We start from the raw sequence: 131,044 nt of genomic DNA on the forward strand, positions 1-131,044 counted from the left end.
GAGCGGGACCTCAGTCTGAGAGCTCGTAAAGTTCTTATTCTTAGTCTTTAGTGCCATTTTCATGAATGGAGCTTCTCCACAACCTGCCGGTCGTCTGACCTTATATAAATAATATATATATATATATATATATATATATATATGTATACATTTTATCAAATTTGACCTGCATGGGAGCTCCTATGGTGTGCGGACTTTTCTTTTTACTCTCCTTGTATGATTAATCTGTCGTTCATTCAGATAAGTATAGTTGTAATGACTTATTTTGTTTAACATATGTATTTACCAACCTATTAAGTATGACTGGTCTTGGGCGGGTTAGGCCCAACACATTTCTCTGTGCCCACATACACTGTGATTACTGACTCATGACTCAAGACTTATTGTTAGCCTGCAATCCACTCAGGAAATATGAATTGCCTACAGGTAACTAAAACACAAGAACATCATTATGGTTGTAACCAGATTGGTGCCCAACAGTAGTTTCTGAGTATAACAACAGAAAACAAACATGAAACTGGAGAAACTGGTTATCTTCCTGTGTATTTGTAGTTTCAGGAACGCAGACTGACTAAATGAGCTAGTAAAGTAGTGTGAGAAACACTTGGGATATATATATATATACTGTATAAGTTAGGCCAAAACTGAAAGCATTAGCACAGACAGAGGGAAAAGACTCAGTGTTTAGTCATTAGATTTATTTATTAACATTTCCTTTAGAGACTTTATGCACAACAAACACATATACAAATATAAAAATTCACAATTGATATGATTGTTTCTTTTAAAGTAAGAAAGTCAATTTGCATAGCATCAATCCAGAGTAAAGTGTCCAGCAAGCAATTCATTAAATAATTAAATTAAAAAACATCTTGTTAAATATACAAGCATACTTGCACAACAGCACCTTGCACCTTGTTACAGAATATATTATCCCATCCCATTAGCTTACATTGAGCCCCATGGTGAAAAAAAGTCAAATTGAATATATTTTCCCAACCCATGAGAAGTGCTGAACACCAGCTCTGAGTACCTCCATAATCAGGTCCAGCCACTGCTAGGCTCGCTTTATCCCAAATATTAAGAGCATTGCTAAAGAACCTGAATGTGAACTTGGTACAATCATGTTTCAACTCGACATATATATTTCCAAGATTAGAACACTGTAATCTTTAAGCAATACAGAAACATTTATTCATGCTTTTATTCCCTCCATCGGATATACAGTACAACATTCTTACTTTCCTCAAACGCATGGAGGCAGGTTCACAGCTGCTTCTGACTCTAAGTCATCCCATAAAGACAGAACTGAGAGGTACAGTACAAGTGTATACATTTCTCCAACATTCTGTTTAATAGGCACGTTTCACAACAGGTGTCCTATAATATCAATGAAAGTACAAATACCTGTATTAGACACTGTGTGTGCGTGTGTGTATGTGTGCACATGGGCGCAGAGTTATTTTAAATGTGATTATACAGCATCTAAAGCATATACACAGTACAACTGGTGAGGCAGTGGTGTTAGTAGCATTTTCATTTTCATTTCATGAACTATAAAAACATAAAATACAGAATGTGGTCATAGCAGACCGTGTGGACATTGGCTGGGTTAATGTGTGACAGCCTTCCAGTAATGAATTCCGTTCCCTTTGCTTAACTTAGTAAACATCCTTAGCAAAGCCAAGTTGGCTACGGCAACATCTAGGAAGGCATGTGCAAACAATAACACAGAGTGATTCAGCCTTGTACTACAATGTGTTGACCCACAATATAGACAACACTGAGATTGAACATGCATGTTAGTTGCAATTTACATGGCACAACAGTAAGAAAACAACACCACCAGACCTCTGTTTATACAAATGATAGTGTTAAACCACAAAATCATGACTGTTAATATTCTACAACTTCATGGAAAACAAAATGTAGAAGTCTTCAGTTGATATTCTGCTATTTCCTTTTTCCCCCCCTGACTTCTGTTTTTCCAAACTGCAAAAAGTTGCTTTCATTCACAAATTCCTTAGTCACTATATATGACCAGCTATGTTACTAGCCACAGTGCTTTACAATCTGTACAGGAATACAACATCCGCTAAACTTAGACCTTTGATTTGAATAATGCAAAACTCCCTAAAGCTACTGTCAGATTCCCACCTTATCATCCTGTCTTGTGGAATCGGTCCCACTCTTATTTTCGCAGGCCTATGCTTTTATCATAGTTAGTTTGTTTCCTCATTTATGATCTTAGTGAAGGTTATTCCACAGGGTTACCTGGTTACCATTACCAATAAAGCTCATAAAAATACATGACCTGGTTACAACTGTGTAAATAATAATAATAATAATAATAATAATAATATTGATCGTGGGTTGGCCAAATAAAGATTATAATTTTCATTGCAGCTACCAAATGTATTATCCTATGGGAGACCTGGGGCCAGATGCATATACACATATTAATATTCAAAAGTGCATTTGCAAACGTAATACTGATTATTTGATCCCTTATTTCATTTACATGGGAAATGTCAACATTTTATTTTGCTGTTAACAGGCCTATCACACCTTGTACAGGTGGTGTAGATATGAGAGCTATGACTGCTGATGGTTTACAGGTCCATGTGTTGGAGGCTATAAAGAGCCACACAGCAACTGGTTGTTGGAGAATCTCAGTGGTGCAACACAATCTGTGGACTGCCTATCTTCTTTCCTGTTTATTGTGTAGACTTGGTTACAGACTGGAGGAGCAGGTGATAAACTGATATGAAAACAGCTCACCCAGGGCGTGTCAGGGCATTGGTTTACGGCATAGTGTGGGAGTTGTAATGAAGTTCATGCACGGGTGCCTATTTCCACAATGATTGGGATTAAAGTAACAGAGGCACGCTTAGAAAAAACGGGCGTGCATATTTCTGCCATTGTACTTCCAGACAGGGTTAGTCATGAATCTACACACAGTTTCATGCATGTGGCCCCTGGTTGAAACTCATGACAAAAGACTACCACTATTACTGCAACGTATAGTGGGATGCCAATTCTTAGCTTGCAATGAAAGTGGTGCATGTTGCAATTAGCAAACAACTGAGTACATACCCAGCCAATGCCTAGGTGCTGTAGTTCTTATATCATATTCATTTTCTGTTGATCACGTAATCGATTTATCGACTAATTGTTGTGGCTCATTGTTTGGGGTGCAGTCTGTCTGTGTGAGCTGTTATTAATGAATTATGCAGCTTATTATAACTTGACCAAAATAAAGCAAACCTGCAGTAGAGTAAATACTATTAGCTTCTCAAGATCTGATTAGATTTAGGTGACTGAGACATGAACTGTCTGAAATTCTGCACCAAAGAACGTTGAAACATGATTTTTAGAAATAAATTCAGGGTGTGATGATGTCACTGATAGTTTGCTGTTTGCCTCCAGTTTAATCGAGCCCGCTGTATAGAGAGATTTACTCCAGGTATTCATGTCGCACTTCACTGTGTCATATGATGACAGGAGAAGTACTTTTTTCGGGTAACTGTCCATGAAAACATACACAGAGTTTTGGAGTATCATCTCATCTCTAACACAACGTCCGGAGTCATCCTCGTAGGTGATCTGCAGGTAAATTCTGTACTTGCCTTCTCTGGGCACCACAAGGTTTCCATTGGAGTAGTTGAAACCTCCACTGATGTGGACAGTAATTCCTAATTTACTATCCCAATCAAGGTAGGGCAATTTAGGGTCAATGTGAACAGGAACTGTGGATGAGAACAGAAAAGCAGAAAATTAGGTTGCAGTTGTTTCTACTTCTGTATCACATCAAGATAACAGGAAATTACATATTTAAGTTGAAAGCACAGCCTGCCATTAAAAACAGGATGTGGGAAAGTTGTTTTTTTGTAAAAAAAATCACAATCACAATAATGCTCTACATTACACCATCACTCTGAGAGCAGATCTTAGCTGAGACACCTGCTGATGTGGCCTTCAGTTCAAGTGCAAAGCTACACACATTGTTGACATTGGTGAGCCTGTATATTATATTGAAAAATACTAAAAATCAGTTGGGTAACAACTGTCTAGACAAGTGATTTTCAGTATTTGTCAATCAAAATACAAACATAAAGTAAATGCTATGCATATGCTATGGCCCCGACAGTCACCAGATCTCACCCCAACTCAACACCTGTGGGAGATTTTGGAGCGACGTGTTAAGACAGCGCTCTCCGCCAGCATCATCTAAAACACAGAATGAAGAAATATCTTTTGGAAGATTGCTGTTCATCCTTTCATTGGAAAGAAAGATCCTATGACAAGCAGCGCTGGTGTTGTTTTGGAGGCCCTTGGAAGAAACGAATGACTACACTTCTGTTTGTATTTGTCACCCATCTGCAGGGATGTACACATCCACAATTCTGTTCATCGTTCACTATTACAATCTGTCTGTTGCGTTTTCAGAACACATTGAAATTGTATTAAAAAATGATTGCAAAGAAACGTTTTGCTGTCAATCAGTTGTGATTCATTATGCGCATTACTGAAATGCACTGATCCGGAGCAAGATGATTCATAATTGTTAAGCTTGTCTCCCCCCTGCATTTTCCATGGAAAGATTTTTGAAGTCTTCTCCATGGCTCTTGGAACCAGAATCCAGGCTGTCAGCTTTAAAATAATACAGTCTATACTATCAGAGCTGTCAACTCTCACGCAATCAGAGAGAGAGTCACGCAAATTACCATTTTCACGACCACTCACGCCACGCTGCTAGTTCTCACACTGTCAAAAATAATACTAAAATATCTTTTTAAATCATTAATTTGCACCCCTCCACTTCTACCGTGTCTATAATCAGTAGATCAGTCTATCCACTCTATGCTGTTTTCATTATTGAATTCGTTCCGCTTGTTTATTGAGAGAAAACCCAAATCAATGAAACTCTGCTCCATGTTTTCACTGATACCGACAGCTTCTCGCATATCATGCGCGTGCACACACACGCCGTAGAGAGGTCTGGTCTGTTTTTGGTTGTTACTGTAGAGAGGACTGGTCTGTTTTTGGTTGTTACTGTAGAGAGGACTGGTATGTTTTTGGTTGTTACTGTAGAGAGGACTGGTCTGTTTTTGGTTGTTACTGTAGAGAGGACTGGTCTGTTTTTGGTTGTTACTGTAGAAACTGGTCTGTTTTTGGTTGTTACTGTAGAGAGGACTGGTCTGTTTTTGGTTGTTACTGTAGAGAGGACTGGTCTGTTTTTGGTTGTTACTGTAGAAACTGGTCTGTTTTTGGTTGTTACTGTAGAGGACTGGTCTGTTTTTGGTTGTTACTGTAGAGAAGACTGCTCTGTTTTTGGTTGTTACTGTAGAGAGGACTGCTCTGTTTTTGGTTGTTACTGTAGAGGACTGGTCTGTTTTTGGTTGTTACTGTAGAGAGGACTGGTCGGTTTTTGGCTGACTGTCTCTTGGTTTGATGTTTGGACATAAAGAAGAGTAAAGTAAGTCATCACTGGTAGTAATCAGTTAACTTCCGCTAACTACACCTGAGTCTCTTATGGATAGGAGCTGTCTAATAAAAGCCTGGCTGCCTCATTTATAAACTGGCTCATAAAACTGATAAAGCTGTGGCATAGTGCATAGGGCTTTGGGTGAATTTCCAGTTTCACAGACTGGTACTCTACAGTCAGTTGTATTTACATTCAGTATCATTTGTTCTGATTATAAACGTGAAAGAATAGATATTGCTCACTAAATAATGATCACTCCACCACATCATAATTGATATATTATATAACATCATCTACATATATGGACAAGTACAGAATGTTGAAATTGGGTGTTTACTGCACAACAATTTTTCAGTGTTTTCTTAATGTTCCAAAGAGCTCTGTGGTCAACATAAGGTGCATATTTTTAGCTTGCGAACCCCAGTTTGAAACAAACCTAAGTGCCTTTCCTGGAAATTAAACTTCTAATGCAGATACCCTTGCACTAAAAACCTTCTTACCTGAGAGCATGGCGCTTGGATTGTCTTCCATTTCTTTGGGATGTTCGTTGCTGCTGTCTGCAAGAAATATGAATTATTCATTGATAAATAATTTCCTTTGACAAGCTCATGATCTCTCATAAATCAACAACATATTTAATCTGACTAGATTATAGAACAGGATATTTACCAAAGGAATATCTTTCAGGATTCTTCAAGAGCTGTAAGGAAACAAACACAGTCTTAGCAACAGCATTAGATAATATAAGAAATTAAAAGAGCAAGGAAAAGACTTGTAGTCTGTTAGTCAACTGAGGAAAGATAGTTGTTCTAACAACATTCTTTAAAAAGATCTTATTGGAAATGTTAGTTAATTCGCAACCCATATTATTGAATGTGGGGGGAGGGTCTACTCCTGGAGAGCTATTGCCCTGCATGTTTAAGGTATTTCCCCACTAAACCATCATCCACCCAACACACCTGATGTGTAATTCTTAGCTCGTTATCAAACAGCTGAAGCTTTTCAAGGGCCTGATAAGTCAAGGTTGGAAACATGCCAACACCTAGAAAGCAGTGACGGTAATAGATAAGTTCAGGTAGTAACAAAACTAGAGCAGGCAGCATACACTGACATTTTACATTGAGATTTATATCTATAGTTTTATATAATTACATTTACTTGTACATTTATGCAAGAGACAGTTGTAACACTTTTTGCAATTTTCCCAGTAAATCAAACCCCATTTAACTTGCTATATTATAATCTTAAATATGTCAACTACTAAAACAATGCAGCCTATTTGAGGGGTTTTATGAAATATGTAGGCTACTGGTTGCACAATTACGGAAGCATACTGCACTCACTTGAGAAAAAAAAAGGTCTGTACAGGTCTGAACAGCTGAAGGAAAATAATCCCATCAGATAAATGTGTGCCCCTCTCCACACACCAGCAATGTGATGTTATGTCATTAGTTTCACGTTATAACATGAGTGGATGTTCAGCTCAGCTTTATTTATTCAGCAGAAATTCACTGAGAGCAGTGCTTTCTTTTACGGGAATACCCTGATCACACTCACACAGTAACACACATTCACACCTGGAAGCTGGCCAGTGCAATCACAGTCTGATCTGTTTGTCACTGAACAACCTCACTGGAGCAGGAGGGGTTTAGGGCCTTGCTCAAAGGGCATCTCAGATTCACACAAAAAAGAAAAGAGAATGAAATCAGTGGTGCAACTGTATTCGTAACTGATAAATGTATCATATCAATAACGTAAAGCCTATTCATTCTCTCTTCTTTTTTTTTTTTTGCCTGGCTTTTTTCTGTTCTTGTGCCGGACTTTTTTTTTTGCCTGGCTTTTTGTTGTTGTTGCCTTGCCCTAATAAATAAATTCTTATCTACTGAAAGTTTCAGTAGATAAGCTGAAAGTTTCAGTAGATAAGCAGCAACGTTACTTGCACGTGGAAGTTTCTCGCAGGATTATAGAAATCTTGGAAAAAATGATCTTGTTAATTTAGAAAAACAAACAAAAATAGTCCGAAAAACAGGAAAATAATCTCGTTAATTAAATTGAATTTAATACACTTCCGTGCAAACTGTAGCTATTTAAAGTCACTGGTACATTAATATTTATATCTTATAGTTTCGGCATCTCAGATTCACACAAAAAAGAAAAGAGAATGAAATCAGTGGTGCAACTGTATTCGTAACTGATAAATGTATCATATCAATAACGTAAAGCCTATTCATTCTCTCTTCTTTTTTTTTTTTTTGCCTGGCTTTTTTCTGTTCTTGTGCTGGACTTTTTCTTTTTTCTTGCCTGGCTTTTTGTTGTTGTTGTTGCCTGGCCCTAATACTCCGTCGTACTTCTCTAACATTCAGGCCACCACTGATGCTTTTTTTTGTTCTTTTTCTGGCGTGAAGGAAAGTTTCAGTAGATAAGAAACAGCAACGTTACTTGCACGTGGAAGCTTCTCGCAGGATTATAGAAATCTTGTTAATTCAGAAAAAAAAAATCAGAAAAAGAGAAAAAATGATCTTGTTAATTTAGAAAAACAGGAAAATAATCTCGTTAATTAAATTGAATTTAATACACTTCCGTGCAAACTGTAGCTATTTAAAGTCACTGCTAAATTAATATTTATATCTTATAGTTTTGTTTTGTAAACTTGAGTGCAATCTCCCGTTTTAGAAGTCGGTGCATTGTAAACTCACTTTTAACACATTCTACATAAAATAGCGTTCAAGTTTATAAAACTAAGGTTCCACGCGCAGCACTGTCCCCTGTGTTGTGAATGGTAGTCTATATATGAATCAGTACACAGCAGCTCATTTGTTGCCCTAACTGCGTGCGTCGTCAAAATAAGTAATAATAATAATAAAGAGATATGACTTATTTCATAACACTTCCGCTGCCTGTTCGCTCAAACTTTCACCTGCTTACAGTACACTGTTACACGTTTACAATAATGTGAAGTATGTAACAATCTCTTACTTTGCAGCAAATTCAACGTCGCGATGAGTAAACAAACTATCGCGGTGTGTTGTTACCTGTTTGTCCGCAGGTTCAGCTCTCTGTCCCAGCAGCAGGCCGACCAGCAGAGCAGCCGCTGACACCACTACAACCAGAACCACGGCTAAGAACCAGGTCATCTGCGTAAGTCGCCATTCCCTCTGACGGAGAAGTTGAATTAAAGCGTTTTGCCGGGGTAAGATTGCCTCCTCTCCATAGTAATCTTCTTCCATGTCTTTGGTTGTGCACGCGTAGATCGGTCGTCCGCTCCCTTTCAGCATCTCCATTTATAAGTGCGCCCACGTAAGACTGGAAGAGACTCTCGATTTCCCCTGCGTGTGAAGACCCAAGCACGGACTTCCTCTTTCATAGATTACTTTAACAAAGAGTACACACTTTTCATCTCCTGACATAATATAGCAAGTTGCGTCCACACCCAGTTTGCCAGTGGTGACCTAACAGATGGACAACCAAACCACAAACCACTTTATGGGAAATGTTAATAGTCACATTTCACAATAGCCTACGACCGTAACGTAACATAGCCAACAGCTAGTGTGCAACAATATTTAGATTCTTATCCTTCATGCAGGACCACCAGGGAGACATCTGGTCATTATTACATTGATTCTGCAGCATGACACTGACCTCAAACAACCAGACTTGTTTTATTCCAGTATCAAGACTCCTGCACCAGGTGGTGTAGCCACCTAAGATCATCTCAGCATGATGAGTCATACTGGGATCAGGTCTCTTGATGTGACAGACTGTGAACATTTATCTACGATGAAAGAATAACCGACCTGCTAAGTACCTGATAAACTGTGTGCAGGTGTAGCCTACTGAGGAGAACTGCTGCGGTTTTATAAGCAAAGCTGTTCACACCGAGTATTGGTTTCATTTAGGTTCTGTTGACTGAACTTTGTATGAAGTTAACTGATAAATAAAAAGTAAAGACATCATTTTTTTTAAGGCATCCTCAGCATCCTCTTTTTTTTTAATACAGTAGGCTACTGCTTACTCGAAAGCATTAAAGTCATTAACATAATTACCAGTGGCCAATATCAGTGGTACTTTCTTGTCTGTGCTAATGAAGACAAGAATGAAGACAAGCCACTATCCAATAAAACTAATTAAAGTTGATCTGCCTCTGCCTGCAGATCAACTTCTCATGATGCCTGTCCGGACAAGCACCAGACATCCTCCCACCTGTCGGATCCTAAGTGTTGCATTACCTTGTGACTAAATGTAGTGCTTCGAAAAGACAACTATTAAATATGAAGAGACAGACAGCAAAGTCATCCGACAGTCACAATAATAACTGTGATTGCAATGTGAAGTTTCAAGTTTTCACATGACTGATATTTCCAAAGAACATTATGCAACACTCTGTCAGGTGGTCAGTGTGGTTATTAAAAAAAACCCCAAAAAACACGGAACTGTCCTGTGTATTTACAATAATACATTTTGAGCCTTTCCTTCATCCTTGGAAAAGTGTGTCATAGTCTGAACCTATATTTAAACTCCTTATTAAATTACTCAAATTCAATGAAACCATCTTTGGAGTCAGGTTCTTGGGATATTGACTCCCTGATTTGATGTGAAAATGAAGCTGAGAGTTTCTATGACTGAATATTTTAGAATACATGTTGCGTAAAATGTATGAATGCCTTCACACTTTACAGGAAGAGCGTGCCACTGACTGAAACTTCAATGTCAGCTTCAGGAAATCTTGGGAAGCCCCAAAAAGACAAAAACCCTCCCTGTCAGCAGCTTCACAGGAGGGTAAGAATGGTGTATGGGCAGAGTTTGACGCTACATGGCTGTTTCCTCTATCTTCTGCATCAATATTTCTCTGTGCTCAACTTAAATGACAGTGGACAATGTTTTGTTTTTTTCTCAGTTGAAAACATTCAAGCGTCCATCTGAATACTGAAAATGGGTTTTCTTGTTCTATAAATAAAATGAAATCCATCCAAATTTCAATTGTAATTCCACCCCCATGCTACCCACACGGAAACTACCCGCAGTGAAACTACTCATATTGCACAGCTCGAGTTCATAGGGGCTGTTAAAACATCTCCTTCAAATGTGCTTTCAGTGTAAGTGAGTTCATCCTATCAAAGTGGTTTCGTGACACATTTACAGTCTTTTTAGCATCACATTCCAAGACAGACTTGAAAATGTGTGATCCCGTCCTTTAAATCTCAGTTTAACGTATGTATCTACAAGCCAAATATGGTCTCATGAATAACTTACACAAATGTGATGTAGAAGGAATAGATGTAGTTCATTTTTTTTTGTTCAGGCACAAATGATCATACCAAGTATTTATATACATTTCTATACTTCCTTGGATGGGGATCTTAAAAATTTTGTCGGTAAATGAAAGTAAAGATATGGCAGAAACACAAAGACAACAACAGTTAACCCCATTTTTATTTGAGAGTTGAGCTCTGAATTTCGGGGTATTATTCACATCATTTTATTCTTTGAGCGCAACGGTCCGGAGGGGTTAGGTGGGGTGGGGTGGGTGTGTTTCAATCCTGCAGCTGCATATATGGCGAAGTCCGTTTAGAATAAGAAAATGAAAATACAAAAGAAAAAAAAAAGCAAAAAAAAAAAGCTGCAGGCCGACCGCGACGTCCCGACCTGGAGAGCGAAAGGTTTCGGGAGGTTCCGTTTGAGTGACAGTGTACACACAGTATTCTACCTGTACAATAATAGTGCTACTATTCACATTCATCTGTACAATAATCATATTTACAGTGATCACATTAGGGAAAGAGCCAGTACCTGAGGAGTTAGTCCCATATTTAGCTTTACTCATTCGTCATGGTAAAAAGAAGCGCACCCAAACCAATGGTAGCCTAAATAGCACACAGAAAACATAGAATCCATGTCCAGGATCCAGGTGTGAGGCTTTGAAGTGCATCGATTTTTACAGCGACTCCCTGTTTTAGCTGATGCAGTTGAACTGTAGGTGATGATAATAACCAGTATGCTGTGTATCAATATAAGCGTACTGTTTATGTTTTAGACATCCAACAGTCTTATCTTCCCAAGGATGAGTCACACAGCCCGTCCTCTACAATGATGTGACATTTCCGGGTTGTTAAAATTTTGCTGAGGTAGGCAGCAAAGAGCAGATTAGATTTATGAGATGGATTAGACAGTAAATCATGACGGTTTACGCAAGCTTCATATAAGTCACTGCCCTGCAGCTGTGCTGACCAGCGAGAGTTTAGAAATGGTGGTTGTAGTTCCTCTAAAAGAAACACTCCTCTTGGATACTTCAGGTGAGCTGGCACGCTTTAAGAAGAAGAAGAAGAGGAAGAAAAAAAAAAAAAGACAAGAAGCTATAAACAAAAGATAAAACGTGTGTGTGCCAGCGGCCTTCATCTTCCCGTACGACTCTCTCAAAAAACACATACAAACTATACATGGAAACGTATTGTCCGATTCAAATTACCATTCAACAGCACGTAAGAGAAAAACACCATGAATAAAAACACGTCATACATGTGCAGCATTTCTTCCGAGAATGAAACGTCAACCAATAAATAAGAACGGAATAAAAATTTCATTAAATAACAATCATTGTCTCAGTTGAAGATCACAGGACGAGTGATCCGGTTATAACTTAAACAGTCAAAAGTCCATTTTTAAAAATATATGAAATGCTAGGCTCCTGCAAGCCCTCTAACCAGTTGTTAGGATCATTGTTTCAGTAAACAGATGAATGCTTGGCACCTGTCTAACACCATGCCAATCACCTAACAAATCTGCACAATATCGCCCTCTGCAGGCACAACTCAAACAAAACACTTTTTTTTTCTTTGGACCCTTTTACACTGATCGCCCATTCCCCACAAAATCATATCAAAAAGGGAAAAAACGTTTCAATGTGGAAAGTCTGCGTCTCTTTTTCCGTATCTTTGATCACATCTGCTTGATCTCACTGTCAGTTTGCAAAGTGTTGTGAAGTGCCGCAGACGAGCAGGGTAACGACAAGCAGTCATACATGGAGGAGCTTTGGATTTTGGTACTTTCCAGCAGCTTTGTGTCATCTGTAAATCTAGGTGTCCAGTCTGGAGGGTGGAGGAGGGGGTGAGGGGGTGGATGGATCTAACGCTAAGCCTTGTAGCAGTTGCCCTGCGTGGTAAGTGCCAGCTGGCCGTTGGGCGCCACCTCGTTGGCCTCGTCCTCCAGCAGGCCCGACACGTCAGCGTTGGGGATGCTGTCGTGGTAGCTGCTGAAGCTGATGTTGTCCTCTTTCAGTTCGATGGTCCAGAAGGGGGCGTTGAGCTTTCGGTTCTGGTACTCCCTGTAAGTGTACACCCCTCCGACGAAGCCCAGCAGCACCACCACCACCAGGATGATGACGGCCAGGATGATGATGTTGAACTGCGTCCAGGAGACTTCTGTCAGGGCTGCCGTCGTGTTGTCAGTGGGGCTGCCCAGGCTGGTCAGCAGGGCCTGGGTGGTGGTGGTGGCGGCGGCGGTGCTCAGCGCGGCGCTTGTGTTGCTGCTGGACGTGGAGGCTGGGACGGCTCTTGGTGGGGCGGAGGTCAGGGTGGTGCTGGTGGTGGGCGTGGGGGAAGATGTGCTCGATGTCGGGGCGGTTGTTGTGGTTGCACCTGCTGGTGTGGGAATGATCCGGGGTGCTGAGGAGAGAAGAAAGTAAAGTTTATTCATATAACACCTTTCACAGACAACAGTCACCAAGTGCTTCACATTCAAAATAAATAAAATCAACTACAGTTATATAAAAATTGAGATAAATAGAAATACTAATAAAATACACAAAGGGAACAAAATATAGGTGTTTACATAAAACATGACATACCATAAACTACCTAAATGCCTGTCTGAACAGATCGTTTTTAGGTGCTTTTGAATCCACAGTATCAAGGACCTAAAGCTTGTTACTCTTCCAAAGTTTTGGGGCTGCTGACTAGAAGTCGTGGTCTCCCCAAGTCTTAAAATGTGTCCACTTAGAAACCCTGAGTAGAGGACCTAGGGCTCTACTGGTGAGCACCAAAACTTTATTTGAATTCTACAATTAACAGGAAGTGAGTGCAGTGAGGATGTGATGTGTGACCATCTGTTGGATTGAATTAAGAGCCTCGCAGCAGCATTTTGGACAGTTTGTAAGCGGTGTAAAGAAGATTAGTTGAGAGGTATAAAAAAAAAGAAAAAAAGACTAAGGTAGCTAGTGACACCTAGTGGCCAAAAGAGACTTACTGCACACTCACCTGCTGCATGCACTGTTTACTGAGTGTCATCTTTTAAAATAACAAGATGATTTTCAGTCACACAATTGAAGTCTGAATGCAGAAAACTGCATTAGTACTATATGTTTACTCTGTACATATGAAGAATATACTATAGTATTACAATTTGAAATGGTCCTTTACCTAAATTTGAAATGAAGGTTAATTGTTGATCATTTCAAAAACACTACAACTTATTATATACTTTAACAATTTACCCCATGTGTCCTTACTCCATACAATATACAAATACAACAAAGAACACATTATGTATCTATGCTGACAATGCATTTATGTGTCAGTTATTATTCAGTAAAAACATGTGCTGCACTAACAGTTTTTGTAATATCTAAATGTGATGATCCGACGTGTGTGCATATGTTAAACTGAAGAATCTTGGAATCGGTTTCAACGATTTATGGACTTTGTTCATGGCAGATATTTTGTCTTTTAACAGCAAATAATGAATCGTCAATTTACATGACTAATAGCCACCTGTGCTTTTGTGCTTTTTCTGCTGTGACAGTCAAAGTGTCTGCTGTGGGAAAATGTCACATAATGGCTCTTGACCCTCTTGAATAGCACACAAGTTTAAGTGAAATATAGAGAAGGGAAGAGCCTGTTCCTTAAATGTATTAGTTTGGATTTTTTTTTAATGTATTAATCAAATAATGTTTAAATGTAAATTCACAGTTATGCATTTCATACAAATGAACCTATAAGCTACTAAATTGTACAATTAGAGATATTAATTGTAACTGAGATATATGTGATATTACTGGGTCTACCAGTCTTTACGTCAGTGATTTTCCAGTTGGCCATCATGGCTTTCTTGCATGACTGAGCGGAGCACCTCAGTGTAATGGAGCCATCATTAATGTTATCAGTTCCACATGCGCTTTTCCTACTATGACACAACAAAGCACCTACTGTGAAAAACATATGTGACCCCCTCTGAGAGCTCTACAATCTGTTAATGTTTCTTTCTCAACTTCTTTGAGGAGCTCCAACAACTTATTTCTCATTATTTAGTCAAAGCTCTGTAGTTCTGTTCTCTATGTATATATATTTAGGTAATTTCCTTTTATATCTCAGGGGAAATAAAGATGTCAAATGAAGTATGTAATGAGATCATGAGTGCGACTGAGCGGTATCTCGTGGGTTTGCTCTTACTCAGACGGGTGCAGTTATGTGCTCGGGCGTCCCCTGTGAATCCTGGAGCGCAGAGCTGGCACTGGGGCCCGGCGGTGTTATTGATGCAGCTGAGGCAGTGGCCGGTGTCGGGGTGACAGAGCTGGGCGGGGCCCGCGGGGTCTGCGTTCCCGCTGCAGTCGCATGGAACGCAGGCCCCGGACGCTTTGTAGAAGCCGGCGCTGCACTGGTCGCACTGTGCACCGGTGTAGCGGGGAAGGCACTGGTCACACACCGGAGAGCCACTGGAATCTGGACAGGAACAGAACATAGATGAGAAAATGGCATTCTGTGTAGGAACATCGTTAAGTCTAAATACGTTCTCCTTTATTCCTGTGAAGTGACGAATGAGTGTAATTATTAAATGTTTCTGTTTAAAATGCACCTCTGCACATGCACTAACAGAACAATCATTCTCAACATCAATGACAAGTTTGTCACCAGTAGACACACAACCTCGATCATTGTGACACAAATCAATAAAACATTTAATTTGATTTATCCTCTGTTTACTATTGATTTTTCATAACTTATGACCTTTTATTCACATTTAAACACAAATAGAGTAGAGCTTTATAGTCCACCAAGGTTGAAATGAGTCTTCAGCTCACCAAACAAAGCAGACACACAACATAAAAGGTCCCGTTCCTCATTAAAAACAGCTCATATGTGTAGCTTGGATGTTCTCAGTCACTCTGCTGTGTTCAGGATTCTGACAGAACTTGGAATGAAGGATTTTTTAAAAGCATTTTTAGTAGCCAGAGGGATTCTGTAGTGTGTTCCAGAGCTCAAAGGCTCAAACTGGCTCTATAGAGGATGGAAAGTGTCCTTTAAAATGCTGTCTCAGATAGAACCAAATCAAACACTTAACCACTAGGTGGCGCATAATGACAGTATATTAATCTTTGACAGAGCCTCGTTCTACAGTGGAGACACACTGCTGTTATATGTGATGATGATGATGATGATGATGATGATGATGATGATGATGAAGAAGATGTCACTACTGCATATATTGCTTTATTGATTAGAAAACTTATTGGGTAGAGCACAACCTCTGTTCTGCTGGGTTTAGTGTTCTTTTTTAATATTTAGTATACACGCTCATGGTAAGGTGCCTGAACTGTATTAATAATCAAAGATTCATCTAAATAAAAAGAGAAGCTTGGACTCCTTTTATTCGCTGTAGTGTAGAATCGATCCCATTTCCTCATCAGGATTTCCAATAATTCTCAATCAGCAAAACAGGCCTGTGGTTTCTGGGGTCAGCTTACTCCTGTCCCGGTAATGTGATGCTATGACACATCCTGGTGTGTTCAAACAGGACGTACAGTGTGACAGTGAACTACACTGAGCAGCACTCTGTCCTTCTGGGGGCAACTTCTCACCAGGATATGTCTAATTCACAACAGCCAATGTTAAGTATGTTAAGCTATTTCAAAGCCTTCACTGCCTGAGTTATCCTACAGATTCAATGAAAGAGTGATGAAAGAGTTAAAAAAAAAAGAGAAAAAAATCAGTCATAAATGTACATCAAGCAGTAGTGGATATATTAAGGGCTGCATTGGCTTCAAACCAAGTTTCTTCATTCTCAAAGGTAAACTTGATGTGATGACATTATTACTGAGTTTTAAAAACTGAGTCCATCTGAAGCTTATAGGTTTATATATGTTTAAGCAAAATGAGAAAATAAAGGCACATGAGGACAGATGTCTTTCTTCCCAGCAGTGTCCTCCAGCTCCTCATAGGGGGATCTCAAGGTGTTCCATGACCAGATGGGACCATGTTTTAGCTCTGCCTCAAGGTCTCCTCCCAGTTGGGCGCCCAGAACACCTCCACAGGGTGGCAATTTGCTACCTTTAAAACAAGGCAGCAAGTGCTTTTACATATCCTGATGACAATGAAATGGATGTTTTTGAGGGAAAAAAGCTCCTGGTAGGGTCCTCCACCTCAACCTTTCTGATGAGGTGGAAAGAAGACACATCAACCTCACTTCTCCTGCCTCAGTCTCCTAAAAGCTGGCTGAATCATTCTGATAAATAACTGCTATCACACCAGCAAAATGATTCAAGTGTGCTGGCTTTCTCAGCAGCAAACTGTGGACCAACTGATGCTCAGCGTTTACCGCTCCCGTCCTCGCCGCACCACAGCACTTAGCGTTGAGTGATTAGACACAGATAACTGCCTTCCAATGGCCTAGATGTGGGTCTCTATATCTCGTGTTGGTCATGTGACTCTTGTTGTATTCCAAGCACTGAGCAGGCTGCTCCTGATAAGCTTGATTTAACCTCTGCTGGGGGTTCAAAAGGAAGCCGGCCCTGCTGGGTTATATAACCAGGTAGGAAATATGAGCTGTGCTGCGCTGGGCCAGAGGACCTGACCTGCTTGTTTTACCCATCATCCTCCACTGTGCCATGATACCTGGTAGCCTCTGTCTGACACACACACACACACACACACACACACACGCCCATGGAAAAAAAGTAGAAGAAAACACACATTAAAAAATGAAGCCCCGCCATGCCGTACCACTGGGTAAAAGACACAATCACACATGGATGATTGAATGTGTGTGACCCACATTCGAACTGGTGCAATGCTCCACTTCACCTCTTTCTCTATATATGTGTGTGTGTGTGTGTGTGTGTGTGTGTGTGTCAGTGTGTGGACTGATATTCATTTACTGAAACAGGCCTCGTCAACACATTTACAAAAGCATCTATCCTCTGGTGCTGAGCCGCGATACTGAGCTGTGGCATCTACTCATTTGTCACTGTTGCCGGGGCAACCTCTACTCGGGGGCTGCTTCTCTTCCCAGCTCCGGTGTTTAGTCTAAAACATCCTCCGCATCCACACACACACACACACACACACACACACACACACACACACACACACACACACACACACACACACACACACACACACACACACACACACACACACACACACACACACACACACACACACACACACACACACACACACACACACACACACACACACACACACACACACACACACTCTTGGCTCTCTGTGGACGCGACGCCGAGCATATTTCCTCATCGCTTCCTTACTTGGACGCAGTTCTTTCTGTAGGGCTGCCGTCTACACAGAAAACGTGATGCTTCCCGTCCCCTCCCCCTCCCTCCCCCCAAGTCTGTTGCTGCCTGAGTGGCGCTGAGATGGCTCAGCTGTGCTCATGCTGTCCCAGCTCAGCTCAGCCTGGTTTGCGTCCCTTTCCCTTTCCCCTCCCTCCCATGTTGCACAACCTCCGCTGCGGCCTCTGGCTGGGGCAAACACAACCTGACAGCCTGAGTGCGTCTATACATGGCTGTTGCCATGCAGCCCGCCGCCAATGAGGGGAGAGGTTGGGGGCATCGGGACAGGGCTGGAGCTGCTGACGATTGGTCCGGAAAGGGGAATGGCAAGGTGAGAGAACACGAAGAGTTAGCGAGTAGAGTAAACACTGTGACACGCTTTGCAGAAAGGAGGTTCGAGTGCAGCGTGACGTCAGCTGTGATCTGTTAATCCACTCTGACACGCTGCCATGTTTCAGCCACATGAACACAATCACAAAAGGCTGATGACAGGCTGACATGGTGTAACGTGGCTCCGGGCCAAACTCTAATTAAGGGTCTTGGAATTGGAGTTAATCTCTTTTTGATAGATTGTCTTATTACCAAAAATAAACAGGTGTCACAAAATGACTTTTCACCAGACAAACTCCACGAGAAAGCAGCTGGAGCTGAAATGATGATTAATGGCAGAACTATTTTCATCAATCATTAATCATTCAAATTCATTAACACTTTTCATGAAAACATGCCAAATATTTGATGTTTACAGCTCAGGAAATGAAAGGGGATTGCTGATTTGTCTCTGTTTAATATCAGAGTGAATTGAATATGTTTGGTATTGGATTGCAGTTCAGATAAAACAAGCAATCCGAAGATGTTCCCTTTGGGTTCTGGGAAACTGTGATGGATTTTTCCATGATGTTTTATAAACCAAATGATCGATCAGTTAATGAAGAAAAAGAACTCAGAGTAAATAATTGTTAGCAAATAATTGTTAGAATGAGGCGCAGTTGATTTTGTTGTGACTTTCTGCCAGACTAGCACATTGGGCTCTGGTTAGTTTGGATGGTAATTTGTTCATATTTGTTCAAATGTCAAGTCTTTAAGGCCACTTTAATGGTTGATCACACAGCATAATGTAGTTGTTAGCGAATATAAGTGTTTATGAATGTATGAACTCCTGCTGTTGGCGGCCATTAGTGCAGGCTGCTGTATAAACAACCAGATAATGAATGACTATATAGTAAAACATAGTGGCAAATTGGCAATAATATAAAATATGTCACCATAGGAGAAGGTATGATGCCTTAAATATTAATAAATAAATACACATAAATAAACATTCATAAACACTTAAAACTGTCCTCTTATCTGCTTATCACTCTATTACTCCACTACAGTGTTTAATTAAGCATTTATTGTACTACTTACTGTACTTAATATGTAAATATGTATATGCTTAGAAATGCTTCATACTTTTTTTTGATTTATTATTCTATTTTATTTGATGTTTTAAAATTGTGATCCACTTAATTTTGTTATTTTATCATTATTATTTTTATTATTATCATCATTCTATAAGTTTCATCTTCGTATTGAATCTGTCTTTTAATCTTTTTTAGACTAGTTTTCAGTCTAGCTTTTATTAAACTGTATCTCTTGTATTACTTTTCTGCTTTCTTTTTGATTTATTTTGGCCTACTTTTAATAAATCTTTTCTCTTATTCTCACTTATTTGTAGTTTTTTCCTCTTATTTATTTGACTTTATTTACATTTTTTAAAACATTTTTTATCATTCTAAATTTCTCTTGTGTGCATCTGTCTTTCTGATTTTCATTGTGATTTGTTCTTTGTTTTTATTCCTTTTATTTATGTTGTCTTGCTCTGTCTTATTATCAGCTTGTCAATCCACTGTAAAGCCCATAGAACTACATGAACCTGTATGAAAGCTGCTGTATAAATAAAGTTGATTGATTGATTAAATAGGGATACTTAGTCGGATGAATAATAATGAAAGTAACTGTTGATTTCAGTGCCAGTCTAACTTGTTTGAGATGTAGAGTATGTTATGTGATAACTGGGTTAGGACAGGAGGAGGGGGGGGGGGGCGTTCTCCAGGCGCTTCTAGCTGCTGTGGAGATGTGATCTGAGATGTGTTGACTTCATAGAGATCACAGTGTTATCCAAAATAACTTGTGTTTAGACTTGGGAGGCTGGTATGAGCAAACACAGAGGAGGAGGAGCTGCTGCTGGGAGAGTGGTGGGCATTTTCTCACAGACACAGAGAGAGAGAGTAGGTTGGAAAAACACTGCATGCTGTGACGGATCCTGTTGTGACGCGTTGATCTGCAGGCAGCGACATGAATTCATGAATCCAGCAGAGTGACTTCAATGTTTCCCCCCCCCCCCCCTTTACATAAGTCCACCACTTTATCCTTAAGCATTACCAACCAGGTGCGCACCCCTTCGTGTTTATATCACCCTTCAGAAAAATGTAATTTCAGGTGGTTTGGGAACATGACAGGGGACTGTACTTCAACCCAGATCTCGTCCTGATAGGAGACCTTGGGGGTGTGTTGTGTAACTGGAGCAGCGGCCGCCTGGAGGTAAAAGAAGCGGGGTCGTAGAGGAATGTCACCATTAATCCCAAACTGCCTGGAAAAAAAGAGATCTGTGGCACTCTGCTTTAAGCTCTCTATAACTCTGGAAGATTATTAGTTTTTTTTTTTTTTTTACATAAGTGAGTATAAGTATAATATTAAAACACTAGAGGTGGGAGGAGGAGATCACTCACATACATTTGTTGTGCATTATATTCCAGGAACAGGGAGGTAAAGTAATGAAGTGAAAACTGTAACTGAAACTAGTTTGGGGAACTGGATTCAGCCTGAGAGGCAAAATTCAGGGCAAATAACAGTCCTACTTCTCCTCACGATGTGTGCAGAAGTAGTCAAAACTAACTGATGTGGTCAGATGTGTATGTGGGTTGACAATGGAAACCGTCTGTAATGTGGAGCGTGAGGCAGATATTTAATCTTTAGCCTTTATTTAAGAGACCTGACTTTTCCTGCAGCGTCAGGCTAATAGAGACGTGCTGACTCATCAACTATTCATGTGAACGCTACTTAAAAAGTGAGAAAGACCACTCAGTTCACTAATGGGGCTGAATTTAAATGAAAGTGTTCAGTGTTCATGGTTACACTGTGTTAGTCACGCTCTCTAAATCTCTGATTATTATTAACATGAATCGATGCTTCCTGATTCATTCAGTTCATTCAGAGTGTGGGACTTTCCATCTCTCTAAAAAGGTTGTAATGACATAAAGCAGGTAGTTTTAGTCTCATGACAAACTCTGCTAACATCCTCATCACTCACGTGTTCTGTAGCAGTAAAAAAAAAAGGTCACTATTTTTAATTGTTCTTTAAAATGAAACTCACACTGTTACAGCTTTATGGCTATGAAATAAGATCACTTCATGCACAGCTTTCACAGAAGCTGATAACAGCTACAACAAAAGGCATGAAACTCATATTTGATTTCTTTTTTAATTTCATCATCTCTTCTTACTGTATTTCATCGTCTTCTACTTTCATCTTGTTAATGTCGGCCTTATTATCTTTTAGTCAGAAATTGGATGACGTATCCTCATGTGACTCAGAATATACAAAAGAATAGAAATGTTTCAACTTTCTAAAAATGTTTTTGTGCAGCTGATACACATTTATGTTGAGTGTTTGACTCATATCTATTCAAAACATTCAAAAAGCACTATTCAAAAGTGCTGTTACTTCATCATCATCATCATCATTCATTGAGAGTGTTGTTCTCTAGTGTTATACGACAATAGAACATTATATAGTGTTGTTGCAAATAGTTTTTCTCAATCAACAAAAAGTGTAAAAACTAAAAGATCTCTGCTCTCTGAAAACCTCATTGAGGATTAATCACCAATTTATGAAAGATTGATGTTGTGTTCATCAATGATATGTGTATAGAGACTCATTATGAGGGGATACTGTGAAATGCCAGAATATGAGCAGTATGTGAGGGTTAAAGTAACAGTCAGGGGACACACTGGTAGCTGAATGGTTACTCTACATGCCACAAAACTGCAACATCTCTGATTCAATTCAAGTCAGGGACTTTTGTTGCATATTGTAGCCATTGTTTCTCCACTGCCTCCTCACTGCCCACTGTCCAATACAGACAAAAATACCACAAAACACAAACAGTCGCGTGTCCTCTCTGTAATCGTTCCTCCTGTTCATACTGACTATTAAAAGATCTCCTTCAAATATGCTTTCAATGGAAGTGATGGAGGACTAAATCCACAGTGTGTCCACACAGTCATTTAAAAGTAGATGATCAGCTTCTATTCGGCTTCATCAGTGTGAGTTAGTCATATCAAGTGATATCTGACACATTTACAGTCTTTTTAACATCAAATTCCCTCTTAGTGTTTCCCTGTTGAGCTGTGGTGGAAGAATAGTAACAAAAAGACTTTGGTACTAAAAACACATAGAAGATGAAGATTTGACTCATTTGGACGACTGAAGCTTCATGTTAGCTTCACTTCAACTTTAAATACTTTTTTCCCCTCCATCACTTATGAAGGGATCTTCTAATGGTCAGTATGAACAGGAGGAATGATTACGGCAAGAAAAACTGTTTTAATGTTCATTTGTCTGCCTTGTATTCTAAGTACATATCAACTGAATGTGATCCACACATTGTTCACACACTTCTTTTCTTCTTGCCCGCATGCAGCGCTTATCTTGTTTCCAACTGTGTGAGCCAGACTGGCCTCCTGTATTGTGTTGGCACATTCACAGAACAACGTGTTGGCCCCTCTCCTTTTTTTATCTTCTCTCCCTCTGAATGCATTTCTCTCATCACCACAGATAACTGGCCAAAAGTAGACAATGAGATGTCACGATGAGATATTTCTGGCACGTCTACGGTATAAAAAAATGTTGTCCGTACGCGTCATCGGCGTCGGGTTTTGCTGAGCAAAGATTTCTATCTAGGATGCTCAGAAACCACATGAAAGAAATAAAAGTAGTTGTTTACAGTACACACACCATTAAGACTGCACCCAAACACTGACTTAATGGTGTGGGTTAAGACATTCAGGTACAACCAGCTCAGTGACTTAAGATAAGAAAGTGAGCTAAAGGCGGTGAGTGGCGAGGACTGACCGGTGCGACAGGTGCCGTCGGAGGTGGAGTTGGAGCAGGGACACGGAGCGCAGGCTTGGGTCGGGGCGGCGCCGGGGCCGCGGTAGAAACCGGGCTTGCACACCTCGCAGTTGGGTCCCTGGACGTTGCCCTCGCAGTGCAGACACACTCCTGAAGGAAAGACAGAGAAGGTGAAAGGGTCAGAGGAAGAGGGATTAGTTGCTTATTCAACTCTCTCTTCACCTTGTTTGTTAATCTCAGGTTGGAAAGTCATTCAAGAATGATGTATTGGTTCTTTCGCTTTCCATCAGTTGAATTTGACCTTTCATACCACAAACTTCACAAAGTTCTTTATCGCTGTGTTTTGAGGAGTTTTCCAAGAACATACTGAAATAATGATACAAAGAAATGTGTTATCAATCAAACCGCATCCTAACTCTAATCATAGAGGATGATCATTGAGCAGATAAGTGTGTGTGTGTGCAACTCTTTAAATGCACATTATGTCCTGCAAAGGTTTCATTTCATTTGTAAAACCCCTTTAGATCACATCCCTGCTCATATTGTGCATTTATTTCACAAGAAAAACATTCAATATATCAAAATCCAATCATGTTTTCTTCCCGTAGAAGAAAATATGACGTGTAATAGTGATATCTTGTATGTATATGTGTGTGTGTGTAAATATACAGTATGCAGGTATTTGCGTGTGTATGTATGTATGTAAATGTGCATGTGTGTGTATGCATGTATATATATATATTTTTTCTCATTATTCTTTTTATCTCCTTTTCTCTCTCCTTCTCTCTTAGATAAGTTATGTGGTTATAATTAGTGCATTCAACTTGGGCCTGTGATATATAATGAAAAGATAGTAATGATGCTGTCTGTTCAAGTATATCAAAATCAATAAAAAAAACTTAAATGACAAAAAAAAGAATCAATCTTCAACTTTTAGCAGCACAGAGCTAAGATCCATTATAACACGCCCACTTTTCAACGATCCAATCGCATTCCTCCCTTCATCTGGATTTGAATGATTAGAACTTTTATTTAATGAGGTGGTGAGATCTCGTTCGCAAGAGAGATCTACAGCAGAAGAACTACACATAAAACACAGCCAGACACAAAAAGCACACACTCACATCTAAAATCACCCAGATGGGAGGAGATGCTTTATCATTTATTCATATTATTTATGGTGCAGAATAGTGGAATCTATCTTTCCCAGCTGAGTAAATGAGATCTTGTAAATGTGACGGATGATATATATTCTCTTCTTGTTGCTAGCGACGACCGGGTGACTATTTTATAAAATACACTGATGATGATGAGGAGTATATACACTACTTTTGACCCAAATCCACACTACAAACTAATTCGAATTTTTTAAGCTTTGGAGTATACTTTTATTGGACGATATATTGTTTCAGAAATAATCGCGATACACAATATTATTGTCATTTGAAGATCATTTTATACCACTGATATAATGATAATATAATAGCATAATAATGTAGGGGGGGGGGATTGTAGAGTGTGTGCTACACTTCTGTAAAAACCCAGACTGTCATTATGGTTGGGGACAGGAATGGAGGACACTACTTGTTTAGCCAATGTGACATGAATAGCCTCTTAGCTGCTAATGTGAAGTGTGGCAATACTGAGGTCAAAAAAATGATAAAGATCATGTCCATGTATCATACGATGAGTCCATATATAGACATGATGATGTTGATAACTAGGTTAATGTATGATAAGTCGATAATTATTGTAACAGGCCTGGTTGTGTGTTTTATTCTTGTGAAGCACTGAATTTGTATTTCTTTAAAAAAAAATGCTATACTAAATAAATGTATTATTATTAATGTTACTACTTATGGGACTACTGTTTTTTATTGGGTTAAGGTTAGGGTTGCATTCAAGGACACTCAGAAATGTGAGATTTCAGGGTAAGAGTTGGCTCTGACCTCATACAGTATCATACAAATATTTTGTCGTACTGACAAACTTAGAGCCTCCAAATAAAGTCATTAATGAATTGTTATGATAGTAAATATTTGTGAAAGTATGACCACCATCATGTTGTTTTCAGTGGATCCTCTGTCTGTGGTTGGGTTGTTGTGCCTGCATAGCAAGCATAGATTGAAGTTATGCAGACATGACTTAACCTGTCTACATGCTGCCTGGATTGCTATATGACAGCAGTTTCTACCATAAGGTGTGGAAAAGTCTGCAGGCTCCTAGTCCAACCATGCGTGAACCCGCTGTTCACGGAGGAGCCGCTAATAAGTGAAATCAGCTGCTGCTGCTCCTGCTGCATTTTGGAAAGAATGGAAAGTGACTGAGAATGAGTGCAGCAAAGCCTCCACATTATAGCTTTAATTGCGGGTTGAAGAGAAGGGAAGGGTGCACCCTGGAAAAAAGTGCTTCACCGCACCAAATTGTGGGCCAGTGGTGAGAAATGACTGCTTTCACAACGCTTTTGTTGTTAAATTATGGGTCTTCCAGTGAAATGAGACTAAATGTATTATGCTGAATTGAAGGAACATGGATTTAAAGGGCGTGAGCTGTTGTTCTTCAGTTTTCAGTCTCTCAGATCTTATTTGAGGAGCAAACAACAGGTCAGTGTGGGCGCAGTCTGCTCCAGTCCTGTTGGAAATGACGACTCCCTGTCATGTTTATCTGAGGTCCGCAGTGTTTGGGATGCTATATAATTTGCATGTGCACAATGTGTTCCTGTGTAAGCGGTGCCTGGGGAGACGCCAGGGTCAGTCTTAAAAAGGGAGCTGTCAAACCTGAGCTATGTTAATCCAGCGTAGTGTGAGTGCTGAGCGGGGCGAGGCCACAGCTCTCCATCTGCCCCTGCTTTATAATGGCAAGACATATGGCTCCTAACTAAAACGACCCCACCACCACCACCACTACCACCACCACTACTACTACCACCACTCTGTCGCCCCCTCCACCTTTTTCCTCTGTTTCTAACTTGTCACTAGCTGGAGGTTTCATGCCTGACTGCCGGGAGACGAGACATTCTGTATAACTAAGAACACAGGAGGAGAAAATCTAACTCAACTCTTGTGCAATTGTGGTATATTTTACAGCGTGCTTCTGATTCAGCAGCTTTCTCATTGCAGTCAAGTTCCTCTTTACCAACCACATATCACACTTCCGTGGTGGTTCCACAGTAAATATTTGCTTATGGGAAACTGGAGGGTAAGTGTACTGGCAACCTCTCTTATTAAACACAGCAGATAATCATCTGCATATAGTACAAAGGTGTTAACCTGCATATTGAACAGCCGACATTATGCAGACTTTGCTTTGTTTTTCCACTGAACTAAACTCAGTCAGTACAGTGTATGATTTTACAAAGCAAGCTGGTGTTCTGGAATCAGAGGTGTGACGTGTAACACAACCGTATCGGCATGTGCAGTCATAAAATATAAACACTCAAGTACCTAAAACTAGTAGTAGAGTAGCTGTAGTTAGTTTATGGAGCTGGTCTTACTGGATCTGAAGCATCACAAGTTTCGTCACAATAAGATATTATATCGATTCGATGGATAACGATTTGATGTTTGCTGATATCACAAAGTCTGTCTGATACAATTTCGATTGGATTGGATTCAGGAGGCAGCGACTGATATGAGATGATGTCACAGCTGATTTAACACAATCACTTCCATTCATATCAAATCACAAAAAGCAACTAAATTATCATTTGACATTTTTATTTCTGAGCTCAACCATGAACGTTAATCTATTCTTTTTAAATAAAAACAGACTTTCTGTTCACTATAAAGCACCACATTTTGATATATTGACCTTTAAAATGTTCACATCCTAAAAAGAAATAAAAGAAAAACTGAAAGAACATTAAGTTCCTATTTTTATACATTATAGCAGGATTTTAGCTTCTCTTGCAAAACTGTGGTGTCTACCGTGCTGCGGAGGAAAAATCAAGAAGAGCCGCCTCACTTTGTCCAAAAGACGAGCAGCAGCAGCACATTTCAGACAGTTTCTAGTGTGTCTGAAGCATCTGATGACAGACTTAACTGTAATCCAGCTGTGGACATGTTGCTGGCTGCTAAAATGTGAAACACAATAATGAAACTCATCATTCTTTTAGAGTTGAGGTTTAGTTTTTGTGGAAAAAAGCTGCTGAGAATCTTCATAGATTTTTTTTTCTGGCTGTTGCCATGGCGCTGCTTGCATTGTGTTTGGAGGTGTGCGTGCTCAGGCGGAGACCGCAGGGGATTTTCAAAATAAACGCACTTCTTAAAGGTGATGATCGATGTAAGATCTGTTTTCTTTTTGCATCGATGCTATTTGCTCGTTGATCATTGAATGGATGTACTGATGTAGATCGATGTATCTTTACACCTCTACTTGATGCCGGAAAAAAAAAAGTTCTTGTAAAAAAGTCAACTTATTAGGAGTGCCTTGGTAGCTGAGTGGTTACCGCACATGCCACATAATGGCAGCGTCCCTGGTTCGATTCCGCCAAGGATCTTTGCTACAAGTCATTCCCCTCTCGCTCCCCCTCTCTCTTCCTAGTGATTTTCTAAGTACATTTCTAAATCGTTTATCCTGTAACAGTCTTACACCATTTATAGTTTTTTTTTAAAAGAGGAAAGCAGCAGAATGATTGTGTGCATCATGTGTCCTCAGCAGACTCACCAGACTGTGGGTGGCAGTAGTTGGTGTGGTTGTGACACTGACAGGGCCGGCATCCAGTGCTGCTGAAGTGGAAGAAACCCGGGTGGCAGTCGTCACATTTTGGTCCGTACACTCCCGTCTTGCACACGCATGTCCCTGAGCTGAGGAGACGCAACAGAAGACAAAACCAATACAATCAAAATACATTTCATTTAACGCCACATAACACCAGTGTGTGTGTGTGTGTGTGTGTGTGTGTGTGTGCGTGTCTGGGCAGCTCTTTTGGATTGCAGTCTTAACATCTGATGTCCAGGCTGTTGACTGACTTGACTTCCTGCAGGTTCTCCCATGCATCCATCTGCTTTCTATAACACTGCTCCAGGTATGAAGCATGCAGGAAGAACACTGAGCCAGTTACAGCTCGGAGCTGTCTAGACCAATCATGTCAGTTTTTCCTCTCACTAGTTTTGCATGTTGAGAGATATCAGAGATATTTTCTAATTAGTTTTGCATTCTAGTGTTAATCCAGCCACACATGCAGTCTGGTTTCATTTAGGTCTTGTTTGGTGATCTGTGCCTGAGATTTATGCAGCCACCTCGATACCACAGAGGTTCATATGTGGTTATCACAGCTTAGAAACATTACATTTGAAATACTCAATACCAGTTTGTCACTCAGTACCAATATAACAATGTAAAATACTTAATTATCACCCTATATTTTAACCCTGAAGACTGCTTACTTGTATTCATTCATCCTTTTATTTGATTTTATTTACCTACCTAATATTGTTTTGCGTGTTGTTGTGGTGTTGTTGTGTCTCGACACCATCGAAAATTAGGATTCCTACTACAGGTATTATGAGTGATGTAGTATGCAGTATTACAGTAAAAGTACTGCAGTATTATGAGTGATGTAGTATGCAGTATTACAGTAAAAGTACTGCAGTATTATGAGTGATGTAGTATGCAGTATTACAGTAAAAGTACTGCAGTATTATGAGTGATGTAGTATGCAGTATTACAGTAAAAGTACTGCAGTATTATGAGCGATGTAGTATGCAGTATTACAGTAAAAGTACTGCAGTATTATGAGCGATGTAGTATGCAGTATTACAGTAAAAGTACTGCAGTATTATGAGCGATGTAGTATGCAGTATTACAGTAAAAGTACTGCAGTAATATGAGTGATGTAGTATGCAGTATTACAGTAAAAGTACTGCAGTATTATGAGCGATGTAGTATGCAGTATTACAGTAAAAGTACTGCAGTATTATGAGCGATGTAGTATGCAGTATTACAGTAAAAGTACTGCGGTATTATGAGCGATGTAGTATGCAGTATTACAGTAAAAGTACTGCGGTATTATGAGTGATGTAGTATGCAGTATTACAGTAAAAGTACTGCAGTATTATGAGCGATGTAGTATGCAGTATTACAGTAAAAGTACTGCAGTATTATGAGGGATGTAGTATGCAGTATTACAGTAAAAGTACTGCAGTATTATAGTGATGTAGTATGCAGTATTACAGTAAAAGTACTGCAGTATTATGAGTGATGTAGTATGCAGTATTACAGTAAAAGTAGTGGTTTGGTCCCTCTGACTGATATATTATTATTATGACATCATTAGATTATTAATAGTGAAGCATCAGTGTTAGAGCAGCATGTTACTGTTGTAGCTGCTGGAGGTGGAGCTTTGAATGTAGTGGAGTGGAAGTATAAAGAAGCATCACATGGAAATACTCAACTAAAGTACAAGCACCCTTCAATTGTACAGTACTTAAGTAAATGTACTGAGTTACTTTTCACCACTGCTGAAGGGACACAGGGGCGTCATTCTTCTTGTCACCATGAAAACATGAGGAAGTGAGTGGCTCCAGTGATGTCAGCACATATCCAGTCTTACAGAAGGTGTAGCAGGAGGTGCTGGTGTAGCATTAATCTGATCCCTGATCCCACAAACTGCTAAACTTCATTTAGTGAGTTACCAAACCATCAGGACTGGAGCAGGGCCAACCATGATGCACGCAGATACACACACACTTTATGTGACTAAGCATAAATTAAAGTGTATTAAATCACATCTGGATTACATCTGGATTTAAGACGCTGGAGAGTATAAATGGAGCTAAAGTCCCATTATTATAATAACATTAACATTAAGTTAATTACTTTAATGAGCGTCTTTACACACAGCTCCACAAAGACTTGGACCAACCTTGTTTTATAAAAAAGGACTAAACACAAGAAATTAGAGCATAGCTGAGCATAAAAGCTTTATTATTGGCTTCATGTGTTTTAAATAACCAAGTATGATTGCTCTCAGCTGAGAACATCTCAGTGGATAATTCCTTCAAGAATGCTCCGGCAAACTGAAATCCAATTACATCTGAGCTCCTCAGCAATAATGTGCACGACACGTTCATGATGGCTTACTTCATTTGTTAATGTAGTATGCAGTATTACAGTAAAAGTACTGCAGTATTATGAGCGATGTAGTATGCAGTATTACAGTAAAAGTACTGCAGTATTATGAGTGATGTAGTTACAGTATTACAGTAAAAGTACTGCAGTATTATGAGCGATGTAGTATGCAGTATTACAGTAAAAGTACTGCAGTATTAGGAGCGATGTAGTATGCAGTATTACAGTAAAAGTACTGCAGTATTATGAGCGATGTAGTATGCAGTATTACAGTAAAAGTACTGCAGTATTAGGAGCGATGTAGTATGCAGTATTACAGTAAAAGTACTGCAGTATTATGAGCGATGTAGTATGCAGTATTACAGTAAAAGTACTGCAGTATTATGAGCGATGTAGTATGCAGTATTACAGTAAAAGTACTGCAGTATTAGGAGCGATGTAGTATGCAGTATTACAGTAAAAGTACTGCAGTATTATGAGCGATGTAGTATGCAGTATTACAGTAAAAGTACTGCAGTATTATGAGCGATGTAGTATGCAGTATTACAGTAAAAGTACTGCAGTATTATGAGCGATGTAGTATGCAGTATTACAGTAAAAGTACTGCAGTATTATGAGCGATGTAGTATGCAGTATTACAGTAAAAGTACTGCAGTATTATCAGTGATGTAGTATGCAGTATTACAGTAAAAGTACTGCAGTATTATGAGCGATGTAGTATGCAGTATTACAGTAAAAGTACTGCAGTATCATGAGTGATGTAGTATGCAGTATTACAGTAAAAGTACTGCAGTATCATGAGTGATGTAGTATGCAGTAATACAGTAAAAGTACTGCAGTATCATGAGTGATGTAGTATGCAGTATTACAGTAAAAGTACTGCAGTATCATGAGTGATGTAGTATGCAGTATTACAGTAAAAGTACTGCAGTATTATGAGTGATGTAGTTACAGTATTACAGTAAAAGTACTGCAGTATTATGAGCGATGTAGTATGCAGTATTACAGTAAAAGTACTGCAGTATTAGGAGCGATGTAGTATGCAGTATTACAGTAAAAGTACTGCAGTATTATGAGCGATGTAGTATGCAGTATTACAGTAAAAGTACTGCAGTATTAGGAGCGATGTAGTATGCAGTATTACAGTAAAAGTACTGCAGTATTATGAGCGATGTAGTATGCAGTATTACAGTAAAAGTACTGCAGTATTATGAGCGATGTAGTATGCAGTATTACAGTAAAAGTACTGCAGTATTAGGAGCGATGTAGTATGCAGTATTACAGTAAAAGTACTGCAGTATTATGAGCGATGTAGTATGCAGTATTACAGTAAAAGTACTGCAGTATTATGAGCGATGTAGTATGCAGTATTACAGTAAAAGTACTGCAGTATTATGAGCGATGTAGTATGCAGTATTACAGTAAAAGTACTGCAGTATTATGAGCGATGTAGTATGCAGTATTACAGTAAAAGTACTGCAGTATTATCAGTGATGTAGTATGCAGTATTACAGTAAAAGTACTGCAGTATTATGAGCGATGTAGTATGCAGTATTACAGTAAAAGTACTGCAGTATCATGAGTGATGTAGTATGCAGTATTACAGTAAAAGTACTGCAGTATCATGAGTGATGTAGTATGCAGTAATACAGTAAAAGTACTGCAGTATCATGAGTGATGTAGTATGCAGTATTACAGTAAAAGTACTGCAGTATCATGAGTGATGTAGTATGCAGTATTACAGTAAAAGTACTGCAGTATCATGAGCGATGTAGTATGCAGTATTACAGTAAAAGTACTGCAGTATTATAGTGATGTAGTATGCAGTATTACAGTAAAAGTACTGCAGTATTATGAGCGATGCAGTATGCAGTATTACAGTAAAAGTACTGCAGTATTATGAGCGATGTAGTATGCAGTATTACAGTAAAAGTACTGCAGTATTATGAGCGATGTAGTATGCAGTATTACAGTAAAAGTACTGCAGTATTATGAGCGATGTAATATGCAGTATTACAGTAAAAGTACTGCAGTATTATGAGCGATGTAGTATGCAGTATTACAGTAAAAGTACTGCAGTATTATGAGTGATGTAGTATGCAGTATTACAGTAAAAGTAGTGGTTTGGTCCTCTGACTGATATATTATTATTATGACATCATTAGATTATTAATAGTGAAGCATCAGTGTTAGAGCAGCATGTTACTGTTGTAGCTGCTGGAGGTGGAGCTAGTTTACACTACTTATATATACAGTTAGCTAGTTTAGTCCAGTGGTTCCCAACCTAGGGGTGGGGCCCCTCCAAAGGGTCAGCAGATAAATGTGAGGGGTGGTGAGATGATTAATGGGAGAGGGAAGAAGAAAAAACTAAGTTCTGATACACAAATGTGTTTTCAGTTTTTGAAGTTTTTCCTCTAATCTTTGATTTTTGCTGAAATATTGGATCATTTGAACATTTATTGAAATGAAAGCATGTGAGAAGTTTAGAGGGAAAAATCAGTATTTGGTGGAGCTGTTAACAACTCATAGACATCTGAAATGTGAGCCTGACTACACACTGCTTTTTGGTTCCATCTTTAACAATGTGTTTTAAAGCTTGTTATCTTATCCATTGTATCTTCATCTGAAAAGTAACTAAAGCTGTCAAATAAATGTAGTGGAGTAGAAAGTACAATATTTCCTTCTGAGATGTAGAAAGTAGCATCACATGGAAATACTACAGTAAAGTACAAGTACCTCAAACTGTACTTAAGCACAGTAATTGAGTAATCCCACTACTGTCCCTGTCTCATGGCAGAATCATTCCCATATAATCCCACCCTCACTTGAGGTAATTTCCGAGGAAGGCCAAGTCAAGCCTGATGAGCCCTCAAACCCAGACAATGGACTCGGGATCATAATCTGTGGACAATAACTTGAAAAACAATTGAAGTAAATGTTGAGTGACTGGGAGCATGTGCGTGGCTCTTCATACAAACGCAGCTTTGTTGAAACAACTAACACTTAATGCAAATGAAGGAGGGCCCGAGGCGATGCTTAGTGAGGCGTGGGCACATCAACAGACCTCATTATTCTGACTAAAACAGACACACACATAAACACACTTCAGACAATAACAAAAAAAAAAAAAAAAGGATCCACATGCAGTGTTGTGACCCTGCTGCAACAAAGTCAGAGAGATAATGTCCAAACTGTCCCAGAGAGAGAAACTCCACTGTGACCTCGTAAAGTGCTTCATTTTAAAAGCTTATCGTAAACAGCCTGACTTCAGATTAAGAATCATTTGTAGCTTTTTTATTCTACTTTTACTTTATTTGGTTTAATGTTTATGTTATTATAACTCCATATTTGTTTTATGGTCTTATAGATTTTATTCATCTGTTTCTTTTGTTTTTCTTAATCTCTTTTTTAACCTCATTTTTACTCTTTTAATAAACTTTTCACTAATTCTCTCTTATTTCTTGTTTTACTTTAGATTTTTATTTTAATCCGAAATCTTTTTTTTTCTTTTTTCTTTTTTTTTTTTTTTTACATTTTTATCATTCTTATTTTTGGTGTCAAACTGTTCTTTATAATTTGTTCTTTGTTTTTGTTCCTTTTCTTCATGCTGTCACTTGTTCTGTCTTATTATCAGCTGTAAAGCACTTTGAACTACATCAACCTGTATGAAAGCTGCTATATAAATAAAGTTTGATTGATTGATTTTGAGAATTTATTTTATTTTACTTACAAATGAATCACTTCTCAAAATTAAGTCTTAACATCAGGACACACTGTTTATCCCTTTAAGCAATATTTACTGTGTGTTGGCAATGGCAAAGAAAATGATATATATCTAGTATCAGATACTTTAATACAGAGTAATCTGGATATTATAAATCTCTTCAACTGGTATATCATTAACCTAAAGTGCAGCAGGTGTTAGATAATAAATCACTAGTTCAACAAAGTGATTACGGTTCATCCTCAGGGGAACACGAATGTCTGTACAATTTCATCTTAGTCCATCTGACGGTTTTTTTAGACATTTCACAATAAAACGCATAAATATTCATCTCATAGTGGCTGTCAGGGAAACATCAAGTCATCCTCTGGAGACCATCAATTCTTCAGTATTCACAGTAGTCTCATTATTATTCTCAGTAAACAGTTTCATGTAAAATCATTGGTCATTTCTGACAGCTGCACGCCACGCGCATGACAAACAGCTGCATCATCATCGATCGCCCATTTTGCTGCAGATCCGTTTATCATCTGCACTCCTGCTGTGTTATTGATGTCTGAACACATTTTCTGTTTTCTGTTTTTATGCTGTAAAGAAACTTTCTGACTCCCCGAGCAGCAGTTAGAGTCAACAGGAAGATGCTGAAAGTGTTGATGTAGGTCGTAATAAAAAAAAGGAGGATTTTAAATCGCTCCCATCTGCATATTTTAACCATAGTCTCATTATAGGAGCGCTGATGTAATGAAGAAGGCGACCTCTGGGAGCGGTCCGTGCCCTTTTTGTCCTTGCTGTGTGACATCAATACCTTCATTATGTTCGAGAGTATGAAGGCTTTTAATTGGCTGATTTACAGTTACAATTAAAGTCATTCAGCCTTCATCAGACTACAAACACACTGCTTATACTCTGGTGGAAGACATCATGGCCTCGAAACACCCACAGAGGGATTTTTTAGCGACCCACGTTGGAGCATGAAGTGGAACTTTGTTTGTAGCCGCGCTGCTGTTTGCTTCCTTTATCTCTGCCGGGTCGTGCCAGACGGGTGGGGTTTCTCCACCGCTCACATTCAACGGCACGCGCCGCTCACGCTGACCTGCATCGGCGATGTTTAATGTGTGACAAAAACAAAGTGTGCCAGACAATAGACGGAGCCCAACACGCTGATACACTGCATCTGCACATTTTTTAAGTGTTACCAAACTTAAAAATCAACTAATACATCTATAACCTGAGAGACCAAAATAAACACTTGTGCTTCCTGATATTGTATCTGGATCTGTTATGATGCACTGATGCAAATAAACCCATATCATATTTCCATTAAGCAGTCAGTTCTGTTGGTTCCTTTGGCAACACTGCCCACACTGTCCACAGCCAATGTCGTACAGTACAGAAGAATGTATATCCTATCGTTCTCATATCAACCAACCAGCGTGCAGTAAAACCTGCTGCCAACTGTGCCACATATATGAAGCATGATGCCAGTAAAGCCAGCTGCTCTGCTCCCTTTCATTTATGTGTTTTACGGCGCACAAAACAACACAGAACATTGTTGAAATGCTTCTTTTTTTCTAATTTGGATATAGGAAATAGAATGAGAGACACCACAGGATAACTAAAGTGTATGTGTAATAATGTGTAAGCTGTGATGTAGAAACGGCAAATAAACCACGCTGGAGCGGTCCTTTAATGCACCACGGTGGCCCCTGCTCTTCACTCTTCACTCACTCAGTCAGTCAGTCACACGCTGACCCGTGGCAATGCGGCACAATCTGTCATCCGTGTCTCCTGAGCCTTCATCTTACACTCTCGCAGCTCAAAAAGAAGCATGTCATCTAAAATGCAGCGTGTCAACTGCTGGGCCAGAGGAGGGGTAACTGCAGGACACATCTCTCTCTCTCTCCCTCTCTCTCTCTCTATATATCTGTCTCCCTCTCTCTCTCTCTCTCTCTGCTTCCATGTTGCTGTAGCGTTCCCCCTCAGCGCTGGGTAATCCGGGTGTTAATTTGCGCCCTCTCGGGTCAGGAGGGAGGAGGGGGGGTGTGTGTTTTTTTTATGTTATTGTTTTGGTGTGATTTCGCTGTGCTGGCCCAGCCGCTCTGCGTCAGATCTGCATGTTAAGTAGGTCAGTATTACATGGGCGACAGAGCTTAACCCCATTCTGCGGCTGCCGATGATGCTGCTGCTGCTGCTGCTGCAGCGCCGGGCCGCGGCCCTGTTGTTACATGTGTCGGATCAGAGCGCCTGCAACAACATCCTCGTCTGCCGAGGAGGAAACGATCGGCCCTTCGTTTAATTACCGCGAGATGAATAGCCGGTTGAAATAAACGGGGAAGTACGCTAATCAGGTTTGGTTGCATTGTTTGATGTGCAGCCACGCTGAGAGACACAGTGGCAGGACCGGTGAGCTCTTCACCACTCGTCCTCACTAGTGCCACACTCTGCTGGCTTTAGTCCTCAATACAAGAGCAGACATGTCCAACTGTTTTATGAGATGAAATGAGCCGGTGTTCAGAGGACAGATTACTTACAGTCAAGGTGAAATATGTCATGGTTTTAGCTCATTTAGCTATCGCGTGTACAAGCGGAATGTAGTGAAACATGGAACACAGAGCATCTGTGTTCCGCTTAGAGAATGTAATGCCGATGAGGATGCTGGGTCGCACCTGCTGGGAAGGGAATAGCTCATTATGAGTCACCTCAGCAGTCAACTCTGGATCAACCCTGGATAGAAGAACCTGTTTCTTTAACAGGAACAGTCCAAAGTTTGAGGAAATATCCATCAAACTTTATTTATAAAGCAGCTTTCATACAGGTTGATGCAGTTCAAAGTGCTTCACGGTTCATTGACGAGCTGATGATAAGTTTAGACTGAGAGCAACGTAAAGAAAAGGAAGAAAAACAAACTGTGAGGAAAAAAAAGATTTAGGATCTATAATAAAAATGTAAAATTAAATAAAAATAAATGCTTGCTTGGAGTCAGATAAGGAGATCAGAGACAGTAGAGTTTAAATGAATTGTCAGTGAATCATTAGTCAATCCACAGATTATTATTAGATGATTAATGTCTTGATGAGTCTTGACTTTTCAAGCTAAAACACCAGACGTTAGTTGGTTCCAGCTTCTGTAATGTGAGGATATACTGTACTGTTTTTCTCCATTTTATGTATCAGTGTATAGGGAATAACTTTGGACTGCTATGGAAAACTGTGATTGGTATTTTTTTTAGACGTAATGATTCATCTGCAGAATAATTGATAAGGAAAACAAATGTTAGCTGTATTTTAGAGTTACAACCACATAAGGACAACAAGGCTACATACAGTCACTGGACTCAGCAGTCGGTCAATAAATAGATCCAGTTAACCGCTACTAAAACCGCAATGGCTACTTTTTTCTTTTTCTTTTTTTACAGTACATCTAAATATACATGTTCAATGTGAATAATGGATACAAAGTAGACACAATCAATACAAATGGATGTGATGTACAAATATAACCTTTGGGATATATTGAAGGGACACACAGACAGACAAATATCCCAAAATGTCAGACTGTTCCTTTAAGGCAACACAAACACACATAGGCAACTTTTAATACATTTAAAAAAAAAAAAAAGTATTTAATTTTAGTATGAGTATTCAGTATGAGTGCTGTAAGTGTGTGTAGCTGTACTGAACACACATATGTGACTAACTCTGCCGTCCTGAAGTCCACTGCTGCTCTCTGATGACACAGCTTCCACTCATTTAGACAGCGACACACCTTCAGTCACATGCTTCAATAAAAGCAGGTGGTTAGTTTGAAACTGTAAACAGTAGTTCCTGGAAACCTGTTCAGCCGGTCATATGTTTGACATCATATAAAGAGAAATAAAAAGAGACACTTTAGTCAAAAAATAACAACCAGAAAGTGAAGGATTCATGCTTTTTTCCCCATGTTTTTGTTCTTTCTATGTCCGGAATGTTTCCCTATCCTAAAAAAAATCATCTGTATTAAACTGAATTAAACAGTAATCGCATTAATGTTGCAAATAAAATCAAATAAAGAGTCGCTGCGGATGATGCGGGGGTAAAGATGCATCGATGGCAACGATGCGTACACTGCAGACTGACACACAATCCAGAGGCGGAAACATCTGCACCCACGATCAATATTTCATTACAGTCTGTGGCAACTCTCCGTACAGTATTGTAAAAAAGAAACACGCCTCGCAGACAAATGCCCACCGGATCTGACCCAAATGCACCACCGATACAACTCTGACACAAATACTAGTTGCTTACTGCTCTTTTGTGAAATACTGGCATGACCCTAACTCGACAAATTGGCTAACAGCGTGCGTCCGTTTTAAACGTCACATGATTTGAGGAGCGACTGCAGGCAGAATGGCACGTTATGGCCCCCGAACAAGGGAAGGAAATCTCATTAAGGCTGTTAAGAACATTGAATAAGGATGCAATTACGGATGTCACCCGGCTTTAAAAAGCTGCTTACCCTGAAGGAATTTCATTAAGTCTGGGTTTCACTCAGGCTTTAGTGTCCCAGGATAGACTCAATTCCTCTGTTGTTCAGCCATATTTATTTGAGCTCATATCAACACTGTTCATCCAGGAAAATACTGGCAGGTGGAGTTTTTTTTTTGTTGATCCACCACTGAAATGTCTTAAAAACGATATCATGGATTGCCATAAAATGAGTTATGCTTCATGTGCTCCTCAGGATGGATTATAAAAACTATGATAATCCTCTTACTTTTCTATCGCTATCATCAGGTCAAAATTTTAGTCTGTCCAAGACTTTAGACTTTTTAGCTTATGACTAAATACGCCTCAGCTGCACTTTGTGTTTGATGTTCAGTGTTGACATGCCAGACACACACACACACACACAGAGAGAGAGAGCGTTTACCACGAGGGAAGTGAGCATAGGTCACCTCAGTATCAGTAACTCTTGTGAAAGGTGAGTTAATCAACAACCTGAGGCCCTAAAAAGAAGTCAGAGTTCTCTTGTATTGATGGACTGGCTGTTTCCCTGTTTGATGTTCCTGCTGGGATCTATACTGTTAAACAACACAGTGACCTCAGCTTCATATTACAACAATTACAATGACCGGTGTTGACTGAGCCCAATATGCAAAGTGCGTGAAGGCAAACTTCCAGTGCGTCACAGCCTCTCAATCAAATTGAACTTATTCTTCTTGACATTAGATACAGTCTGTGCTATTACATCATGGCACATTAAGTCATTAGTTCATGATGCTGAACATGTTTTATTGTTAAATCAGTCAATCAGATATTCTTGTCTTGGATATTTGTCTATGCAGAAAGCTCTTTCTCTTTGATTCTAAGGGATGATGATGATGATGATGATGATGATGATGATGATGATGATGATGATGATGATGATGATGATGATGATGCAGAATTCGGAAGTTTACATTGACGTTTTCAAATAGCTGAAAATAAGTCTTCTATCGCAGTCAATCCCAGCTGCTGGAAATATCTCCCTGTGATGTCATGTCAAGCTATATTTAGCCGGCTCTCCACGGGAATAAGAGTGATGCAGCACCAAACATATACACGCACACACACACATGTGAGGGACATTCCTGATGGCACGCAGTGTATGTAGAATATACTCCGCCGTGAACAAAAATACAGATCTTGGGCTTCAAACACGACCTCACAAAAGCTTGCTCTGTCTGGCTTTGAGCTATATTCTCAACTGTAGTTATGTAATGCTGCCACAGAAAAAAAAACACTCCAAGTGCTCAGGCTGAGCTGAGCGTGTGTGATTGTTTTTGTGTATAAAAATCCAAACTCTCAGTCAGCCGCTATGGGTATCTGGAAGTGAAACTGCATCTGTTGTTTCACACCAGCCCGTGACATGGTAAGTAGTTGTAAACAAGAATGATGAAGTGAGATCATGAACTCATCTTGTCAGGTTACAAGTTAAGCCACCGGTGGTTCCGACCAATCGGTTTCCAGTGAGGATTCTCGTGGGATCTATTGAATCCAGCTGCCATGCAAGGTAAGACTGTAATAGACGATGATAGACAGATGGTTTGTCCAATTACCTGCAGAGTTGTTTTTTAAAGTGTCCGCCCTTTTTGCGAACAGTACCTTAGGACGACTTCTCAGACCATCTGGCGTGTCGGGTTAATTAAGCAGATGACATCATTAAAGCACAACTGCAGTGCAAATAAACACCTGAGGCTGCGGCTGCTAATTGCTCATGTTAACCTGCATGTGTCCTGTAATATATGGCCAAAAGTATGTAGACAGCCCAAGTCCATGTCCATGAAGGTAAAATCTTAATGATACAGCATACAGTAGTACACTCACTGGTCATGTCATTAGGTACACCTGTGCAAAAAGGGTCCCCCACATTATTATACTATCATATTATCATTATATCAGTGGTATAAAATGATCTTCAAACGACAATAATATTGTGTATCGCGATTATTTCTGAGACAATATATCGTCCAACAAAAGTAGTTATCATGACAGGTCTAGATAAGACTTTTGCCATCAGGGCCCCCAAACTGACCTCCGATTGCATTTTAGACAACAGTGTCTTTCCATCTTTGTGTCAACAGTGTTTGTGTTTGGCTCTTTCCTGTTCCAACACGACAATGCCCCTGAGCACAAAGGCAGCTCCATGAAGACATTGTTTTCCCTGTTTTCAGGTATGGAAGAACCTGACTGACCTGACCTGACCTGACCTCACCCCCATTTAACATCAGCTGCAGCCAGGTTCCACAGTCTGATAGAAAGCATGAAACCAAAGGAGTGACAGCTGTTATAGCAGCAGATTTACAGAATAGTTCATCATATTGGGTAACAGGCTTCTTAACTTTCTTGCCAAGAGGTAGATGAGAGGATGTCTGTATGGTAAATATGTCACTGGAGCCAAGCTGGCTAGTGTAACTTAGCATCAAGAGTGATATTAACAATCCCAAAATGTCAAACTACTCCTTTAATGCCCATACTTGGCTGTTTAAGTGTCCATACACTTTGTCCACATACTTTTGGCCATGTGTTTTTTATTTATTGTTTAAGTAGTTGTCGGTTTAGCTCCAGTATCTTAAATGGATTGTGGAATATTAATAAAGTACCTGGAAGTTTAACCAGTATAATACTTCAGACATTATTTCTACCTGGAATTCTAGGCAGGATTAAGGCAATAAAACTCACTGTTACCTCAAGGTACAATGTTCAAGCTACTAAATGTCTCTTCATCCTGTTGGCTGGATGTGTACTTTCTGAACATATGAACTACTGTGTTAAATCGGTATATTATCACCGTCATAGCAGTGAACAAGACTGAAGCAGTGACCGGCTCAGTCTAAGCTAGACGGCTCATTACTTAATGAGAAAGAAACCTAAAGAGGCAGGTCGGGGGGTGGGGGGGGTAGGAAAGCTGGATAATCTGTGTAACTCACGGTGATTAGCTCCCGAGGGGGGCTAGGCTAGGCTAGCAGGGTTAGCAGTGGCCAGGCTCAGACTGTCTGAGAAGGACTGTATTAGGTATGTTAGTGTGTGAAAGCTCCGAGCTCTGAAATAACCCCTCCTGCCTGCACCTTCACCTACTTCCCCGTTGAGCTCTAGACGCAGCATTGTCAGGCTCTATAAACATTAAGAAAAGAAGAAAAAAAAACACACCCTGTGTTTCCATCCAGGATTTTTTTTTTTTTTACTTATGTAAGATATCACTGTGACGTACGTTTCAGAGCATGACAACACAAATCCTCCACACGCTGTGGACATTTGCCCAGGCTTTTTGAAAAAAGCAGCAGCATTCCTTTTCCACACTTAAGAGACACAAAGTACAGCCGCTATTTTTACCGCGTTCCTAACCTACGCACGCGGCCTCCTTTCCGAGTCACACTTCTTGTGACTCGTGGAGAAGGAGCTGCGTGTGAAGAGTCCGCCGTGTGTGTGTTTTGGCTTGGATTTGAACGTTTCGCTACCTTCAGGGAGGGCCTGTGGGATCAGGGGCTCGGCTCAATGGCCGGAATAATGATTGTGCGAGGCTCTGACATTATGATGAACATGAACCTCTGAGCGGAGCTGAGACCCGGGACGGCTTGTCTCAGTCTTGATGAGATAACAAACCCTAATTCACAGCAGACAGTTGGTTGGGGCTTGGCAGGCCATGGCACTTATGCTGCTAAAGATAGCACTCCTTTAAAAAAAAAAGCTGCAGTCACTTCAGGTACATAACTTATCATCCAGAGGCCACATCTGGCTTTGTCGTGAAAATCCACCGCATGTGTGTTATGTATAACCAAGATATGTATGACAGACACTTGAAAAACATGTATTCACTGTGGCTCAAAATAAATCTCAGCCTAATAAAGAAGATTTGCTTCCCAGTTAGGATCACACTGACACAATTAGATGTTTTGTTCAAACTCGAGCTGAAAATCAGCTGAGGTCTTGTTCCAGTAAAACAGTCAACCACCAAATACAGAGGTGACGACTCACAGCAGAGTATTATCACACCTCTAAATAATCATTTCTAGCATTGTAACTAACCCGATCGAGAGCCAGTAATTAACATACGGAACGTAACAATTTATGTTTCTAAGTGTGTGTTTGGATGTCAGTTATCATCATCTAATCACATGGTTACTGAGCAAATACGTACGGAACCCACGTGCAACCACTAGCCATGGCTAACGCTAACATGTAGTCGTTGTGATGGTGTGTTTCCGAGTTCCTAGTCAGAAATTTCTACTGGAAAGTCGGACGTATCCCCCAGCCCCGACCTCAAAATCCAAGATGGTAGCCTCATGCATCAACAGTGTGAATATCCTGCATTTTTATCAACTGGCTTGCTATCAGTGGCTAACCTGGCTATAACTGATTTTCTGCCTTTCTAACTGGAACGAGACAAACTCGGATGTGACGTCATTCCCAGCTCCGACTCCCAACTTGTCCTGACCACTAAGTCCTCACTTGGCTCCTAAAATAGAAAGTTCGGCTTTTCCTCATCAATGTGAGTGAGTTTTACTTTTATTTGTCATCTGATTTCAATAGAATTTCGTGGAGCGTTCGATCATATGACGAGCAACCAGGGATTATACATTTCGGTGCAGGTCCTTTAACAAAACCGAAACGAAAACTACTCTAATCTTTTTGGCCACTTGGCTGCAGAAGAATTAGGTGTGAACACTACACTGACCTTTATAACCTTGACATTGGCTAACAATTTCCTTTTAATATATCTAGTGGTATGTTTCTGTTCAATATTCACCTTTTAGCTCTGTTTTGGTCTCCACCCTTCTTAACATGGCTCTTAAGCTGCTAAATGCTCCACTATGTGCTCCACTATGTTCACCAGCTAGTCTCTGATTTTGTCTCTCCGCTGTTTGATGCTGCTGTCGTTCAAGAAAACAGTTCATCTGGGGTTACCAGAGGGTTAGGGGTATGGGTTAGGGTTACAAAGGGTTCCGTTATCCGAAAAAACCAGCTACATGAAGCAGGGGGAAAGCGGTCTTACCTGTCGCAGAGGTGATCCACCGCACCGAAGGAGTCGCAGGCACAGGGCAGGCAGCCGCTGGTGCCGTTGGTGAAGTATCCCTCCTCGCAGTCCTCGCACTGCAGGCCGCTGTAGCCAGAGATACACGAGCACTGACCGGTGCTCTGATCACACTCGTCCGGATACAGAATCCCCTCACCACCGCTGCTGCAGTTACAGAAACTCTCTGACACGACGAAAGGGAGACAGAAAAGAGAGGAAATATTATTGAATTTTTAAATATAATATGAATTTAATCAAAGCTGGTTATTTGTGGATGGATGGAATCTTTCACTACAGTCTACAAAAATATGTTTGAGGTTTCTTTTTTATTTTTTTTGGGGGGGGGGGTGGATAGTCTCCACCAAGTCTCTCCATAACCACAAAACCCCTGAAATGAATCTAAACCGTAAAGTTAATTCGTGTAGGTTTGTATAAGCATAGCTTCAAAATTCATGGTTGATTATTGCGGAAAACCCCCTTCCCTGTCAAAGGTTAGGTCACCAGATGGAAATACATCCAGGAATTTTTTTTTTTTTATGTGGAAAGCAAAACATGAATATTAACATTTTTTGCAGTGTATTTTGATCATTTCTAAGACTCACAATGCTGGCCCCCACATAAATGAATAATATATGACCTGTGCAGACTTTGACTGGCTTTGATGGTGCGCTGCCTTTTGTCTACTTCCAGGACTCATTTCAAGGCACGGCCCAGAGATTACTGACCTGCTTTCTAATCACATATGTTGACATTATTACTGCTGATAAAAACAATAACACTGCTGGCGAGTTTTTGCGTAAAAGAGCAGCATTTTAATAACATCTTAGTCCACATTCATACAATTAAATTAAGACAAATTAAAAGCGAAAGTTAGGCAGCATTTTATATTTTCTCAATGTCAACAAACCCCCACAAAAGGCGAGGAAGTAGTGCTGCGGATTAATTAACACATCTTCATTTCTAATGAGCATGCCCGGCAGCAGTAGGGTGTGTGAGTCAAAATAAACTGCAGTGTGTGTGTTCATGATAATAAAAGAACATGTCGCCCAGTGCAGAGGTGTGGCTCACTGATGTGTGTGTTAATAGTTTTTTGAACAATAACGGAACTCTACGACAGACATAGAAGATATATCAGGCTTTAATACACACACACACACACACACACACACACACACACACACACACACACACAGTCAGCACATGGACTTTGTTAGAATATCACCAGACTTAACCTCTAACACCGGGAGCCGTCTAGTACGACCAGCCTTCCGCTATCATTTCGTGTAAAGCCAGTCTGGTCCATTCACAGTGTTGTCGTGGCGTCCGGTCCACAGAGAGCCGCTCGGCTCAACCGGGCGTTAATTCACTTTCCGTGTCCGGTTTTTTTTCTCACCAGATGACCTTGAGCTCCTCGATGGTACATAAACATTTTGTATTATTCAGGGGGAAAAAAAAGACCATGCTGCCGTTAGATTAGATTGGCATTATATAACCAGGTGTTATTTCTATATGATTACCTCAGCTAATAAAAAGGTGATAAACTATATGTTTCATGAAGCTGGTAAACTGAGTCCTGCTGTGAAACCGGAGGATATAATGACAGACGGACTGGTGGGTGACCCTGCAGAGCACCGAGCGCTTATCTATTATTCATCTAAACTCAGGTGAGGTGTGGCGAGCGGCGAAGGAAGGCCCCGACCGTACGTCTCCATTCGTGTGTGCTTTAGCAGTCTGACGTGGAAAAAGGAAACAGATAAGACTGCCGAGAGCGACGTCTACAATTCGCGGTATGTTTCCACGCGGCCGCTCACCTCGCAGTCAGATAAAGAGAAGAAAAAGGACAGCTGAATGTATTCCTGCCCCGGCGTCCCACTCGAGATTATACTTCTCTTCCACTGTTGCCTGGACTTTTTTTTTTTTTATGTAACTAAGAAGAGAAAAAAAAGAGCTGCGGTTATGCAAGCCTGTGTGTGAGAGTCTACTGCGGGGCCCTTTCGCTACAGTAACATTCACTGAAGAACTGTCGGCCCCGATCACGCTTGAGAATGTGTGAGATCCAGTGAATGCATATCTCCCCTCACACACACACACACACTACATTTCATTCTTAAAAAAACCATCACGCCTGCACTAGGTGTATGATTGGGGGCCCCTGTGGGGCGATCTGTAAAGCCACGCAGCGGGTTTGATGTGGATTGGACTGGACCTGTGTGTAGATGAGAGTGAAAGGAAGGGGTGAAATAGAGGTTGTGTTCACCTCTCTCCTTGTCTATATGACCGGCTGTGAAGTGGTGCGAAGGCACGGCTGGTGTTCAGACAGGGGCAGATCAGAACGAGTCGTGTCTCAGAACTCCTCTCCCGGCTAATTCATGGCTCGTCTGTGGCGCCGCAGTGAAAAACTACAGCGGTGGGAGGGGCCCTGGCACTGGAAACAAACAATCCCCGTGCTTTCCATTCATGGTTTCCAGTGTCAAACCACATTATCGGCTTTGAGAATAAAGGAAACACCTCAACGGTATTAAAAAACACACCTTATATATATTTATATATGTGTCTTCTGGCGAGGCCCCAGTTAAGAGTGGATACTGGTTTAACTGGGGCGAGGCGTTAACTCAGGTGACGCCTTTGTTGACATGATATCATCATGCGATTGGCCTTTACGCAAGAACAATGCCGACTGCTGGGGATGTGCTACAGCTTTTTATTGTGAAAGGTGTGGGTTTCATTGTGACTTCAGGGCTCAAACAAACAAACGGCGATAATGAACGCTTAATTTAAAAAAGGAAGGAATTAGCTGAACGTGCCTCTGTTACAGCTCGGTTCATCTGCAACACTGAAGGAAAATTAGCAAACACGCTCCAGATTGAGCTCAACCCAACGTGAAGGTTTGCTGTTGTTCTTTTTGTTTTATAAACTCTAAATCTTACACTTGAACAAAACTATAAAAATATGACCAGCTGGGTCTGTTTTCTGACACTTTACACATTAACACATCCATTAAGAAATCAAATCAGCACATGAATAGATGATGAAACCGGTCCTTAGCTGCCGCCCCCATTCAAATCTATTCACAAGCTTCACGCCTTAATCCTACAGAAAATATATTCCATCCCATGTCTGAACATCCGGGGCCTCTCACACGTGCACGTTTTATGACTCCGGAACCATAAATCAGGAGACATAACGGCAATATTAGAAGCAGCCCTCTATGAACCGCAGCACAGTAAAAAAAAAAACAACAAAAAAAACAGCCATTTTGATCAGCTTTTCTAATCCTCCTCTTATCTCTGACAATAAGGTCGGGCAGAGTGTGGAGAACAAAGGGTCAATGTGAAAAAACAAGAAGAAGAAGAAGAAAAAAAAAAAAACATCACTGAACTGGACCCCTGAGGTGAGGGGCCAATATCAGTCAGAAAATGAAACGCAGCAGTCTAGAGGTGATGTTTTGTCTTGGGGACGCCGTGAAGTAACAACTAGAACATGGTGTTTTTTTGAGTTTACAGTGTTTGATAGACAATAAAAAGGGGGGAAAAATTAACCATGAAGCCATTTTTACTGCAAATTCTTCATATTCTAATATGGGAATGGCAACTCGGAGAGCAAATTTATGTAGTTTAGGAAGAAGCAATAAACTCCATCTCCTAATAACAAGGGGGAACATCCCTCTTATCTGTTCTGTAAACCCCAAACCCAAAACCTTTGGCTCTCACCACCATTAAAAATCCATTTTGGAACAAGTATCCCTGTGCTGCTGCTGCTGCTGCTGCTGGAGAACAACACATCCACATGGATTCTGGGATGTGTGAGGGTTGTGGGATGTGTGAGAGGAGGGGCTCCACTGTCATTGCTCATTCATGGCTTGGGCTGCCTGGCCATTTTGGTTGGATGGCCTTGTTCTACAATATGCCACACAAAACAACAATAGTAGTGGGGTGAAGCAGCTATGTGAGCAGCTTCTTGGAATTTCCTGTGAATATCACTTTCAATAACACTTCAGGTTTAACAAAAAAAAAAAAAAAAAGGATATAGGGCCTGTGTGGATGCTGGGGGGGGGGGGCTACTAGACAGATTGGATACATGACTGAAAAACGACAGGATCAACCTTACACCCCCCCTCCTCACACTTACACCCCCCCTTTTCCAACCCACTGATCCTCATCCTATGATAAAAAAAGGCCTCTTGTATATAATAGGCCACACAGGAAAGAAAATAACCCTATGCAATAAATAACATAGTGTGTTTTTTTTGTAATTGAAAGCAGGATGTGGTGTTTTGCATTATTTGCAGGGGGTACAGCATGCAGTGTGCGGGTCTGCCTATTGTTGCAATCTGGTTTATTCAGTCGCTCTCTGCGTCAAAACCACAGTGCGACCATCCTGCTCCTTATAACCTACATCACACAAGGATGTCTGGATGTCTTCTTTTACAATCATTTCATTAGCATGGGTGTGCTTTTTTTTTTTTTTTTTTTTAATTTAAGGGGCCCCCTTGAGTGTGTCCCCCCCACCCTCCCCCAGTGTCTTATTATCATTTATCAATTTATAACGCATTATTTACAAATAAAGCTGCACAATCTACACACACTGTATAGCCTAAACACATTGAAGGGGTTTACTCACCTTGACTATTCTGTAGAGAGGTAACAGATGTGCCCGTATTATCCGCAGACCAGGCGTCGTTTGCTGAGCGTTGTGAAACCATAGACACCATGGTCTGCAGCGCTTTCTCCGGACCGAAAAGTGACGTTTGTGCATCGGTGGATCTTTTGCGGGCGCCGGTTAATCTATATACGGGTGCTGTAATTTGTTCTTTAGTGGCTGAAATGATTCCAGTGAAAGGAGAGGAGGTGGTGGTGGTGGTGGTGGTAGTAGTGGTGGTGGTGGTGGTAGGGTCCGTCGTTGGAGGCTGGAAGGTGGTTGCAGTTTTAGAGATAGGTCTATTGGTGGTGGTGGTGGTGAGGCCGGTAGAAACAATGGTAGGCGACCGTGTTAGTCCGTCTAAAGGCCCGAGAGCGAGCCTCCTCCCGGGTAAAGTACGAGGCATGTCGGTGTGGAAGGTCTCCCAGGTGTCGGAGGCTGAGCCGGGCTTCCTGGAGAGAGGCGACGCATCGTAGATACTGATGCGAGGTGCAGCTTGACACAATCCGATATATACATAGAAAATAACTAGCAGGGCCGAAGATATGCACATCATTAAAGACGTTAAGCTCATATTCAGTTTCAGCTCTCCATGTATAAGCCCCAGTAACGGTCTCTGTCAGACCCTTTTTTTTTTCCCTGAATGGACGCGTACTCCACCGTTGACGTCCCCCCGCCGGCGTACGCTGCTGTTTGTTGCCCTGTGATGAACCACAGGCAACACTTCACCTGCTCCGCAACCAACCACGGGCTGCGAGAGATGGACGCGTTCGGGGACCAATGAGAGCCCCGGATGAAACTCTCGAGGCGCTCCTTCATTCGCTGATTGGTCAGTCGCTGTAACGCCCTTTCACAGATAACAATGCGTTGGAAATGATTAAAATGTCCTCGCTCTTCTTACAATGAGAAAAACATAACCTGTTTCATTCATAAGATGAACTTATGGAAGGATATTTAATGAAGACGGTGCTTTAAATTTGGTGTTTGGTATTATAATAGTGTATAGATAACAGCTCAGGTATTCTCCTCCATATGTCATGAGATTAAATGTTGAGGGCAGAGTTCATGTTAACCATGTTTTTCTGTTCAGAGGTTATATATAAATATATGTAATGTAAGAACTGGAAGAAATGGAAAGGGGAAGTTGTTTGACCTTAAAATAAACCGGATTATTATAGGTACTTTCTGTTCAAAATAAAACTGAAAGGGATTCTAAAAAAATCCTCACTTTCACTCTCCTCAAAACTGAAACTATCCGATTGCTAGTGTGGTGTAAACAAAAACCCAAATATGATTAGGTGTTCTTTTGAGATATTTACTGTCAGATGTGTGTGTGTTATATATGCAGGCTGTATATATGCAACATTTATGAGTTACTATCAATCATTCTTACATGTCACTACCGAGAACTGAGCAGTTACGACCGAAACATAGGATTTTTTCTTAAAAAATAAAGCATATTGAGTTGTTATCTAAGATGTTATGATTGTGATTGGTTTAATGCATATTAAACCTAATTGATCCTTCACTTTGAAATAAGTATGATCTAGTTTATGCCCTTTACAAAGAATGTTTGGATTCAGCAATACAATACAATCAATTTCACGTTTTTTTCCCCAGATGTTTCCAACCATGACTTTGCAGGTATTCAGTAGAATGGCCAATAGAGGTGTCTGTATGAAACATGCAGGAATCATTCTTGATTGACGGCTCGGTTTACTAGGCTATATGAACTGACTGTGTCTACGTGTTAAAAAATGTATGTCTGGAGGCTACAGTATTTTCGCACGTCACAATGTGCGACTACATTTTCAGTTTTAAAAGAAAGTAGGCTATGTTTTATTTCATTTGCACTCTACTGTTTTGGAATTACAGTAGTTATTATATATGTATATATTATTAACCAGTTTAGAGTACAATTCTTATTTTGGATGTTTTAACCGGAAGTATGACTACTCATTTGTTTCAATGGCATATTTATTTTGTCTTACTTTGTTATCTTGTCCCTCTCAAACAATTATTATTCAATGCTACAGGGTATCCAATATGTATTATTTCCAAAAGTGTAGTTGTACTTCTTCATTTTGACCACAGAGGGGCAGGAACTTCAGGATCATGACGATGCTCCTGATGACTTGTTGACTCCACTGGCATCAAGTCACAAGCAATATCACAGCAATACTTCCGGTGATGATATTCAAAATAAAACGTTAACGACGGACAACCATTCTAATGTTTTTATCGCGGAAGGAAGAACGACGCGCGTTGTAACTTCATTATTTTTTGAAACACGGAACTATTGCTTAGTTTTCAGTCAATTGACTGTCATAAGACATGCTATGTTGAAGTGTAATGTTAATACAGCAGATTGATGGCAGCAGGAGAATGAGGAAGCTGAAGTGTTGTAGGTGTTTCGCTTTAACTAGTGACCGTGTTAACTGGTGACAGAACACAATGTGTCCGTAGTTGTCATGGTGACCAGAACACGTAAGTGTCCTCCTAAAAGCCTTAAATAGTCTTTAATGAAATGTTCATTGCAATATATATATATTCGTCTGGTTATTTTTAGTCTCATATTTAACTATGTCAGTTAAACGGCAACATAAAGCTTTCATCTTTATTGGATTATTGTTTAATGTGCTGACAGATGGCGGCTAATGAGTCATTTGATATAATACAGTTTTAAATGGTTGATTATAAGACACTTTCCAATTTAGCTGCATTGTCAATGTATACGCTACGTATTGTTTCTCACATTATAAGAAACGTTAGGCCAATGCTTCTTACTGATAACATTTGAACTGATGTAAATGGCCAGTGTGTATATAAAACACATATGAGTCAAGGTATCTGCACATTATTAAAGTACAAATTAATGACTTTTTTAATACTTCTTTTCAAGTTTTTCAAGTAAATACTCAATGCAGAAAAATGTCACATGTGACTGTTGTACTCATACATAATATATTATGAGATATATAATCATGCAAATGCAGGATTTTACTGTTGAAATGGAGCAGACTTTGAAGTCATTTATATAGGACTGTAACTAATGATTAGTTTCTTTATATACTGATTATGTTTTACTTTAATTAATAAGTTGATTGGTTGGTTATGTAAAATAATCAGAAAATAATGATAATAATGATAAATAACAAACCAAACAAATATAATAACGGTCATTCCTTCTGCCCCAGCTCAAATGTAATGCCTTAACTCCTACAATTCCAGTCATTTTTTAAGGCATTTTTAGACCTTCAATATCAAACACGTAATTTAAGATATTTTAAGGCTTTTTAAAGATCCGCGAGGACCCTGATGAGTATGTTTTTAAAAATGAGCAAAGTGTAAATAAAGGATTTAATAAGGACGCCTACATGTTCTCTTCCTGTTTCATTGGTCCTCATGTCATCAGTTAACACGGTCACCAGTTAAAGCGTAACACCGGAAGTGGCGCATGACAAATAGCTCGGTACAATGGCGCCTCTAGATTTGGATAAATATGCGGAGATTGCAAAACAGTGTAAATACCTTCCAGAGAATGACCTCAAGGTAAATGTGACTTTCTCGTAATGTCTTTAATGAAAACAGTCAACGAGCTGGTGACGTTAGTTCATTGCTGTTTTATGTTGTAACTTAGCAACGTCGTTAGCTGACGTTAGCTTCAACTAGCTAGTATCGTTAGCCTGCTTCCTTCATATTAACCGTTATCAAACATTATTTAGCACAGCGAAACACAAGCCTGCCTAGCTTATCTATGCCTTTGGGACAATAATGAGAATGAGCTTTGGTTTGTCATGATGTGCCAACGTTAACATGAGCAGATATTAACACAGTGACCTGATGATGATGATGATGATGATGATGATGTCATGTTGTGTTGACAGCTGATTGTTTATAACTGAAAGTCTGCTGCGTTTATACCCAAGAGTTTCACATAAGACCTTCACACATTTATGTAAAGATACAGAGAACCAGCAAACGTCACTCTATATTAAATATAAACCCTCTAAAATGTAAAGAATTGATCGGCTTTAATGGTTCAAATCATACACCAAGATAAACATCAATTAGTATCTGAAGTTGTTTGAAATGAGAGAAAGACAACATGACTTGAGAGGAATGTGTACAGTTAGTGAGAACTAATGTTAAATATATTAGTATTACAGTCATAAGACATACATGATAAAACATGTGATGAGGAACTGAAAACATTAAAGCCATTCATCATTCATCAGGACAGGACAATGTTGGTTATTGATTTCTATTGTCTTGTTTGTATTGTTCTGATTGTTTGTTTACTTCTTGTTCTGCTTGTTTTGTTTATTTTGATTGTTTTGTTAAAGTCTTATTTTGTAAGTTCATTTTTTCTAAGTTTTTAATTGTAATTAATTTAATAATTTCTTTTAATTGTATTATTGTTGTATACATATGTTTTTTTTAATGTTTTTTTGTCATATCCCCTATCTTTTTGAGCTGCTGTAACGATGAATTTCCCCCACTATTTTAATCTTTATCTTTAAACACAGTGTTTTAAAAGGCTGGATATTAAATGAATAAGTTACACAGTTTAATCTCACCTTCATATATTAATATATGAATGTGAGTGTTCACCTTGAAATCATTGTTTAATGTAATCATTGTTTTATAGTGTTACACTCCATTAGGAATCAATGAACAGCATAGTGCTCATAGTGCTGCCCTTATAACCAGCTAATCTAACCATCATTCACTGCCTACAGTACTGTGCAGTGTTCAGCTCTGGGCTTTATGAAGACAGTTTAATGCATACTCAGAAACTGCTGACATTTCATTCCCTGTTCAAGAAGAGAGTTGTGGCTTCATATTCTTTATATGAGTTAGGAAGTGATGAAACTCAAAGTAACTCACAGTACAGTTTATATGAAAGTGGTCACCATTTAAAAAGCATGTGAAATGATGTCTGGAGCCTGATTTCTTACCTGTGTGTTATATTTTCACCTTTGCAGAGGTTATGTGACTACGTGTGTGATCTTCTGCTGGAGGAGTCCAATGTCCAGCCTGTTTCTACTCCCGTGACAGTATGTGGGGACATACATGGACAGGTGAAAACCCACCAGTGTCTCTACACAGGAGAAAGTGTACTATGAGAAAGCAGTGTTTTTACAGACTTTTTTTTCACATATGAACTCAGGACAGTGTCCAGAAAATCAAGTCTGGACATTTTCTTGAGTTTTCCTTTCACACATAAAGCACACAGCAGGAGATTGTCCTTATCAGATGTGTTCTCACCTACTGGAAACACTCTGTTTGGCTTATGTGAGATGTGCAGGCGGCAGATACAAAAAGTACAATGCAGTTATTATTTTTTGCATTTTTAAGCTTTTATTTTACAAGAAATCACAGGAAGTCTTCTCTTCGATTAGCACTAGCTTCACAGTGGAGTGTTCAGGCTCAGTCAAAACAATGCAGTTTAGCTCATCAACACACACAGACACAGACACACACACACAAACACACACACACACTCGCTCGCTCACTGTGAATTCTCTAGACAATGAACTGCTGTGTTCACACATGGGCTCCATCGGACATTACACACACTTTTATACCCGGGGGCTGGCAGGATAACGTCTGTTTAATGTCCGGCCTATTTGTATTCACACATACATCTCCTACATTTAATGTCAGGGTTATAGTGCATGTGTGAAACGGGCTATAGTGTGTACGTCATATTTTCATGGTGGTGTTTTGTTCAAATAAAATGACAAATCTACACTCATTTTTTTTAATTTCCTTATATTTTAGTTCTATGATCTTTGTGAACTCTTCCGAACCGGCGGCCAGGTCCCAGACACAAATTACATATTCATGGTTTGTACATTTCAGTCAGTCTATTATGATAATAGTAATAATAATACTAATAATTTACTGGTGTCTGGTCACAGTGTCCGTAACAAACCTTTTTCTCATGTGCAGGGAGACTTTGTTGACCGGGGCTACTACAGCTTGGAGACGTTCACCTACCTGCTGGTGCTGAAAGCCAAATGGCCCGACCGCATCACGCTGCTACGAGGAAACCACGAGAGCAGACAGATCACACAAGTCTACGGCTTTTATGGTGAGACCGATGGAAGAGAAATGACAAATGATACTGTAATAATCTCACCTCCTGAACCATAAAACGTGTTTTTTATTTCTTCGTGTGTCCTACAGATGAGTGTCAGACTAAATACGGGAATGCAAATGCCTGGCGTTACTGCACCAAAGTGTTCGACATGTTAACGGTTGCGGCTGTAAGTATTAAAGTGATACTGTACCTTATATTTTTATTTTGAAAGGTTGGAAAAGTATTTTGTTTAAACAATATTACAACATACTGTAGATGACATTTTGTGTTTCTCCCTGCTCACACTATCTGCATTGCATACCGTGATACAACTTAATTAAATGAACAGTTCCTACTTGTTGATTGGCCACCAACTTCATTTCAGCAGACAGCAGAAGTGTGTTTAAAACCACAGCATGTTGTCGCTGGACTGTGGTTCAGCCAATCACGTGCTGCCTCTTCAACAAACTGCTTTAGTGGACAATTTTTCTCTTTTCCTTAGTTACTGTTGTTATGTAAATGCCATTAACAGTCTACCTGTTCATGTTTTCTATCTTACAAACAGTAGCACCACCATCCAAAGACGTCCTACATTGTGCTGTTAGTCCTAACTCTGCTATTTTGTGCCGTTTCATTTATTTTTTTTATTATCAGCTGATGGACGAGCAGATCCTGTGCGTGCACGGAGGTCTCTCTCCCGACATCAAAACCCTGGATCAGATCCGAACCATCGAGCGGAACCAGGAGATCCCCCACAAAGGAGCGTTCTGTGATCTGGTGTGGTCGGACCCCGAGGACGTGGACACGTGGGCCATCAGTCCCAGAGGAGCTGGCTGGCTGTTCGGTGCAAAGGTCACAAATGAGGTAGGTCGCTTCTACTTTCACTTGAGTTCAGCTCACATTGATTCTGAGTGACTCGCCATCAGTACATGTGGAGGTTAAAGAGCAGCGGAGCAAATACACAGGCAGGAAAATACACTGAGCTGATTTAAGCAACATTTTTATAATACACATACATGGTAAAACTTGCACTGACATGTGTGACATTTATTTGATTGGCTCTAGGGAGGATGATAGGCTCAGACAATCACAAGTAATGTTACACGTGGCAACAGCTACATGGCAACACGGCAACAATGGTGGGTGACCTTGTTGTTTATGTGTTGCTGCAGCTGGCACTCTTTCATAAAGCCCATAAAAACATACTCTAATGTTGGCACAGTGGAGCCAGTTAGCAGTAAAATGCTAACAGGTTCATCTGAGCAGGTCAAAGCGACATCATCTATTGACAGTGGGTCTGTATATTAACACAGGTGGGGTCAGACTGGAATCATCACAATAAATCTAAATACTTTTATGGGGACAGTTCTTGCCTTTTCCTCCACTTGTAACCCGAATTAAATTCAGATTTCAGTTTAATCACATGCAAGGAATCTTTTCCACACGTAAAGGACATACTGAATCTTAAGAGGGAATTTAGCTGTATCTCCTCCACAACATATAGAGAGCACTATCTAGAGAAATGTTTGTTGATTTACTACAAGGCTTTTAAATCTTTTAAAAATCCCGTCCAATAAGAGCAGATCACGTGTCACTACTGTCCAATGACTGTCTTTTAAAATCCCGTTGATAGGGCACAGTGCCTCTGCCCAGAATGCACCGAGCATGGCTATGAAAATTAGTGACCGGCACAGAAAATAGTCCCGTAATTGACCATCTCAAACTACGGGACTGTTCAAGCCGACTGACGGAAGATGAGTCTGGGTTTTTTGTAGGACTTAAAATCAGAGCAAGATTCCTGTAGTGTACACTTGACTTTACTATCCTCTGGTTTGAAGCATACAGACTAGCTTAGTGACCTATGTTTACTGTAGTGTGTCTCAAATAGCTTCCTGGTTGAGTAAGTAGCCAATCCTTACACTGATTTGGTTACTGCTTTAAATGATGAGTCACAGGTAAATGACTGATGAGTCAATGATGAGCCTGTAATAGTGATAAAGAGAATCACACGTAACCATAGTTCTATTGCATTGCAATGGCGGCCCGTCTCTCAGTTTTTTCAATTCATTTATTTATCTTTGCTTTATTACTGCTATTTAACTATATTCAAGTATTGTCAATGTTTATTTGCTTTTAAATTTTAGTAATGTATTCTCATCTTGACCCTTTCCTGCAGTTTGTTCACATCAACAACCTGAAGCTGATCTGCCGAGCTCACCAGCTCGTCCACGAGGGCTACAAGTTCATGTTTGATGAGAAGCTGGTCACCGTGTGGTCTGCTCCCAACTACTGCTATCGCTGCGGCAACATCGCCTCCATCATGGTCTTCAAAGACGCTAACACGAGAGAGCCCAAGCTCTTCAGAGCCGTGCCCGACTCCGAACGGGTCATTCCGCCACGAACGACGACACCTTATTTCCTGTAAGCGAGAGGGAAAAAAAGCAATACGGCTGTTCAGTGCACAGACGCCGCCGAGGACAGAGGCAACAGCACTTCAAACCCATATGAATTGTGTATAGTAAACTATAGAGTATTTGCAGTGCTTTTCTTGGTGCCAACTGTCAACTTTTATTCCCGTTCTGTGCATTTAACAGCATTATTCTGCAGCTTAAATCAGAAGCTCATCATTGAAGCTGGAAGTTGGAGTGGGGCTGCACATTTAGCACATTTTATATTGTCTCAGCAGCAAAGAAACTGGAATAATCTCTGAGATGGTGATGGCTACAGGTGGTAGACTCATAACTTAATGCTTTTGCTCACAGTTTTTAACCCTCCTGTTGTCTTCCTGTCAACCATGGAACTTTCATCTTCTCAGGTCAAAATTGACCAGGTCTGGTTTGATTGTTTAGAAAGGATAAGATATAAATGATCACCCAATGCTGTGATAATATACCTTATGCTATATAAATAGTCAAACCAGACCAGGTCAGTTTTGACCCAGGAGGACAAAAGTTGCACAGTGGATGGGAACCAGATCTGGTTTGACTGTTTATTAAGCGTAAGATATGAATCATCACCCAATTATGTGTTAGACCTTTTTAGCCAACTTCATTCCAACTTATTACCACAGGTTTTACACATCATTTTGAAAATTACAGTCAATAGGCCAAAATTGACCCAGGGACAACAGGAGGGTTTAATCAATCAGCACCTTTTAGTTTTATTGAGAATACATCAAACGTTAGCGGAAGCTAGCTAGCAGCTACAGCTAATGCTATTCAGCATTTAGTATTAAAATGATCCTGAAGCAGGTTCTGCTGGGTTGCTGTGCCAGAGTCCCAACAGAGTTTCTGACACTAGTTCAGCAGGTCATGCAAACACCTGTGTTTGTTTTGTACTGTGGTTAAACTGTTAGCTTTAAGCCATGTTGAACCACAGAAAGAGGAACTGTAAGTTGCCTACAAAATGAAGGCCAAGATTATTGCACTGAAAGTAAAATTTCTCAGTAGCCTCACGGTTTTCCATACTGTGATATCTCAGCTTTAAAAGGGCTTTGTGTGTATTGATGATTTACATTAGCCTGTAGCCATTAGCATTTCAGAGGTTGATGCTGTGAAGCATTTAATACATTTAGCACATTAATTTTTGGGTGGAATGTGGTGTTGAATGTGTACCCCCCTCCAAACCCCTTCCACTTCCAGCTTGCAGTTAGGGGCACTTGGTTTGAACCACATAGCCATAGCTGGCTCATAAATTTGAACTCCGTCAGCAGCATGCTGTTGAGAAGTATTGTAGAGGAAGGATTCAAATAATACAGAAGTCAACTGGCCTTTTGTAAAATGTTCGTATTTATAGAGTTTCATTTCACTTTACAATAATAAAAAAAATCACTCTGCTGAGCAAATTGCAGGTATAGTGTTATATATATAAATATATACAATGTTTAATTTTATGATGTCATGGTAATGTATTAAAGTGGGGCGTAAGATAACGAAGCACTGCACAAAAACAAAATTGCATCTAGTCTGACACTTTCAATGGACTTACCCCCCGACCCCCTGCACTGTTATCATGTCATATAAATACACATGTAAACCTGAGAGTTGGTGTATAAAATTTTACTCTGTGTGTTAGCAGGTGCAACACCTGGTACATTAGAGAATTCTCTGTCATTTCCAGATTTGGAATCAGCTCTTCGCTCTTGTAATTATTATTTTTCTGTGTATCACCATACTTTTTTAAATAAACAATTGAAAACAATGGTGTCATCAGTACATGTGTAATCAGCAAATAAACCACTAATATTATATAGTAAATAACATATTCAGCTTATTCATGTCATGAACCATATCTACAGATTTGCATTTAATGGGGTTGAAGTAACTTTATGTTGAGGGTTGCATCTAAATTCTGCCAAAGATGATTCATTCAACCCTCAGGATGGTTAAAGGACTGGTTCACAGTTTTTCAAGTGTGTCTTAAAACAACAGTCAGGAGCTCAAATGAACACTGAAACCTGTTTTTCCTGTTGAAATCATTCCTCCTGTTCATACTGACCATTAGAAGATCTCTTCATGATGCACTTGATATGACTAACTCAGACTGCTGAAGCTGAATAGAAGCTTCACATCTACTTTTAAATGACTGTGTGGACACACTGTGGATTTAGTCCTCCATCACTTCCATTTAAAGTACATTTGAAGGAGATCTTTTAATAGTCAGTATGAACAGGAGGAATGATTACAGAGAGGAATTCCCTTCACTAGCACACTAGTATCCTGGTTATGACTGGGTATTTGGAGTATCCTGGTTATGTCTACATATATACTTATCCTGGTTTTAACTATTAACTCTACCGGAACAGATCATACTGGCTGAAGTGATGCCATCGTGTAATCAATAGTTAATATTGCCCTAAGGTCACTAAAGAGTGGCACTTGATCTAGCCAGATGAAGCACAGACAAACAACAGCTTGGCAACAATTTGGCATTCTTGGCAAATGGGGGAAGAAGCAGCTGTCCCTCTTTGCTGAGAGCATTTTAGTACAAAGATGCACGCAAACCACTTTATATGTGTCCTACATTAACAACCTTTCTCATGCATTTTTAACTTAACCCAAAAATCACTCTGCTGCCTGACTTATTTTGTTAGGCTGTTGTTTAAGCACTATGAAAGCAATAACAGAATGAAATAAAACATTAACAGGTTTCAGATGCTGAAAACCTATGAAACTGAAAATATTTTAAGCTTTAAGATGGTACATTATTGTCAGAAAATACTGCTCGTCTCAATCTTTTGCTGTAGTGAAAAAGGGTAGCATTTGTTTTAACAGCTGATCTTTTATTTTCAAGCAGCTGTTCTAACACAAAGTATATGATGGCAAACATATGCACAAAATTGGCAAATAATCTCCACTGGAGTAAAGGAGTGACACATTTAAAAACTGGTTCTCCTTTCACTCCTCAGATCATGTGTGAACCGAAAGGGCTTCTGAGAAAGACAGCTTTCCTAGTGCTTAAATAGGGGAAGCCCCTACAGTGGACATTTACTGCTGTATGGAGCTCTCTCAGGCTGGATGACAGCTGTGATTTGCTGTATAATATCTGCCCTAATAAAAAAATAAGCTATGTAAAATGATTATTATAATAGTTTAATGATTATTATTCCATAACAGTATGAATAAGCAGCTATAGCAGTGAGTGAGTGAGTGAGTGAGTGTGTGTGTGTGTGTGTGTGTGTGTGTGTGTGTGTGTGTGTGTGTGTGTGTGTACATTTGCAGGTCTGCTCCTGCTATTACCTTTCCTGCCTGTAGATGGCGCATGTCGTCATGTTATTGGCTACAATAGCCACGTCTCCCCCGCCTCTTACCTCTTCTCAACCAATGAACAGAGGCGCAACCGTGACGCCTTCAGTCATCTGGTCTTGGGGTGATTACGTGTAGCTCACCAACTAGCAGTTAGCTTGTCAGACGAGACGGAACAAGCTATTCGTAACGACTGACACAACGACACATATTTCCGGAGTGTATACAGAGGAACGGAAAACACACAGTTACTGACGACCTGAGAACACGTCGGAGGAATATTTTAACCGAAGTTAATATGGTAAGTGAAAGGCGAGTTCATTGCAAGCTAACGTCAGCTAACAAGCAGTCGGTGGTGGTAACGTTAACTCTCATTGTTATGGCTGGAGGAGCTAGCTGGCTGTCAAAACTAGTAGTACATAGCCAAATGGGATTAACACCGATAATAAAGCATAACAGAGCAGTTACACTGAAGCTATTTCTGACCTCACTTGTCCACACATGAAGTGCAAGGTTGAGTTTAGTAGTCGGGATACACTGTGCAGTCATAGGAACAAATATAGGCTGATAAAGAATCTTTCGTTTCGATTAGTTATCCATTAATCTTTTTTTTAGGGGTTTCGGCTTTAAAAAAACACTTGTCTTGCGGTACCTTAAATATTATTTAAAAAGTGTGGTTCATTATAAAAGAAGCAGTCTGGAGGTTGTCATCTGCTTTGAGTGACACATTATCAGCTTAATATCAGAAGCATTGTCATCCAGCCACAGTGGCATATTATAGAGTTAGATAAAGGTAACCAAACCAATCAAATACCTTGAAATGACAGCTAGTTTGATTGATAGAGAGAGTAGCCAATCACAACCCAACTTTGCTGTCATTTATTAATAGTTCAAAACTGCTCCTCATTGTTATCATGAAGGATGTGTCAGCACTCCTTTCTGTCACTATTACATTCATACTACACAGGATAAGAAGAGTAGGTGTTGATCTTATTGTGAGGCACATGATATCAGTGTGACATGTGACTGTTGCAGACAAGCAGCCACTGTTGTCAATTTTGGCATCTCTTTTTTCCCCCAGATGTAGCAGAATGGAATCCCTGCCACGGTCTTCCTACGAGCGACACTGCAAGAGGTCACGTCTCAGTTCCAGCTCTCAGAACGAGGAGCCCTGAACCCCCATGAGCCCCGTTACTCGCCAGAAGTTGCTGTTTGCACTTGTAAAGAGACACTGACAGTACAGACAGACATGTTCGCCAAGTTGAAGAAGAAGATCGCAGAGGAGGCCGCCACGGCACCCAGGAGCGGTGTCCGTATACCCCGCACCATCAGCAAGGAGTCCATCACTTCAGTGGGGGCGGACTCCGGGGACGACTTTGTAAGTGACCGTAACCATTGTTGAAGGTTTCATTGCATTAGAATAAAGCATTTATTACATACCATTAGGGCCTGACTGATACTGGATTTTTGGGGCCAATACCAATATTAAGGAGTAAAAATGTTCTGATATCGATATATCAACCGATAATTTTATATATGAAGAATATATACCTAAACATACATTTTTTTGCTTTGATCTCTTAAAAACACTTGTGATAAAGATATATAATGAAAGCATGATATTTTACCAGTTGACGATTTACTGTATAAAATGACATCAGTGCACTGAAAAAGTTAACTGCACTATGAGTTTAATAATTATAAAGAACTATAACTAACTAAACTAATTGTAACTAACTAAATTAAAAAAAAAAACATGTATGTATATATTAAAACTTGACTTAAGAAAAAGAATCAAATGTACATTAAATGCTCCCTATATAACTTGATAAAATATCGGCACATATAGGACAACACATAGGCCAATGCTGATATATCTGTGATAGGTCAATATTGGCTGATAATATTGGCTGACTGATAAATTGGTCGGACTCTACATAACATTAATACGTTTACTTCTCTTTGGCTCTAAACTACTATGCAGATTGGGCTGCGATAACTTTAGTTGTTTTTAATTTAACAGTTTGCAGAGCAGTTTTTTTTTAGAGAGAGATATTGTCTTTTTTTTTATTCCACACTTTCAGATGCCTACATTACCCATGTGTCAACTTGATAGACAGTCTTGATCAAGGCTGCATTAGTACCCCCAGGGACCCCCATGGGCACTGAAGCTCATGTCCCCCAAACAACTTTATATGTTATTCTGATTGGATAACGCTGCTGTCAGAAGGAAACGTTGTAACTCATATTTAAACTCACATTTAACTCATTTGGCTTTGGATGTAGTTCTGTCTCCTTTCATCTCTCCTTTTCTTTTTTTATGCTGTAGTTCCTACCAGAGTGAACATCATATGACACAACTTTATTTTCCTTCTTTTTTGCTCTCACTGGATTCTTGCAAGCGTAACAGGAATTTCTATTAACAACCAAAACTGTATCCAATGAGAGCAAAGTGCCTCTTCTTCTACAGCTGTTAAAGTGGTTTCTATCTGTCTAACACAAATAAAAACATAATATTTGAAATGAAAAAAGCTAATTCTAAAGTTAAGTCTGTGAGAATATTTAATAAATAACTATTTATTCTCTCTATATTCTCTCTCCTGCTCCTGAATCTATATTTGCTGTCATTTCAGAATGTGCCTTAAATGTTTGTAGATGGTGTGTGTGTGTGTGTCTGATATTTAGGCCAGTTGTCTACATGCTGGAGATTGTCTGGCAGCTCTGCCAGTTGATGCTGATGGCCGGGGTCCAGCTGCATTAGTAATCCCCCCCTTTGGCTGGATAAGAGCCTTTTACCGCTTCCCTCTCCTACACATAACTGAGCTCCAGGGACCATCCCGACGTTCAACACCCCTGCCAGACATATATAGATGTGATCAGCACTACATCTCTCTCCTCTCAGCGACGTCCACGGGGGAATAAATAGCAGCGTGATGAGATAAATAGGATAAATAATTTAAACTGTGATATGAATACTAAAAACAGAATTAGTAAGAAGTGAAACAGTCACAGTTGAGCATGAAATCTGATTTTAGTCTACAGTTTATTTTTCAGTACTTATGGTGAAAGTTGCTTTATAATGTAAGACGAGTGATAGACGGTGATAGACAGATGCTTTATCCAATCACCTGCCCAGTATGTTTTGAAGTCCCCACACTGTAACTCCCAGTGCATATATGGTTTTAATGGGAGATCAGGAGAACAACGTTTCGAGCATGCTGCCCTTCTTAAGACTAATAGATCATGGCTATAATGGTTTATAATATAGCGATGAACGGGTCCTCGCTCCCCCATGCATGTCGGGCTGTGGCTCAGTGTACTGACACATAGACATGTTCAGGGCGGGACCCTCATCATACATAATACATTTGGGGCAGATTGGACAATGTATGTCGGTGTAATGAGGACTTCCTGTTTTATGGTAAAATCTCGAAGTTCGCCGCACTGCCACGCCCACCAGGTATAACGGAGGTGAAAGATTTTGATAGCTTTTCATCTTCAATATCTTAAGATGATACTGAGCAAATTTGAAGTCAGTGGACTCAAATCTGTAGGAGTTCGTTAAAGTACGGGGCGTGGGAAATGGCAGACTGACTTCCTGTTGGACATAGAGTATGAGTTCAAGATACTTTTTTGTGTGTCTTTACATGATACATATGCATACAGAATTTCGTTTGTCTACGTCAATCTGGAGCGAGGGGCTCAATTTTCTTAATTGGCATAGGTGGCGCCGTTGAGCCATGAGTTTTCAGGCATGTTTATGCCACCAAAAATGCACTTTGCACTGTTAGTGCTCAGGTCCTAATGACATATGATAAACAAAAACAGAAATAATGTATATATACACCCATACAGTTTTCCAATCAGTTTCCATGGATGACTGTGTGTCAGGTTAGGTGAAAGTAGAAACACAGGGGATATCATTCATTTTGTCACAATGTAATAAAAGCAGTCTGAAAAACTACAAACATGTTATTAATGATGTATTTTCCTGTCCTGTCATTGGTCACTCTGATTTTAATCTGTTAAATCCTGTAAATGACAGCAGTGCCCTCATAGACATCCTTTTCTTTTATAAATGTTCACCAGTCAGGCAGGTAATGGTGGGTGTGACTGACATTGTGATAGAATAGTGATGACTTACTGGGCTGGTCTCTTTTGTATTGAGTGCATGCCACACAGGCAGGGCACTGATACTGATTGTTCAACTCTTAAGACCAACCAGTGTAACATGAAGCCCTGTTTGTATTCTTAACCTGTCTTTGTGTTCTGCATATTTTTATAGGGTTTTTTCCATGTCCATATAGTTTTAAAAGAGAAATGTTACTGTCATCTGCTTCTAGAGGAAAATCCATATCTGGTTAAGCTCTTTTCTTTGGAGCCAGACTCCTGAGGCTGTAGAGCAGTCTCAGTTGCACCCGGTTGAATAATTTAGTGTTGTCCAAGTCACTGAGTAGCAATACAGGCTGCTGATATGTGACACTGTGTTTTTGCTACAGTGTAAACTCAGCAGTCTGGAAGCTGCATTTTACCCAGCCTGTTTAGATAGAAGTGGTGCCACCTTCCCTTCCTGCAGCCAGTTTTTATTATCCAATGATTAGACACATGATATAGAGGGAGTAGGCAGGAGAAGGATGTTTGCAGCGGAGTAAATAAAGTGTTATACCTCAAGTGTTTCAAATGTTACAGATTGATTATCTTTGACTTTTAAATTCACCAGGGTGAAGCGGCTGAATATCAGGTGCTACCTAATACTCTAATACTGTGTGTGTGTGTGTGTCTGGCCAGGCGTCCGATGGCAGCAGCTCCAGGGACGACCTGCCCGCCCAGCTCCTCAGGAGGAACGATCAGATTCGGAGGCTGGAGGCCAAGCTATCAGGTGGGCCACGCTGTCACACCGATGATGCCGCTGCCTCTGTTTTAAACAGCTGGAGAGACGGAGCCGGCAGATTAGAGGATAGAACAGCAGTTGACCGTTAAAGCCGGGCACAGCTTGTACCTGCGTTTATCACAATTTCATAACGACTGGATGACGTAATCCCATCAGAATCTGATCAAATGACCAACTCATGATCGTCACCTCGTAAGAAGTGAAACAGTGCCAGTTAATGATGTAATGAATCAGTAAAGTTGTGTACTAGTTTAAAAACTCAGTATCTCACTTGTGTCTTTGCAAACTGCAGTCACACCCACGATGAATAGGATCTTCAGTTTACAAGTACCAGACCATGAGAAAATGATGAATATAGGCCTGTCAGTGTGATCACACAGGACCAACCAAGATAAAAGAACCGTCTAAACAAACTTAACACATAACATATCAAATATTGGATTAAACGCTGGTCTTGGTAGTGAAACTTGAACGCCTAACTGTCTTTTTCAGAAGAATATGGCTAAGTCCTGAAGGCAACCAGTTAGAAAGCTGGAATATATATAAATGCTGCTGTCAAGGTTGTAGAGAAAATCTACAGTAAATACAGTTAACAGTACATTTAGAGTAAATCTGTACATTTCCCCACTGCAGGACTAATAAAAGAATATCTTATCTCATAGGAATATCCTATTTATCTATAACTGCCTTGCCTCTGTTATTGAGCACATAGATAGATAGATAGATAGATAGATAGATAGATACATAGATACATAGATAGATACATAGATAGATACATAGATTATCAAAGCAGCCAGGTATAGTAAAACACAATAAAAAACAACAAAGATACAGTGAAATACAATAAAAAGCGACAGAGAAACATATGGTGCATAGCAGAGGTTCAGTTCACAGTTTCAGTATGTTAAACTGTGCTTTAGTTTTTATGTAACACCACTACAAACATTTCACAAGCCTGTTTCCTCAAACACTTTGAGTTTAAGTTCAAGTCAGCTGGTTTTTAATGTACTGCAAGTGTGTCTGAGAGCCAGATTCTTGCTGGGTAAAAATGACTATACCAGTACCCATCCATGTACTCTTAAAGTGATACTGAAACCATCTGAGTACTTCATTCTATACCCTTTCCACATTTAGTGCACTTGCTTTCATCCAGTGTAACAGGCGTGTAGTGTAGCCACACTTTAGAGTGTTTAGGTGGCATCATGGCACGTTAACTCAAATTCACGGCGACTTCATCACAGACGGGTTGTAGCTGCTGTGGGAGTGGACCAATCACATGTCGCATTAAATTGAAGAATGCTTAATTTCTCAGTTTACTGTCATAGGACACTAAAGAAACCAGGAAATATTCACATTTTAGAAGCTTGGACATTTTTTCCTTTAAATTTTTTTTTTTCTTACATTATAGTAAACAGCAGTTAAGAAGGTTCTACCCATGCTAGCAATGATCTTTCTCACTACTGGTGATTGTTTTCATGTCTCAGAATGAATGTGATAATTAATTGATGTTTCAGTGTTTTCTGGGTGTGTATTTAACGGAAAAAGTCATATTTGTATTTGTTTCATTGAGTTTTATCCCTCCTCTACTCAGTATAATAGCTCCTTTTCCCTTTTGGGTGGCGTATATGACTTGACAACCCCTGTAGAAAAGGTTAAATGTCGCACATTCTCCTGCGGCCTTTTAACCAGTATGGTTTTCTCACATAAGAAAATCATTAGCAGTTTTTCAATCATGTTTTTCCCTTTTTTGTTTTCTCCCTCTCCTTTTTGCTCACTCTCTCTCCTGCCTCTCCCTCTCTCTCTCTCTTTACCGTCATCTGCCTTTGTTTTTGTGTGTGTCTGTGTGTGTGTGTGTGTGTGTGTCGGTGTATACTGTCGGTGATACCCCATCCCGTCACCTTGCCCTCCCCAACACTAGACTACGCTGAGCAGCTACGAATTATGCAGAAGACCAAGGACAAGCTTGAAATTGCATTAGAAAAGCAACAGGATTGTACGTACCTCTACTCTCCTCCTCCCACTTAGCTTCCTTCTCTCTCTCTTTCTTTCATCTGTCTGTCGGCTGTAACAACCGTCACCTAGCGCACCATCACTTCTTTCCCATGAAAGGTTTTTATTCCAGATGCTAACATCACAGGGTTTTCGAGGTTTGCTTTGAGAGCGCTGTGGATGCTTCTTCTCTTCTTTATATCTAAAAATCCACCCTCACATCTTTTCCACTTTGGTATTTGTTCAGCACTTTGATTTAATTGAGTTATTTATGTATTGCCTTTTGCTTTGCTGGTGTCTCCACTTTCCCTTTGACTTTAGCTAACAGTTCGTATGTGATGTCAACTTATTGCTTTCAGTTAGAAGTATGTGTGCAAGAAACGTAAACTGTATCTTGTAAATTAGGCCCAGACCGATACTGGACTTTAGGGGCCGATACTGATATTAGTGAGTTAAAAATGTTATTATGTTGCCATAATATATTACAGTTTAACATTAAACTTTAATGTATAAAATGACTGAAACAGTAGACTCCACTGGGAATTAAATAATTATAAATAACAATAAATTAAATTTGAATTAAGAAAAATGATCAAATATGAATAAAATGCTGCCTATATAACTTTAAAAAAGATTAAAAATATCGGCACATATTGGAAAACATGTACGCCAATACCGATATATGGCCTGGCCGATATCAGTCGGGCTGTAATGTAAATGTATCTCATTGGTGCAGTGATTGCATGTCTTATAGCTGTGTTGCATTAATACCAGTGGAGAAACTGGCATGTGTGCCTCTTATGATGGGTTTCACCTCATACCTCTGATTGTCTGTCCAGCCTTGTTGGGACTTACTGTCTTATACTGTATTTATGATCCTAAGGGAGAATCTTAATAATTCTGGTGATCTAATTGGCATGTCGTCCATGATATTTCCTGAGAACATTCAAGCTCCTCAGAGAATGAACCCTTCCTATTTTTGATTGTATGATCCAATCCCAAACCAGTCCCTACCCAACGACTGAACTCTTGCTTTTGTAAGTTGTTTCGTCCGTTTTCCTGTAGCACGTGCACTTCCCGTTTAAGGGTTTCACGGTCCACTTACATTGTAATTTGATTGGGACGGCCCTTAATATGGTAAACCTCCTCATGAGCGCCCAAGCGAAGGGGTAGTGGATAGGATGAAGGGATAGGGGCTGGTTTGTTTCTCACAGGATATCTCACAATCAGGCATAATCCTTTAGGTTAGAGTGAAGCTACAGTGTTTTCCTCTCCTCTTAAAACTCTTAGAGTAGTAGTAATATCAGTCTGTTGTTGGCTCACAAGGAATTTGAGCTCTGTGAGGTCTAATGAACAGTCCAGCTTGTTTCTTACATTACTTCAGGGTGGATTTCTCTTCTTTTTTCTTAAATCTGCAAATGGCTACCGCAGTGTCAGCTTTAAACAAAGTGCGTCTTTTGAATTCTTTTGCCATGCATTGCTTGTCTCTGCCTATCTCTGCTTCTCAGATGAGCGCACTTCTTGATCGGACTCTAACTTTCCGCAGCTACTAACGTTTTTCAGTGTCTGTGCTGTTTTTTTGTTTAAAAAAAAAAAAAAAATTCCGTTCTCTTCGGTCGCGTACAAACCTCTGTGTGGTTTCCATCTTTCCTTTTTCTTTTTCTTTCTGTCTCTCCCTCCTTCTCTCTCTGTTTCTTACTTTTGCTTCCCAGCATCTATAAAGAAATTTCAAGACCAGAGTGAGACTCACCAGACCAGCAGAGCCAAAATGGCAGAGGGGATGACTTTAGCGCTGGAGAAGAAGGATGAGGTAAACGCTACTCTACTCCACTCTACTAACACACATGGGGCACAGCGTTAATTTGTAGCTGCCTTCCTCATCATTTTCTATCTGTTTTCTGCAGGAATGGATGGAGAAGATGGGCGTTGTGGAAAAGGTAAAGCTCTATTGTGATGATAGAAAGATCCAAGATTTAAAATGTGGTTTCTTGACTTGGCTTCAGTGTTGAAACTAGACTGAGTGATTATGTGTGTGTGTGTGTGTGTGTTTGCGTAGGAGAAGGCTGCCCTGTCAGCCCGGGTGGAGGAGATGATGGAGCAAAGCTTGGTGCTCTTCCAGAAAAGGGACGACCTGGATGAACTCGAGGGCTTCCAGCAGCAGGAGCTCGCTAAAGTCAAACACATGGTGCGTACACACAGAATGAACCTGAAACAGCTTTTGAGGTGTGATATCATTCAGCTCGGACTCACAACGCTGCTTCCTAAAGAATGTTTCATAATGATGATTTGTTTCCCAGCTGCTGAGGAAGGAGGAGCAGCTGAGTCAGAGGGAGAAGGAGCTTCAGCAGAAGGAGGCTGAAGCTCACTCAGCAAAGCGAGGACTGTCTGAAACCGGGGATAAACTAAAGACTCTGGAACAGCAGTACGAGGAGAGCAGCAGTCTCAACGCTGAGCTTGAAATAGAGCGGTAAGAATTGATGCAACAGCAGCTTTTATACCATTATAATATGAAATGAAGAAAAGAAGATTAATGTGGCATTTGGAACCTACCAAAAGTAATTTATGATCTAGACATTTTGCATTCGTTATCGACTTTTGTGATGTTTTGAGTGTGTGTTGTTGGATATGTGCAGAGAGGAGCTGCTCCTGCTTAGAGAGGAGGCTGACAAGAAGATCAGTGAGCTGGAGGGAAAGTGCCAGGAGCTTCAGGCAGTCATCCGGCAGATCTCTGAAGACTTCCAGAAGGTCAGTCCTGAAAACAAAACTACACCGAACTCATTAAACGCTGTTCATTCATCAAGCGGATTGCAAAATTTGTATTTTGTTTTTCAGTCACAGGACATGGTGTCATCTTTAGAGAAGTCCCTTTATGATCTGAAGACTGAGCATGACGCCCTCAAGTTGCAACAACAAAAGGTCAGAACATAGAGAACATGTCAGTATTAAAACTGAGATTTGAAAAGTTTTAAGTTGAAAGATGAAGGAGCCAAAAGATGACAAAGGTGGATTCATATAGAGACACTTACCGTTTTGGACACTGAATTACCATTACACCCATTGTAATATATTAGAGAAGCGATCCCTGGTGGAGTTATGAATAAGATAAAGGCATAGATAACTGTAGTTTGGCTCAAACCAATGCCACCCACTCCACATCAATGGAAAGACAGATTTAGTCAATGGAAAAAATAACAGCAAAACGCCATATAAAGACAGGCATGCTCTAAAAAAGATGGACTCCTGTGATTTGTTATTTTAGTTTACCAAAATGATACAAGGTTCTTGAGACAGTTTTGAAATCAGCTCAGATTTATTTATTCTTTTCCTCCTACATCTATGTGTCCATTTATTATTTTATTTCTTTAAGGGGTGACTCCTATAAATAGATAGATGGATAGATAGATAGATAGATAGATAGATAGATAGATAGATAGATAGATAGATAGATAGATAGATACTTTATTCATCCCGAAGGAAATTAAGGCATCCAGTAGCTTATATGACACAAACATACACACATAAAAAAAAAACCACTCATAATACAAAGGAAGTATACATAGTGGAATTGGTGTATTAGGATGCTCAGGATAGAATGTGAAACATGGCAGTAGTGCAAAAAGTGACAGTGCAAGGATATTACCAGTGCAGTTACTGTATCCAATACAGAATACAAATACACAATATAACAATAAAAGAATGTATAACTTCGGATTCCGTAGCTTGTTTCTGGACATGTCTTTTATTGAATATCGTCAGGCTGCTGTGACAGAGGAGGACAAGGAGCGTGTGCTGATGGACCTTCAGAAGAAAGTGACCTCCCTGGAGAGACGGCTGCAGGGGAACCTGAGCCAGGACGAACATCTACAGGAGCTCCTCCAGGAGGTGAAGAATGTCTACTTGTAGTTTTAGTTAATCTTAACTGACAGTCTACAGTCATTTCCAGGTTGTCAGTTAAGCAGGGGACACGGCAGATTAGTCGAAGGCAGCTTTGAAGATATTTAATTGATCACAGTGTAAAAACGAATAAATACAATGTTAAGCTTGCCTTGCATAAATGTCATTATGACTACGCACTGTTACTGAATTATATTGAATCATAAAGAGGGAAATAGAAGCTGAATATCTAATTATCAGCGCTGTTGGTGCATTTTCAGAAGTCCAGCCTGGAGCAGAGTCTGGAGGAGAGCAGAGCAGAGCTGCTGGTTGTTAGGACAAACCACGCTGATACTGTCAGCTCTCTGGAGGCACAGGTAAAAATGCAACTACTCACTAAACCCTCAAGTCCTTGCATCTGTCATCATCATTTCTGTTGATTAAGTAGAATAGCTGGTGGAATATTTACTCATTGTGCTAAACGAGCAGGCATGTTTCCAAAAGATCTGCTTAGAGGGAACGTTTTGGACGAACTCATTAACATTTAAGTGGGCCTTAAGCTATGAACCAAACCTTGCTCTTGCTAGTTAAGCTGTTGTAACTTTCAGGTGACTGAAATAAGTGCACCTTTTATTTATTCCCATTTCCACTAGCATGAATTCTGTCATTTTTATTTGAATCTGGTTTTAGTCCTAAGGAAATGTTGACTGTGACAAAGCTTCTACACAAAAGAAAAACTGAACACATCTCTCTCTCATGTGACCTCAGGTATCCAAAATGAGCTGCAGTATCACCGAGCTGCAGACTCTTCTCCGACACAAAGACGAGTCCTCCAGAGCCTACAGAGAGAGGACAGACACACAAGTAAGCAAGCAGACCCATTGTTAAAGAGGCACTGACTTTCATTATTTAACATGATTTGATACTTACAGTACAGGTCAAAAGCTTGAACACATTTTCTCATTCAAGTGAATGTGTGTCTAAACTTTTTTGACTGGTACTGTAAGTGTCGTGGAACATAAAACATAAAACTGTATGATAATTCTCCATCAGCAACTCCATTATCACCATACTGTGATTCATTTGAGTTCAAAGTGAGTGTCAGAAATTCTCATCATCATATTTGAGATGATAATTGCAGCTACATTTAATTTAACGAGAACTGAGAAGCTTTAATTGACCTTTAATCAACTTCTTGTTCTTTGAAGCATATTTTAAAGGACCAGTGTGTAGAATTTTCTGGCATTTAGTGGTGAGATTGCAGATTGCAACCATCTGAATATCCCACCCCCCTCCACTTCCAAGCCTGCAGGACAACCTATGGTGGTCACAAAAAACTCACAAAAATCTTGAGGCCCTCTCTAGAGCCAGTGTTTGTTACTGTAGAAAGATGGTGATGCAACATGGTGGGCTCTGTGGAAGAGGACCCGCTCCCTACGTAGATATAAAGAGCTCATTATAAGCCAGCAAATACACAAGGATACTTATTTTCTTATTATTTATTGTAGACTAATTAAAACATACATAAGTCCCTTCAGCTACACGCCACTAAATCTTACACACTCGTCCTTTTAATGCTGCTGATGTTGCTCCCAGTGTGGAAGTGGGGTCAGAATCAATCACTGTTCTGTATTCTGTTTCAGATCGCTAACCTGGAGCAGCAAGTCCTCGAAACCAGTGAGCGACTGAAGGGCTCAGAGCAGCAGATCACTGAGAAAGAGCAGCACATGGAAAAACTGGTCAGTCCCAGATATCACAAAATAAGCCAAAATTTCATCAGCCATGTTCATTATATTTTAGAACAGAGATAGGCTTGAAGTTTCTCAAAGTGGTAGAGTAGATGGACTAGATGTAAATCTATGAAATTCTGTCTATGAGCATTTACTGACTAGTAAAATCCTCCGCTAATGGAGAAGAAGGTAAACAAGCAGAACTCTCCTCACTGAAAAATAGAATATAAACAATGACTAAGAGATGCAAAATGTAAGCATATTCCTTAATAAATTATTATTATAAATACAGAATGCATATATGTAAGTAGATAAAATCATATAAAACAAAATGCTTCCATAAAAAACAGTGTGTAGGATTTGAAAATTCCTCTCCATGCTATCATCTGGTGGCGGCATGAAGACATCAGACATTTGATTTGAGCACAAGCACTCACACAGCAAAGAAATCCATTTTCAGAATGTCGTCCAGCACCAGTGTTTGTGTAGAAACATCATGCGTGCAGAACAACACACACCCTTATCAAATACTGTCCTGTTGTCAGTAAACACACGATGTCAGTTACTGAAATGTTATGCTCCAATAAAAATTCATGAGAAAATGACTTTGTCTGCATAATAAAGTGAATTCAGCAACTATGAAAAACCAAACTATCAAATTCAATGAATCCCTGGCTGCTATTTCTCTTCTATTTAATACTGGATCCCAAGATTAGGGAGACACTTTTTTTCCTTCTACATTTATCAGGAAATTTGACTGTGGTGTCTTTTAAAAATATAACATAATATAATATACATTAATGAATACAATAGGCTATTGATCCATAATCTGTAGCCACCTCCTAATATAGAAAGATACAGTGAAAACTTTGTGTTTTTTTGTATGCATGTGTTTAGTAATGCGTTGTATGTGTTTTCCAGCAGGGAGAGTGGAGTGCAGAGAAAGCCTTTCTGGATCAGCAGGTGTGTTTGTTGCAGCAGCAGAGTAAAGAGAAGAGCAGCCGGCTGGAGGAAAACATCACTTCATTAAAGGCAGAAAAACAAAGCATGCAGGACAGGCTGGTATGTCCTTTATCATCTATAACAATACAGTCCATTCATTCATTCCAGCAGACTGCTCGTAAATACTTGACGTGTACTTTCTCTTCCCTGTGCTTGTGTGATAGGCTGATCTAGAGAAGCAGAGGGAGGAGGCCAACTCCTCTCTGAAACAGCGGACAGAAGAGTTGGAGCAGTGCACGGTTAGACCAACTACAACACATTACATTAGACCTTCTTAAATGTATATATTCATATTTGACTGATTTGTAAAGGATGAGAACTCACACATTTAGTATCAAAGCTTGTAAAAGTATGCAGAAATAATATAGACATCATAAATAGCCTCAGTAGCTGCCATAATACATAGCCACAAGCTACATACCTTATAATGAACATTCACTAAAATGGTCAAAACAATAAATAAATAAAGATAAATAATGACTCAATAAAAACAGGCAGTGAGGAAACACTCCTTCATGAATCTGCAAAGAGTAAACATCAGGGGCAGGATAAAAAAGTAAAAAATTCCAAATACCCACACATAATAAAAGATTAATAAAAATGTAATAAATGAATAATGAAATAAAGTGGGTAAAATCTTAAATGTGAATGTGTCTCTGTGTGTTTTCCTCAGGTGGAGCTGGGCAGCCGGCAGACTGTGAGCACCGAAATCGCCAAAGCTCTGGAAGAAACTAGACGACAGAAGGAGGAGCTGCAAACACAGGTCTGTAAGCAAACACACGTCATCATATTCAAAATGATAGAGAGGCACCATATGGGCATACACAAATAATGCAGAGTCAGCATTCAGTGGACTGGACCTTTTATTTGATCACTCACAGATTATAAGACAAAGGACAGCACACCGAGGGCTGGTTTTCATTCTAATGAGAAAGAGTTAAAGTGCCCTCTGGAGGCTGCAGTGGGCATTACACCTCAGTTGTAGAAGCAGGGTAGAGGTTTCTGACTCAAGTTCACCTACTTCAAAGGTCCAAAAAGGTCAAAGTTCTAGCAACACTTGAAGTATACAGAACAGGTTTAATGTTAGACCAATACAGTAGTTCAAAAACGGAAGAAAAAACATTCAAAAAGGCAAAAAAAAAACAATGATGTGCATCCAGACATGTATCTGCCAATTGGGTGTCTACAAACATGTCTTGGTTATATGGTCATGTGACTTCAGGCCAATCATTATTCCAGACAGGCAATAGGGCAAGGGGAGCAGCCGATAAGATACATGGGTGACATCATATTTGGTGCAGAAAAGTACAATTAAATGCGTGGTACTTTGTAAGTGTGTGTAATGAAGTGCTTGTGTGTTGATGTCAGGTTGGAGAGCTGACCACATCTCTACAGACCTCACAGCAGGAAGTGTCCACTGTCAGTGAGAAGCTATCACTGAGAGAGGATGACATCAAAGCTCTCCAGAATGGTACACACACACACACACACACACACACACGTATATGCAAACACACTTTAAATACATAACAGACAAAATATTGCTACCTGAATTTCGTGTGCTTCTTTTTCTACATTTTCACGAAGTGATTACATGAATTCGTCCCCTTTTGGCGCATAAAGCAATCCTCCGTGTAAATATTTGTGTGTTTCAGAGGTGCAGAGTCGGCAGGCGTCGCTGGTCCAGCTGCAGGAGGAGCTGGAGCAGCAGCGAGCCCAGCTGGAGCAGATGGAGAAGGACAAAGACTCACAGCTGATGAGCCTGAAAGAGGAGCTGCTCAGTCAGACACAGCAGCTAGACGGCTGCCAGGCGCGGGTCAGAACCTAGTCTATTGATCATGAGCACTGTTTTGTCTCTAGCTTGTGGCCTATGTTGTTTTTTTCACATTTATTGATAAAGTGACATTCTGCCTTTAATACTATTTGTACCACTTGTATTTAGTACTATTTGGTTAAACATGTATTCATTCATTTAGTTTGACGTGTTCCTTTTAATCTTTATATTCTAATCTCATATATTATAACTTATTTTTCTGCTACGTCTCCAACTCCTATCAGTAATGGTACGTTTGGTTAATGGTCAGTGTGTGTGTGTTCATACAGATCTCGTACCTAGAGGTGGAGGTGGAGACCCTGACGGAGCAGCTTCACAGCCCCGCCGTGTGCGAGGAGGATCAGAACGGCAGCGTGACGGTGGACGACCTGGATCACATTCAGAAGCTCAACAGAGAGCTGGAGCAGCAGCTCAGCGACAAGAACAGGGTCGGCATTACCATCATCATCATCATCATTATTATTATTATCATTCTGTAGTTTTTTATCTTCCTACTGATTTGATTTGTCAATGTTTATTTTCTTCTTCTTTTTAATTAACTTGTAATAAACTTTTTTTCTTATTTATAAAATTTATTTAATTTTATTTTATATTTTTTTATTATAAATCCTTTTTTTTTTTTTTTTTTACATTATTACACTTGTTTACACTTATTTTCTCTTGTTGCTCTCGGTCTCCACTTGTTCTGTCTTATTATCAGCTGGTCAATCAACTATGAAGCACTTTGAACTACATGAACCTGTATGAAAGCTGAAAGTTTGATTGATTAATGTTGAGAAGAAAAGGTCAGATGAAACTTAGGGGAAGTGGAGAAAAAATAAAAAATGAAGGCAGCATGTGTGTGACTGGTTGTTGTCTTACAGACCATCAAGCAGCTGCAGCAGAGACTGGCAGAACTGAAGAGGACTCTACAGAAGGAACTGGTGAGACTCCTGCAGTCCAGTTATACCACCTCAAGTCATTCTAACATTAATATAGCCTAAAAGTTGCACCTGTAAATGAAAACTGAAGAATAGAAACTAATGCAGGACTATTTGGTACAATATTCTCCTGCCCACTGAGTGTAAATAAAGATGAATATTTTATACATCTTTGTTTCTTTGTCCTCTGCAGAAGCTGAAGCCTGAGCCCGAAGCCGAAGCCAAGGAGAAGCTGCCAGAAAGCAGAGCGGAAAAAACAGAGAGGGTTTTTCTGGAGCCACTGCCCTTTTCCAACCTGAGCCCCCCGACTTCCAAAACCCTGGTGACCAACACCTCAGACCTCAACGACTCGCGAGAGATCAACTTTGAGTATCTCAAACACGTCGTCCTCAAGTTCATGTCATCCAGAGAGGCCGAGGTAAGACACAGGACTGTGGGTTTAAAGTTGATGAGTAAATAACTAAACCTGCCTCACAGTCTGAAACTCCCTCTCTCTCTCGCTCTCTTTCTCTCTCTCAGGCATTCCAACTGATACGAGCTGTATCTGTGTTGTTGAACTTCACACGGGAGGAGGAAGACATGTTGAAGCAAACTCTGGAATACAAGGTCAGACTTTTAATTCCACACTTTTTTAAAATACTTTATTTATTGTCATTATTTCATTTTATGCTTCTTGTGCATGTAATACAGGCTACATAGTGATAACAACATTTTTTTTTCAAGTAATGTGATTAGGTGTCACCCAGTGTTACAACATTATAACAATGAACGAACATAGCAGTTAAAGTAAATCAATAAAAAAGAAAAAAACCCAACTAAATAAGGTAGCATATAATCCAGTCTGTATCAATGAAAAAACTGACACCAAAGTCTTTTAATACAGCTTCATGAAACATTGATTTTCTAAGATTGAGGAAATTCATATTAGATTCATTTAAATCATAAATGCAATCAAATAATAATAACTGGTGTTTAGAAAGTGATTATTATTGATAGTAGTAGCCAATTTTATCTATATCTTTGAATTGACCTTTTGACACTTAATATTTAAAGTATAAAAATGTAAGTTATAGCATGTTTATATTTCTATGTTACAGTTTTATTGTAACCATGTATTTTGTGTTCTAGATGTCCTGGTTTGGATCCAAGCCTTCTCCAAAGGGAGCCATCCGGCCTTCAATCTCAGGCGCTTCGACCAGCTGGAGCTGATGGGCGGCAGAGAGAGAGAGAGAGAGAGAGCTGACGTGACGAGGGAAGAAGGGACATAAAGGAGCAGCTTCATGAGGAAAACAGTCCCTCCTGTGTCGGCCGCCATCACAGAGCAGGACTCGTGCTTTAAACTGTGAAATAGCCTCCCACAGCTCTGTGTGTGTGTGGGGGGGGGGGACAGTTGTTTTCTGCTCTGTTGGGGCACAGAAAGGCTGCGCTGTCGTCTGTAAAAATGTTGATTTTTAAAACGTCACGAACGGTTGAAGCAGACGGCATATCTGGAGTAAACTGACAGACGCATCATTTGCTGATTTCCCTACACGGCACAAATCTGATGTTTCCTCGTCAGCGTAAACAGCAAAAAAAGCCAGTTCAGCATTTAAGAAATAACAGACTGAGTCGAGCGGGGGGGGGGGGAAACAGCCCCACTTCTACCCAGAGTCAAACTACACAACTCACACACAAGAAAACACACAGTGAGACTTGGTGCAATTGTCTTCACAGGACAAACGCTACAGCCTTTTATTCTTGAGGGACCTTTTAGCTCGTCACTTGGTTTTTCTTTCATTTTAAATCACACGGGGCTTCTTATTGAAATCATTTTAATGACCTATATAGGATACTGAAAGGTGAGTTAGTATCAGAGTTTATTAAATAGTACCTGACAAAAAAAGACAAAGAATTCACACTGGTGTCAGAGGACTCAAATGAGTCTACTTGTAGAGTTTGGAGCCTTTTTTTTCAAATTTAAAAGGCCATAAAAATGTCAACAACACTCCAATAACTTTCTGTAACTCTGCTGAAATATTAATGATAGCAGTGAAGGAAAGACACTAAAGTACAATTAGTGTCTTGATTAAACAATCAAAGGAAAATGCTGTAATTTCTGTCCAAAAAACAAATATCAACGATGACGTCTGAATCATGATGAGTCAGCATTAACTGGATTAAGTTGAGGGTGTATCTTTAAACTGTCTTAAACAGTGAAATATACAGTACCAGTCAGTTTCACTGGTACTGTAACCGCTCTCATTTCTCTTATTTCATCCCTACTGTCGTTACAAGGTGGTCTGAACTAGAGCCCGAGTGATGCTGATTTTTGAGGCCAATAATGGTGTTTTAGAGTTAAAGAAATTTTAAGATATTCATATTTTAACACAAACATAATATTTCTTCCAATTTCTTTTGGAAAAATCCCTTAAATTTGGCTAAGAAATAGAGAAGTAAGATACTGTATCTGCTGCTAAAATCTCAAACGCCATCTAGTGGCCAGATGATGGAACTGCAACTATTCAACTCAATAACCTTGCATATGTTTGGTATTTCTGCATCGCTTTTTTTTGGGACAAATTCACTGATCTATCTGTAATTTGATCAAATTGTTCGGGCTCTAGTCAGAACAGCCTATTCTCTTTTAAGAATTGAATATAACTGCTTGATCATTGGCCTGTATTTTAAAATGACTGTCATATTGGTATTGGGAGACCCTTAATCTAATCATGACTCTAACCTGAAGCACTTGTAAACACCTGTAGAGCTTTGCTGAGAGACCATACACCCCATGAAAGTAGCACACTCAGTTCAGGATAATAAAGTTTGGAGTTCTGGTGCTGGGGGAACACAAATGACCACCACAGCTGATACAATCTTAACACATAGACTATTTTCTGTCCTTTAACACCAAAATGAATGAGTCTGGCTGTGTGTTTGGGTATTAATTCTAATGTGATAAAAAAGAAAAGAAAAGTGAATGCTCTGTAAATGATGAAATGAGAACGTGCTCTACCTTTACCTGCCTTTGCAAATGTAAATGAAAGTACATTCCACATGTTTATTTATATATATAGAAATATGTACATACTGTATGCATTGAGAACTTTATAAATCAGTGGATGTAAATGGTTTGATGTGACCAGTTGCAGTATTTATCATCATCATCATCATCATCATTGAACTGAACTAACTTATGTTTCTGTTGGCTTGTCACTCAATCTCACTGTCCTCTTTCCTCTATGTGATCTCAGTCACAACATGAAGAGATTCTTTTTTACATCAGTCCAGGTGCTCTGCATGGCTGCTGCTGTTAAACTGCACTGTCAGTCTCTTACAGTACTTTTCATTTCTACAAACCTGAAGATCCTGCATTTGTAATCACTCCAGGAATATGCATTCAGTACAATTCAAGTAAAATACAAACAGTAGTATCTGCTGATTTCACTATATATTGAGATGTAGGAGTGCATCTTTCAATGCAGCACTGTCATCCTATAGTGTTGCTAACGACACACAATCAGCCAGACTCCACTGGGTAGTATATATACTGTCTCCATGAGAATCAAACAAAACCGTGCACTTTTTTTTAAAACCTGATTGATTCTGCTGTGTCCAAACCCTGAAACACAACTGTACAATCACTGCAGCTTTTCTGTATTTTTTCGCTTTTAAGGATTTAACAACTGCTGCCACTACAAAGGTTTAATTTTCCCACCTTTATTAATAATAAATCTGAAATGATGAAAATAATAATAATCACGGCTGCTTCTGCTTCCAAATCCTGCATATCTGCTGGGAAAATACATTTTTCCTTTCTGTTTAACAAGTTTCAAATGCTAAAATTATAACTTTCTAATAATTATACACATTATATTTCCTGTGGGCACTATTTTTTATTGAGTTTAAACAAACAGAATAACATACAATGCCCCCACCCCATACAGCTGTACAGAACACCAAACAGAAAAAATAAAAATGAATGAATTTTAAAAAACAACTTAAAAATAGTAATAATAATAGATACTGACAATACTCAATTAAGATTAAATAACAGTCATAAAGAAATAATACATTTTTAAAAAATACATAAGATAATTATGCACTGTATATTTAATAACTTAAGTTATCACAACATTTCAGTTTTGGTGTCAGTTAAAGATCAAACATGATGTAATCGCATAATATAGAGAACATAACCTACTTATATGCCTATAGCTTTATGTGCATATTAAATTAGAACCGTTATTTATTTTCTCAGGAGACCCAATTTACTCAAAATTAAATTAATTAATAAGTTAATTATTATGAAATACTTATCAATTGTTATGAAGTATTTGTAATTATTATGAAACATACTAAATTATTACTATAAATGTATCTATAATTATTAAATACTTTCCATTATTATGAAATTTCATCTTCCTAATTTTCGATTCTTCATTATTATAAAATATGTATCCATTATTATGAAATGACTTTTTGATAAAATTATGATAAGATTATATTTCATAATAACCGATACATATTTCATAATAATAAAAAATGTATTAATCTATTTTTTAGTAAATTGCCCCTCCATAGAAATATGTTCATCGTGAAAATTAGGAAAATGAAATTATGATGAGAACATATTTCATAATAATGGAAAGTATTTAATAATAATGGTTACATTTATTATAATAATGGAATATGTTTCATAATAATTTTCCATAATAATTTATACATATTTCATAATAATTTTCCATAATAATTTATACATATTTCACAATAATTTACTTATTTATTAATTTAATTTTAAGTTTCCATATATTATTCAGTCATGCATGCTCCTCCTGCAGCTGGCGCTGTGTTCATATTATCGACAGCATCATTTCCACACACGAAGAAGAAACTCGCCGGAAGCTTCTTCTGTGTGAGCACGCGGTACGTCCGGCCTTTCCAACAGGGCAGCGAGAAGAAACATGGTGAGGACCCGCTGCTCTGCACAATAATCTATCATTTCTCTCCTTTATCCTCGCTCCAGTCGGTCAGAAAGCTCTAATATGTGCACATAAACTCTTTAACTACTTGTTGGTGGTTGTGTAGAGAAGTTAACTTTCACAATTATTTAGTAAAATGTGATTTTATAGAGCGACCGTACCGACCGACGCTCAGCCTAGTCGATGTTAACGTGAAGCTAATGGAAGCATGGCTGCTGCTGTTACACGTTAACCCGATTCACTCATTATCTATAAGTCTGTAAATGCTAGCTTTCTATCGCTTTATAATCAATGTCTGGAATGAAATTTGAATACAATTTAAATCGTTATGTTAGCAGTTCGGCTAGTTATAATGAGCCGTGCTAGCTCCGCTGATAGCGTGTCTGATGCTAGTAATACAGTGTAGGTGTTATGTCCAACACTGTACCCCTTCAAATATGATCCCCTTTTTAAAATTGTTTTTCACGTAGCATCATCTGTGTAGTTAGAGTAGTTTATGTTTAGATATATTAATGATAAGTTATTGGGGTTTAGGGTAGCAGCTCACAAGGCGACCGATTGGGTATAAGCTTTAGGTGTACATTAAAGGAAGAGGACACCAACTTTAACACAACACCCTTTCTAACCAATATTCCTCTACTCTCATATGTCCTAGGCCAAGATCAAGGCAAGAGATCTGCGGGGCAAGAAGAAGGAGGAGCTGCTCAAGCAGCTGGACGACCTGAAAAATGAACTGTCCCAGCTCCGTGTGGCTAAGGTGACCGGTGGGGCTGCATCCAAGCTCTCAAAGATGTAGGTACTGTGTGGAAAAGGTGTTAAATGAAGGGAATAGACAAGAATGATGCAGATAAGATGGGACTGTGTGGAGCTTTAAGATGGCAGTGTTTAGCATACAGGGTCCAGGAGCTGCCTGCTATAGGCCTGAGTTTCTCAAATGAGTTTTTATGAAGCATTATGGCATCTAAGGACTGGCTCACTAGTCAGATAGTGATGAAAAGACTTAGAGATATAGATTTAGCTGTGAGAGAGAAGGTGTATAACATGCTTTGATCAGAATAAGGCACAAACCCTGTAATTATTTCTAATTATACTTCACTCAGTATTTTAAAGTCAAGAATATTAATAAGAATTATTTCCAATAAGTTACGTTTGAGGTTCATAGTGACTTTGCTGTGGTAAACATTACTGTTACTGCGCTAGGAACAATATGAAGTTTTTATTAAACAAAATCCATTTTAATCCTGTTATAAATTTATAACTAAAAAATAATAATCTTAAAAAGCCAATTCTTAATGAAAGAGTAAAAATCTTAATGCTACTCGTCCCTACAGCAGGCTAGCAGGGGTCAGGCTTCAGCACTCTCGTCTAAGATGATAACTGTGAGCTGATGATTTGCTGATGCTTTCACATTGCTTACCAAAAGACTGAGACTTGAGATGATCTGAATGTTCCTCATAAACAATGACTGTCACCCACCCCACTGAAATAAGTCCTAAGAAAGTTTCTCATTTCTAGTAGGTTTTATTGATTGTAATGTCAGTATCTCTGGATGAATCTTGGTTGAAGACAGAAGTGTCTCACTAAAGCTTTTCATCCTGTTCCAGCCGAGTTGTCCGCAAGTCCATCGCCAGAGTCCTGACTGTAATCAACCAGACACAGAAAGAGAACCTGAGGAAGTTCTACAAGGTGAGACTAGTGTTCTTTACACTGCTTCTAATGCAATACACATACACACACACACACACACACGTACGTCTGTCTGGAACTTCAGTTGAACTCTCGTCTAAGATGATAACCGTGAGCTGATGATTTGCTGAAGCTTTCACATTGCTTACCAAAAGACTGAGACCTGAGATGATCTGAATGTTCCTTACATATAATCAATGTAGAAATGAGCTGCCGTCATTCTAAGATGTTAGCTTTAGATGTTTACTGGAGCAAACTACTGTATTTATATGGAGTCAATAGCTCCATCAAGTCTTTTTAAAATTGTAACATCAAACAGCTGTGTTCTTTTACCTGGTGACACAGCTGGATTTATGAGAACTCATGAAACCATTTAGTTAGTATTTAAGTTGCATACAGGTTGCTCTGTGAGGAGCTGCTGGCAGCTACAGCTGTGGTTTAACCGTAATGACAGCCTGTGATAGACAGTTACAGGCAGATGTTTCAGCCAATAACCTGCCAGGTGTTCTTTGAAAGCGCCCGCCCCTTTCCAAACAGTTTACAAAGACAACAGCTCAGTTTATTCTGTCAGGTTATGTTACTGACTCTGGGTTTTTTTGACTAAACATGCAGATTTTTGAAAATATTCTCTTGATGCATGAACAAAGTAAGATTACATATGATGTATTAAGATGGTTCCCCTATACAAGAAACATTCAGAAAATGGTCACAAGGGGAATGTGTGTGCACCCTGCTGATTTTGGCACTTTAAAATTGAACTAAACAGAACATTTTATACTTTACCAAGCAGATGTTTGTTTTGATAAGTGATGATTGATGTGTGCATCTTTTTTTTAAATGCTGCTAATGTGAACACTAGTTATAAAGTTATAGTTATTAAGCTTTGGAAAATGCTGTCCCATCTCTGTTGAGATTAATGTATAACAAAGGCAGACTGCAGTCAGTGTTAACATGGTGAACATGATGGTGTGATGTCTCCCTCTGATGGATTATATGCTGAGCTGGTTATCTACTGTTAAATGCAGCCACAGCTGACTGAAATAAGCTCAGCAGAGGGAAAATACACAGATCTGTGTAAACTATAGACTATCCTTCATTTGGATGTCTTATTTGTATTTTTGGTCTAATGAAAGAATTGAATGTGTTTCAGGGCAAGAAGTACAAGCCCCTGGATCTGAGACCCAAGAAGACCAGAGCTCTGCGCCGCCGTCTCAACAAACACGAAGAGAGTCTGCGAACCAAGAAACAGCAGAGGAAAGACCTGCTCTACTCTGTCCGCAAATTTGCAGTCAAAGCTTAGAAGCTCTTTCTATTGACAAAATAAAATCTGTGTTAAAAAAACAAGAATTGTGTATTTTGTTCTTCACTAACATCAGTGTATTAAAATAAACTATTTTTTTTAAAAGTATGCTTCATCATTCATTTCTATTAAAGCAGAAATGATGAATAACAGAATGGGGTAAAGATCATAAAGGTGCCTAGAAAATGCTGACTGGTCACTTCTCCATGTCTGGATTTAGATCCCTGTTCTGCTCAGTGTTTATAAATCAGTGTTAATGCAGTCTGAGTAACTCAGTGTTTCCTTTTGAATGCTGATGAAACAAAGACCAGTGTACACTTTGAAATATAGCAGTAGCTGTTCCATGTATTTATCATTTTCAACAATCACAATAAATTGATAGTGCACCACATGAGGGCAGCACACCATCACATCTGACAATACCAACATTCAATAGTAATGCTATCAACAAGCATCACACTGCAAAAAATAAGCTAAAATGACTTCCGCTGCTTTATGACAAATATTTAATACAGTTGAACAGAAGAGATGCTCAGCTCTATCTGATTTTTACTTGATCTTTCACCTGCTTAAAATTCTACAGTAATCAGTGGTTGACAGTCAAAGGACTGTATTCTGCTCTAAGCGTGTAACACAATTAGTGCACAGGTGGTAGAGACACACAATGGAAGTAAATTAAATTGAATTTCTTACAGAGGGTCAGCAGAGTAACAAAACAGAGTAAATGGGGTTAAACAGGATGCAACCTGACCTGTATGTTGAATAAAAGGTTTCCTATTTCTCATTTACATTTAGACAGGTCATGTGTATAAGTGGGACTTCTGGCCTGATGGTAGTGTTAGTGCTTCACTCTGTTCATTTAAATTGAATTATAAGGAAGATTTAACATTTCATTCCAACATCATGAAAATAACTGTATATGTAACTTGTTAAAAAAACAGTAACATTTGGATTTTGTTTTAATGTTTGTGTTGTAAAGTTTATGTGTCTGAATCACATCTCATTAAACTAGGACTTGGTAACCTCTGCACAAAGCTACATATTCTGGTTCAGAGTCTGAAATTTGCTTGAAGAAATGATGTCTCTTAGAAATGTGGAAGATTAGGTCAGGGGTGGGTCATCGAAAGCATTAGAATGCACCAATCCATTCTAAAGCAGTGATATATTAAAGGGCCACTCCACTGTTTTACATGAGCATCAAATTACTACTGGGAAGTAACAAAACGGGATATCTGAGGAACAGCTGGAGGGAGTTTAATCACATCTGGCACAAACATCCACTTTGACTCGAGGATGAACTGATTAGATTTTGGCGGTCAAAGATCATTGTGACCTCACACACACACACAAGACTAAAGAGTTCATATAATAATTATGACAAAAATGTTTGGTATGAATGTCTGACAGGATAGAATGATGTGTGAAGTGATGACATTTTATATCCAGAAGGTCAGCTTCACAGTGACATCATGATTCTCTTTAAAAACACTTCTGTCCATTATTGAACATCATCACTGGGTTAAAGATGTATTTTAGAATTCATATCTTCTTTGCAGTAAAATTCATAAGTGAAGCTTCATCTACTGTCATGAATTCAACTTTGTGTTCAAATGTATGATCCAAACATGAACACACACAAGGAAAATACACTTCATACACTTCGACATACAATTCAATTAAAGGATAAAAACACATTAAAACTGAAAGCTTATTTCTATTGTGCTCCTCTTTGGGGAAAAGGGGGTAGTATGGCAAATATTCAAGACCAGTTATAAAACACATGCAATAACACAACACACAATCAAACTGACAAAAAACAGAAGAATGACACGTCAAACAAAGCAAACTTATGATTGGCTGTTCATCAATCACCTCAGCAGAACAGCAGCTGTGTGTAAAAACATGTTTTCGCCCGCGGAACTCTTGAATCTGAAAGGACAGATGTTCATTAAGCTACCTTTTGTTGCATAGTCATGATCTCTGATTAACTAAAGTGACTGGGAGCTGTATTATTTAAAGGATCACTTCATACAAATACCCCTTTCCCTCTTCCCTCATGCAGATTTGTATTTTCTATTGAAAACACACTGATTTAATACCTTTCTGTAGCTGATGATGTCATTCGGTACTTTCTACATGCTGCTCCAACTTGACCATAACGCAGCTTTTGGAAAGACACTGATCTGAGCACAGCGGGCCTCAGGAATGTCGGGAATGGCAATCACCTTTATTCTAATTGCTTTTCCACCATCACCATGCTGTCAGCTGCTCTTTAGTTACCTACCAATGCACAGCTCGTCACTATTCTCTGACTGTCATCATGAGCTCTCACACTGTCCTCCTCTTCACTCTGCTTGTTTGTTTTAGTGTCTTTCCTTCCTCTCTCTCCTCACATCCCAGCTCAGCTAAGAAGACCGGCTGCTTCAAAGTCAACAACTGTAAATGCATCATGAAGGATGGGAGCGGGGGGATAAATCTGAAGGCTATGGGGGATGCAGATGGTTTCCTGGGGCGTTTGAGGCCGGTGAAAGTGGACAACATGCCAGACAACACTGAGATGCTGCTGACTTTCAGCCCCTGCCAGGCCTTCACACAGCCGGACGAGCTGACAGGAAGTGACTGTACCGGTGTGGCTGCGTGCCTTAATGTCAGGTACAGTATGACTACACTTTTATCCTGAATCCTCTTACTTTTTAGTACTGTAGTTTTTAACAAATGTTGCTCAAACTAGAGGAAGTAGTACATTTGTTGGGGACTACTTTCAGCGGTGGATTAATCCACATTTGGTGCTCTAGTGAGTATTTGTGGCAGCAGGATAGTGTGTGTGTGATTGAGTCAAAATAGACTACAGTGTGTGTGTTCATGGTGTCACCCAGTGCAACAGTGGGATTCATTGATGTGTTTTTAATAGTTTTAATAGTCTAGCACAGAAGAATGAAATTTATCCGGCTTTGAAGGCAATTTATGGCTGGGTTTGATCTTTTCATGGTATGTGTCGACATCAAGGAAAGACATAAAGAGTGACAGGCTACTTTTTTTTCACCTTTCCCCATAACTAAACTGCTGTTATACACCCAGTGGCCACCAGAGGGTGCCCAAACACATTAAATACAGACTCATGTCCTTTCGAAAAACATCTGACCAAATTCAGATGTTTTAACCTGTTGATTTATATGTTCTTCATTAACTGTGCTGCACATTTGCACATTTGGTGGGGGGGCAAATATATCTCCACGTAAACCCACTTTTCACAGCATGCCTCGAATACCTGAGTAGTGGCACAACAATTTTTTTGGAAAGGTTCAAGAGAAGCCTGAGGCGTGCATTCAGTACAAAACTTAGCATTTATTATTAAAAACAGGATGATTGTAGCAGAGGACCTGAAGGTGAAACAGATGATTACAAGTCTGAGACAAAAGGCCTTTTATTTGACTATACTGATAAATAATAAATAGCTTAACGGTGAGATAGCTAAACCAACTGACTACAACAGGAATTCAATTCAGTGCTTTTATTGCAGGAATGTCCAAACTATTCCATAAAGGGTCGTGTGCCTGCAGGTTTTTAGTTCCAACCAATCAAGAGCGCACAATGTGACTTATCAGCTGTCTGAAGACTGTGATCACTTGATTAAATGAGTCGAGTCTGGTGTGCTCCTGCTTGGTTGGAATGAAAACCTCCAGCCACATGGTCCTTTATGGAACAGTTTGGACACCTCTGCTTTATTGTCAATGAATAATGAACAATGAAATTAGGTGTCTTCAGTGGTACATACAGTAAACATAACTACATACACTAACATAAAACTACACACAAGTAGACACATTACAGTCAAATTAATAAAAACAAACAAATAGTATAAAACAGGAGGTATAAAAGGAGAATGAGTGCATGTTCTCAGTTATATTGCACATAGTGAATTGCAAAGATATTGCACATGATCATGGGAGTATTGCACATATACAGGACAGGGTTGTACTACATAGGACACACATACAGGAGTGTATGATACACTACCTAGTAAAATCTTAGGCAGGGTTATTACTGATTACTGGGAGATTCTATCACAGACCCCAACAGAAACCACCATGATTGCTCAAAACACTGCAACATGTGCTGCTACCTGTTCAGGGACTACGGGCAGAAAAAACAGCAACTGGCTAAAACCTGGTGCAATGCATCTCTCCTTGTTTTATACAAGGATTATGTTTTATTACAATAAAGATGGAGTAAATCTACAAACTGGTTGAGGTGACCGCCACCCTCCAGACCTACTACTATTGCATGCAAGGAATTGTGTATACCACAAGTTCTCCCCGCAGGTCTTCCCACCGCATGGGAAACAAACATCAAATACAATGTAACAAGGTTCCGACAATTACACGCAATATAAAAACAATATAAAACAATATGCAGCTTGCTCATTGAAGTTAAACCCACAATGGTAAACGCTATGAGGCACTTTAACCAAACAGCATTGTTACATTGGTCCAGACAAAGCAGCAGTCTGGCACCAAGTCTGCAAAAAAGAAACATTTCAACAGAGCAGTCAATTACATCATTGGGAGAAATAGCTCAGAGGTAATACCTCTCCTACATTACCTACAGGTTTATGTTACCTTTCTCAAAAGGAGACTAAAAACAAGCACAGGTAATCACAAGATAGGTGTGATAACTCTGTACTGTGGCTCAAACAGGGGAGATGTGAAAGCTTAGTCTTTTTGTAAAGGGTTAGATTGGACATATCATATCTAAAAAGACCAGATTAATCAGTGGCATACCTCTTCAATGGGGCTACAGAACTCAATCAATTGGGAAACAGCTGCTCTACAACATTATATGCAAGAAAACCAGTTGGATTCCTAATAAAATACAACCAAACTTTCTCTCCAAACAGCCCTACCACACATCTGCCAGGCCTAATTGCCGACACCTGTCCTTTATACAGTGGGAAAGCTCTCTCTAAACCTACCTACAAGGGATGGTGCTCCCAACCTACATGCCAGACCTCTACCAAAGTTATACCAAACAGTTATTTGTAGGGAAAATGTATTTGTATGTATAAGTGAGGGAGGTTGGTGAAATTCTCTTAGCGGCCTTAAACACATATTTGGGAGTAAAGAGTTACTGCTATGTTTCAGATTGAGACAGAACCTTTAATTGTGTCGTTCATAAACATGTTTGTGTTGTTTTCAGGAACACATATGTGAGTTTGTCTATTAAATATATCTTTAGGAAAAATAACATTACAAATCTGGTAGTTTTTTAATGTAATGCTTATGTGACCAGGTATCAAAGACTCAACAGATACATTAACCGCTACATCAGCTTCGGAAGGCATGAAGGGAATGAATTCCGCTACAACGACACCCTGAAGATACTGTCCGTCTCATACTTTGGTAAGCTGAAAAACACAGACATCACATCTAAGTCTCGTCACTGATCCTTTTCTGGCGTGACGACCCCCGACAACCTCTCTTCTTCTTCTTCTCCTCCTCCTCCTCCTCCTCCTCCTCCTCCTCCTCCTCCTCTCTCAGCTCACAACAAGCAGCCGGTGACAGTGGTGCATTACCACTGTAATCCCAACGAGTCCGCATCTTTCATCCGGGACCAGAGCCTGAGAGCGGAGGAGCCCCTGCACATCTGGGTGGAGAGCCCCTGTGCCTGTACGAACGCCTGCGCCATGGGAGATCTGGGTCTGGGCACCATCTTTCTCATCATCCTATCTGTCAGTGCTGCTGCTTACTTCATCCTTGGTAATGGTTTGCATGGAATTGCAAAATGATAAGATCCCTCCACTTGGGAACATGAATGTACTCAGCGAGGTTGGATTAGTAACCCCCTGGGGCCCCCTGGGCACTGAAGCCCCCCCCCACACATATACACACATAATGTTCCAACCTCCTCTTCTTAAATTGTAGCTTTTTTCAAAAATGCTAATTGTGGCTGCTTCTTTCTCTTCCTTTTTTTTCTCTTTCTCTTGGTGCTGAGCTTTTGGTCACCGTTGGCTCTGTCCATTTTCCATTAGTTGATAATTTCCCCCCCCACACTCGTTGATACAACCTACCCACAGTGCATCGTGGCCTGCTAACCAATCATCACTTGCCCACCCATCAAAGTGACACATAAAACAGTCAATCGTGACACTTAATTTTCTGGGAAACAGCTTTTATTTTATTCCGATTGGATAACGCTGCTGTTGGGTGGAAACCTCTTAACTCCATATTTGTTTTTGGTTTTTTTAAATATGAGGTTTCCAACAGCGACAAGTCCTTAGTCATATTTCTGTGGAGCCAGACCAAAAGAAAGAAAGATTTAAAAAAAGTGCTCACATTTTTTTCTCCCATCATGCCCAGATTGGTAGATCCGGCCCTAGTGCTCGGTAAATGTCATGGTACATGTACACAATTTGATGTGTATGTCATAATTTAGTTGTAAGGATAGTAAAATAGGAATGCTTATGGGATAACTGAAATGAAAATGATTCATGCTCAGCAAATTTAACGGTAATTAAGCATCAAGACATGGATACAAAAGAGATGATGTCTTACATGTGGCACAACTGACCAAATCTGACAGCTGCATACAAGTGTTATGTGCTAGAGTAAATTTCATGCCAATCTGCCTGGTAGATTTATATGATAGTTTGTTCACTTGGAGTCAGCAAAATCATAAGTTATTGTCCTCTGATGACAAACCACATGTCAAAAAATCTTCCCTGATTTTCTTCTGGATTCCTTGACATTTTCTTTTTATTGTGACCACCTTTCTCTCTGTTAATGTGAGTCATTTTAATTGTTTATTGGCCTGACTCATTGTGGTATCTTAACATGTACTACTGTAGTCTGGTACTGTTTAGTCCTGTATGTAAGGAAGCTCATTCCTGCCAGGAAAATAAAAAAAGATGAAATAGACAGATGATATGATGAATGATAAATAAAGGTACAAATCAGAAGCGTAGATTTTTCTGTTTATTCATATCATTATTTTGACTTAGAAAATGAAAGTTTTGACTTCTTACCTCTTGATTTTATTTTACCATATTGACTTTCTAGAACTTTCCTCTCATGTACTGTATATATTTCATTTTTTACTCATTTACTCATTTTTTTTTATTATTTCTTTCTTTTTCCTCCAGGAATAACAGTATGAGTTACAAACACAAACTTTCATTCAGTTTCCCATTTCACTGTCTCATTCACATTCTGCCAACAGGCTCCTGTGCACTGAGGCCTTTTCGGAGCAGCGGCGGAGTCCAGATCTCTCCGGAGCACAGCGTGTGGTGTATGATCTGCTACCTCTGTACTGAGAGGAGGCCAGCAAGAAGACACTATAAAGATGTGACACACTGTGAAGGATAAGAAGAAGAAAGGAGGAGGTGAAGGAGACACCTACAAAGACTTTTGCACAGCACTGTTTCAGCTGAATCAGTAAACAATAGTATTTTGGTTGTTTTTGCTCTAAAGTACAAGCTTTTTATTTAATACGTGTTTAAATATTTGAGGTTTTTCATCATACACTGTGCAACAAAGACAAAATATTCACCAATAACTGGAATCTTGTAGACTTACAGTATATTTGCAGATAAGACAATTTACATTTAGTAATGCTTAGAACTAGTATTAGAACTTTTTTCTATTTTTCCATCTGTTCACATGGTTCAAACATACAGTACATGTAAACAAATGCAAATTAAATTGAATCTTTTAAGCAAAACACATATGCCTGAGATGAGATCCAGTAAAAACTAGAGAGCAGACCTCTGAGCTTTCATTAAAACTTCTCCTGCCTGTTTAGATTAAAAACATATGAGCAGAAGAATTACTCTTATAGTATTTCATGAAGGTGTTTTTTAATGCCAAAGTTACCAGAAATTTGAGCATGGAAGTAAAGAAAGCAGCATGTATAGTATATCATACTTTATTCTTCCCCAAGCATGGCATCTGTGTCTGTTAAAGTAAAACAAAATGAATTAAATCATGGTTGTTTGAGGACATACATAGCCCAGACTATTACCAACTGAGGCTTTAAAGGACCATTGTGTAAGATTTAGTGGCATCTAGCTGGTTCCTAGGGTGTAGGAGAACCTATAGTGGCCACACTATCAAAACTCAAATCAAGGCCCTCTTTAGAATCAGTGATTTAGTTTGTCCATTCTGGGCTACTGTAAAAAGATGATGGTGCAATATGGCAGACTCTGTAGAAGAGGACCCCCTCCCTGTGTAGATACAAAAGCTCATTTTAAGGTAACAAAAACACAATTCTTATTTTCAGGTGATTATACAATACTAGATGCTGCTAAATTCTACACACTGCACCTTAAATAATTGTTTTGGTTGCTCTGGTCAGTGGTCACTGATCACTTGGCAGCCCCAAAATAAAACTTGGCACATTATATATTGCTAAAACCTCTCGCAACCCTCCAAACACTGAGGACATGACCTGTAGTTACTGCCTCAATCCATGCTCAAATACTTGCCATTGTTTGTTGCGTTTTTTTTAATGAATGCATCTCTTTGGACTTTTTTGTGTTCAATTTTGCTCCTTTCAAGTATTTTTTAAATTCTATTCACCTGTTCTCTGCAGCTACACTGTTTTCTTTTCATCCCTCACAGTTTTAATTGTAATCCCTGTTGAATTATCACATCAGTTGCTCACAGGTATTTTATTACTGCTCCTTATTCTCCTGTGCACAGATTTATTTTTTTTAAATTTTATTTTGCACTTTCTCCAGCATCCTCCATGTTTTTCATGTGTGGGGCCTCCATCTGTGGACAGCTGCAGGCCTTATCACCATCACCAGAGGCCCTGTCTTCCTCTTACTGTTTTTCCTGCCCGGTCCATACGGAGGCTCTTTAGGGGCAAATAGGCTTAATGTGTTATCTGAAATCTACTCTGCCCTCCTATATGGTTTAACTCTCAGTTGTGCTCAGAGTCCTCTAGGGTGATGTCATCAGAAGGTGCCTTTGGTGTGTTGTGGGGTGCAGGGTCCTGGGTTGGTCTGGTTTCCACTGGTTTCCACACTTTGGTTGAATGTCACCTCAGATTCTCGAAAGTGAGGCTCCTTTGCTGAAGACCTGCATGAAGCACAGAAAGCTAACTACAAATACAAACATTTAAGTGTGCTGTAGAAGGTTCCTCCTGCTTCTATGTGCTAAATAATGGTGCCTACAGACTGTGAGGTTTCAGCAATCTTATAAGTTTATTGCAAGCCACACTGCCACATGGATCTACTAAACTTGGGTACGACATTAAATTTGATGTCTGTAGACCAATGGTCTCCAACCCTGCTCCTGGAGAGCTAGGAGGAGGGTTGGAGATCACTGCTGTAGACTGTATGATGATCACACCTACGGAATCATAGGCTACAATAGAAGTCAATATAAAAAGAAAACACCATTAGCACATATCATCTATCGTAATGACATCCCATTATATTATACCTGCATTGGGAACTGCTTCTTCTACCTTTACAGATTAAGTTCTTATGTCCAGCACCTGTTTTTTGGTTCATCTACCTCCAGTTTTGAAGTGTCATTTATGTTATTGAACACATTCATGCTCTTGAGGTGATGAACCCTTGTGATTTTTAATTACCCGTTGGCTTTTCATCTAGAGCCACCCTTAGTGCAAATTATACTTAATGATCTATGTACAGTATGTAGTCTTAGTCTTGTGCCCAGTTAGTCATATTACTGTTGTCTAATACTTCTCTTTGGTAACTATCCTACATCTCATGTCTAATTTGGCAATAGTTTACTGATTTCAAAATGCAATTTAAGTGCATTTATAGTCCCATAAATTTACAGATTAATGTTAAATTATTATTGTGGTAAACTCAACATGTGTCATTGGGTTCAACCTCCTCTACAACATCCCTGTTTCTACATCCATCTCTGCACTGATGTTTAACAGGACACTTTTTCACACATCCTGTAACTTCATCCTCCTCTTTATTATTTTTGTTGCAGGGAACGACTCCATGGATATAACAGATCCCATTTAGACCCAATGGGCATGCTTTTACATGTGCTGCAGTTGTTCTAATTGCTTGGGAAAATATTTTTCGCCTCCCCACCCTCCCACTGACATCACTTCTGAGACCTGGAACTCTGCTCCACTTTCTGTAAAAGGAAGGGTGGAAACCACAGATGTGACGTGAAAGACATTGTCCAAGTAGCAGTTCGTGAAAGTGATGCAGAAGAAAACATACCTCATCTCTTCTGTCTCAGCGTCCTGCTCCTCATCTTCACACAGTGATGAAGGCAGATACAGATGTAGTGCTGAGTTAACTTTCGCTGCGCTGGGTCTTCCGTGACGAGCCCGCTCTTCAAAGTGTGTCGGGGGAGTTCCTGGGAGGAGGATGTGTTTGATAGAGTCAGTTACTGTCGGGCTTACATCTTGCCAATAATCTAAAACACTAGATCCTGGACTGGTTGATAGATTAAGCATAACTACATGTGAACAACTGTGTTTAGTTATCACGAGAGGATGTCCAAAAGACAATCACTCCAAACTGCAGCAAAAACATACACTGCCCTTAATCCAAGTATTACAGAAAGAAGAGGAGAGGAACTTTCATGTCAGCTGGCAATGAAATTGGATTATTTGTTTGAGTCATCAAAAATAAGCACAGCTGTCCTTGCCCATAGCCAGAAGAAGAATTCATATACAGCTTATTATCTGGATAAAATTATGGAGATCTGCTGGCAGATGGAAGTTGTCATGTTTGTATGTGTGTCTTAATCAAAAAGCCTTTTAATCGCATGTAATATCTGCCGCTAGGGACCTCTCAATCTAAACAATAACATAAGATGGAGTTTGAGGATGTTCTGAAATAGCGTGGGATTGTGGAGCTGTCATTGCTAACAAACCACAACTGTCCATGAAAATCCATCTCACATGATTCAGACAGAAGAAGACGATAACAGAGGGGAAATCATGTTCTCAAATGAGGTGACGTATCAAAGTTATATTGAGGTTATATTCATATTCAGCCACAAGTAACGTTAACTAACATAATGTTAGCTAACATAACATTTCTCAGAAGTTATAGCAAGTAGATGGGTAAAGGGGGATATGATGCCCTTTATGGATTTCTCTAGGTTTGGACATTGTTGGAAACGTTAAAGATAATATAAGCACACAACTCAACACAGTATATAAACATGGGATAGTCGTTTGTAGTCGTTTTAATGAGGAAAGGTTACATATTATGTCTTTAAGCCGTTAGCATGGTGGAAAAAACAGCATCTTTAGTTAGCATTATGAAAAGTAAAGAGTGTACAGTGTATTAGGTGAAAACAGTTCATAGAGATTATATTGTATTTTTATCGAATAGCAGATGTGGTTAATATTGATTGTTTCAGTGTCTCATGATGTATCATTGAGGAATTAAATACTTTTAAGTCGCTAACAGGTGCAAACTCAAACTCTATGACATATTATACACACCGGGGCAAAATATGAATAATTAGCTGCTTTAGCTTTTCAGTGTTAGCATTTCATCCTCACTTATTAGCTACAAAGGTAATAAATGAGTCAGAAACAAAACAAACAGACATAGTTTAACAGCAAATTAACAAATGAACACATTTTTAGCTACTTGAGGGTAACCAAAATGTTATATCAACATAAAAAAATACAATTATTTCACAATTAAACTAGATGCGGCGTTAGCAAACATGCACATATTTACACATCTAACACACACAGAGCAACATTCATTTGGAGTTGTGTTTCTGGCCACCTGATGAATCTAAGTGCAATATTCACTCTCATTTTAGCTCTGTGTTCATACCTATGTGAGCTGAAAAGTCTAGTGTAGCCAAAAACTAACAACAAAATACCAAAGTTAATGTCCATCAATCCAAAACAATGCGATGAAAGATGCTAAAAAGTCCTTTAGAGCTGAAGGACACTCTAGAGTCAGATGGGTGTTTTCTGTGGGTTTGTAACTTTGACTTTTACTTACAGCTGAACAAGCATAAAAAGTGATTTGATTGCAGCTCATAAATGCTACTTGTTAACCACGTAATTCCTGCGCTGCTGCACTGAGACATTAATCAATGATTTTATGATCATCAACCTGTCTGACAAAATTATATAATAAAAGGTTAATGACTTCTTTTTAATGACTACTATTATATTGTGTGCTACTTAAAATGAATGATGATAGAAAGGGTTCGAGTTGACAGAATGTTGGCGTCCTCACTTCACTATAACACAGCACTGGACTGCGGCTGGACGTTTTACAAAATGTCTTTTCCCATGCACATTAAAACTAAAACACCAGACCAACCTTTTGAGATGGATTCACTCTGGAGAGCATTTACTAAAAACAACATTTTGTGGTGTGAGAAAGTGTGGAAGGAATTTCAAAGTAAAGAGAAAAAGAATCAGATGTACTAGTGTGTTGTCGGGTATCCTCAGAGAAAGCTGTCAGTGATTCAGATTAGTTGGCAGTGCAGTTTCCATGTTTATGAGCAGCTGTGTAAAATAATTTGGTCGGTATAAAGGCAAAATACATGATTAATAGAAGAAAAAAAAGAGTCTGAATGCTGATGAATTAGCACATAAAACCTTCACCTGTTGTTTCACTGACTGAACTTCCTCTTGGGGTCGTCCCAGGTCGGCTCCTGGTCCTGGATCTCGAGTCTGGCTCCGCTCTGCTCTCCAGCCTTCCCTTGGCCCTGGTTAGCAGTCTCAGCGTCTCATCTCGTCCCCCTCTGCTCTGTGGTGTCACCCTGTGTGTCACCCTCCCACTGCTGGGCCTCTGCTGGAGGGGGCAGCAGAAGCCTTGCACTGTGACAGGAACAGTCATGATAATACAAGTTGACATACTCATTTTTAACAGCGGCAATGGTAGCAATGACAATATTTACATGTGGAGATGGAATTATATGACATGAAATGACACATGACGGACATGACTCTACATAACTTGACATGGACTCAAAATTATATGACGCAACAAAAAAATACTGATGACTCAATATGAAATGACATGAAAATGATATGAAAAGGATTTCTTATGGTTTTATTGACTACCTTCAACCTTTTTGTGTTTTTAATCCTATATTTTATCTCTATTTCATGGTTTTGACTATCGTTAGTTTTATGATTTGGTGTTTTATAAACTTGATTGTCTGTATTTTTATCAGAAACATCAATTCTATTTCTTACTTGATTTCATGGAAAGCACTTTGTAACATTGTTTTGAAAAGTGCTATATAAATAAAGTTATTAATATGACATGAAATGACAAAACACAACTTCATATCAAATAAAATTCAATAAAAATGACTTGAAATGACATCACATGATAACATGGAAATACATGACAACAGGAAGTGAATTGTAAATTCGAAATGACATGATATACCTTGAAATGACATGTGACACAATGTAAAACTGACAAGAAAGCGACGAGAAAAAAATGCTATGAAATTAAATGACATGAGACGAGATAAAATGAAACAACACAACGACATCACATGAAATTTCATAGACCCATGCTTGGAACAAGTTTGTGTATGTGTGTGTGTGTGATTCGAGGGAAGCAGTGTAAGACAGCATATTAGTCACCTTGGAGGCCCAGCAGCTCAGAGCCTCTGGTGGGGATCCTGGTGTCTCTGTAGGAACCTGGTCTTGGTGGAAGGAGTGTGAACGCTGTGCTCACATGAAGAGGTTTGGACTGAAAGTTCCTCCTCTGCTCACCGTGAACATATATACTTCCATCTGTAACACAGTCTGCCTGATGCTTCCTCATCATCACACATTCAACATATTTCTCTGGAAACAAAGATGGCGTGCAGTCAGTTTTCAGCCTCTTAGCAATACATTCATTTTAAAGAGTTTGTTTGTAGTGCTGAGTTGAAAGGCAATGCAATACATTAACTATTTATGTATATGCGTTGGTATGGATTTCAAAGGGTCAGATGATGACATTTTATAAACTGGTGTCCCCTGTGTTTGTGTGTGGAATGAATGTATTACGTAAAGAAAAACACTTCAAAGAATCTGTCTGGAATCTGCATTGAATTTGAAGTTATGGAACTGCAATGTTCCTAAAAAAAATCTGGCTCTGTTGTTTAGATCCACTAAGTGAAAGCAGGATTTACACTGGATTCAATATGTTCAATAAGTAATGTGTCAACCACATGGCCTGGCCCGACTATTTCTTACTCTGCATAAAGACAGAAGACAGAACGTCCTCACGCTGTAGCTCCCAATGCATTGTGAGCTACAGTGTGTGGACTTTCTTCTGTCTTTTATAAATTTGGTTCTTTCTTTGGTCCAGCACCTGGTTTAAAGTTTTTTGTTCCGGATGTTCGTACCACAAAACTTTTTCATTTACTCTGCATAAAGGAAACTCTCTGTTTCATAAAATGTCATGTGTCAGTCTGCCTAAAAAGTCCATAGGCTTTTTTGTTTTGACAAGAACACAACATATAAAAAGCTAAAATGAATACTGTTTTGAGACTGGGTGCATTTTTTGCAGAGTCAGCAGCTCTCTGGACAACCACATTTTTTAAAATGCTAAATCCAAATTTTACAGTATATGTGGCTGAGGGGTCATTTTTTATTACTTTATTTGATGATGATTTCATTTCATAAGAGTCATGAATAAGTTAATCATTCATGTAAAACTAGGGCTGCAGCTATCGCTTATTTTTTATATCGTTTATTCTATCGATCGATTAATCGAATCAATTTTTTTGCCTTATTTAATAGCAGTAGTTAAAATGAGAAAAAGGACAAAAAAGACACGTCTCTGAAAATGAACAATCAATTGGGTTTTATTGGACATTGCTGGACATTCCTTTTTAAAATCAAAACTAAACCCATTTATTGCACCATTAGGCTACCGTACAAATTAGGTACACTAGATTCCCCCACTCCTCCTACCTCAGGCTTTCAGGTCAACCCCCTCCCCCCTCCTTTCCTCATCTCCTACTTCTGACTGTGAGATTTCAGCAGGAAGAAGCTGTTAGTTCACAGACTAGAACAACAAGGTTAATGACCCACACAGTGACGTTATAAAAGAAGACATGACGTGTAAATAAGCGATAGAAAACCGACCCTGTGTCACCCCGACTAGTTGCTGCACACACTTTATTGTTTTCACTCTCTAGTAAACTGCTCTGCGACATAGTGAGTCAGTAATAACCATCCGTGTAAAACGTAAGCAGAGCCTGTCATATAATGCAATGAAATGACTTAAACGAAGCTTCGATTTTAAAAAAATTGTCTCGATAATTTTTTGTAATCGAATTATTTGAATTACTCGAGTAATCGTTTCAGCCCTATGTAAAACAGTTAATGTGGGAAATACTGAGTTAAAGAAGATTATACATTTAATTTGAAGTACATTACATTTAAGTAAAGGAGATACTTTAGGAGTTAAAATGCTTTACATGCTATTTCAAATGGTTTGCCACTCATAATGCACTAGCGCGCAGTAAAACTAAATAATTGGAATTAGCACTAGCTCTTGTTTGTTAGCAGTCAAGTTGTGCAGCCTTTGTTGCCACTGTAATGGCAGGAGTACGCCAGGGAGTGGCGCTGCGGGACTGTGGGGTCAGTGTGTGTTCAGTAATGTTGAGCTGAAGAAGTGTTAATAAAGTTATGGAGATAACAGCACGTTGTTGTTCTTGAGTTGTACAAATAGAGACCAACAATACATGGTGTCAGAAGTGCTACACCCATGACGGATTGAGTCTAATATGCCTGTGAGGACCAGTTCGACCACTTTGCAGAAGTTTGGTGAATGAAGGTGCGTCACGACAAGGCTAAAGACAACAAGAGGCTAATCCACGGACGGACAGTGTTAGCCGACGAGCTAAGCTAACCCGCCGTCAACTCTACACTGCCGCTATGGAGCAACTAGTGACTTTTTCCCCGCCAGAAGCTTTTGATTTTGAACCCAGCTCGTGGCACACATGGATCAGAAGGTTTGGATTATGCCTTCAAAGACGCAAGGTACTGTTGTTCACAACACACACACACCACGCTCTTATGTGGTGAACACACCTGGGGGACAATTGCGCCGCAACCGATCTCATCTGAGGGTGGTGCCGACGTCACAGGTCACCAGGTCAGAGAGAGTAGTTAACCCTCCAAATAGACTGGACATTTAAAAAAAAGAAAAAAAAAGAAAGAATAACAGTGTTTCTTGTTATGTTCTGAATAAGTCATGCTCTTAGCTGAAAATGCAGTTGTCATGAGTAAGCGTGCAACATGTTCTGTTTGAGTTATCATAGGAGCGAAACCCTTAGCTAAAAGGGGGAGATGTAATGGCAGGAGTACGCCAGGGAGTGGCGCTGCGGGGTCAGTGTGTTATCAGTAATGTTGAGCTGAAGAAGTGTTAATAAAGTTATGGAGATAACAGCACGTTGTTGTTCTTGAGTTGTACAAATAGAGACCAACAATACAGTCACAAGCTAACACGTCTTTTTTTTGTCAGTAAAGAGAGTTTTTTTAGTTTTTAGTTTTTTTACTGCAATATTTGCTCATTGACAAAAACACACCACATGCATGTAAAAAAAAAAAATTCACTTTTTTGGTGGTAAATTTGGCATTTAGTCCAACAAATATTTAGTTTAATTGTATTCATCCTACCAACAGGAGCTGTATGCAGCAGCCTGCTACCAGCTGAACACGTGCACACACAATACAAATGAATCACAAAGCTAAAATAAACATTAGCTGTAAGAAACTTTTGGTAGAATTCTGGGAATAAACAAAAAGCTGTACAAAAGAAATGAACTATGAAGAGTGGATAAAGGACTTCAAATAATTACATCTTTTACTGGAAGGTGCAGCAGCAAAGTAAATTTACATGCTATTTCAAATGCTTTGCCACTCATAATGCACTAGTGCGCAGTAAAACAAAAATAATTGGAGTTAGCACATAAAAAAGAGGAGTTAGCTTTATCTCGTGTTCGTTAGCAGTCAAGTTGTGTATGCCTTTTTTAAAACATAAAAAAGGAGTTAGCTTTATCTCGTGTTCGTTAGCAGTCAAGTTGTGTATGCCTTTTTTAAAACAAAAAAGGAGTTAGCTTTATCTCGTGTTCGTTAGCAGTCAAGTTGTGTATGCCTTTTTAAAAACATAAAAGAGGAGTTAGCTTTATCTCGTGTTCGTTATCAGTCAAGTTGTGTATGCCTTTTTTTTTTAAATAAAAAAGGAGTTAGCTTTATCTCGTGTTGGTTAGCAGTCAAGTTGTGTATGCCTTTTTTTTTTAAATAAAAGAGGAGTTAGCTTTATCTCGTGTTCGTTATCAGTCAAGTTGTGTATGCCTTTTTTTAAAAATAAAAAAGGAGTTAGCTTTATCTCGTGTTCGTTAGCAGTCAAGTTGTGTATGCCTTTTTTTTTTAAATAAAAAAGGAGTTAGCTTTATCTCGTGTTCGTTAGCAGTCAAGTTGTGTATGCCTTTTTTTAAACGTGAAAAAGAAGATTTAACTTTAGCTCGTGTTCGTTAGTAGTCAAGTTGTGTAGCCTTCGTCGCCAAGAGCTAACGTGTACGCCTTTTCTTTTTAAAAACAAGTTAGTTTTAGCTCTTGTTTTTCAGCAGTCAAGTTGTGTATGTCTTTTTTAAAAACATAAAAAAGAAGAGTTAACTTTAGCTTATTAGCAGTACATTTATCCTTCGTCACCATGAGCTAATGTGTATGCCTTTTTTTTAAACAATAGAAGAATAATTAGCACTATCTCTTTGTTGTGTAGACTTTGTTGCCATGAGCTAATATGTATGCCCTTTATTTATTCACTAAAGAAGCACGTCTGATTTTAAGTCCAGAGTCTCGTCTCGTCATTTTGAAGATAGTAATACTGGAAGATAGTTAGACTGAGGCTAAATCATTCCTAGCTTGACATTGAGTTTACACAATACAGTGAAGCAGCAGGGGCTAATTTAACAAATCCAGGGAGTTTTTGTGGACTGGTTAAAAGCAAAAAAAGGTTAGATCAGTGAACATAGTGCCACACCACAAGAATTCTGATGGCAGTGGAAACCATTTTCATTAAGGAGGCCAGTGAATGAGGCATTGTGGTCTGGAAGGACAGACTGAATTAATTTTGCAATATATAACATAGCCCATTCTGTAGCGTCTTGCATGCATGCCATGAGAATGCCAAATAAATGTCTGGTAACGATGTAAATGATAGTTTAAATGTTTAATCTGTAACGTTTTCATCCTAACAAAAGCATTTCTCACTGGCATGTGTCAATACGATCAATATATATATGTCTACGTCTTCTCTACAACCCCCATCTGTCATAAACAGTAACACACAGACCACAGAGTAAATACACTGAAGGCAGGCAATGATGTAATGCTTTTAAAGGGCACACCCCACCTATTTTATGCACGAAGATCAGTTTGCATGTCACGAAGAGAAAGACTCAACCTGTCCAAACAGTTGTATCATTTCCTCTGTGGCAAATAAAGAAGCTTTTTAATAAATGAGAAAATAATCCCGATGATGTCAGCAGGTTATCTTGGATTTGGGCTTGTGTCATGTTTTTATGAGATATTGTGATTCAAGCTTGGGGAGGGTGGGAAGTGGGTGGGTCTTCCAGGCGAGAGGGGTCTCATAAAAGATGTTATTGAGTTGCATTTTGGGGAATCACTGGAATAGCCCTTTAATCATGTGCATAATTTTTTTGTTTTTTTTACTGCATATTTGCTCATTGACAAAAACACACCACATGCATGTAAAAAAGAATTTCAGTCTAACAAATATTTAGTTTAATTGTATTCATCCTACCAACAGCAGCTGTATGCAGCAGCCTGCTACCAGCTGAACACATGCACACAATACAAATGAATCACAAAGCTAAAATAAACTTTTGGTAGAATTCTGGGAATAAACAAAAAAGCCGTACAAAAGCAAAGAAATGAACTATGAAGAGTGGATAAAGGACTTCAAATAATTACATCTTTTACTGGAAGGTGCTACAATGTCCTCAGGCAGCCTTATTCCCCAGAATTACACTGCTAGACTAAATTGCAACAGTATAAGTACATTTTAAAGGGAGAGTCTTATGGTTTCTGTCACCATAATGACAAAATTTACTTAATAAACACATACTGAACGTATCCACTTGTTCAGTACAGTGTGCTATAGTAATAACTAGCTTTATTAAACCCCTTTATGGTGTATTCTGGTTTATTTAATAACTCTGACCCCTCTGTTTGACTCACCGACAGAACAATACTGCTCAGAATGTTTTTGTTCTTCTCTGATAGGCTGCTGAGCCAGCAAATGAGAGACAGGGTCAGAAGACAAGGCAAATATTGGTTTAAAAAACAACACTACACTAAAAAGCGTTGAAATTACTGAAAAAAATCAAAGTGAACTGTAAGAAAAATAAATCCTCTCTCTTTTTACATTTCACTTTTGCTGGCAGACCGTTCCAACACTCGTGATGTGTAATGCCCTCTGTGGTGAGCTGTTATCTCTGATTTATTTATCTCTAAAAAAATAAGTATCTTTTTCAAAAAACTCTAAACTAAGATTTCTTTCTTGGGAAGTAGAAATATATATATATATATATATATATTGGGAAAATAGTGTTAAACCCACAAATGAACTGTTTTGTGAATTAGATTTTTCTACTACTTTACTTGTATATCTCTACCAAACAGAGTTTTGAATCAGTTACACGGACAGTGCAATAATGGGTTGATTAATTGATTGATCAACTGATTGGAAGGTGACCGTGTTAGAGGCTATGACAGTGAATCTATACAAAGTTTCATTCTACAAAACAGCTAACACAGCCGGCACTTTTTACGAGTCTGTTTTAACAGCCCGACACAATTCAAAGAAAACAGAAAGCGTACACCTTCTAGAACTGATTCCTCCGTTTAGTTTCAGTGACTCCGACAAGCGGGGTTATCGACAGCGGTTTAACAGAAAGCATGTGTGTGCTGTTAGGGTTAAGGTTACAGTTCATTACGCCGCCTTTCAGCAACTCTCCCACTATGACAAAGCTCTGCAACTACTCTTACCTGCTCTCATTCAGACGCTCGAGTCTTTCAGCAGTGCTCCCTGAGGAATCGTATAGTGCAGAGTTGAATGAAATCCCATTTTGTAATGCTCCCATGCATATGGATCTCCACCCAAACAATGATTTTACCAGCAGGGCTGTTTCTGTAGATCCGCTTTGTTGTTGCTAAGGTACCATGAGCTCACTCTCTGGGTTTGTTTGTGGTTGGTAGGGGTGTTGGGGTGGGGGGTGTCATGGTTGTCCACTGTCATAGTTACAAGCCTTGGTTTGTTGAAACAATAGCATTATAGGTGATATTTTAACAAGGCTTTAATGGGATGAAACCTGCTTCCTTGCTACTATGTTAAAGATCCACAGCTCTTGCCTGACAATGGACAGCTGATGGAATTGGTCAGTGTGAGTTCACACCCAGCCCAAGTGCTTTATTTGACCTATGGTTCGTTTCCTTCTTTTCCTTGGGTCATTTGGCGGAAACACATGCTGTTGGAACACAGCAGCAGCAAATAAACACACTGGAATGACTGTCTGTCCTCTGCCAAGAAAGCTGCGGTGCAGGTTGTAAAGGGTTAGAGTGAAATCCAAACCAACTGCAGTAAACTGACCTCAAATGCAAGATTTTATGGGTAATAAGGAGAAGGATGCAGTAACTCAAGCAAGCAGGGGCAGAGCAAAAAGAAGTCTTGTATGATGCCCCTTTTCATTCTCTTCATGTCTTATCTGATCATCAGAGAGGAAGAGTTAATACAAGGGTATTGTTAGATTTGTTTCATTAAAATCTTTACAGACTGTTTAACTAGGGCATGAGCATGAAAGTGCCAGGGCCCAGTGGTACCTGGCACTGAAACTGCAAGGGACCAATTGTTTTTGTAGGGACTGTTGCATTTGTGAGGGGCCTCCAATGATGATATGGTCATCATGTGGCAACACACTATTTTAGGCACTTTACAGGTATGGAACCTTTTGAAACTCCTACAGGATTCAACTGGACCACCTCAAATTCGGTCTGTGAAATCTCAGCACACTCGATTCACATGAAATGTACATGGTGCCGTTTACACGTGATATACAGCACATATGATATATAGTTAATGGGTGTTCTCTAACCCTAACCCTAACAGTGGGAGATTTCTAAGAGACACATCAGTCAAAATTGTCTCAACAGCAGCTGAGATATCCTGTCTTTAAACTAGATCCTACAATTCCCATAATGCCTTGCCATAGCATATCATAATCAGACCTTTCTTTAGCTGAGCTATGTAACCTTTTTGACTGCAGGAGTTTCTTCTGGGTGTGAATCACTGCATGGAGAGTGTTGGAAGATCAAACACATTATATACACATGGAGATTGCTGTTCTAATTTTATACATGATTATGTCTGAGTAAATGTCATCATCATCATCATCATCATCATTTAGGGCAGTGCTTACACTGCCTCACAGCAAGAAGGTCCTGGTTTCAAACCCTGGTGGTCCCACGTCCTTTCTCTTCTTGCATGTTCTCCCTGTGTTTGCTTGAGTTTCCATCGGGTGGTCCAGTTTCCTCCCACGATCTAAGACATGTATGCGAGGGTTAATAGTCCTATCTGTGTCCTGGGAGTCCCTGTCCAAGGCACACTCAATTACTGGAGTTATTCCCTGAGTACTGCACTGTGGCTGCCCTTTGCTTCTAATGTGTATAGAATGGGTCAAATGCTATTTCAGTTTCCCCACAGGGATCGTTAAAGTTGTTCTACATGAAAGATTTTAGGAAAGCTTGATTTTAATCCCATTAGTCTAAATACAGTTAGCAAATTTAAAAATAGCCTATGCAAATCAATGTTATTTAAGCAACAAATCAGCAACTGCACATTATTTTAAATGCCTTGCTGTATCTGAGTGTTGACCCTAACAAAAGAAACAGAAAACATTGACCCTAACAATACGTAATAAAATGTAGTTTGAAAATGATTTTTCATCAAATAAATATCCAGTTCTATCACTTGGGAAACATGTATTTTCCACAAAACCATTTTTTTCCATTCAAGTTCAATGTGATGCTCATTTTCCAGTCTGCTTGTCTGATTTATTTAAAGTATTAAGCCACTAAACTACTGATGAAAACCAAATCTCCAGTGGGCCACCGGGCTCCACAGTGATTCCAGCTGTTGCGAGGACGCATATGAAGCAACTGCAAAACCTCCACAGCGAGCAGTGCGTATTCTGTTCTACCTGCAAATTTGGACAGTAACAAGAGGCTGTCTCATGAACCCTGGCTGTTATCAGCCTTATAATTCAGAAGGTGAGCGGCTAAAATCGAAAGGTCATGCGTGAGGATTCAGCTTAACATTGCTCAGTGGATTTGGGGCTCCTCGGCGATGCTTTTATCACCATGTCATACTGATTTAACTTAAAAGGAGGACAGGTGCAGAAGGAATTCATCCAGTCTGCGCTGCGTCTGTCTTCACTTTCACCTTCGTTGGGACTCAATCCAGCCGAGGAGGGTTTGTGGCTTTCAGGCACTGTTGTCTGTTTTCATTTACACACGTTTACATCAGCAGCATGGGGCTGGCTGTTTGATGGTATCCAGGTGACATCTGGTGCAGAACACAACAGAAGCTGAGCATGACCATGGGTTTATCTTTTTGAATGGGGACAGTTCAATAAGGAGAGATGTGAATGAAGCAAAAAGAATTGTTTATATTATATATTACACATTATATATGAAGATTAAGTCAAGAATCTTCGGAGATTTGACTCTAAAGGGACATTTTGAATGGAGGGACTTCAGCTCTGAGCAGCAGCAAGATAAATCCCCACATGGAGTCTAGACACTGGTGATGGTGGATGCTGAGACTGATCAAGCTGATGAACTGGTGAACCTGCAAAGACTGGACAGTGATGGAAATGTGGTGGGACGCACATAGCTGCACCATGAAAACACTAAATCAGAGAGGGACATATTTAAAAAGACAGTCGCAAGACGATAGGCTAACAATGAAGGTGTGTCACCCTGCTATTGGTTAGATGTAACCAGCTGATTCGAACAGCTGGCGTCTCAATCGATGTCCCCCGGCAATGACAGCAAGGAAATTATGAGTGAGCAAGAATGAAGGATGGGAATGACAGATGGCTCCAGAAATGAAAATACATACCTGAGCATGCATAAGATAGTTTTCCTATTTGACTGATCAGGAACCGCTCAAATCAGGCCAATTTGGAGCAGCCTTTTGGTATCCTCTCATCATTTCAGGACATGTTTTTCTTAACGTGATGATGGTCAGTCGTAAGATAAGATAAAGTTTAATGTCCCGAGGAAAATTTGTCTTGGGCAAAAGTGCTACACACAGCTGCAGTCAAGCAATAAATGACAATACAATACATAGTCAACATAATAATAAACAACTGAAAGGACAATGCAGAGGTGCACTAATGCGGAAAAAGTGCTACAGAGGCAAACACAAAATATATGGCTATACATACACAACAGGGCGATGCAGTGGTGCACTAGTCCAACACATTCAGAGAAAGATATCTCAACAACTACCCGACACATTAACTTCAACGTTCTGGATATTAATGTTCCCCAGAGGATGAATCTTCATTTTTGGTGACTGATGCCCTTTCCTCTAGCACCACCATTAGTCACAAATGTCTACTTGTACTGTAAATAATAATTATCCAAATCTAAACAGCAGACCGACTTGACATTTACAGAGCATATTTATGCTTCCCAGGGGATGAACCCTTTCCATTTTGGCCATTTCATGAGCTTTCTTCTGGCACCATCCTCAGGACAAAAAAAAAAAACTTACCGCAGGTTATGTCACAATCTAATAGGCACGATGCCATGAAATCTGCTCAGCATGTTCCTGCTCCCAAGAGGATGAACCATGCACATATATAGAGATAGATCATAAAGTCACTCTATTCTATTATACTTTGCCTGGGGATCCAATTGTTTTAGAAACTTAATATACGTAATTACATTTTGATACTCATATAATTCCATTTGAAGAAGAAAAGTGGAAATAAATCATGTCTGGATGGATGGACAGTCCAATGCGACAGTGATACTTCTACCATATGTTTGTGTTTTGCTTTCGTTTTTCCACTTCAATATCTCTGTATGCTGCTTACGACAATCAAATAATTTACTCAAGTACTGTTCTTTGGGTACTTTTTATTTTATACTATATTATATTTCTTAGTTATACTACAGCACTGTACTCTGTACTCCACTCTTTTCACACTACACTACAGATACAAGACATGATCCGATAATAAGGTATAATTCTTATTAAATTTAAATTAGTCAGATCCAACTGGACAAACTACATCAGTACAATTCTGCTTACATATTAATGCATTATAATAATAATCCAACTATAGGCCTACAACTTGGATTCAGAAGTTTCCCTTTTGATACTTTACATTGACTGTATAACTGTCGTACCTCATTGCCCCTTGTTAATATATTTCTTTATCTATCTGTGTATTTCGTTGATAATACTTTACTTAAAGCAGCTTATGTATGAAATGACTGTAATGTGTCACTTGGTGATTTTAAGTACAATATTCACTCTCTTTTAGTACTGTTTTTACTCTCTGCCAACTCCTGAGGGAAATATCTGGCTCTTCAGCCGCTAAATGCTCCACTATGTTCACCAGCTAGACTACAGCTAACTGTGTCTGCTTGCTGTTTGATGCTGAGCAGGTAGTGCACAGTGGCTTTTTAGAGCTTTTTCTCTGAAAACTGCCACCTGCCATGGCCGAAAATGACGCTATGAGAGTGCTGAGCATGAATCAAAACAGTAAAGTTTCAGCTGTACAGCTTCACAATGAGCCGAAACTGGCTATGAAGCTCAGTAAAGCTGAGGGGAGCTGCAGTTTCTAAGTAAGTTTATCACTATGCCATTTCACATTCTATCATAGCCACTCCAATGAAGCTTTTTGTTAGTAATAGCTCCAATACAGAACTCTACAGACTGTTAAACTATCAGGACCAACAACATACAACCCTGCTGTGTATCTACTGTTTGACACACAGTAGACACACACAAAACACACAGTTTTGCAATAAACATCTCGATCCTGACAAGTCATTATATTTGTGTATTGTTTTAGAACATAAATGAAGATCCCTGTATTCAGTTCCCCCTATAATTCCACGAATAGTAGTAATAACTCTTAAAGTATTTAATTTCTACTCGTCATACCTCATACTCCTTTGTTTTTGAATGACCACATGATCTTTCCAATAGACCCACCTTTATAGCTCCAATGACAGGTAAGGCTCTGAGAATAGTCAAATTACCATCACGTCACATTTGCGTCTCGGAGTGCAATGACTGTTTTTAACCTCTTGGGGGTTTCGGCAGGTCTTCAGACTTTAAACTTATTTTTACAAAAAAACATCGGTCACGCCACTTTGGAACTGATTCAATAAGGATGTTTATGTTTAGCACATTAGAAAAGCAGCCTCATCTATCAGGTTATAATAGGAAGCATGTGTATGTGGTTTTCACAGGCCTTTAGGGACAATGTTTCACATGACCTTTCACCAGTGCCATCACACGCATAAAACTCTGCAGTGTTTCTTACCTTATTAACTAGGTCAGACAGCTGGGGCAACGGCTGAGATAAATGCTTTGAGAAAACACAGAACAACAGCAGTTATTGCAGGAGGAGACTGTATCAGAAGCTGTTTGTCGAACCATCAATCCTCTGTTTATTTCTATATTGGTAATTGTAACCTTTAATGATTCCAGTGGGAAAATTCAGTTGATTTAATAATAAACAGTGTCAACGATGAGTTTCCCCTTATCTGTCATTTCTCCCTCTCTATCCCACCCCCTTCATCTACCCTAACCCATCCATATCCACTCATAAAATTCTCATACATAAATACATTTATGGATTAAAATAAAACCTTATTTTACCAAACAGGGTCATCTTGAGGTAAAAGTTATGAAATCATTGCAAAGGGCAGTGGCTTTATTTGTTTCAAAATAAGGAGGATTTGACCAAAAATGATGCATAGTGCGCATTGCACTTTGAATTGCATGATGTCATGTAGGTGACTGACTTTCTTTTAAAAACCTCGTCCATAAAAGTGTCAAAGACAGTTTCGTTGAAAGGCATTTAAATCGTTCGAGGCTCCTTTCCAACTTTTCCAGTTTCTAGTAAATTGATGGACGAATGCTGTCCACAGCGTAGTTTATGAGGAGAGTGAATGTGGTTAAGAGCATTTTAGAATTACAACACAACTGGCTGTGGCTTAAGCTGTGGCTCAGGAGGTAGAGCGGCCGTTCTCCGATCGGCGGTTCGATTCTCAGCTCCTCCAGTCCACATGTCGATGTGTGCTTGGGAAAGATACTTAACCCCAAATTGCTCCTGATGGCTGCGCCAACAGTGTATGAATGTTAGTCTCCATCTGATGTGCAGGTTGGTAGACCTGTGTGGTAGCCCCTGTCTTCAGTGTATGAATGGGTGAATGTGACTTGTGGTGTAAAAGTGCTTTGAATGGTCATAACGACTAGAAAAGCCCTGAATAAGTACAGTCCATTTACCATTTACTGAGCACATAATGTTTAAGTACAACATTGTTTTATACTTCTTTCTATTATATTTCTTTTGTAACTTTTGTGTCACATGACCTGCAATTCCAACTGTGACCACTGTGCCAAAGGTTCATACAGCTCAACTCTGTTCATTGGGACTTTTTAAAGATACATTTAAATGTCAAATGAATTATGAGCGTGTTAATGAACCTTTGTGAATGAGGGATACAAGTTAAAGAGGAAGTGATATCAGAGCCAAACTAAAGCAGAGAAAAGCATTTTACTGATGAATGATGTTTTTTTTTCCTCTGGCCACATTCCGATGAATTACTATGGAATGTCTATTGATAGTGAATCTCTCTTTGTCAGTCCTGCCGACAGCAGACACAGCATTGATTATGTGTTATTTGATGGTATTTGGATTATTTAGACATTCAATGTAATAAGACTAACTGAGGTCATATAACATTCATGATGTGGAGATATTGGTATTGCACCCTTGATAGTAAGACCTCAGTTACCCTGCTATTAATCAGGCCATTTTGATAGTTTCTTCCAAATGTTCTATTGTCAGATTATTTATCTATTGACCTACTTTTTCTATATTACTTGCACATTTGTTCTTTTTATGTGCACCTGTGAGGTTTTGCCCTCTACAGTGAAGTTAACAGTTATCATTTTCATTGCCCTGTCGGTTTCTCTGTGGGAAGTCTTCTCTAGATTATACTGTTGAGTGCACATGTAGGACTGAAGGATATATGAGCTGTTCTTGCTGCATAGCGTAAATAGAATTCTGAAAGATTGTATTCATGGTAACATGTACTGTCTTGCACATCCTGTTGCCCTGGAAATTTAACATAAAGGATGTGATTTGGTTTAATCTTTGAACTCTGAAGAAGTCACGCTTGTGTCAAAAACATCAGCATATGTAATAAATTCTGAGTTGCATCACTGTCAATGTGCTCTGGCCTCTGCACATTTTTATGCTTGCTCGCTGCTTACAGATACATGAAATGTTTAAGAAAGTTTGCATTTTGAAACTCAGAAGTTTAACCAGCCAGTCGTGATTCTTTATGCTAAAAGATACCATAAATAAAAAGGAGAGGATAGAGATTCAAACATTTTGACTTTAGTTTTCACAGTATTTACTGTGGATGAAGTACAGTGAAATGATAGAAAAGCACACTGAAAGGAAGTTAAAACCAGAAAAAAAGGTATGGGTATGACACAAAAATATAGACGAAATGTTACCTCTGGTAACTTGGGCACTCGAGTTTGTACACCATGACTGTTAATATGGGGTGATACTTGGTGAGGGAAAAGGAAAAATCTGCTTCTCTGCTTCTTCTGTCAGTCATGAGAGGTGAAGCCTCTTCATTTCCATCTGTACTCTGGGATAAAAGCTCCTGGCAGCAACAGTCTGCTCAGCTTTTATACTTGTCACTACGAAATGCATCCACCCAATGTCAAACTGACAGAGAATCAGCTGGTTCTGGTTGTATTGTGAACTTTAAGACATGGCATGATTGTTCTTCTGTGGTTAGAATGCAGAATCCTTGATAACACCTTGCTTGATTTGATGTAACATGTAATAGACATTATTATTATTAGGCAGCTGAAATCTCACTATTGAGTGTCTATTATAAATGGAGTATAGTGTACAGCATGACATGAGGAAACAAGCTGGTCTGATGTAATTCATGTGGAAATGGTGTACTTCACTTAAATCATCCATTGAGCTTTTGTCCTCCAGTATAAGTTTCTTTTCAACGGTCTCCCATCCATCTGTCCCAGTGGACTGCTCTGGCCAGTAGATGGATAAACTAGTATAAGCAGAATAAGAATCCATCAACAAGACTAAGGGCTGATCTCCCAGACGGGGATTAAGTCTAGTCCAAGCTAAGAGTTGTTTCTTAATGGATATTTTCTCGGAGTCTTATCTTGAGTCTAGGACTAGTCTTAATCTCTGCCTTAGAAAGTGGACTTAAGAGTCTACAGCCATGCAACAGCTCTGTGATGCTGTAATGCTCATTATAAAAATATGCTATTATATAAAAAAGGGACATATAGTTAGATTTTGTTCTGATGAGGGCGCTAGAGGAAAAGTTAGTAAATCAAAGTTCACAAAAACCAAGATTGTCCATGTATTACTGATGCATATAACAACTGTCAAGACATTTCACTCTGAGTGCCAAATGGCAACCTCATGGTGGCGCTAGAGGAGAAGTCAGGGGATCACCAAAGTCATTAAGACTCATCATCTGGTCACAATTAATGTATTTACAAAATGCTGTAATATCCAATAGTTGTTGATATTTCAGTCTGGACTGACAGACCAACACCAGCATTGCTGAGAACTTTAGGTAAAAAGATAATTACATCACCAAGCTAACAACGTCTTTTTTTGTCAATCAAAGGTAGAATACCAGCAGGTTTGGTACCACGGTGTGTCCGGAAACCCCCCAATAAGATCAGTTAATTCTGCAGGGTGATCCACAGTGCAACGGCTAAGTCACATAACAAATGTAACTAACACTGGCTATTTTGAATTCCCAAAGAAATAGATGTGTTATTGATCGGTGGAACATTAGAGGTCATCCATGGGAGATCATGCATTTTGCAACTCCCCCAGCGTTTGTCTAGACTTTGGAAATGTCACTGAAATTTGCGACTGATGCAAAGATCCTGACAACAAATTCTTCAAACCACAGCTGTGATGCAATGTCCTCTCATTTCCAGGCTAGTTTTGACCTCTTTTTCAGCTATTTTGATTTGGAGTTAAATTGGACGAGACACATTTTGAAACTAACCTTTCTCACACTTTTTATTATCAGTGTTTCAACATAACTGCAATGATTCAGTGGTGGCCACTGAAACAGATTAGGTCACTAAAATCCATGTAATCCTCAGTTATCTAATTTTTTGACACAGGCCCTATTGACCAATTTCTCCCTGGCTTCCCCCTTTCCTAAGAGGTTCCCCCCTTTGTGAAAAGAGTCCCAGTGTGTGCTGGTGTGTGTGAATTTGGAAATATTTCACCACACTGCTTTCCTTGTCCAAAGGATCTTCACGCTATGTCCCTGTCATTATAATTAGGGGGGTTTTCCTCGTCTGAACCATGATATCATCGTGGTTTTCCTCAGACTCAGCATGTTGGAAGCGTTGTTCTCTGTGGGTGGGGGGTAATGAGGCTTCACTCTGTCAAAGACTCACACCCATCCCTCTTGGATCCGCAGAAAGCTGATGAGGTGTTTCATTACACCTCTTCTGAGCTTGTGTGACTTCAGCAGCCAGAGATGTTATATCGTTACGCCCTTTCAGCTGTTGCAATGGTTTTTGGGTAATGAAGCAGCAGCATTCAGCACCGTGAAATCTGCTGGTAGCCTGAAGTAATGTTTTTGATGAGAGAGTGTTTAAAACATGGTGCACACTGAGTGGATGAAAGACACATGATCTGCTGGAGGCATGGAAGGCTTTTTTTTTTAACATTGGACCATGCAAGAAAGTAAAACATTTGGGCAACAGGATTTTATACAAAACTTTAATGTACATACTAAAGGAATTATTACAAGAGTTATTGCCAGAACACGTCCAAAATGCCTAGGGAGCAAATTCTTTCTATCCCAAGCCATAAAGTAATAAACTACTACAGCTGTGCTGCCCATGTATCACATATTAGTATATCATAAACACATTATGAGTGTGACAACAACATAAGCATGTTGTAACACAAGCTGTGGAAAATGAAAAGCTCTGAGAATTTGATGCTTTCTAGTTATTGAAACTGCAACAAGTCACAAAAGAGTCATTAATCATGTGTCCAATTTTGTCTGTAGAGATGGTGGAGCTGGCTGTGGTTGCCGTGCCAGCACTGGACATCCTCCGCTACGAGGAAAATAGCCTAAAAAATGGATGCATCAGTGCTTACATGAAATAAACTAAACTAAACTGTGGTAGTTCTAATTCTCCTTTTCGACACGGTGTTAGATTCACCAAACAATTACGTTACCGCCAGCCGCTAAATGCAGAAACATTTACCGGACATTACACCGACTGAAGTCGAAGCTGCATTGCTCAATATTTATTTCATGCTAAGAGTGAGTCAAATAACTCTGTGTGACTTTACAGCATGAATCCGCAGAGAATTATCATTCAACTCTGAAGAGCAGAAAATATTTCAGACTTTCTAACAACACTCCACTGGGACAATAATGTTGCTCTGTGTCTCCTGACATATAAGCCAGAGCAACTTTATAAGGCGATAACACTGTATATTAAAACTGTAAGACTGTCAGCTCAAGGTTTGCTGCACCCTAGTGGCCAGAAAATGATTAATGCAGCTTTAAAATAAGAAAGACTGTCACTGAATGGCTAAAATCAACTGTACAGATTACATATAACATACGGGATGACACTTCCATGATTTTCTGGTCCTTGGATGTGGAACAGTGTTGATTAGAAGTGAATTATAATGCTGTGTTTATTAAACTGAGAAGCCGGCAGTAGCTTGGGTCATAGAAAGTGGAATCTTTATGAAACAGCACAATAAAGTTTGTCCTGAGGATAGCGCTAGAGGTAAGGTAATAGGAGCATTTAAATCAATAGTATCCATTCCTGTGGGAGCAGGAATATCTTTTCATTGCAATCCGCCTTTTTGATAATGTTTCTTGTGTACAAGTGGAAATTCTGCTCTGGTGATGCCAGCGGAAAGTCCAAGGTGTGGTGAACCTTTATGTCCGAAATGAAGGATAACCTGAATAATGTCACCATTTGGGTTGGGCTGGGGGTTGTGTGGGATAAAGTAAAAAGAACAAGACTCAGCTATTCTTGTCTGATTCCTCCAGAGCTGTCTGATGGTTACGAGACCAGGGGCCCAGGTCTTCCCAAAGTAATCTAGTTTGTCCCTCAGAGCAAACCTGATCTTTTCAAGGTGGGGGAGTACCAGACATATCAGTTAACCACTGCTGTGTTGAAGGGGCCAATGTATTTTCAATGTTGGAACAGAACTTTCTTCATTGTTACAAGGCCATAGTCAATGAATTGTCTCTGAGGCACCCTTAATGTGTTCAGTGTCTCTGTTGCACCAAGGATGATCAGTGTGGGGGTCAGATGTAATAGCTAATCAGTCACATTGGAGAAGATGTTGAAAATGTCCTCCCAATATTTGGCAAACTCAGGACAGAAGATCAAGCAGTGTATCAGAAAGCCTTCACACTCTGAAGATAACTCAGGGAATCTACTGTGGAGGATACTATTTGAATATTACAACCTATGCAGCGCTTCAAATTGAATTATGCATTGTCAGGCATTTATAGAAAATGTATGTACATAGCTGAGACGGTCATCCCAGATTTCTTGAGATATCTCCCCATCCACATCTTTTCCCTAAAATTTGTTTAATGGTCTTCACGGAGGGTGAGTTCAGACTTTGTAGTTTGTCATATAGGAACGATATTATCTTTTTAATGCTTATAAAAAATTTTAGACAAAGGTCAATTTTATACATTTCTGAAGTAGCAAAGCTTGGCATTTGTTATTTAATAGAATTTCTTACTTGTAGGTATCTGACGAAATTGGTCATACATGAAATTTTATTTATCTTGCAGTTGCTAGAAACTAGAAACATGTAAGATACCCTGCTGAGTGTATACCTTTGAGTTTCCATTGTAAAAAAGCCGTGGCCATCATCATAGCCGGGGGGGAAAGAGGGATTGTTTAAGAGGGGTGTCAGAAAAAATAATTGCTCTCAAATTGAAGGATTTCTTAACTTGTTTCCATATGCGAGTGGTACTGTGGATAATAGGATTGTCTCTGTAGGTGGATTTTTTTATTGGCACCGGTGCTTGTGCAAGGGCTTTGATATCCCAGGGTGCACAGTCCTCCTTCTCCAGCTGTATTTTCTTCCATTCCATTTCCATTTTTCCATTTCCATTCTTACTTTTAGCAAATACACAGTTGTTGCCGTTTCACCGATTGAAATTATACTATAAAAACAACACGATGTCATTTAACACCGAACGACTACAAACGGTAAACGAGACTACCTTTTAATTACACTTCGTGCTATTCGACACCGCTCATTACACGAGTCGCCATGCTACATTAGGCAATAAGAACGTGTTGTGCACATGACGCAAGAAAGGGTTTTACAAGCGCGAAGTCAAGTTACACTCAAAGTAAATGTTTGGTTTCATAATCAGCTTTTTTCTGCGTGAGCTCTGGCATAGTTGCTGGCCAATTGGGAGGAGGACTGTTGATTGAAGTTGTGGGAATGTGAGTTTGTTCAGGCCTCATGGTGTTACCTGTGCTCTCTGAGGACAGATTGAAGTTTTTATCAGCGGACAAAGACATTTCCCCTGGGAGGAGAACAAGCACACATTCTTGCCAGTGCGAACAGTGTATCAAGAGTGTTATAAAAACCCCTGATGTGCTCTGACCTCACAAATGAATTTCACATTTTAAAAAAAGCGTGTTTCCATGTGGAGGAAGCAACGCCTTTTCGGCACTGAGAACATTGACTTTTGCATGGTACGGTCCCACATTCCAAAAAATTCAGAGTCCTGATTTATTTCCTATTTTGAGGTCAGTTCTTCAGGGATAGTCAGGGGTCATGATTTCTGATAATGAGCCAAGCTGGAGCTAGTGATCACCACGGCAGAGGAATGTGTGTTTGTGTCTAAAACCGGACTGGTATCCAAAGCAAACTAGTCAGGTCCCACTGCTGTGGTCTTCAGGCTGCAACACACACACACACACACACACACACACACACACACACACACACACACACACACACACACACACACACACACACACACACACACACACACACACACACACACACACACACACACACACACACACACACACACACACACACTTTGACATTTTAGTCTCATTTCTAACTGATCCTTGTCATAGAAATGGTATCTTTCTCACTAATGCTCCAGACTATTAGTGGACTATTACATACAACAAGCCTAACCGTGGGGTCTCCACATTTAACCATCCACACTGCAAGAGAGCAGTAGTAAGTTTTCAAAATGCTGAAGTAATTGGTGTAATTCAGTTGTTACATTTTAAACAGACTACAGTCTTTCTCATATCTTCAATACATCATCAACCCTCCAGATTTGACATCGTCAAACAAATAGATGTGATGAAATTAAAGCTAAATGTGCAAGTTCTGGAAAGCCAAACAACTCCTCCACACTCCTCCCTACCCATCCTCTTCTTGCTTCAGTGCACTCCACCCAACACTTCACCAGCATTCTCACGACCTCGTAGACCCTACGTATTGATCTCTCCCCTGGGACTGAAACAACGGAGGTCTTCAATTAGACCAACGCAGGTATCGGGAGCCTGTGAGAAAAAAACAAAGAGACGTCCTCTAGCAGGTAATGCTATCGTGAAGCCTCGACCGCAAGTGCGTTCATGTATTGATTAACAGCTGTGAGCTGCTCATCCCTAACTTTCTCTGATTGGGCTAGAAGGGCGAGGCTGCCAGGCTGTTCAACAAGTCTCAGTCACAGAAGCCTTTGACAACACAACTTGTTGCTGATGTTGTTTGATCAGAAAAAAAAAGTAAAAAATACTATGACCTTAGACTCCATATAGAGATTTAACCCTTACATGTTGTTTAGGGTCAAATTTGACCCATTGTTTTAATTTGAGAGCTGTAAAAACACCATATACATATTTCTCCTATATGGGCTTTTCCTGATGTGACCCCAAATATACAAACATGAATTTATTAATTTTTTTGTGCAGTGGATACACATTTTTGTATATGCATACTGTATGTCCAAATTGGACCTGTGTTTATTACAAAATTCAAAAATCAACATTCAAACATGTTTCTTTTATTCTTCATATTCTATAAAATGTTCTCCTGGACCACTATAAAGTGACTGGATTGCTCTCTGACAGCTTCATTAAGGATTAACAAACCATTTATTAATGACTGATATGGAAGTTATGACAATAGTGTCAATTGGTGTAGAGACTAATTATGAGTCAGAATATGGGTTAGGATTAGGATTAGGGTTAGTACAGTATGTTACAGTTAAGATATTACCTTTTAATAATATTTTTTTCCCACATCTCATCAGCAACCTTTTTCCAGTTAAGATGGGGCAACTTTGTATCGTTTGACTTGTTTGTCTGTACTCGTCTCTGTGGAAACGGTAACGGACAGCTGATGTTTCTCTCGTGTTGCAACAGACCACCCTGGAAGTCGCTACCAATGTCACACAGTAGCTAATGGAAATATAAGCCTGTCTTTCCATGTCGCCTCTGAAAATACACAAACATGACTGTCCATTGCTTACATGGCTGAGATGTCTGACTCAACCAGCTGCAGAAAGAGAATTGAATGTAAATGTTACATGAATATTTTGGGCAGGTTGTAGATGTGAGTGAGCTAACCAGGGCTGATCTGTTTACCCCTCACAAGATACACAAGCTTTAATGTGTATGTGAGTTTATTGAGGGTTTCAAGTGAAGAGGGCCCATTAGTTGGGATAATCTTCCCTTTTTCCATCTCCTGTTGACTCATATGCTAAGTTGTTAACACTGAATTTATTTGATAAGGAGAGTCAAACTACTCCAAAACACACACACACTAATGTCCTCAGAGGCAGCTTGATTTTCACCAGTTTATATCCACCCAGATTTACGTTCTCTGTTTTCTTGGAAAATAGGTTGTGTGTTTGTGTGTGTGTGTGTGTGTGTGTGTGTGTGTGTGTGTGATGTGTCACTTGAACGTACTTAAGAGTAATTGAGCATGTGTTCTAAAATGGTGTGCAGAAAAAGTTCCACAGAACATTACAATACAAACAAATACAGCTTCTTTTCCCATCATTGTGTCATACTCTCCAGTATTTCATCTGGAAAGGGACATAACTTAGAAACCCAGAAGGAAAACATGTCACAACCTTGTAACTACAGCTATGTTGTAGCATGAGCATCATCTTTAGTTTTTAAAGGAAAGACTTTTATTATTATAATCATTAACCTTAAAATTGACTTTCAGTGTATTTCCTGCTAAAGTACAGCTATTATGTAGAATGAAGACCTTTTATTTTGAAAGACCTTTCACTTGTCTAGGCAAGGATTTACTCATAGTATTTTTTTATGTATCCTTACTAGCCATGTAAAAATGCATTAATGTTGTGTGATTATTGGCACTGGCCCCATTTGTTTTTTCCCTTTATGAAATTTAAGCCATGAACTGAAAATTTACAGACACTTACTGTTACTGTACATGTACATTTACAGATGTTTCTTCTTTTTTTATAGTGCACCTACAATATGTACTTGTAATTCAGTTTTCAACACTAGTGCATTATTTATTTCCAGGTCAAATGAATCTAACACAGCAGACAGGATGTGCACCAATAGCAGGAAAAAGTGTCTCCTCATTAAAACCATCGACCAATCCAGATGTCCTTTTGTTAAAACAACCCATAACAAGTCTTTTAATCCAGTACAGACGATGCAGCGTTTCTGAGAAATATCACTGACAGTGTGAACATAATGTGATGAGAACATCGACATCTTTGTCACATGTGTCCGCAGTTTGGTTCTGATCTCTCCAAGCTGACACGTCACCACCTAATAATCCACTGTTGTCAGTTATGTTTATGATTATAGAATTTGTTTTTTTTATGTATTATGATTATTCACTTCCTTGAACAGTTACAGGCTTCCTCGTGGGTTGAATCCACTTAGGACCACCAAGGTTTATAAAAACCTTTTTAAAGACCACGCCTCATACACATTCCACTTCCGCACAATGGAGTATTTAGGCACACCTTATCCGTTCCCTTTCCCCCTTTTGTCCCAGTTTGAAAGTCCCTTCCACCCTTTTTCATTAACCATTCTCTCTCCTTTGTTCAAACACAGGGATAGGAGACTATCCAGCTGATGGACTGATGAGACAGCTCCTTTACCAAGACTCTTGACCCCCACCAAGTTCCATCCTACCTTCCCACCATCAGCCATTGTCATCTCATTGACAAACTACCATACGTCCATCTTTGACCCTTCCCCCTCCCTTCATTCCCTCATTCCTGAACCCTCCATCCCTAACCCTGTCCTCCAGTCCACCAAACTCATTCATCATTCAACATCTCACCTCTCTATCTTAATTCTCAATTAAACCAAGCCGTGTTCTCGTTGGCGTGGTCTTGGTTAGTGAAAACTAACTTTAAATGCATGCCAACACTACAGTTCTAAGCTCCTAAGAGGCCAGGTCATTTTTAGAAACAAGGTTTTTACCCAACAGCCCAATGAAGTCAGTGTTATTTATACAGCCTAAAATCACAAATTTGTCTCAAAGTGTTTTATAATCCGTACCATGATATGCTCCCCTCTCTACTTAGACCCTCTGCCATGGCTGATTATGTTTCATGGGGAAATGATTACACATTTCACCAAAACTTGATGTCATCCTGTAAAATCTCAATTATTTTCCATTGACTGGAATCGAGCGATGCTAATGCATTACGGCAACATGCAAAACAACAGCAATAGCAGCTGGGACTGTCAGACAAATGAATGTGACTATAAATACATATATATCCCAAGCTGAAACGTATCATTTGAACGTTTAGGTATGCACTGAAAGTAAAGATGGAAGTAAATACTTGTTTTTTTTCCTTTTCATTTCTCGTTTCCCTTGATTTATAACATTCACAGTGGTTCTTTTTTGTCATGGACAGTGCTTATCATGGTTAGGCAGGGTCTCTCTCTCATTCTTATTGTCTCCCACAGTTTCGCCCCCTCTCTTATGTTTCTCTAGTTTCTGTTTGTGTGTGTGTGTGTGTCTCAGTCTGGGGTGGTGATCCAGCTCACCTGCACACCTGTTGCTAATCCACTCATCATAAGCCTGTACTACATGGTATAGACACATCCCAAACTGCCTGCTCAAGTAGTTATTCTCTTGTGTAGTGCTACCCTTACTAATCCTCTGTTTACTCGAGCCTCAGGTTCATCACCTCCAGTCCTCCCCAGTCTGCCTGCTCAGCTCTGTCCCTCATCCATCTGATGTGTCTGCTGAAGCCTGCAGTGTTCCACTACACCCGGCTCAGCTACTGTAACCACCGCCTGCTCAGCTTCCCCCAAGTAGAATCTGCTGCATATGCAATTTTACAATAAACTGTCTTTATCTCAACTCTTACAACGCCTCCCTGTCTGAGCTCTACTCTGGGGTCCACTATTGTTTCACATATAATTATAACAGTGTGTTTCTGTAAGTTACTGATTGTTGGAATATATTGGCTGTATCCTGTCTTCTTGATTGTTCTTAAGTCCATCCTGAAAACATAATTATTCAAATCACTTTTAAAAATGCAAATTAAAAATAGGAATGAGAGATTTTGCAGATTATTTTTATAGAAATCTCCGCTTGGCTCTTCTCTGTTGATCAATGATATGATGCCACCTTTTTTAAAATTTCGTTAGTTTTTCTACACTTCACAAGAAGTTTGAAGTTTGAATTCATTGTATGTGACACATTTTACATCTAAGTTACAAGATAACACAACAGCAACATTCATGACAGATAGTCCCAATTGGCCACTGTAGTTTGTTGGACTTTCAATGACATTTTAATAAGCTGGTATGCAGCCAGTAGCAACATTGTTTTCATCATTTCTCATCACTTACTATGCAGCACTACAATTTCATGCCTGTACACCACAGATCCAAGCCAGCATACAAACATTTCAAGTATAGTTTATAAGGAAAAACAAGAAGGTAAAAGAAACACACAGTTTATTGAGCCACATAATATACTAACGCAAAACACTGAAGCAATTACCATCAGTTGTGTAGAAATGGCCTGGTTGTGGTGTGAGAGGAAAGGTCAGGGGGGGGGGGGTTCTGGCACAACTTCACCAACTTCCAGGGTGCTTGGAGAAGGGAAAAAAGTCAAAGCACCAGCAACACTTGTAGTTTAGAACAATTGGATTACAGCCTTCATCAGGGTCATCATAAAACACATTACAAGCCGCAATTTTTAGGCTGTATTTTTCTGGTTCATGGACTAAATATAGTGTCACCCATGTCACGTATAATGTGTATGATGCCAGTTTACTTCAGTTATCTTGCTGGCTGTCCTCCGATGCTAACGTTCTTCAGCTGTCATCAGGTAGTAGGCTACCTTCGCTATCGCTCGAAGGGGTCCCCCCAAGGGGGGTATTGGGTAAGTTTTGGTGCACTACAGTTTATGGGAAGTTTCATGGGGGATTATTGTCATTGCAAAACATGCCATTATCAGCTGGTAGGAGGCCCCCTTTCCCAAATTTTCTTTGGGGACCCCAAACATTTGTGTGATTTGCCTGTCCTGTCAGATTGCCCCTGCCACCTTGGTAGATTAACCATTGGCTGATGCATATCTGGATGCACATAATTGGTTATTTTTTGTATATATATATTTTCTTTAACCTTTATGAATGTTTCAGTTTTTTTAATACCCTATTTAAATGCTGCTTGTAATGTGTTTTATGATGACCCTGATGAAACATATTGGTCTATTAATAAAATTCTTCTACACTACATGTGTTGCTGGAGCGTTGACTTTCTTCAGGAAAGGTAAGGGGGTCACCGAAAACATTAGGATTCACAATTTTATCCTCTGAGGACCATGAATATACAAATCCAGACACTGATTTTGAAGCTACACTGACTTCAAATTTAGAACTAAAGTAGCTGTTTGAACACCCAACCTTTCATCTCATTTTAAGAGGAAAAACGTGTCTACCTTGAACAAAAACACACTACTTCCTGTGAAGCTTCCTTCCTGTAAAACAGAAACACATGCTTGCAACAGGTTGAGGAACTGGCGTATTCTTTTGCGTGTAAAGTCACAGATCATTCCTTTTAATTGAGAAGCTGTGATTTCACCCTTTCGCTCGACAAAACAGTATCTTCCAGTTTTCGGTAGTGCTGATCTGTCCTCTGCAGACACCTTGGTATCCACTCCTGCTGCCATTTCCTTCCTAAGACAACTCAGACAATTCCCAAAGAAAGAATGTCCTGGAATTATTCATGCTTTCATGCTCACTTTGCCTTCCTCTCTGTTTTACAAGTGAAATGAAGCATGCTCTGCCAACATCTGGCAGTAAATCTACTTTTATATTTGACTTTTTATCATTCAGCGTGCTGGGATCCGCCACATGATCCCTTGTCTCTTAAGGACCGCGGGACATAGAGACTGGATTCCTCTCATTGATATCCTTGGCATGGTTTACCTAATGGGTGAAATCACTGCTATGCCGGAAGTCTGGGCGTCTCTTTTCCCATCCCTTGTCTCTATGGTAAGAATTACTGCTCTCTTTCATCCCCTGCACTGGAGCTCTACATATGAGTTGACAACAGGAATATTTGCAGTGGGGTGTAAACCATGAGGGGGTTTCGTGGCCTCTACATGAAGATGACCACAAGCTGCTTTCTTTGTTCTGAAAGCGTATTCTCTTCGATTAGTTCACAAACGTCATCTGCAAAACATGTGTATGACTGCCTTTTGTTTTTCATAACTCTCCATATGTGTTTGCAGGGTGTAAAATACATCCCCTACTAATTACATTTAACCCCATCTTGAGCACAGATGATGATTAAATGTAAACAGTATTTCACTTTGGAACACGATGCAAGAGTTGATGTGAGATACATCATCCTACATCCTCCATTAAACAAAGTATGAGTGATTGTAAGGATATAATGAAGCTTACCTCATGTTTCAAAACATCATCAGTTGCTTGATCTGCTTTTTGTCTGAGCTCTGGTAATTTGACATGTGTGAGAGGCAGTTTTAGGTGTTGAATATTTGACACGTCCCTATGGATCTGGAAGCATTGAATGTATTAAAAATGCCCAACTTCAACACGTCCAGTGGTGAAATTGATCTGTACCACTGGATGGGTGTTAGTGTGAACCAGCCAGAGGGGATTACACAGGGCTACTTACCCCCCCTTCTTCATTCTGACACCGGGGTGAAACTGATTTAAGCAACAGTTGGCCTCAATACATCATGTTCACTGTCAAGAATGTGCCCAGGCTCTTATGGACACTCTTCCGATTTGGGTCATTTTAAGCATTGGTGTTTGCATGTTTTGCTTTTTTTCTCCACAGGTACGGTACATTAAAAAATCCCTGTAGTTGTGAACATGTTTGGTTTCGTATGTGTGTCTGCAGGCATGAGCATCTATAACCTTGCATCACATTATAAAGGAGGATATTAGTAGGAGACAATAGCACTGATCCATATTTTGCTCTATCTTAGATATGCTGAAGATTGGATGAGACCCTAATGATCCATTTGTGTGAAACTGGTTTGCAAAAAATTATTGAGAGAAGGGTCTTAAATGGTAAAAGGACTGTACTTGTATAGCACTTTTCTAGTCTTCCAGCAACTCAAAACGCTTTTACACTACATGTCACATTCACCCATTCACATACATTCATACACTGATGGCAGGAGCTGCCATGCACGGTGCCAACCTGCTCATAAGGAGATCATTCATTTATCTATTTCTTTATTATTTGTGGTATTTTTGCGTTCTGTCCGCATCTTTCAGACCTTCTGTTTTACCCACTGTTCCTCTCATCAGTCTAAATTTTGTGTTTATGCTTCTTGTCCCACCTGTTTTTGTCAAATGCTTTGTGCCACTTTTTGTTTTTCTTTCTGTTTTTAATCGGTTTGCACTTTTTCTTCACTTGCTTTGTATCCTGCTTTTTCTGCACAATAGAAAAAAGGAGGAAATTAACATTAACACACATTCATACACCGTTGGCACAGCCATCAGGAGCACTTTTGTGTCAAGCATCTTGCCCAAGGACACATCGACATGTAGACTGGAGGAGCCAGAAATCGAACCTCCGATCTTTCAATTAGTGGACAACCTGGTCTACCTCCTGAGCCACAGCCGCTCAAGCTAAACAGGCTTAGTCTATGTAAAAATACAGCAGTATGATGGTTATTTAACTGCAGTTCTCAACTGAAGATAAAGAGATACAACAATATACAAAATGTAAATCAAACAGTGCAGTGCTAGGAATGATCTCCGGCATGCAATTTAAAACAGTGATAATTTCATATTTTGGCCACTTGGGGGCAGCGTAACAAGCTGTAAATACAACATTGACATATTAACATCTTATAAAGTCAATATGGCTAACATGTTAGGAGACAGTTTTCTATTTAAACACACAGCAGACACAGAGCGACATCAGCTGTTCGACAGATATAGTGTACAGCGAGTTTATTAGAGCTTATTCACCAAAAACAGCTGTCAGCTGCTGCTTGATAGTTGATGATGACAAATGATAGAATGAACCAATGCCTGAACAGCTGAGGGTGGGTGCAGAGTCAGCTAATCATTCTCGATGACCTATTCACATTAAAATGTAATCAATAGATCCACTGTAAAAATACAAAAAAATATTGTTTGGGGAAGAGTTTGTTGTTGTTCAGAAATGCAAATGTAAAAACAATCTTCCAAGCAAACTTCAGAGAAAATTACCATCACCCTAGCATCGTGAATCTGTGAAGGCTTACATTGTGTATTCTGTCAAACAAAAATAAGGAAATTGAAAATCAGTTTCAATATAATATACTGCATTTATGATTCTTTGGTTGGTTAAATTATTTTGATTCGGCTGGAATTCACACAGAGAAGAAGCAGACACATGACTCCCATCATGCTGGCCCCACTTTGATGGCAGACATGATAAAAAACATCCTACTACTGTTAAAATATTGAAATGTGGAACTGGATCACCGGTCCAGACTAACACTAACGCAGCAGGTAAGAGGTGTAAGAACACTCTGAAAGGACACCTATCTGTTGCTGTGAGAAAAGTTAGAACTTTTCTGTTGTTGGATGTTATTTTCTCTCCGAGTGAAGCTATCAGTGTGGGCAGAACACCCTTTTGGGTATAAACACTAAACACTTTGAGGGAAGAGTTTTTATTTTCCAAAAGTTCTTATCATTTCCATTTATAATTCAAATGCTACCCTGATCATTTCCAGAAGTCCCCTCTAGTATTGTCCCATGAATAAAGCCTGTGTGAGTAGCTTCTTACAGGAGAAATATGTGTCATAGCCTTTAGCCTCCAGACAACAGCTATCTGTAGTAGACGCGATGGTGGCCCTTGACAGAAAAAGAAGATCTGACTGTCACTACAATGGTCACATTCTTTATTAGCCCAGATTCAGCCTGTTGTCACCCAGCCAAGCATTCCTCCAGACCAGGGGAGAAACTGGCTTTGAGCTGAATGTCAAGTATGTCTGGGATCGCATGGAGCTATCAATAAGCGCTTTGATCAAAGCCTACGCAAAATGACATTCACTTGCAGCGCAGTTACAAATAAACACAAAACTCAAAGGAAACACTTTCCCTTGAGTGGTGCTAAAATGTCAGGCCTCTGTAACTCATGAGGAATCCTATGGTGTCATGAACTGTTAGGAGACAGTCTAAGACTTTAAAAGACATTCTATAACATGAAGTGAAAAGCATAAAAAGGCTTCAAGGTGCATTGTAAACAGCATATGATGTTAGAAAGCTTTGCAAAGCAGGACAAGCACATTATACAGCACTGTGATGTTATATAGTAGTAATAGTATTATGTCTGCAGTGGTAGCAGACAGAATAACAAGGAGTAACAATAGAAGTTACAGTTACACACCAGCCAACTGGTGTGGAAAAGATTATTATTTCAATGTAGAATATGTACAGCATTAATATTTGAAGTCTACAGGCTGTGAACTCATTGCTTCCCACAAGGAAGTAGCACAGCAGGAAGTGGGGAATACTAACTTCCCCCCATAGGAAAAGATAGTCAGAATCCACAGGTTGATGCTGGGATGGATATGGGCCTTTATGAATGGCAATGGTAGCCATAGCAGCAAGCAGCATCATTGTTTGTGTGAGCAGTAGGCATGCAGCATGGCATGCAGTTGTACTAGCTTGCTTAATCATCCTAGAAATAGTGACAGTATAGAAAATGCAATAGCACCAATAGCAGTAATTACATGGTCAGCAGCAACAAAATTAGTAGTGATAGTAGTCATATATAAGTGGTTGTAGCTGTAGCTGTGTGTATTTATTCAACCAAAACAGCAAAAATACCAACTGTACATTAGTTGTAAGATAGCTACCAACCATGTCAGAGTGTTGTGTTCAATTTGGACTCTGATTGAACGTAGAACTCAGCAGAAACTCTGCTACTTTCTGTTATCTACCTCTAGTCTGTTTAACTTCCCACCTCTACCCTCTGTACAAAGCCGATTCATTAATTTCAAGCTTAAGGATACTTCTACATTTTTGAAGGTGAAACATTTTCAATTTCCATAGATACATATTCACATCAAGTCGCGCTAGTGAATTCCCATGTATCTTTTCATTGATTTAATGATTTAATTAGAGTTATTACTGTTGCCCGTGCTACCATTACCTTTGGTACGATGTTATAGCAGATGCTACCACCTTTACTATTGTTTTACTGCTGCTGCTACTATAGTTATTGCTAACTGTCATTATATTACTGTACTTCAAATAGTACTAATAGCAGGAGCCTAGGCTGTTAGAAGTAGTAAATGTAGCAGACACAACAATTTAGATTAGTAGCAGCAATTGTAGTGGTGTTCTGATTTTCTGCTGTGATTGTAAAATTGCAACAATAGAAATCCTCTTTGAATGTGGCTCCAAATTTCTGTCTCTTTCTATTACTTCTCAAATCCAAGATGGGCGTGACGACACTAATGGAGACCGATGTTTCACTGTGTTTATTTATTTAAAGGTTTAACGAACAGGGACAATGCATATTAATAAAACATTTTTACAAACGTAAACATGCCACAATTAGCCAAAAGGCTATTTTACATCTGCTGTCCCTGGACTGTTAAGAAGTCAGCGTGTATTTTCAAGTGCAACAACACAAGACATTATACTATATTTCCATTACTACACATGTTGATCCACAATTTACCATGAAATAATCCCTCTGGTTTTGTTGTGGTGTTTTTCTTAAAACAACATTTCCATTCTCCACAGTGTATGAGGTATAGCTGTGAATATTGACTTTGCTTTTGGTTTTGAAGTTGTGCAGTCGTGACTCATTAAAACAGGAGTTGTTTTGTGGTGGAGGGGCTTAAACCTAAATCAGCTATTTGTGTTAACAGTCAGCCTTTCCACATTAAGTATTGTTGTATCTTGTATCTGGGATACCCCCTCAGTTCTCTGACAGCTGTGAAAAATTACTGACATTTAGAACAAATGAATGGTTTTTCCCATGAGGCGACACCTCAACACTCCTCCACCCCCCCAACAGCTGCAAAGCAGTATTCATATTTGGCCTCATTGGGGCTGATGTCTGGCGTTGGGTGGGGCAGGGTGACGGATGGCAGGGTTGACTGAGGCTGAAATGGTTCTGGTGCTGTAGTTCCATAAGTGCTGGCCAATGGCAGCTGTTATACTGTGTTGCTGTGTGGGTTGTATTAAAACCTTTTGATGGAAGGTGTGTCTCTAGTCTCTGAACCCAGCAGTACATTGTTGTTGGCCTAGGACCAAAACCAGGACATCCCATCTCCCCAGCACATCACCCAACCTTAGGTTTCCCAACCCAACACACCCTGATGCCTCATGCTGAGCCTATAAAAAATATATATAGATAGCTGTCTATATATTTGTTCTTTTGTTTCTCAAAAATAAGCATAGAATGCGTTGCCAGGATAAATAAGTCTGGAAGTAATTTGAAGATTTTTTTTTTCAGGGGGATTTCTTTCTGGTGGACTCCATGTTTCTGTCATGTAAAAGAGTCATCACTGTTCCTCCAATTCTTATAGACAGAGAAGTCCTAGTTGAGATGATGTGATTACACTAATGGAGACAGATCTTTCACTCTGAGCACAATGTGTGTGTATTTAGGAGTAACAGTAACTGAGATACAAATAAAGACAACTTTGTACTGACCTGGAGTTTAAAATGGGATATGTACAATGAAACCTGAATCCTTGCTCTGGGGAAGAAGGGTTATTGCTAGAGCTGAACAAAAACAAAACAGTAATAACGGAGCACATGGGGGGATATTAAATGTAGCACAACCCACAATTTAAACATGTGAAGAAACACAGTGTACCCTTATTGAAATGTACAAAAATACATGCAGTAGGAATGCATGAATAAAGAGTATGGAAAACTAGAAACAAGTCTACCATACCAACAGCTCTTTGAGGTTGTACATACTGTATAACCACAGTGGTTGCAATGAGCTAAATGTCAACATGCTAACATGCAGTGAAAATGCCCTTATGCTGGTGTTTGGCAAGTAGCACGTCATTTTAACCATCCTAGCGTATTAGCATGATAGCATTTGCTAATTTGCACTAAACACAAAGAAAAAGGCTAAGGCTCATATGAAAGTCAATGGTGTAGAAATCGACAGTATATAAATATGGATCTAACAACAACTTCCCAAAAGTGAAGCTAAAATATTTATATCACCCCCTGGTGGTTGGCTGCAGTATAGGTCATACATTTTGCCCCCTCCATATTAGCAGATAGGTCATGAGCCAAACTAAAAAATCAAAGTTTCTGTCATTTTAAGTAGTTTTTATCACACAGACGTAAATGCTCAAGTGCTCATTCTTCTGATAAGTTTGTTTTTAATTAGTTACTTGACAATATTAGTAGGGGGTGTCACATCATGATTGACAGCGGCTCCCAAACCTCTACACGGCGGTGGGACAGCTGAGGGGTTGTGTCCTATGGGACCATAATCCCGCCACCTGAACTAAACATGGACATGTTAAGACACAATGTAAAGAAGAAAAAAAAATTACAATAAATAAGCTAAATAAAAACATTCAAGGAAAACCTATAAAAAAGTGATAAATATGAATACTGAATAAGTATTCAAACATTTCTACTGCAGTAAGGAAAAAGTTTGCCATTGTTTGAATCAGACAGTTATATTCATGAAATGAACTTTTAAATATGCATCTCATAAAGGCCAAACTAAATGACAACTTTGACAAAATAATCTTCTCTCAGAGTCTGCTCACTAGCTTTTTGTGATAGTTTTCAACCACATTGCATGGCCTTTTTTATGACAGTGTTTGTCTATTTAATCAACTACTGACTCTCATCTAAATACCAGCTAGAGTGAGAGTAAGAAAACAGTTGCATAGAACAACAAAACAACAGAGACTAGAGCCAAATCTCAATGGCTTCAATGAATGTCTGCCTGTGAAAATCTGCAAGACACAT

At 39.4% G+C, this 131,044-nt stretch overlaps 5 protein-coding genes across 6 annotated transcripts; 3 read left to right on the forward strand and 2 right to left on the reverse strand.

The window, feature by feature from the left end:
* Positions 1–692: 692 nt before the first annotated feature.
* LOC133979655 (tumor necrosis factor ligand superfamily member 15-like) lies at positions 693–8,859 on the reverse strand. The gene is made up of 4 exons (XM_062418217.1): positions 8,521–8,859; positions 6,158–6,188; positions 5,989–6,045; positions 693–3,749 (listed from the first exon to the last, which is right to left on the reverse strand). Exons 1-4 carry the CDS (start codon positions 8,767–8,769, stop codon positions 3,313–3,315), a joined length of 774 nt encoding a protein of 257 aa, XP_062274201.1. The 5' UTR covers positions 8,770–8,859; the 3' UTR covers positions 693–3,312.
* Positions 8,860–10,919: 2,060 nt separating this feature from the next.
* LOC133978920 (multiple epidermal growth factor-like domains protein 9) lies at positions 10,920–48,886 on the reverse strand. Its single transcript, XM_062417280.1, has 6 exons — positions 48,179–48,886; positions 43,538–43,742; positions 27,895–28,034; positions 23,230–23,379; positions 14,932–15,201; positions 10,920–13,149 (listed from the first exon to the last, which is right to left on the reverse strand). The coding sequence occupies exons 1-6, from the start codon at positions 48,768–48,770 to the stop codon at positions 12,617–12,619; spliced, it is 1,890 nt and encodes a 629-aa protein (XP_062273264.1). The 5' UTR covers positions 48,771–48,886; the 3' UTR covers positions 10,920–12,616.
* Positions 48,887–51,628: 2,742 nt separating this feature from the next.
* Positions 51,629–58,478, forward strand: LOC133978926 (serine/threonine-protein phosphatase 6 catalytic subunit). 2 transcript variants are annotated; one of them, XR_009925045.1, is made up of 8 exons: positions 51,647–51,748; positions 53,185–53,280; positions 53,984–54,049; positions 54,155–54,296; positions 54,392–54,471; positions 54,939–55,148; positions 56,461–57,114; positions 57,210–58,478. XR_009925045.1 is itself a non-coding variant. In XM_062417287.1 (7 exons), the coding sequence occupies exons 1-7, from the start codon at positions 51,674–51,676 to the stop codon at positions 56,707–56,709; spliced, it is 918 nt and encodes a 305-aa protein (XP_062273271.1). In that variant the 5' UTR covers positions 51,629–51,673; the 3' UTR covers positions 56,710–58,478. The 2 variants fall into 2 exon arrangements, 1 of the variants encoding a protein (XP_062273271.1); XM_062417287.1 differs by having other exon boundaries at positions 51,629–51,748; positions 56,461–58,478.
* A 1,699-nt stretch (positions 58,479–60,177) lies between these two features.
* On the forward strand, positions 60,178–79,378 carry golga1 (golgin A1). Its single transcript, XM_062417714.1, has 24 exons — positions 60,178–60,329; positions 61,110–61,406; positions 64,817–64,907; positions 66,838–66,912; positions 68,621–68,718; positions 68,813–68,845; positions 68,965–69,093; positions 69,206–69,375; positions 69,542–69,653; positions 69,741–69,824; positions 70,665–70,790; positions 71,063–71,158; positions 71,550–71,645; positions 72,425–72,520; positions 73,433–73,573; positions 73,678–73,752; positions 74,187–74,276; positions 74,882–74,984; positions 75,169–75,329; positions 75,617–75,775; positions 76,211–76,270; positions 76,461–76,685; positions 76,787–76,873; positions 77,396–79,378. Exons 2-24 carry the CDS (start codon positions 61,278–61,280, stop codon positions 77,474–77,476), a joined length of 2,517 nt encoding a protein of 838 aa, XP_062273698.1. The 5' UTR covers positions 60,178–60,329; positions 61,110–61,277; the 3' UTR covers positions 77,477–79,378.
* A 1,766-nt stretch (positions 79,379–81,144) lies between these two features.
* Positions 81,145–84,319, forward strand: rpl35 (ribosomal protein L35). Its single transcript, XM_062417493.1, has 4 exons — positions 81,145–81,213; positions 81,884–82,020; positions 82,833–82,914; positions 84,065–84,319. Exons 1-4 carry the CDS (start codon positions 81,211–81,213, stop codon positions 84,212–84,214), a joined length of 372 nt encoding a protein of 123 aa, XP_062273477.1. The 5' UTR covers positions 81,145–81,210; the 3' UTR covers positions 84,215–84,319.
* The last annotated feature ends 46,725 nt before the right edge of the window (positions 84,320–131,044 follow it).

Source organism: Scomber scombrus, chromosome 4 (genome assembly GCF_963691925.1).
Source record: "Scomber scombrus chromosome 4, fScoSco1.1, whole genome shotgun sequence".
In the NCBI taxonomy this organism is placed as follows: Eukaryota; Metazoa; Chordata; class Actinopteri; order Scombriformes; family Scombridae; genus Scomber; species Scomber scombrus.

Excerpts from the sequence above, each read along its gene's own strand:
- LOC133979655 (XM_062418217.1), bottom strand. The coding sequence starts at position 8,769 with ATGGAGATGCTGAAAGGGAGCGGACGACCGATCTACGCGTGCACAACC. Across the intron at positions 6,189-8,520 it reads CTGAACCTGCGGACAAACAG|CTCTTGAAGAATCCTGAAAG; the intron begins GTAACAACACAC and ends GTTTCCTTACAG. Across the intron at positions 6,046-6,157 it reads TCCTGAAAGATATTCCTTTG|ACAGCAGCAACGAACATCCC; the intron begins GTAAATATCCTG and ends TATTTCTTGCAG.
- LOC133978920 (XM_062417280.1), bottom strand. The coding sequence starts at position 48,770 with ATGAGCTTAACGTCTTTAATGATGTGCATATCTTCGGCCCTGCTAGTT. Across the intron at positions 23,380-27,894 it reads CTACTGCCACCCACAGTCTG|GAGTGTGTCTGCACTGCGAG; the intron begins GTGAGTCTGCTG and ends TCTTTCCTTCAG. Across the intron at positions 15,202-23,229 it reads CGACGGCACCTGTCGCACCG|ATTCCAGTGGCTCTCCGGTG; the intron begins GTCAGTCCTCGC and ends GTTCCTGTCCAG.
- LOC133978926 (XM_062417287.1), top strand. The coding sequence starts at position 51,674 with ATGGCGCCTCTAGATTTGGATAAATATGCGGAGATTGCAAAACAGTGT. Across the intron at positions 51,749-53,184 it reads TTCCAGAGAATGACCTCAAG|AGGTTATGTGACTACGTGTG; the intron begins GTAAATGTGACT and ends TCACCTTTGCAG. Across the intron at positions 55,149-56,460 it reads GTGCAAAGGTCACAAATGAG|TTTGTTCACATCAACAACCT; the intron begins GTAGGTCGCTTC and ends CCTTTCCTGCAG.
- golga1 (XM_062417714.1), top strand. The coding sequence starts at position 61,278 with ATGTTCGCCAAGTTGAAGAAGAAGATCGCAGAGGAGGCCGCCACGGCA. Across the intron at positions 73,753-74,186 it reads AAGAGTTGGAGCAGTGCACG|GTGGAGCTGGGCAGCCGGCA; the intron begins GTTAGACCAACT and ends TGTTTTCCTCAG. Across the intron at positions 75,330-75,616 it reads TAGACGGCTGCCAGGCGCGG|ATCTCGTACCTAGAGGTGGA; the intron begins GTCAGAACCTAG and ends GTGTTCATACAG.
- rpl35 (XM_062417493.1), top strand. Across the intron at positions 82,021-82,832 it reads GCATCCAAGCTCTCAAAGAT|CCGAGTTGTCCGCAAGTCCA; the intron begins GTAGGTACTGTG and ends ATCCTGTTCCAG. Across the intron at positions 82,915-84,064 it reads ACCTGAGGAAGTTCTACAAG|GGCAAGAAGTACAAGCCCCT; the intron begins GTGAGACTAGTG and ends AATGTGTTTCAG.